The 105,422-nt window shown below is 31.8% G+C and overlaps 5 protein-coding genes and 1 long non-coding RNA gene across 8 annotated transcripts in view; 2 read left to right on the forward strand and 4 right to left on the reverse strand.

Moving 5' to 3' along the window:
* The window catches only part of LOC111701631 (uncharacterized), a 66,168-nt gene extending 56,395 nt beyond the window's left edge, over positions 1–9,773 (reverse strand). Inside the window, exons 1-2 of the mRNA XM_023473004.1 lie at positions 9,279–9,773; positions 3,812–3,949 (exon numbers count right to left, since the gene is read on the reverse strand). Coding sequence (XP_023328772.1) covers positions 3,812–3,949; positions 9,279–9,530 — 390 coding nt within the window. The 5' untranslated portion in view covers positions 9,531–9,773. The remainder of the gene's footprint in view (positions 1–3,811; positions 3,950–9,278) is intronic.
* Positions 9,774–27,832: 18,059 nt separating this feature from the next.
* On the forward strand, positions 27,833–65,578 carry LOC111701634 (uncharacterized). Of its 2 annotated transcripts, XM_023473008.1 has the most exons (24): positions 27,833–27,957; positions 32,150–32,288; positions 33,832–33,889; positions 34,583–34,705; positions 35,599–35,637; positions 35,926–36,100; positions 39,242–39,289; positions 40,260–40,356; positions 42,713–42,803; positions 43,554–43,610; positions 45,761–45,859; positions 46,321–46,469; positions 48,048–48,121; positions 48,646–48,711; positions 51,773–51,851; positions 52,442–52,494; positions 53,684–53,727; positions 55,187–55,259; positions 56,050–56,109; positions 57,215–57,295; positions 58,380–58,632; positions 61,031–61,170; positions 63,320–63,423; positions 65,067–65,578. In XM_023473008.1, the coding sequence occupies exons 1-24, from the start codon at positions 27,837–27,839 to the stop codon at positions 65,244–65,246; spliced, it is 2,403 nt and encodes an 800-aa protein (XP_023328776.1). In that variant the 5' UTR covers positions 27,833–27,836; the 3' UTR covers positions 65,247–65,578. The 2 variants fall into 2 exon arrangements, with proteins under 2 accessions (XP_023328776.1, XP_023328777.1); XM_023473009.1 differs by lacking the exon at positions 35,599–35,637.
* A 3,706-nt stretch (positions 65,579–69,284) lies between these two features.
* On the forward strand, positions 69,285–70,165 carry LOC111701638 (uncharacterized). Its single transcript, XR_002765240.1, has 2 exons — positions 69,285–69,443; positions 69,938–70,165. It is a non-coding gene; the product is annotated as an uncharacterized LOC111701638 (long non-coding RNA).
* A 173-nt stretch (positions 70,166–70,338) lies between these two features.
* LOC111701637 (uncharacterized) lies at positions 70,339–75,717 on the reverse strand. 2 transcript variants are annotated; one of them, XM_023473013.1, is made up of 6 exons: positions 75,628–75,717; positions 74,713–74,829; positions 74,042–74,113; positions 72,068–72,151; positions 71,109–71,218; positions 70,339–70,653 (listed from the first exon to the last, which is right to left on the reverse strand). In XM_023473013.1, the coding sequence occupies exons 1-6, from the start codon at positions 75,700–75,702 to the stop codon at positions 70,452–70,454; spliced, it is 660 nt and encodes a 219-aa protein (XP_023328781.1). In that variant the 5' UTR covers positions 75,703–75,717; the 3' UTR covers positions 70,339–70,451. The 2 variants fall into 2 exon arrangements, with proteins under 2 accessions (XP_023328781.1, XP_023328782.1); XM_023473014.1 differs by lacking the exon at positions 75,628–75,717 and adding an exon at positions 75,297–75,341.
* Positions 75,718–84,468: 8,751 nt separating this feature from the next.
* On the reverse strand, positions 84,469–98,588 carry LOC111701635 (uncharacterized). Its single transcript, XM_023473010.1, has 10 exons — positions 98,510–98,588; positions 96,686–96,724; positions 96,385–96,415; positions 96,116–96,268; positions 94,580–94,698; positions 94,092–94,177; positions 91,528–91,580; positions 87,008–87,140; positions 85,859–85,951; positions 84,469–85,676 (listed from the first exon to the last, which is right to left on the reverse strand). The coding sequence occupies exons 4-10, from the start codon at positions 96,162–96,164 to the stop codon at positions 85,577–85,579; spliced, it is 633 nt and encodes a 210-aa protein (XP_023328778.1). The 5' UTR covers positions 96,165–96,268; positions 96,385–96,415; positions 96,686–96,724; positions 98,510–98,588; the 3' UTR covers positions 84,469–85,576.
* A 757-nt stretch (positions 98,589–99,345) lies between these two features.
* The window catches only part of LOC111701632 (uncharacterized), a 39,257-nt gene continuing 33,180 nt past the window's right edge, over positions 99,346–105,422 (reverse strand). The window contains exons 18-21 of the mRNA XM_023473005.1: positions 102,360–102,398; positions 100,120–100,177; positions 99,433–99,648; positions 99,346–99,360 (exon numbers count right to left, since the gene is read on the reverse strand). Of these exons, the coding sequence (XP_023328773.1) occupies positions 99,346–99,360; positions 99,433–99,648; positions 100,120–100,177; positions 102,360–102,398 (328 nt within the window). The remainder of the gene's footprint in view (positions 99,361–99,432; positions 99,649–100,119; positions 100,178–102,359; positions 102,399–105,422) is intronic.

Here is a 105,422-nt window from a genome sequence, read left to right on the forward strand (position 1 = left end):
ATCTAGTAATCTAGTAATATAATAAGAAGAACAAAATAAAAGGAAAGGGATAAGAAAGAAAAAAAAGAAAATCAATCATTTTATATCTATGTTTCATTATTAAACGCACTCTTGTTAAGATATCAATAGCGTATTTCAATAATATATTATCTCCTACAGGTTAAGGATATAATGCAAGGAAAGTTATTAAGAGGTGTACACATCTTTTGTACTGCAGTGTACTGTCACTGGGCGGTAATGTATACACAAGACGGATATCGAAGCCTGCCATGGGATCCATCTTTCATATAAAAAATCAATGAAATATTCTGGTCATAGGAAAATAATATGTTAATTATCAAAATTATCAAAATTTATTGCTTCTAACCTCCTCGGATACGAAGCGAACACTGATGCATCTATTCCTGTTTACAAATTCCGCCCAGAGAGAACTGGTTTCCATATATACGCAGAGTAACGCAACTGCAATTAACTTTCCTTGCATGATAACCTTGGTATAGGTTATAAATTTGTATCCTATAACACAATAGAACTTTGATATATTTGGGACTTGGTGTTGAAAGATTCATTTCTTACTAATCCTTTCTTCTGTTTGTATTACTGAAGAATACAAGCAAAAAGTTACTTCTCAAACATATGTATTCTTTTTCAACTCTTTCATTTTTTTAAGTACATAAATAAATAATAGATATTACGCACATACAATTCAAAAAACAAATGTCAGAAGATTATATAATTGCTGTTTTCCAGAATTTTTCTTGTAGAATACATTAAAATTATATTATTCAATGTAAAAGATGTGCATCATGAAATTGGTTTAAATTGTTCATTTAGTGAAAACATAATAAGAAACTAAATCCTGATGCACGATTGGAGAATATGGTTGGTCAGCGCTTTTCATTCAAATAATGCTATTTTGCATTTTGAATGAACCGAGAATAATTTCGAAATTATACTATTAAAGATAATCATAATAATCATAGTAATAATAGTAATAATAATAATAAATAATAATAACTACATATTCTGGGATTGTTTATAAAAAGAAAAGCGGATATGAACATTGTTAAATTATGATCTACTCTAATCTCATTCTGATGTTCCTGACCTTTGAATAGATTCGTTTATTCCTAGGCGAGCCAAAGTTAGAATATTAAACCATTAACACATTTGGAAAAATAAAGGTTTGGAGGATTTGTATGATTTGAAGTAAACTTCTATATATAAATTTGGCTTGGCTGTTTGTCTGTCTGGATGTTTGTTTGTTTGTATCCAAAAACGTCAAAACGGCTGAACCGATCGGGTCCAAATTTTTTGTGGGACATCACGTGACCACAGGGAAGGTTTATGAATGATAAAAATAAAAAAAATTTGTTTAAAGGTTTTTAATTTTGTAAAAAAATTTAAATTCTTGAAAATCCGCGAATATTTTTTTAAATCCGCAAAATTTTTTCTTCTTTGTTTTTAAATGTAAACAAAAAGAACATGTTCGATCACAATTTGAATAGAAGATGGGCGCGAAGCGCCCTAAAAGCCTAGTTAAGATAAAATTTATTTAATTTTTTGCTCCTGTGTTGTTATTGATTTTATCGACATTTTCCTTTTAGGATATTGTATGCTCCACAAGGTGAACTTTTCATTGCATATTTTAAAAGATTTATGTAAAAATATTTCCTGAGATTTTAGAAACCTTCACAGTTTTAACCAGCTTTAAAACATGTATTTTCATAAATACAGCATACAAAGATTCTTAAACCACAATATACTTTAATATTGATTGCGAATTGGATTGTTCCAAAAAAATTGTCCTTAAAGGGTTTCCTGAAAAGAGAACTTTTTGGACAACATCTTTGTAATGTTCAACAGGGTGTAAAAGTTGGTGTAGCATATTGTTCAGGGTATAAATATGTTGTAGCATATTGTTCAGGATATAAAACAAAGTGTAGCATATTGTTCAGGGTATAAATATGTTGTAGCATATTGTTCAGGATATAAAATATAGTGTAGCATATTGTTCAGGGTATAAATATGCTGTAGCATATTGTTCAGGATATAAAACATAGTGTAGCATATTGTTCAAGGTATAAAACATAGTGTAGCATATTGTCCAGGGTATAATACATAGTGTAGCATATTGTCCAGGGTATAAAACATAGTGTAGAATATTGTTTAGGGTATAAAACATGGTGTAGCATATTTTCCAGGGTATACAACACGGTGTAGCATATTGTTCACGGTATAAATATGTTGTAGCATATTGTCTAGGGTATAAAACATGGTGTAGCATATTGTCTAGGGTATAAAACATGGTGTAGCATATTTTCCAGGGTATACAACACGGTGTAGCATATTGTTCACGGTATAAATATGTTGTGGCATATTGTCTAGGGTATAAAACATAATGTAGCATATTGTTCAGGGTATAAATATGTTGTAGCATATTGTCCAGTGTATAAAACATAGTGTAGCATATTGTTCACGGTATAAATATGTTGTAGCATATTGTCTAGGGTATAAAACATGGTGTAGCATATTGTCCAGGGTATAAAACATGGTGTAGCATATTTTCCAGGGTATACAACACGGTGTAGCAAATTGTTCACGGTATAAATATGTTGTAGCATATTGTCTAGGGTATAAAACATAATGTAGCATATTGTTCAGGGTATAAATATGTTGTAGCATATTGTCCAGTGTATAAAACATAGTGTAGCATATTATCCAGTGTATAAATTATAGTGTAGCATATTGTCCAGTGTATAAAATATGGTGTAGCATATGGTCCAGGGTATACAACATGGTGTAGCATATTGTCTAGGGTATACAACATAGTGCAGCATATTGTTCAGGGTATAAATATGTTGTAGCATATTGTTCAGGATATAAAACATAATGTAGCATATTGTTCAGGGTATAATTATGTTGTAGCATATTGTTCAGGATATAAAACATAGTGTAGCATATTGCCTAGTGTATAAATTATAGTGTAGCATATTGTCCAGTGTATAAAACATAGTGTAGCATATTGTTCAGGGTATAAATATGTTGTAGCATATTGTTCAGGATATAAAACATAGTGTAACATATTGTTCAGGGTATAAATATGTTGTAGCATATTGTTCAGGATATAAAACATAGTGTAGCACATTGTTCAGGGTATAAACATAGTGTAGCATATTGTTCAGGGCATAAAACATAGTGTAGCATATTGTCCAGTGTATAAATTATAGTTTATCATATTGTCCACGGTATAATACATAGTGTAGCATATTGTTCAGGGTATAAAACATGGTGTAGCATATTGTCCAGGGTATAAAACATAGTGTAGCATATTGTCCAGGGTATATATTTGTTGTAGCATATTGTCCAGGGTATTAAATATGTAGTAGCATATTCTTCAGTGTATAAAATATATTGTCCAGGGTATAAAACTTGGTGTAGCATATTGTCGGGTATAAAACATGGTGCAGCATATTGTCCAGGGTATAAAACATGGTGTAGCATATTGTCTAGGGTATACAACATGATGTAGCATATTGTCCAGTGTATAAAATATGGTGTAGCATATTGTCCAGGGTATACAACATGATGTAGCATATTGTCTAGGGTATACAACATGGTGTAGCATATTGTCCAGGGCATACAAAATGGTGTAGCATATTGTGTAGGGTATACAACATGGTGTAGCATATTGTCTAGGGTATACAACATGGTGTAGCATATTGTCTAGGGTATACAACATGGTGTAGCATATTGTTCAGGGTATAAATTATAGTGTAGCATATTGTCCAGTGTATAAAATATGTTTTACCTGAACAAGGTTCCAATGACGAGCAGCTTTGACGATCTGATCAGTTACATTACTGCAGGCATCTCCGAATAATATAACCTTCCTTGGTTCCTGGTGAACCATATCAAACAGGGACTTCAACCCAACTCCAGGGTTACACTAAACACAATATATCATTTATGGTAAGCTCATTTAGATAATAAATATTATCCACTCCTCTCTGTTGGCTAATAAATGGTTAGCGAACTTATATGGTTATTGTTATCCACTCCTATCTCTTGGATGATATATGGTTAGGTAACTTATATGCTTATTGTTATCCACTCCTATCTCTTGGATGATGTATGGTAAACTAACTTATATGGTTAATATTATTCACTCCTGTCTTTTTAATAATAATATGGTAAATGCTGTTAATATAGTAATCTTGTAATTTAATAATCAGTAACCTATTAATCTAATAAACTAGTAATCTAGTTATCTAGTAATCTAGTAATCTAGTAATCTAGTAATCTAGTAATCTAGTAATCTAATAAACTAGTAATCTAGTAATCTAGTAATCTAGTAATCTAGTAATCTAGTAATCTAGTAATCTAGGAATCTAGTAATCTAGTAATCTTGTAAACTGGTAATCTAGTAATCTAGTAATCTAGTAATCTAGTAATGTAGTAATCTAGTAATCTTGTAATCTAGTAATCTTGTAATCTAGTAATCTAGTAATCTAGTAATCTTGTAATCTAGTAATCTATTATGCTCTGCGTGAAAATTATATTATGAGCACACGTATTATTTATTAATCTGTCTGTATCCTATTAAACTCTTCTTGTGTTCTATACATCTTCTAGAATAGTATTTATATAAATACATCTAGTCCCAGGGAAATTCAGTAAATAGGATAAAAGGAATTGAGTATTTGCCACAATTTCTAATTTTCTAATCACTATATCTTTGGAACCAAATGTTGCAGACCTTAGATATTTCAAACTTTGAATTCTGTTAGATAAAATAATCTGAGTTTGAAATATCAAAGGTTTACAACATCGGGGGTTCTAAAGATATTGAGGTTTAAATATTTCATTTTGTTCCAAATATTCAATTCTTTTTCATAGAATTCTGTTTTTAAAGCTATATTATTTTATTAAAAAAGTGAAATCTTCCATTTATTAAAGATTTAAAGTAAGCACTTAAAGTAGTTGAAACCAAATAGATGGCAACGTAGAATTTCTACACTCTCAGTATTCCAACGACACAAGTGTCAATTCAGTTTTTGTGTCCGACAAAATTATTAATAACAGTGATAATTTTGGAATAAAGTGCTTATCTTACAGTAAAATAAGTGCAATTTTAAGTATTCTTTATTTTCAGTTTTTACATTTTTTATTAAATTTTGAAAAACATGTCAACACATATATGTGAAAACATGTCAACATATATGTGAAAACATGTCAACACATATATGTGAAAAAATTTGGTTTGCCTTAAATTTGACACTTTTGATGTCGTGTATAATTGGTCCATTTCTCTGCTGCCACCTATTGTACTTGATAATCTATTTGGTTGAAACTATATTTTGATAAAAATATTTCTCATTTACAAAATAGATTGGTCGATTAATTTGAAGTTTGTTAGTTAATTAAAATTTTTGAAGCATTTACAATTTCATTTAACAATACAAACAGAAACTCTGAAGGGTAGATTATGTCTTATATATATATATATATAGATAATCATACCACAAACTCCAATTTTGTAATCATCTTTGTAATTTGATGGTGTAAACCTTAGATATTTCAAGCTTAAATTATTTGATCTAACAGAATTTATGTAATATCTAAGGTCTACGACATTAGTTTTCAAAGATATAGGGACTAGAAAATCAGAGTTTGTAACAAAGACTCAATATGTGTTTAAAAGAAAATGCGTATTGCAATGTTAAAAATCTCGCTTTCATTCAAGTTTAGATCAAAGTATTAAAGAAATAAATATACAGATATTTGCCAGAATACTTTTGATGTTTTTACCAAAGAATTCAGTTTTGCGGGTGACGATATAATGAAACGTAATAATCTTAATGGCATCATATACTTTTTACCAGTGTTCATTAACAACATATATAAAATTTTTGTGAATTAAATATTTACAACGTATTAGGTCTAAAATTAAAGAGTTTAAATTATTGTTTTATTATTTTAGTGAGTATGACGGGAAACAAATTAACGAATATTAAGTTCTAATTTCTATATTTTTATAACATGAACAATATATTGTTCGAATATCCAGAACAATCACTTTAATTCCTGCCCTACCACTATACTGTATATTCTCTTCATTAATCTCTGGTTATTAGCACAGCGTATAATAGGTTCAGCTGGCACTACCCCCCCCCCTCACCTTTCCTCCACATTTATATTAATTGGATAATACCATGCAATTCCATTTATTCTTATGAATTGCCAACATTAAACCTTTCTGCTTTCATACTATCATAAGCGTTTTAAATATATATATGTTTGTATTGATGTATATATACAGAAAAAAATATTCAAACATATACAAAAGGGTGTTCAGAGCGCTTCGCGTCGGTATTTTCTAACTATGTTGTTTTGACTGATACCACTTTCTCTTCGTAAAATGTAAAAAAACTAGGCTTTTAGGGCGCTTCGCGTTCTATTTCAATTTGGAATATAAAACAAAAACCAGGTTCTCAAATGTAAAATTTTGTGGACTTTTCTGTTTAGATTAAAGCTTTTTTCAGGCACAATTTTGTCCACTTTGACCAGCTATTAAAACCTTACTCAAGGACAGACAAGCAAATTTGCTACAAAATAGTTTTAGATATATTAAAGGTTTACACCATCATGTTGCAAAGATTTGAAAAATTACAATAAGGGTTAAAAAACTTGAGTTTGTGGCAAAGATTCAATTCCGGAATATATACAGATATGTAAACTGAAAATATATTTGGTTATTTGGGTGTCTGTATGTTTGTTACCAATGGCTATAGATGGCCAACTCGTAACACAGAAAAAATGTTTCATGGGTTACCAACGATGAGTGGCCGTTGGTCGTTTTCTGCCAAATTTCAGACGATTTTTTAAAAATCGTAGCCAATAGATTAATTGTTTTGACTTTTGAGGTCGTCTTCTGCCAAGTATTGGACGATTTTTAACACTTAAAAAATGGCAGTACGCAGTGGAACACTATTTTAACAAATTAAAGCAAGATGAAACCGCCTGGTTCTTTTTCCAGTATAGATGTACAAGGTTACTGATGACCCAAAACTCTATAAAATTTAACAATCTGAAGGATGAATATTATATTCTGCCCTGAACATGAGGTTCTAACTGATTTAACAAAGAAAGAAACAAGCATACAGTCTAGTTGCAGGGATCCAAACATGTAAGGAAAATACCAAACAATTTCAGTGCAGTCGTCTCTGAAGTCTCATCCTTTGTTGGTAACCCTTTATACATATTTATATATAAAATATTTTCTTCCTGCATAATGCTAATGAATTTCCCTTCTACTGCTACATATTTGTTAAAAACCCAACAAGAATTTTATCATCTAAAGGTTAATCATTAATATTTGATCAGATTTGAATATCTTAACTTTTCTAATATTTATTTAATTCATAGGCAGGAAATACAATCCGAGCTGAACACTTTAGAATTGTGGATATCGAGATCAAAGCTTGATTTTCTCTTCAGATAAATTTAATCTTAAGTTTGTATCAACAAAAGTGTATTTTACTCAATCAATCGAGTGCGGGTCGGGATCAAAAGTTCTAAAGTTTTCTGCTCAGAGCCTGCGATTTAAAAACTTCGGCTCGAGCCGTAATTCCATAAACCCAACTTTAAGACTCGATCTTCGACCCAACTCTGACTACAGCTTGTGTCCCGTGATTTACTGCTGCAAGATCTTCGGCTAGACTTTAGGATTTAGGCCCAATGAAAATAAAACCGACCTTGGTTGGTTTTAGTGGAGAATAAGGCTCAATATTGAATCTTGTTCTCATCAAAACCAACCGTGAAAATTCGCCATATAAAATATTGAACCGGTTTTTGAACTCAACTCTGTAGAAAATAAGATGCCGCTTGAATCCGAAAGCTCCAGCTGTAAACAAGGCCCAACGACAGCTTATAGTTAGACCCGAGCCGTATTTTCCCGAATTTTTTAAATCCCGGGTTCAGGAAAATTATCAAATTTAATAAGTAGATAAAAATGACCAGAGCTGAAAACTTTAGAATGTGATATTCTTAATCCTGATCAGTTACTTAACCTGGAGATTAATAACAAGAGGATAACAAGCATTATTTAATTTCGAGATTAAGAAAAAGAGTGGATCAAACATTAAGCTCGATATCCACCATTCTAAAGTTCCCAGCTCAGAGCTGGAAACATTTGTGCTGGATACTCTTAATCTCGATCACTTTTTTCTCGATATCCATTGCGGTGAAATTTTAATTTCAAAATAAATGCTTAATTTTTTCTTTTCAGGTATTACTCTAGGGTATGATTACCATGCAGGATATCATATAAAGATTAAACTAATCTGCAGATTAACAAAAAATCCAGAGCTTAGAACTTTTGTAATGTGGATATCGAAATTAATGCTCGATCTAGATCTTTTGTTAATCTGTAGATTAATTTATTAATTAATCTTTATTCATTCTTTTCAGCTATTACTCTTGCGGGATATCGAATAAAGAATAAAATAATCTGCAGATTAACAAATGGTCGAGATTGAGCATTAATTACGATATATACATTACAAGAGTTTCCAGCTCTGGATCTTTAGTTAATCTGCAGATTAATTTGATCTTTATTAAATATCCTGCATAGTAATCGTTCTATGTAGAGGAATAACTGAATAAAGAAATTAAGCATTGATCCTCAGATAAAAAGTTCCGCAGGGGATATTAAGAACAAGTGATCGGGATTAAGAGTAACCAGCACAAAAGTTCCCAGCTCTGGTCATTTTCATTTATTCGTTGAAATTGATGTATTACTAGATTCTATTTCTGCTTAATCCACTCTTTCCTCCTCTTTTTGTAAATCCCTAATGGATTCCGACCAATCTCATCATTAGCCGTGCAAAATTTCTAATTTTTCGGCTTCTGGTTGGCTGTTCAAGACTCTGCGTACACCACTCTAATTGGTTGAATTTTATGAACTTTCGTGGATACAGATTAAAATAATCGTAATATTAACAAAAAAGGAAATCAAGCATTGATCTTGATATCCAAAAGTTTTCAGTTCAGATCGAGCATTAATTTCGATATCCATTTTTAAAAAGTTCCCCGCTCAGAGCTGAAAACTTTAGAATAGGATATCCTTAATCCCGATCGGTTAACTAATCTGGAGATTAATAACAAGAGGAGAACAAGCATTATTTAATCTCAAGATTAAGAAAAAGAGTGGATCAAGCACTAATCCCGATATCCACCATTCTAAAGTTCCCAGCTCAGGTATGATTAATACTTACAGCAGTATTATTCCAATGCATTCTAATCCTATTATGAGGTAGAACTACTGGAGATTTATTCACATGTCTGATTGCTAGTTTTACTGCAGGCATCACTCCTTGTCCTATACTGGTCTCCATGTATCCTAGAGAGGTTGGGAAGAACCCGGCAAAGTGCACGTCGTGCTTGTTGTGCCTGTAGGAATGATCCATCAGGAGAACAGGGTTCACACAGATCAGGATCAAAGGATGGATCCATCTTACTCCCTTCATACCCAGATACCTCAACCTCACTCAACCTTTAGCTGAACACTTGTTGATCCATCCTGCTCCAGGGTTCAGGTAAACTCAATTTAGCCTTTCAACCCTCTGCTTTGATCTGTCCTAGAGTTTACACTTATGATATAATCATGGTTAGGCTCTACACTGTACAGTTTGATATCTAGCTTGTTTAGAAATAGATCAGAGTCGTAAGTCACCACAAAGGTTTATCAATGCGGAGACAGGACTGATCGTCTCAAGGGTTGTTGCTTGAATCTCCGGCCTCAAGGCGGTGTAGCCCGCACATTCTCGCAAAATCTCACTTCTTACACCACGCGGTTCCTAGATATACATACACAACCATCCTATACCAGTCTTATAACAGGATACAATAATACATACACAACCATCCTATACCAGTCTTATACCAGGATACAATAATACATACACAACCATCCTATACCAGTCTTATACCAGGATACAATAATACATACACAACCATCCTATACCAGTCTTATACCANGGTTGTGTATGTATATATATATATTAATTACCTGATGGTTGTGTATGTATTTATATATTAATTACCTGATGGTTGTGTATGTATTTATATATTAATTACCTGATGGTAGTGTATGTATATATATATTAATTACCTGATGGTTGTGGATGTATTTATATATTAATTATCCGATGGTTGTGTATGTATATATATATTAATTACCTGATGGTTGTGAATGTATTTAAATATTAATTTTTAATAATTTTGATCTTAAAGAGAAAAGTTTTACACATTATATTCGACTTCAGAAGAGGTATCAAAAAGGCAAAAAATCAAATAAATTAGTAACGTTAAATGTTCAATAAAAAGTATTTATTTGAGATGCTAGAGGTATATATATTTAAAGAGGGAAAAGGGCTAAGACAATACAATATATTAATACTATTTTTCAGTCCTCCGTTTCCCTGAAATGTACGTATTGATTTTAAATTCATAATAATTCATTCATGATAAGTCGTTGGACCGAATTTAATTAATTGAAGAGAGTTTACTGAACTATACAGCGCTCCAATTCATTAGATTTTGTCCTAGGTTTAAAAGTCAAAAGCTAACTCTCATTTCTTATCATTCACTATTATATTTTTATTATTTTTGTTAAAATTTGCATAAAATTCAAATTAAATTCATGAAATTTTTAAATTCTGAAATCTTGACCTCTAATTAGTCGGTTCTCTTTTTAAGATACAAAGGAGCTAATTCACTTGTCTCATCTTTGCGGTATAATCAACAAAAAATCATAAAGGAATTAAGTCTTTGTCACAAACTATGATTTTATAATCTCTATATCTTTGTAATCCAATGCCGTAGACCTTAGATATTTCAAACTATGAATTCTGATAGATGAAAACCTTTTTGGAAATATCAAAGGTTTACACCATCAGGTGGAAAAAATATAGGTATTAGAAAATCAGAGTTTGTTACTAAGACTCAATTCCTTTAAAAGTCTTGAGAAAATATTATCCAAGAAACCAATGTTTTCAAGGATGGTAATGGATACAATTAACCAATGTATCCAAGGATGGTAATGGATACAATTAGCCAATATATCATAGGATGGTAATGGATACAATTAACCAATGTATCCAAGGATGTTAATGGATACAAGTAGCCAATATAACCAAGGATGGTAATGGATACAATTAGCAAATATATCCTAGGATGGTAATGGATACAAGTAGCCAATATATCCAAGGATGGTAATGGATACAATTGATACAATTAGCCAATATATCCAAGAATTGTAATGGACACAAGCCAATATATCCAAGTTATCCAAGACTGGGAATGCATACAAATATACAAGGTATCCAACGTATCCAAGACTAAGTATGGATACAAATCTACAATTTTAGTTTGTTGGATATCGTGTCAGTAATAGTAAAGTTTATGTTGATCTATAGATCTACTTTGTATCAGTGAAAGATAAAATAAATAAACAGGATGGGTTGGAATCCAGACTAGATCTATCTAGATCTATACACTGTAAATTTTGATTCAGATATAATATAATAGATGTTCGATAATAAAAACTTTTGAAAACACTAATTATTCATATTAAATTATTATGTGCAGTTAAAAAAAATGATGTTTTCTTGAATAGCTTGATCACAGCCTTATTTCTGAATAAGATATTTAAAAAAAAGTTTCGTGCGTGAATTTATTCAAAATTAATCATGAGTTGCCATATCTGGCCACCATGGGGCGCACAAGTAGCGCCGTTGTGGTGGGTCTAAAAATGGCGCCAATTCACCCAAATATTAAATAATTTATTCAATAAAGCAGATTAGAAATCACTTGCAAGCAATGTGAATTTAATGTTGGATTCAGAACTTTTGTTTAAAATGATAAAGAAATCGGAAAATTTTATAGTTGCTTGGATTAACAAACTAATTGAACACTTTTATACAATTAACTCGAGAATAGTTTTACGCGATTTTGAATATTGTACACAGACTTTTTTACAGTGTTTACATCTATTGTTCTATTTATTGTTTTCTTTATGTAGAATGCTGGCATACGCTGCACTGCTTTAGGTTTTAATACAATTTATTTCATCTTTAAAGGGAATGTAGACGAATTTTCAAGGGCTTCTACATTTATGAAATGACATTTTAGATTCATAGCGGTCCCTTTAAAACCTTCGCAGATCAAAGATAACGGAAAAACTCTTATTTATCATGTTAACACTCAAAACCAGTTAAGTCGCATGTTTCCTCCGTTAAATACAAAAAAAATAAGTCCGTCATTCTTGATAAGCCAATGGTTGTAAGGATACCGTTGTGAATCAGACAAATCACTTTATGAATCATTATGCCTACTGTCTCTTTAACGAATATATTATTCATTGTTACAAAAAAATGTTGCTTTATTCGCAGAATAAAATCTACATCTGATTTAATCCTAAGTTGATAAGTTTTTCTAAAAATTCAAAAGCAAATTCAAATTTTCTGTAATTCCAGGAACATAGGTGAAGTATAAAACAGCTTGTATCTGCTATTGTGGATAAGATACGTATGCAGAGGCCCTCTTAGAGAACGATTTCTAAACCGCGACTAGGACAGGCATGGGGCCGATCGCGCTGCAGCCATGAGTTATTATTTATAATAACTCATAAAAAAATGTCATGTACATTTTTTAATGAAGGGGGGGGGGGAAATCGTTTTCTAGGAAATTACCCGTATTCACTTTATTTTCAGCTGGAAAACTAATGATATCTTTGTAATTCTTCAGCAGATGAAGAAGGTTTAAAGGGTACCGAACTGAATCGGGCATGCGATTCTACATCTTGAGAGTCCCTTATAGGCTTAGGGTATAGGCTTACGTCGAAAAATATTCGATGGTGATTGCTACTATTCTTACTTCTATCTGTTGCGTCTATAAGGAGAAAATTGTAAAATAAAAAACGACTCATATCGAAGAACGTAGCGTCCAGTCAAATTCAGAAAGTTGCAATTTTTGACTCAGATTGTAAAAAAGATCAATTTAATTCCCATCAAAACATTCAGATATTTCAACCTATAATCATCGAATTTTAATCCCTCTAAAATTACGCCTAAATACTTCACAGTCCTCTTCAACTCTTTAAAAATAATTCCACTGTCATTGTATTTTACTAAATGCATTCGGGTTAAAAGTAATTTTAATTGAATGAGTTTTATGAAGTTTCATTATAAAATTTATATTGTTTTTAAAAAGATAAAATTTCCAGAAGTTGAGTTGGAATCCTGATAACTTTTTCTTGTTTTACCAATTATAACTTTAAAAAAGCCGAAATATGCTTTTATTGCTTAATCTCGTAAATACCTAACTTTTGCAAAACATTAGATAACACAGTATGTAAACAATATGGAAAGAGGCGTATTCAGGGGGGGCTATGGGGACTATGTCCCCCCTGGACCAGTAAAATCTATTTATTTCAGGGGGTTTTACAGGTACCAACAGGTGCTGAGCCCCCCCCTGGAAAGAAAAAAAATTAAGCCCCCTGGACAAATTCCTGAATACGCCCCTGAATATGGAATTTACACTAATTACTAATATTAGAAGTTAAAAAATACTTATTGATAAGAAATCAGAAAGGCTAAAGGGATTGTGCAGAAAGAAATTGAATCTTTGGAACAAACTCAATTTTTCAATCCTTATATCTTTGCAACCTTATGGTGTCTAGCTTTGATATTTAAATCTTAGATTATTTGATCTAAAAGGTTTCATAGTTTGGTGAAATACATTCGGTTGCAAAGATATAAAGATTAGAAAATCAGAGTTTGTGCCAAAGGCTCGATTACTTTGGGTTAAGTGATAAGCTACCTATTATCAAACAGACAAGTCTAAATTTGACTGTGAAGATTTACTTGATTTCTTTTAATTCTGTGACTTAAAATAATGGATATTTCTTATTTTTTTTTTCAAAATTGCCAAACAATTTGATATTTGATATATTTCCCTTAAAAAGGTTAAAGATAATGATTTAAAAAGAATTGAGTCTTTAAAAATATTCTCATCTCTTTCTCTAAGCAAGGTTATGTATACACCTTTTATATTTTAAACTTTGATTATTTAATCTAACAGATATAAGTTTGAAATTTATAAAGTCTACAACATTGAGGTGCAAAGATATAGGGATTATAAAATCAGAGTTTGAGTTTTTTGTTCTTTTCTGAATTGAAAATTTATCAATATTTTCAAATCCTTTGTCAAGACCACACAAATGGAAAATTCAGGAATACATTTTAGAAAGATCATGAAATATTATTAGAATCCATATTTCTAATAATTTTGCAATATTGTTGGGTAAAACCTGGACTAACTGCTACCTCCCAATATTTACCAAATTTAGGGTTTAGGATAATTGTACATCCATGAAACTCTTAGATATTTTATACCATTAATTCTCTGTGCAAAGATAGATATTAGCAAATTTGAGCTTGTGCCAAAAACTCGATTCCTTTTTGAATATTTCATTAGAATTGAAAAAAGTGTTAATTTTATTCAGATGTACAGGTGTTTGTGGAAAAACTATTTACATATTTTCCTTATTGTAAAACATATAGTACTAGCCTTAGAGGGCGCTTCGCGCCCATCTTCTAAATTAATTGTGAACATGTTCTCTTTGTGTACATCGTAAAACAAAACAAAAATAATTCGCGGATTTTCACAAAAAATTTCGCGGATTTTCAAAATTTAAAAAAATTTAATGACGATCGAATTTTGATGGAGACAAATATTTGAAATTTTGATCATTCATAAACCTTCCCTGGGCTCCCTAGATGTCCCACAAAAAATTTGGGCCCGATCGGTTCAGCCGTTTTGACGTTTATTGGATACAAACAAACAAACAAACAAACAGACAAACAGACAGACAGACAAGCCAAATTTATATATAGATAACAATAATAAATTCGAAAAGTACACTTTAATATGACGTTATGAACTACACTAGTGGTTTTTAAACTCCTAAAGGAAAGAAAGGTTTTTGCCACAAACTCTGATTTTGCAACCCTCTACAGAAGATCTTTGGTATTTTAAACTATAAATTCTGCGAGAACAAATAATCTAAGTTTGAAATATCAAAGGTTTGCACCATCAGATGGGAAAAACATAAGAATTGGAAAATTTGAGTTTGTGGCTACATCTCAATTCCTTTGTTTAATCATTTATAGGATAGGATGTTCTTCTGTAATAATAAAACTACATTTGCGATTTTTATAAACATCTCATTTGTATGAAAAAACACCAAATATTTTGAACTCTTTTTATATCATCAAGTATAAAGTTATCCATGTTGACGTTAACTTTACACAAACTGACAAACAAACAGACAGACAGACAAGCAAGGTATATATGAAGACGTAAAGACGTATATTATATAAGAACAAATATCTTTACAGCAACAAGTTTTGGATGAATATGCTTAAAAATACCTGAAAACTTTTAAGACATTTTTTACATCTTTCTTAACCCAATTTAGGCTTATTTTTTTGCGTATAAAAGCTGTTGTCTAGACTTTACATTATGAAAACATAACGTTTTCTGATCAAATAAACACGTAAAATTTAATCTTCCACAACTTCTATTTTTAAATTTTGAATTGATTCTTTATTATAAATTATTGTTTTACAGAACGTGCCTGATTTTAATATTTCTTTTCTCACAAATTGCATAATTTATTCTGAAAAAATTGTCAGAATAAAGTATGCAATATTAAATCTGGAAAACTAACTAAGCAAAAAATGAATTTAAATTAAAGCGAAGCAATTAACGAGTTTATAGTGTATAGAGTGATGATGTACGCCAATCCTTTTATAGGCCATAAACTATACCGAGAGCGTACTGCATATTTGTTTATTATAAGTTGATTCTGACCTAACCTATAGTACATCAATATTAGTAAACAGTTGTAAGTGTACAGTACAGCTTACTGAGCACACAGGTATTATCCCCCCTGGAAGTAATTGATTATTTCAAAAAAGTGTATTCTGTCAACTTTCCATTTCCCGGTTTTAAATTGCATTTTTATGCTGAATTTACGTTTTATTGCCCTATTTATGTCTCTAATACCCGGGTTTATATTTTAAAACTTTCTTAAGCTTCAAGGTTGAAGTCGGAGAAAAAACAGATATCTGAGTCCTAACCTGTTCTTATCATCATGATTGACACTTTCAACCTCTCATACATCCTATCAACACGTTTGGCAAGTTTTCAGTACATTCTAGTATATATTGCATAAATATTATAAATAATAAACTCTGTTATGAAAAACATTTCATAAATAATAATCAAGAAATTGAGTCTTTGCCCCCAACTCTTGATAGATAGATATATAGAAAAACAAATCTATGTAAAAAAGTCCCGGGAAAAAAGTTTCGGGAAAAAAAACCTGGAAATAAAAACTTTGGAAAAAGTCCGAATTTTCTCAAGTCCTTGGAAAAATTTCACTGTGTTTTTGATTCCAGGGACTTTTCTTCCTAAAATAGTTTGGGGGCTGCCAATAAAGTCTTAGGAAATAAGATCACAATAAAAAAGTCATGATAAAAATATATCAGAAGAAAAAAGACAAGAAAAAAGTCTTAAATCTTGTGAAAATGAGGTCAAGTCTAAGACGTTTTCATAAAAAAGACTTTTTTGCATCTGTACTTTGAATATGGCCATCCGGGTATTTTTTATATCAATAGCCCCTTTTTTTGCATGGTTGTAAACAATAAACATCCTTTGTTTCCATGCATTTTCTACTATAATAGGACTTTTTTTCTGGGGACATTTTTGTATTAATTCATACTGAAGCCATAAAAAGTCCTAGAAACCAAAGTCTCGAATTGGCAGGACTTTATTTCCGGTGACTTTCTAAAAAAGGTCTTTTTTTCCACGGGACTTTTTTAATGCGAAATATTAGGACTTATTATCCGGAAACTTTTTTTTCAAGAACTTTTTTGGCGGTTACCAGAAAGACTACTGTACCTTCCTGAGGGTGTATACTTTGATGTTTCAAATTTAGATTATTCATAGCTTAAAATATCTAACGTCAACAACATTGGGTTGCAAAGATATAGGGATTAGAATATCAGAGTTTTAGGCTTTATTACTTTATATAGCTATCTCATTATAATTTAGATTACATTTTAATTTGATCAATTTTCTCTTTATCTGCCTTTGAGAAAATTTAAGATATTTTTACAAATTTAAATATTTTAAGTGTTTGCTTTTAAAACTTGAGTGTTTGCCACAAACTCTGATTTTCTTATCCCTATATCTTTAATATTTCAATCTATCAATCTGTTAGATCAAAAAGTCTCAGTTTTAAAGATCAAAGGTTTTCAAAATCTGGTTGAAAATGATACCTTTATAAGTTGGCACAATTTTAGAAACTATATCATTGCTTTCTGAAATCCTTTTCAAGTGCAGCTTTTGGTTTGAAAAATTTCTTTACCTAATATTGGAAACTGTCAGCTTTGAATTCAAGTGCATTCAGTTTTAATCCATAATTTACATATTCCTGCGTTTTATCATTTCTTATTTTGCATTCTAACCATCCTTTTCCCTCCTAAAGATTCAGCATTTGCATGCCCTTCTTTACCCTCCCCATTCTTCTCCCACCCCCACCTTCCCCCCCCTGCCAGCTTCACGGTAAACTAAAGGTCCTAGTTGAAGTCCTGTGACGTCTAAATTTTTACACATCAAATTAGATTTTTCGTATTTTCTATATTACATTTTATTGTGCTTTGTGCTTATTCAATTTTACTGTTTTTGAATAAGATATCAAAATAAGATTAGCCCCTATCCTAACCTCCTCTCTCTCTCCCCTCTTTGCTAATAATTATAACCTGAAATCCTTGATTTAAACATTAAAATTATCTTGATTGATATTTTTTTTTGATAAGCTTAAAACACGTTTAGCTAAAGTAAATTGCATGAAAAAAATGAAATTTATATCTTTTCAATTATAACTTCACTAACTGAAGGGCCCGATGTTGCTCGTGGAAAAAAAAGATTTGAAAAAAGTAAAAAAAATGGAAAAAAATCGATTTTTTTGCCACAAAAAATGTCAGCCCAATCGGTCCAGCCGTTTGGCCGGCTGTACGCAACATATATATATATATATACACGAATGTCTTTTTTATTATATAAATTTATTAGAGAGCTATTGAGAAGAACAAACATGTCATAAAAATCTATTATTTAACTGGATAAAGGAATTGAGTCTTTGCCACAAATTCTATTTTCTCATCCCAATATCTTTGCAACCCTATGTTGTAGACCTTATATATTTCTAACATTAATTCTGTTAGATCAAATTATCTGAGTTTGTAATATCAAAGCATTAAATCTTTAGGTTGTAAAGGGATTACAACAAATTGAGTGTGTGGCAAAATTAAAAACTTTTCTTTTTTTCATACTTGTGTGTAAAATTAAAATTCGAGGAGCTACGAAGTCACAAAGTAGTCCCAGTAATGTCTCACAACTCACAGTGCAATGCTCCAGCGATGGTTTATGGCCCATCAGCTATTTTTTTGATAATTCATCAATATAAAAATAATAATATATGAGATGTTTTTATTTGTATTATTTATGATGTAATTGCAAAATATACATAAAATTATTGGATTTGGATAAAAATATATCTTTTTATACAATTATATATTTATATTATATTAATATAAACTGAAAAGCTGCTCTAATTATTATTACTTTATAGTTCAACATATTAAGATTAAAACTACTAATGTGAAAACTATAAAACTAGGGATTGAATATTGTCTTTGTTTATCCTTCTATTTCAGATGTTGAAAATGTTCCAAAAGAATGACAATTAATAACTTAAATTATAAAACGACAAAAATTCAAATGTTTTCTGGTTCTCACTGTAAGACAAAGGTGGAGAGCCTCTCTGAAAGCTAGAAATACCGATAAATATAGTAGAAACACTGATAAATATAGTAGAAACACCGATAAATATAGTAGTAACACTGATGAATATAGTAGAAAGACTGATGAATATAGTAGAAACACTGATGAATATAGTAGAAACACTGATAAATAAAGTAGAAACACTGATAAATATAGTAGAAACACTGATAAATATAGTAGACACTCTGATGAATATAGTAGAAACACTGATAAATGTAGCATAATTTGATGAATATAGTAAAACTCTGATAATTATAAGGAATATTCTGATGAAATGAATATTCTGATGAATATAATGAATATTCTGATGAATATAATGAATATTATGATGAAATGAATATTCTGTTGAAAATAATGAATATTCTGAGGAAAATAAGAGAAAATGCTGATGAATTCTGAAAGCAAGATTATGTACATTGTACAATCATATTTAAGTACTATGTATGAATCCATGAATAATCTAATCTAGAGGAAATTTATCTACTCTACTGAGATTGAATACAAGCTCTATATTCTTGGGAACCAACATTCTATAACAATTGGAAATAATGAATATTGATATTTCATTTCTTTTTTTGTTGAATAAAGGCGATTTTTTGTCGTCTAATTGGCAACCAACGAACTTTTGGAGCCAAATAAATGATTTTTTTACTACGTTATTTGGAGTGTAGAGTAAAGTACAAAGTCAAAATAATTCTTAACTTATTAATTTTCATTTTTAAATAAAAGCCGTTTACGACATGATAACTTAAGCTAGTGTTTAATAAATAGAAATCTGAATGAAATTCTTAATATCCCCGGCAATATTGAAAGCACAAAAAGGCAGACAACATTCTAGAAATGCCAGGACCAGGGGTATTTTGTAATTATTGTTTCAAAAACTAGTCATAGACAAGTTTTGGACTTTGGTTGATAAATGAATACCGCATGTCATTTAAATCATAGATGTCCTTCCAGTCGTCTTTCAACTGCGCATATTATTTAGATCATAGATGTCCTTCCAGTCGTCTTTCAACTGCGCATATTATTTAGATCATAGATGTCCTTCCAGTCGTCTCTCAACTGTCGTGTTTCGTGGGACACTCTGTAGAAGCGGCTCCAGTACAAAAGGCAGAATTACAAATTTTACAAATACAAAAGATAGAATTATAAAAAGTAGAATTACAACAGGTATTACAAAATGTCGACAGTTATAAAAATGTTCTATTATGTGGGGTTAGTATAGAAGGCCTATTTAATGTTGGTTGTTGATTTTAGCTGACAATTTTACTGGTTTCAAACTCATCCAACCTTAGATTAAAATTTCACGCATTTCCAATTATATCCTTTCTTTTTTAAAAGCAATTGAGAAGAAGAAAAAGTTTCAATTTTTTATTTAATTTTAATCCCCACCCTTCTTAAACAATATCTTCTGAAACCTAACCCTTCTCTAAACAATATCCTCCAATCCCAACCCTTCTCTAAACAATATCTTCTGAAACCTAACCCTTCTCTAAACAATATCCTCCAATCCCAACCCTTCTCTAAACAATATCTTTTGCATCCCAACCCTTCCCTAGAAAATATCCTAGGAATCCCAACCTTTTTTTTAGCAATATTCTCCGAATCCGAACCCTTTTCTAAACAGTATCCTCCGAATTTCTACCCTTATCTAAACAATATCCTCCGAATCCCATCCCTTCTCCAAGATATATTCTCCGAATCCAAACACTTTTCTAAACAGTATCCTCCGAATTTCTACCCTTATCTAAACAATATCCTCCGAATCCCATCCCTTCTCCAAGATATATTCTCCGAATCCAAACCCTTTTCTAAACAGTATCCTCCGAATTTCTACCCTTATCTAAACAATATCCTCCGAAACCCAACCCTTCTCTAAATGATACCCTCCGAATCCCAACTCTTCTTTTAACAATTTCCTCCAAATCCCAGCTCTTCTTTTCCGAATCCCAACCATTCTCTAAACAATGTCCTCCGAACCCCAAACTTTTCTTAACAATATCCTCCGAATCCCAACCTTTCTCTAAACAATATCCTCCGAGATCCAACCCTTCTCTAAATAATATCCTCCGAATCTCAACTCTTCTTTTAACAATTTCCTCCAAATCCCAACTCTTCTTTTTACAATATCCTTCGAATCCTAACCATTCTTTAAACAATGTCCTCCGAACCACAAATCTTTCTAAACAATATCCTCCGAACCCCAACCCTTCTCTTATCAATATCCAGCGAATCCCAAACCTTCTCTTTACAATATTCTCAGAATCCCGAACTATCTTCAACTATAAATCTACGAACCCAGACCAAAATGAGCTAAAATCCCAATTTACAATTTATCTAAATTACAAATGAATTAGATGTTTGAACAATAAATTAGATCTAGAGTTGATATAAGGCATTTCTTATAAGGTTGCAAGAATTAAAGAATATAATGATATTAAAAACTGTTTATATGAGTCCCTATCTTATAGTTACTTCTTCTTGAAAATTAGGAAACAAGTCCAGTCGGTGAGAGTTAAAGATACTAAGCAGAAGCAATCATTCCGGAGAGAAATATTTCTTTCTTTAATATTTTTAATTTTTCCACATTAGGCATCTTTAGACATAGGTAGATAAAATAAGAAACTATTAACGCTTTTTAAGTGACCTTTTATTTGGATAAAAATAAATAAGAATTAATTCACAAAGGTATTGTTTGCACCATTGTTTTATAATAAACTAGGCTTTTAGGGCGCTTCGCGCCCATCTTCTATTTAAATTGTGAACATGTTCTTTTTGTTAGGTTAGAAAAGAAAATTTTTTTGCGGATTTAAAAAAAAATTCGCGGATTTTTAAGAATTTAAATTTTTTAACAAAATTTAAAACATTTAAAACACATTTTTTTTATCATTCATAAACCTTCCCTGTGGTTATGTGATGTCCCACAAAAAATTTGTGCCCGATCGGTTCAGCCGTTTTGACGTTATTGGATACAAACAAACAAACAGACACCCATACAAACAGACAGACAAGCCAAATTTATATATAGATATGGCTTCTTGGAATTTCTCTGGAAAAAAAAACTTTTAAGCTAAAATACTAGTCTTTTAGGGCGCTTCGCAGCTCTTTTCTAGTAGCAGTTTTAATTGCAATATATAAATTCTCTATTTCTTCTAAACTGGCATAATTTAGCTAAAGGAATCCCTATTATCCACCAGGGTGTGTTAACATAAAGTATTTTTTTTTATTTCTATTCAGCCAAAATTTTATCAAAGGAAATGAGTTGTTGCCACAAACTCTAACTGTTTCCCCCCTATATCTTAGCAACCCGATGTCGTAGACCTTTGATATTTCAAACCATGAATTCTTTAAGATCAAATAGTGTAAGTTTGAAACATTATCGGTTTATACCATCTGGTTGCAAAGATATAGGAATTAGAAAATTTGAGTTTGTGGCAAAAACTCAATTTCTTTCTAGATGAATCTTACTCAGTTAAGAATACGCTAGTACAGATAAAAACTGTCGACTCCTGGCCTATTGAGAAGAATAAAATTGTATTAACCTAATCGTCTAAAATGCCGATTCCAGATTTCTGCAGCAGCATAGCTTAAAGCAAAGTCTTGTTGCCTACATTAATATCATAATTTGGTCAAATTCTACTTTTTTGTTCCCTGACTGTTCCTTCGTTAAAGATCAATTTTAAAAATCTTAAAAAACTGAAAAACCTGTATTTTCATCCTCCTTTCTTATATCCATCCTTGGGTAAACTTGTAATTCCATTCTCCTTTCTTATATCCATCCTTGGGTAAAATTACTATAATGCAATTTTGTTTCCGCAGGAAGGATAAACTTTTATTAAAAATTGTATTTTTAGTTTTCATTTTTAAGATGCATGGAACTGTTTGCAAAACCTGGATAAAGATAATTCAATTTCCGTAAATAGTTAAAAATATCCGCCAGGAATATACAGAGCGTCCCATATCATATTAGACTATCTCCAAGTTTTAACGCCAAAATAAACCTATAATACTCGAAAAACCTCGCATTTCCCACAAGAAAATTCCTACATTAGCCTTATTCAATTTTTCAAAACAGTTAATTCTTTTTAAGTTTTCTGATTAGTCCCGAAAATCGTAATTTAGACCTATGGACTATCTAATATGATATGGGACACCCTGTATATATATGGGTGGATCAAATAGGTTTGCGGGTTAAATTTGGGCCTCAGCCCCCAAGTCTCAGGTAATGACTTATTACTTACGAAAATGCTTCTTTCTGGTTTATTACAGATTATTTGCGGGGAAAAAGTAAGGATGCACCACCAGTCGAAAACACTGTCCAGAGCTGAACACTAATTGTATTGGATACCCTTAATCCTGATTGCTGAAAGATTAAATTAATCTTAAGGTTTATAAAAAAAGAAGATCAAACATTGATCACGATATCCACAATTATTAAGTTTTTAGCTCAGAAAACATTTTTTCCAAACTTCCTTTCCTGTTTTTCAAATATGAAAAGTTATTATTTTAAAGATAACTTAAAACTTTTATACTAACCGGACAATCTTTTTGATCCACCCTGTAAATATTTTTGATCCACCCTGTTTATATATATTTTTGATCCACCCTGTTAATATTTTTGATCCACCCTGTTTATATATTTTTGATCCACCCTGTTTATATATATTTTTGATCCACCTTGTTTATATATTTTTGATCCACTCTGTTTATATATATTTTAGATCCACCCTGTTTATATATATTTTTGATCCACCCTGTTTATATATATTTTTGAACCACCCTGTTTATATATTTTTTATCCACCCTCTTTATATATATTTTTGATCCACCCTGTTTATATATATTTTTGATCCACCCTGTTTATATATATTTTTGATCCACCCTGTTTATATATATTTTTGATCCACCCTGTTTATATATATTTTTGATCCACCCTGTTTATATATATTTTTGATCCACCCTGTTTATATATTTTTGATCCACTCTGTTTATATATATTTTAGATCCACCCTGTTTGTATATATTTTTGATCCACCCTGTTTATATATATTATTGATCCACCATGTTTATATATATTATTGATCCACCCTGTTCATATATATTGTATCATTAGAAATAGATATAAGAGGGGAAAAAATATAGATTGAATGATTAAATATTTGTTGTGCAAAGTGTATTCTTTATCTAAATAAAAATTTTTTTTTTTTTTATATAGGTGTTGAATTTTGTCAATTCATTTCATGTTTCTGCTTCAAAAATCCCCAAGTCACTTGCGTATAGAGAACACCAGAATCCAAAACTATTAATTAAAAGAAAATATGTAAAAACAAGATTATCTTACGTCTATGTGCAGTTCTTTTCATCACGCTCAAATTTCTTGTTTAACAGAGAAGTCTTTAACTTCCAATATATTCACCCTCATTAGCTGAATTAACTTATTTATTTTCAACCCTTCCCTTGTTGGTAGAGAGTCAAGATTGCTTCGAAAAAACTTGATGGAAGTCAGAGAAAATATATTTCGATATATTACATATCCTTCTCATTTCTATTCAAAAACAACCAAATTATTTGATAATACAAAAAATGAGGAAAAAAACACATTTAATAACGAAAAATAGATGCAAAGGTAAAATAAATTTAAATTTTTTTGAAATGAAACAAAAGTTTTGAATTAAAATGAATAGGGTCAACCTTGAGGTGAAGTGTGTAAGGAAAAACTGAAAAAATACACAAAATTCTATCAAGGGGTGGGAAGAGTTGACCGACAGTATTACAGAGGGAGTGGGGTTGGGCCGGGGGTGGGAGGGGTTAAATACAGGTTTTGTGACAAATCTTACTATAAAAACAAAAGCCAAAGCAAAAAAAATTTTGATTGAAACTGGCCAAAAAAAAGGAAGATTAAATGTAAAACACTAAACAAAAGAAAACAAAGAAACCAAACTGTAATAAAAGCAAACAATATCAAAAGGCAGAATACTTTCACATCTTTCTTTTTATTTTTTATAATTTCTATTTGTCCTGGCAAACACGTTAAATATTTAATCATAGTATATTGTGAGATCAAATCTAAGAAGTAAGAGAAGTGCACTAAGCTTTTCTTAATATTTAATGCACGCCTCTAAACTCTTAATAAATATTATACAACAATATAGTATGAAATATAAGAAGTTGAAACCTTTAGCACAGAAGAGAAAAAAATGATATGTTGTAAATTTCGACAGTTTTTGTTTTGTTTTCCTAATTGTAGTTCTAATTCTCTGTGTGATTATCACTCAAATAGTGTTCGAATTGCCGTAAAACGGAAGCTAGTGTACGCTAGCGTAGTGTGAAGTAAAAAAGCTGACGCTTCATGTACACCCAAAAAATACCGAATATTCTATATTTTAAGTGTTCATAAGAAATTGCATGTAAATATTTATTTTCGGAGGCTGTAGGAAAGCTAATATTTCTTACATAAAAACAGCTTACAAATCAACCGTTTCTCTTAATATACATTCTACAGCCTACAGCAGTTTCTTCAATTAGCATAATTACGAATCTCCGCCACCCAATATAAATAGTCACGTGTTTTACTCTGCACGTCCCATTTTAACATACAAAGAAATATCTTTCTCAGAATTTATCTATAGTTTTGAATATTCATACCTTTATTTTCTTCATTGTATTCGAGTTTTGTTCAAATAATTCTTACCTAGATAATATCTATTTGACGTTAATTCTGTTTAATTTTTATGTAAATGTTAAGAAACCTGTTTTTTATTGAAACAGGGAAATTGGGCGTTTATTATTTGATTCATGACTAAAAAATATCTAAAATTCCAATGACTGTATAACTAAGTTTAAGATAAGAATTTTCATAATTCGAATAATTTCCGGCTTCATTGTAAACTATTTATGAAAGAATTAAACACGATAAGTGTGATACATTGTACAGTTTAAAGGGAGTATTCGCTAAAAAATGAAAGGGGGTATAGGCTTAATGCGATAAAAAATCGTTTTTGATCGCTACTAATCTTACTTCTATATGTTGCGTCTATAAGGAGAAAATTGTTGAAGACGTCTCATACCGAATAACTTAGCGGCCATACAAATTGAGAAAATTGCAACATACTACTTAGACCGTAAAAAATCAATTCAATTTCAAACAAATCATTTAGATATTACAACCTATGGTCATCGATTATCTTTAAACATTTAGTTAAAACTTACACAAGAAAAGAGTTTCAATTAAATCCTTTTCTAAAATGCTTAATTCTGAGAAGGGGACGGGTAGCAAGGTTTGCCAATATAATTCCCATAAAACTGAAACTAGACACAAGTATTTTTCAAACCAAGGAAAAAAGAAAATGCGTTTGGAATGAAGGAAGTGGTGAGTATCTGAGATGAAGACTAATGATTGGGCGGATTAAGAACAACTTTTCCTTTTTAAGAGATTATTAATCGTTTAATACATATAAAAACTTTAGAGATTTCAGGGAGTTTAACTAATTTCATCTATTTAAAAGTTTCCAGCTCCGAAAATGCTTTAAATGTAGCGTTCTACAGTTCCCAGGCTCTAAAAAATGTTAAAATTAATATTTAATGAACAAATTATTGAATTATACAAAACCCCACTCTATGAGCCTGCGTACCGTAAACTCTGCAGGTTCAAAGACTTTGCTAATTAGCAAAGTCTTTGTGCAGGTTCATTTCAAGTACGAGGCGGACTTTTAATCAGCTAGGGAAACCTGTACGGTACAAACACATACTTTGTAATGCAAAACGGGACTGTACGCCAAATGAAACATCATTTAAGCGGCGTGTCCTTTTTCGACTGTGATCAAATTTAATGAATTGTAAGAAGTATTTGAACTACGTTGACCAAGTTGAACCACTTCTCTTTTTCTTGAATCGGTGTAAAACAGAAGTGATTCAACTCAGTTTACATAGTTTAACAATTTATCATTCATTGATTGAATTCATTCATTGAGTTTAGACCAGTAAACAGTAATATCGGACTGAAACTAACGTTGGACCAAATCAACTGTTGGACATCAGACTTACAAAATATATTTTCGGTTTGTACTGTTTTCCAAAACAAATCAAATCATAAAACTTGTAAAGTTCTAACAGAAAATTATAGCTCAGAAAATAAAAATGTTTTAGATCAATAAATGCAAAAGAGTAAAAAACAGTATCAACTTACAATTTTATATGTCATAAACTAAAATGCTAATATATATATATATATATAGAAAATTCCTGAAAGACAACCCCCCCCCCCTGTGCGGTTATTTTAGGGGGCATTACCCTATTGAAAGAGTTTTCACGGAAATTATCAGTTTTCCGTCGGATTTGAGAACTTAAAGGCAACATTACTACGACTTATAGAAACTTATCCCAAAAAAAATTTTAAGTGACCGAACCCTATTTAACTCGAATAAGAGTTTCTTTGAAAGGATTAATAGTCGTTTATCAGGGCACGCTAAATTATCAAGCGTAAAGTATGTAAAAAAAATCTACATTTAATGAAAATATTTTTGAAAGCGCAGACTCCCTGACCAGTTATGCCAAGAAGGATTACTTAGGAGAGTTTAAAGTAAAAGTTTCAATTATAAAGAATTTATTTTTTCACCATGGATTTATCGCACCAATCATTGACTTGAACAACAGTTTTTATCACTTGTATTTGATCCAAAGCAGGGGAATTGAGTCATAAACTCAAATTTTCTAATCTATATATCTTTGCAACCTGAGAATTCATATTTTGAAATACCCAAAGTCACTATTTTGGGTTGCAAAGATGATAAAATATAGGGATTAGAAAAACTGAATTTGTGGCAAAGCATCAATTCCTTTCATATTTTATAGAATTAAGAATGTTGATATTAGTATATCTAATGTTGGGATCAGCCTGTCTACCCGGCGTGCTACCATTCGATACCTGGACCTACGGAGGTCAGAAGGGTCCTGACAACTGGCCTCTTGTCTGTGCTACAGGTACAAATGCAGCCCGTTATTTGGACCAAACCTGATACTCGGTGTAAGGTTTGGAACATATGCAGTAAGCAGGGTTTGGAACTTTATTCCAAGGATTCCAAGGGGTCACTATGTACGTACATTGTACACAAAGGAACACCATTTACGTATATTGTACACAAGGGGACACTATTTACGTATATTGTACACAATGGGACATTTTGTCGTATATTGGAAACAATGGGACATTTTGTCGTATATTGGAAACAAGAGGACACAAAGTACGTATGTAAAGGATGAACCTCAAAAACCGCACAAACGGATTTTTTGAATTATTACTAAGAAAATCCATATAATAATGGATAAAAATCCGCAAAGCTATTATTTTGGGGCCAGTTGATAGTGGATCTACCAAGAAAAAATGGAAAAAAAATTGATTGAAATAGCGAGCTGTGGATTGTACCAACTGATTTCAAAAAGAAAATATAAAAAAAATTATTTTTTTTGGTCTGGTCAAGGTTCGTTCGGAGGTACCCGTAGCTCTCTTTTCTTTTTTTTTAATGGATATTTTTATTTTTAGATTGCTCTAGCTTCAAAAGTAATAATCGCTGATCCAAAATTTTAGTTAAAAATGAAACCTAAGACTAACAGCTTATGATTTAAAAAAAAATTTCGAAAATATTTAATTTCTTCCATACTTTATAAACGAATGAAAATGAGACATGAAAAATCGAAAAATAGAAAAATCCGGGAAATCGATTTTCGACTTATGCTCAAATAATTGGTTGTAACAAAAAAGTATGAGGCCTAGAAAGAAAAATTTCACATCATGAAATAACTGAAATATAGAGCTTTCGAATGACACCTTGATTGTAAAAATTGAACAAAAATTGTTTCCTCAGTTACTAATACCCCTACTGCACAGTTTTTTTGAGACACCCTGTATGTTACCACTAAAATATATCCAATAAAACTGTTTGAATCATAATGCATTACACAATCAGAGAAGAATTTGTATTATGTGTGGTTTTTTAGGTTCACCCTTTATGTTGTACACAAGGGAAAAAATGTACGTACATTGCACACGAGGGGACAAAAAGTACGTTCATTGTACACAAAGGGACACTTTACGTAATAATGTATAAATTGCACATGATAGCTTTTGTTATTACAATTTGCATAAACATATTTTGATAAAAAAAAGTATCTTATTTTATTGTTGCAGTTGGCCTGAACCTTATTGTTTCAATCAAGTAGAATCTGGATCAACTACTGTACGTACTTTATTCGATAAACAAGAAATAAAACTTGGTTGGAAATTAAATTCAAATCGTGTTTTCTGCATTTGTATATATAACAAATATACTACCTTAGGAACCACTCAGCTTAGAAATTTACAACCAAGCTAAGAACATATTCAAGTAGTTCTTTCAAGTTCCCCAATCAGAATTTTAGGCAAATCGGTCAAGATTTTTAGATATGATAAAAAATTCCAACTAACAAATAGACTAAAAACGACTGCTACTTTATATAAATAATTATAATATAGAATAAGATTGGGACTGACAAATGAAACATTTAGTTTTGTAAATATTTATTCAGATATCTAAATATAAATATTAAGGGACTTTGGTTGTAATTTCAAAAGGCACTCCATTTAAAGAGATTACCAACGATCAAAGTGAATAAATACTAAAGTGGACCAAACTCATAGTTGGATGACGACATTTTATGTCCCAAGTATTTAGAAATATGTATATATATATATATATATAAATTGGTCTGTATACGGAGTGTACAGTACAACAGAAACTGGACTCCCTTTGTTTACAAACACAGACTTAGAATTTGTATTTAACTTAAAATCTGTTCCACTTTAGTATTTATTCACTTTGACCAACGATACCCTTTAAACCTGGGACTGAGAAAAATTACAAAGATATTTTGAGTTGTGGATTTGAGGTCGAATAATATAGAAAAACGACAATATCCTCGTCATAGCTGCTCAGATTAAATAACAAACTGAGCGCTACTAAGGTCGAGTTTTGTTTATATTCCTCCCAGAAACTGCAGTACACTCAGTTTGTAATAATGGGGTTTCCTGGTGTTATTTTTCTTACTTTTTTTTACTTGAGGTTTCCTGGTTTACCTTTCCTTGGTTGTACTTTGGGTTTCCTGGTGTACCTTTCCTTGGTTGTACTTGGGGTTTCCTGGTTTACCTTTCCTTGGTTGTACTTGGAATTTCCTGGTGTACCTTTCCTTGAATGTACTTCGGGTTTCCTGATTTAATTTTCCTTGGCTGTACTTGGGGTTTCCTGATTAAATTTTCTTGGTTGTACCTGGGGTTTCCTGGTGTAACTTTCCTTGGTTGGTTATTCTTGGGGTTTTCTGAGTTCATTTTTCTTGGTGTACTTTGGGTTTCCTGGTGTAATTTGTTCCTTAAATGTACTTTGGGTTTCCTGGTGTAATGTTCCTTGGATGTTCTTGGGGTTTCCTGATTTAATTTTCCTTGGCTTTACTTTGGGTTTCCTGGTTTACCTTTTCTTGGATGTACTTGGGGTTTCCTGGTGTAATGTTCCTTGGATGTACTTGAAGTTTCCTGGTGTAATGTTCCTTGGTTGTACTTTGGGTTTCCTGGTGTAATGTTCCTTGGATGTTCTTGAGGTTTCCTGGTGTAATGTTTCTTGGTTGTACTTGGGTTTCCTGGTGTAATGTACCTTGATTGTACTCGAGGTTTCCTGGTGTAATGTACCTTGATTGTACTTGGGGTTTCCTGGTGTAATGTTCCTTGGATGTACTTGGGGTTTCCTGGCGTAATATTCCTTGGTTGTACTTGGGGGTTCCTGGTGTAATGTTCCTTGGATGTACTTGAGGTTTCCTGGCGTTATGTTCAATGGTTGTACTTGGGGTTTCCTGGTTTACCTTTCCTTGGTTGTACTTGGAATTTCCTGGTGTACCTTTCCTTGAATGTACTTCGGGTTTCCTGATTTAATTTTCCTTGGCTGTACTTGGGGTTTCCTGATTAAATTTTCTTGGTTGTACCTGGGGTTTCCTGGTGTAACTTTCCTTGGTTGGTTATTCTTGGGGTTTTCTGAGTTCATTTTTCTTGGTGTACTTTGGGTTTCCTGGTGTAATTTGTTCCTTAAATGTACTTTGGGTTTCCTGGTACGGTGTAATGTTCCTTGGATGTACTTGAGGTTTCCTGATGTAATGTTCCTTGGTTGTACTTGAGGTTTCCTGGTGTAATGTACCTTGATTGTACTTGGGGTTTCCTGGTGTGTAGTTCCTTGGTTGTACTGGTAGAGAAGGAAGGAAGAAGCTTATATTGGATTAAATGAGAACATTAGTTTAGACAATAAATTTTCATTTTGCAACATTACAAAACAAAACTAATTGTTGTCTTTTATTGTCGACTAAAGAATATTGTAAATATATGTTTTGTGTCGCCTCGAGAAACAAATTTAGTATTCGTTCAGTGTTAGATTCTAAATTTATGTAAATAAAATCATCCAACTTTTTTATTCTTTTCTCTCCATATTTACTGGAATAAAATCCATTCAACAAATGAAATTGCTCCGAATTTTCCTGGATAAAGAAAAAAAAACGTTTTATTAAGTCAAGTTCCACAAAGTTTTGACGTAGAATTTAGATAAACAATAGATTTAAAAAATTATTTTCTTTCCTGAAATGGTAAAAATTAAAAAGTTTAAATAAAAGTAAAGAAAAGATATGGCCATCGAACTTTTTGATTCTTTTCTGAGTGTATTTGCAAACATAAATTTAGATAATTTCTACAATATCTTTCAAGGAACAAAAACATAGTTTTTGAGGATCCATATTGTGGGTTGTTTCTTGAATGCATTTATAGATAGAATTGTGCTAATATTTCTAATCATATCCTATCGCTAAGATACCATAATCAATAATCATGCTAGGATACCATATGCACCTAAATGCCAAAATACAGTATGTCGGTAAAATACAAAAATGCATTGAAAGCCTAGCCCTATAGTTCCATCCCGAAGAGCAATGGAATCTTTCTTTACAGAAGAATGGACTAAATCCAATGATTTTTTAATAACGCAGTTCTAACATCCTGAACATTGTTAAACAAATTTTATCATGATCGGGTAATAGTTAAGCCTCTGTGAGAAAAAAGTGTGAAGTGTTTGGTTTTTTAACACCTTAACAGAATAGATTCCACATATTTCAGGAATGTCCCAGTCTCCTGTAGATATAGATTCCTGTGAGACGGTTCATAAACCTATCTCGCACTTTACCCTGGAGAACTATGATGTATCCGTCCTAGTAGATATCATCAACAATGGACATACAGCTAAACTTATGCCCAGGCAAGGATTATATTAAAGGGACTGTAAATGTAAATTTAAGTGATTCTACATGTCCGATTTCAACGGTACCCTTGTTTAATCAAGAATGTATGAGCAATTCATCTTTATTTATTATTTTCAACTTTTGTATTTTCTATATAATAACTTGGCATTTCTTCTTCAGAAAAAAATGTGTAAGACAACGATTTCTTCCAAAAGTCTAGGGTGCCATTATAAATCGGTCATGTCCATAATGAATAAACTAGGCTTTAAGGCGCTTTGCCGCGCCCATCTTCTCTTTCAACTTTTAATTGTGGCTTTAACTATCATCTTCTCTTTGTACAGTATACAAATATAGAAAACTTTTAAACACAAATTTTTGAAATTTTGATCATTCATAAACCTTCCCTGGGGTCACGTGAGGTCCCACGCAAAACTTGGGCCCGATCGGTTTAGCCGTTTTGACGTTTATTGAATACAAATAAACAGACACCAAGCAAGACAAGCAAAATATATATAGAAGGTCACTTGAAATGACAACGAAAGACCCCGTCAAATACTAACATTTTTTAAAATTTTTCGAAACAATTATGCATGTGTATTGTGTGTCGTGGCAAGAAATAAAACTACTTATTTTTATAAGAATCATTTTTCCATCTTTGTTAAATAATCACGAAAGGGGGTTAGATAGGGTTCGGAATTAATATTTAAAGGGAGTGTTCGCGAAAAATGAAAGGGGGTATAGGCTTAATGCGATAAAAAAGCGCTTTTGATCGCGGCTAATCTTACTTCTATCTATTGCGTCTATAAGGAGAGAATTGTTATCAACGACTAATACCGAAGAACGCAGCGCCCATACAAATTCAGAAAGATTCAACATTCAACTCATTCAACTCGGATCGTAAAAAATCTATTTAATTCCAAACAAATCATTCAGATATTACAAATAGTAGTCATCGATTATTTTTCGACGCATTCGTAAATAGTTGATACTTCATAATAATTTGTATTTTTCATGATCTGAGAGTTACATTTATTCCTGTTTCGAGGATTTTCTATAATGAAGACGACATTTTCATATTTTCCAGGAATGTTCGAAAATCCAGCGCCAGCCAAAATTATTTAAAAAAACAAAATCAAAAATATTATGAAATATTAACTATATACAAATGCGTCGAAAAATAATCGATGACTGTTGTTTGTAATATCTGAATGATTTGTTTGGAATTAAATTGATTTGTTTACGATCCGAGTTGAATGTTGCATCTTTCTGAATTTGTATGGGTGCTGCGTTCTTCGGTGTCATTTTCTCCTAATAGACGCAACAGATAGAAGTAAGATTATTAGCGATCTAAAGCGCTTTTTTATCGCATTAAGCCTATACCCCCTTTCATTTTTCGCGAACACTCCCTTTAAGTTTACCTTAGTTCATAATTTTTGTAGAAAATTGTTATTTAATGATATCTTATGGCTGGATTATTTCAGCTTGTTTCATTTTAATTAAAAGATTATTTACAAATATCTTTTTCAAATTTTCTTTTTTGTTTGATTATTTTGTTTTAAGGAGCACTAATATCACGATGTCGGGTGGTGGTCTTTCCCACTCGTACACTTTTGCACAGGTTTGAATTTTGTTATTTGATAATTTGCTGCTTAATTTTTCATATTTAAATATATAACTATTTTAACATTTATCTGAAGGAGCGAATTAGCATCTTTTTCTTTATTCTGAAGGGTGAAAAATAACGCTAGGAAAAAAATTAAAGATATAATATATGCATTTTTGCAGAACCAGACTTCATTTTCTTAAACATATAATATAAACTCCTTTTGGAACAACCCATTTATGTCACCACTACTCTTTTTCTGTTTAAAATTGCATGGTCAAGAGCTTTCCAAAATTCGTAATATTTCAATTTTTTAAAAATTTATAAATAGGTATCCCCCGAATAGGAAAGGAGGTCTGAAGTGCTCCAAAAATGAAAGGATAAATTTGAAACAAATTGAAAGTTTAGAATTTTAGATGAAGCGTGGAAATCTTTCCTCCGTCCTTCCATACAAACTGCAAGTTAAAACAACATTTTTGAACAAAGCAGAAAACTTTTAATTTAATATTTATGAAGGTTATATCTTCAAATCCTTGCTCTGACTTCTGATAAAGATTAAATTAATCTGCAGATTAACAAAAGATCGAGATCAAGAACTGATCTCGATATTTACAATGCAAGAGTTCCCAGCCTAAATCTCTAAACGTTAACCAATAAGAAACAGTGCATGAGAAATGATCTTCATTGAACTCAACTATCACTCTTTAGGCACATTTTCACTGGGGGTTGGGGGCACCTAGTAAAAAAATTGGAAAAAGAGATGTGTCGGAAACCTCTCCAGATGATCAGATTTTAGAACACGAGGACCAGGAATCAAGAAGCTCCCAAAAGGTAGACATTTAAAGACATTTACATGACATATAGATAGGTTTATCAAGAAAGAATAAGGCCTACCAGAAATAATCTACAAACTAGCTATAAAAAAGACAATTTTTAATACAATAATAAGTTTAAACCTAAAATTATGATACTATGATGAAATAACGTTTTTTCTTTACTAGCGTTTTATCTGGTAGCATTTTATGTGATAACGTTTTATCGAAACTAGCCTTTTAGGGCGCTTCGCGGCAATTTTCTATTTGAACTTTTAATTGTGGCTTCATCTGTGAGTATCTTCTTTTTGTACAGTATAAAACAAAAACAAAAAAGTTTGCGGATTTCATATTTTTTTTTCGCGCATTTTCAAAAATTTACAAAGATAAAAAACTGGTAAACACAAATTTTTAGAATTTTGATCATTCATAAACCTTCCCTGGGGTCACGTCAGGTTCAACACAGAATTTGGGCCCGAGCAATTCAGCCGTTTTGACGTTTATTGGATACAAACAAACAAAGAGACAGACAAGCTAAATTTATAATACTAGGCTTTTAGGGCGCTTCGCGCCCATCTTCTATTTAAATTGTGAACATGTTCTTCTTGTTTTTATTTTAAAACAAAGAAGAAAAAAATTTTACGGATTTTTAAAAAAATTCGCTTCAAGAATTTAAATTTTTTTTACAAAATTAAAAACCTTTAAAACACATTTTTTTAATTTTTATCATTCATAAACCTTCCCTGTGGTCACGTGACGTCCGGCCACAAAAATTTGGGCCCGATCGGTTCAGCCGTTTTGACGTTTATTGGATACAAACAAACAAACACCCAGACAGACAAACAGACAGACTAGCTAAATTTACATATAGAAGATACTAGACAACGTTTGATGAGTTTAGCGTTATTCTAGGTAAACCTACCGGAACACTTAAAATCTGATGAATTAAAGGTTAAACAAATAGTGTTTTGTCACAAACTCTGATTTTTACTAAACCCAGTATCTTTGCAACCCGATGTTGTAGACCTGAAATATTTCAAACTTTGAATTCTTATAGATAAAATAGTATAAACTTGAAATATCAAAGGTTTACACCATCCGGTAACAAAATATAGAGATTAGATAAAGATATAAAAATGCAAATAAGATATTTAAAATGTGCACATTGCCAATTCGAAATTTCATCCAAATGACAAAAAAAAATTAACTGGGTTTACAGAATTCATTGATATTATCCAGGAGAATCTTAAACCAGTTGAACCTGTTCTGAAGAAGGAAGATAAGAAGGTTGAGAATGAGGAGCCTGCTCCTGGTCCCGAGGTTTCTGATTCTGGGTATGGATCGGAGCATCGTGTCAATGGTATCGGATATCCTCTAGAGGTTCATCTAGTTCATTACAACACTAAATATAAAGGAAATTTTAGTCAAATCATTCATTTTTAACTTGGAAACCATGCAACCCTACGCCCTGTGTCTTTAAGCCAAAAGTTTTGAAGAAGGTTGACTAATTTGAAATAAAGGTTCGGAACATGTTCAGTACTTTTTCGAGCCCATTTGCTCATAGAATATCATATAATATACAATGAACTCAGTTTCGGTGTGTGTACAAATGTATTGTATGATGATTGCTTGAAAACTAACGCAAATAAAACATGAAATTGAACCCAGTATTAGTCTTAGTCTTAGTCTTAGTCTCAGTCTAAGATATAATTAAGTAAAGAAGAAATGGAGCGAGGTAAATTAATTTTTTAGTTTGAAATATGTCTCAAAAACATAGCATTTAAACAAACCGCTAAAATAGTTTGTATTCCATTTAAACCAAGTTCATTGTACATTATAGAATTTGGCGTGTTCTAGAGTACAAATTCTCTATTGGCCACCCCAAGGAGTATGGAATAGAAGGGAGATACAACTGACGCGGCCCGCCCTACCATATGATTATACATGCTTTGCAGACGCGTACTCCAGTTGTATAAGAAATATTCAGAATAGGTTATTGTATACGCGGTAATTGTACATCAGAAAAATATGTATTATTCAAATGAAGTACCGTCTGCGAAGCATGTATAATCATATGTCAGGACGGGCCACGTCAGGTTTATTATCTCCCTTCTATTCTATACTCCTTGGCCCACCCTTGTTCGTGTCAATATTTCTATGAGGAGGATTAAGAAAACACAGCATCATGTGTTACTTTGTCAAAAAAAAAAGGGGTATCAAAATATTAACAATTCCTTTGAGAAGAAAAGTTGCAAAGGAATCAAATTTTCTTATCCTTATATCTTTGCAACCTGATGGTGTAAACCTTTGATATTTCAAACTATTTTGAATTATGTAAGGTCTAAACGAAATTGGTTTGCAAGGATATAGGGGTTAGAAAAGCAGAGTTTGAGGCAAAGACTCCAGTAATAGTTATATAAAAAATACCTTTAGCATTCAAATAAATATGAAAAATTATTCTTTTCTTTATTTAACTTTTTAGTCTGAACAATAATGATAAGAAATGATATTTATTGTTCGAAACTGTTTTGAAATAAAACCAAATCAAATTATCTTCCTGTGCAAAAGAAAATAGAAAATATACTGTCGAAAAGGAGAAATGCTTAAAGGATATTTTCATATTTATGTCAAGTTTTTAAAATATTTGACTGCACTGGTTTTATGAAATTTTTGGAGATAAATTTATTACACACTTTCATTGAAGGTCATATATTATAGTAAAAACCCTAAGGCCTAAAAGTTGTATTATAATATATGTTTCTTATTAAGAATAGATTTATTGTGATGTATTCTTTTAAGAATATGTATGCTGTGTTGTACTCCTTTTAGAGTGTTTTTTTGTGATGTATTCCTTTAACCCTTTAAAGGCTGGGGGGTCTGAATCTGTGTATAGCCGGGGGGGGGGGCGTCCTCCTCCCCTAGAAAAAGGCCTTATTGAACAGTTATAAGGTTGAAATCCATGTTCTTAGCCTAATTTTTCCAGGCCAGCTAGTTGAAAAAAAATCAGACCGATAACGTCAATAGCTTGTGTGTTCTACATGGGAGGGTTGAAAAAAATGCCAAAAAAAGGGTCAACAAATTTGTTTTTGTTTATTTATTACATTGATTTCTCAAGGGTATTTCAAAAATATAATTTTTAGATCTGTAGTGTTAGTCACAAATGTTATGCGCTATTTAAGATTTTTTTACACAGACAGGATTTTTACCCTATGCATTAAAAAAATTTGCAAAAAATCCATTGAATGTTTATCTAGTGTAGTCTTCTAGGAATGGTTTATTGTCATGTATCCCTTTACAAATAGGTTTATTGTGATGTATTACTTTAACCCTATTCCTGCTGGGGGGGGGGGGGTCAATTTGACCCCCCCCTGTAGTTTTTTTTACATAGCTCAAAAAGTATTGGTCTGAGGCTGTTAAAATTTTCTGACTTTTCCTACATACCCAAAGCCTTCCCTTTAGGCCTAAAAATACTAACTGCCTGAGTCCTCAGGCACACTGCCTGAATGACTGCTTTTTCCTGTAACAAACAAAATCTTTGTTTTGACCCACTTTCACTTGTCAGATTTTGATAAAATTTAGCTTTTTGGAAAGCTTTTGACTTAAGGAAACGAATTGCACAAGTTTTGCGATAAAAAATTGCAAATTTTTTTGCAAACAACCTGTCAAAGGAAATTTGCACATTTTCAGTTTTTCTTGATTAAAAATCAGGTTATTTAAAATTTTGCATATTTGAAATGGCATGGTCAAGGGCTTTTCAAAAATGTATAATTTTTCATTTTTTGGACAAATTTTTTTTTGGCAAACATTTTTACTACATAAATGGATTTTACGATAAAAAATTAAATTTTTGCAAATTTGCAAATTTTTTTGCAGATTCTAGAAGTAGAGCACAAGAGCTTTCCAATGATGTATCATTTGTCATATTTGGACATCAAACATGGGATTTAGTATATCCTGGTTTTCAAGCACCCCAGCAGAGATAGGGTTAAGAATAGGTTTATTGTGATGTATCCCTGTAAGAATAGGTTTATTGTGATGTATTCATTTAAGAATGGTTTATTGTGAATATCCCTTTCAGAATGGTTTTGTTATGATGTTTTACTTTAAGAATAGGTTTATTGTGATGTATTACTTTAAGAATAGTGATTGATTTTAAGTAATCCTTTAAGAATGGTTTATTGTGATGTTTTCCTTTAAGAATGGTTTTTGTGATGTATCCCTTTAAGAATGGTTTGTTGTGAATATCCTTTTAAGACTGGTTTATTGTGCTGTATCCCTTTAAGACTGGTTTATTGTGCTGTATCCCTTTAAGACTGGTTTATTGTGATGTATCCCTTTTAAGAATGGTTTATTATGAATATCCCTTTAAGACTGGTTTATTGTGCTGTATCCCTTTAAGACTGGTTTATTGTGCTGTATCCCTTTAATAATGGTTTATTGTGCTGTATCCCTTTAAAAATGGTTTATTGTGATGTATCCCTTTAAGACTGGTTTATTGTGCTGTATCCCTTTAAGAACTGTTTTAAAGAATGATTTGTCTGACTGCCTGGTTTAGATATAAGTGTTGCTGTACAATACCAGGACGGATTAGCAGTACTAGGAAGCCACTAGGATAATTCATAACATAGTAGTATGTACATCACATATTTGAGCACTGTACACGTAATTTCAAGGGATCCTACATGCAAAGATGACAATGCCCGATTTACAATGATACCCAATTAAAAGCTTTGTCTGATATATTATGAATTAGATGGCACAGGTTTTGTATCTTCACACTGTTTATTTCATGTGCGAAAGTGACTTGCGCATTTCTTGCTTAAGAAACAATGTAGAAAGTCACAAAAAAAACACTTTTCGAGTTAGAAAAACGACGCTTTCTTCCATACTTTTGATCTGATTAATGGGTACAAGGGTACCGTTGTAAATGGTGCATTGCCTTCTCTGATGGAGGATCACTTAAAAGTACTACTACAGTTCCTATAAAAGCACATTTGAGAAAAGTTGTTTAGTTTCTTATTTCCTAAATTTTTTCCATCAAATATATTTTTCGTTCCATCAAACCTTTTCCCGTTCATTATTCGTTAATTCTCTTTTTACTCTCCCATCAGCCATGCACCGTTTCCCATCAATTATGTCCTTTCAGAGAGCCCATCAGAAAACCTCTTCCCATACGATATTTCCCTTAACACCCTTCTATCTTTCTTCCCTGGGACTCCTATGGTGTTCTGAAGACAGATGGCGTCAAACAGCAAACTACATAAAGTAAATTGAACTTAAGATTAAAATCATAACTCGATCATTATACAGACGAACAACATAGTTTTGAATTTATATGCAACGGAGTGAACTTCTATTCTAATGCGTGTGTGTAAAATCAAAATGAAAAGGTCGCAAGGACAGACCAGCAATGTTGCATTAAATGTCTGTTCAGTGTGAGATATTGAATTGTAACATCATTATGTCTAATTTTGACCTTACTCCGGCGGAAACTTGACATAGAAATATCCAGGTCCCTAAAAAATCCCCCCAACTTGACATAAAAATATCCAATGTGTCTTGTTTATCAGGAGTAATGTTTCATATATCGGATACAGAGAACCAGGATATTCAACCAATATTGGAAATATTACCAACCATCACCAAACCACAGAGCCAGAATACTCTCAGGTTAAACAAGGCAAACCCAGCACAGTGGACTATAAAGGCCTAATTGACATACTCCACTAGCTTAGTTTAATCTAGTGCCAGAACATGAAAGCATAAGCAATTTCAACAGTTGTCGTTGTTTTGTCAATACAATGAAGACGTCTTACGGTTTTAATTTTTATTTCCACCAAGCGTTTACACAGCAGGGATACAAGAAAACATGGTAACAAAGAGAAGCTGTCAATGTCTTGACAGATATAGCAATGACAAAGATTTGACAAGAAATGTATAAAATTGTTCAAAGATCAACTGATTCTACTATTTGAAATTCCCTGTAATTCTAAAATGTAAAATGAAATAATTCAAAGGAACTGATTACTCTGCTTAAACTCTAATGTTTTATTATTTTTTTTGCAATCGGATGTTGTGAAATTTTGAAATACCATAATTCATGGTTTGATAAATCAAAAGTCAACAACAACATAATGATTTATGAAAGCTATTTATTTGATCAAAAAGTCAGTTCCTGAAAAAGCGGATGTTTTTGGAGTCGCGTATTTAGAACTGTCCTTTTGGCCTGAAGATAGCCACAGCCAGATTTGATGCAAATTGGTCAGATATTTAGCGCAGGCAGTTGACAAGTTATAAAGTATAAACCTTTTCAAACATAGACTTTATTTCAAGTGACATTCTATTTACAGAGTGGCATGTCCAATTCACAACGGTACCCTATTAACCTTTTCAGTTATGTATTTTCTCTATATAAATGATTTGTAGATTTGATCTGTAGAGACCCTACAGGATATTGGCAATTGAACATGCCACCTTTTTACTTTTTTTTAATGGCATGGGTTATTTGAAATTACATTAATTGTTCCTTTGAATTCATATATTTACTGATCTAGAGGTATTCAGTCTTTGACACAAACTCTGATTTTTTAATTTATTTATCTTTGCATTTGCAACCAAATGTCGTACAACTTGGATATGTATGATATCTATGAATTCTGTTAAATAAAAAATCTAAGTTTGAAATATCAAGGTTTACACCACCAGTTTACAAAGATGTAAGAATTAGAAAAATTGATTTTGTGGCAAAGACTTATTTGTTTGTATAACGTGTCCATTAAATATAGGATTTAAGTTTTGACGTCAATATTGTCTTTGTTCCACACGGCATTTATCTTAAATGCAATTTTAGCAGTATTACAGTTAGAACATTACAATGAAGACGACTTTCCTACCTACGTTTTCATTTCTAATCAGTTTTTTATTGAAAGTTTAGAAGTTTACACAAAGAGGCTGTTAATTTGTTTTCATTATGATGTGTTCCTAGCTGTTTGAGACACTATTGTTTCAGTAGATAATGTAGTAGTAATTGGATAATGAGATAGATAGAAAGATAGATGTTACCGCCACACTATTTCTCTTGGTTCAGAATAGACACCAAACACATGACTGAACCCTGATTTGATCAGGCGCTAATGGAATCGGCAAACAAGTGTGGAAAGTTTGGTAGAAATCCAAATTTAAATCGAAAGTCGTCTTTATTGTATTGATATATACGACGACTGTAGTATCCCATTAACATTTCTGAAATATTGTCTGAATATTTCATAACTTCAAAATTGACGTAAAGGAATTGAGTTTTTGCCACAAACTCAAATTATTTAACCCCCATATCTTTGGGGTAAACCTACGATATTTCAAACTTAGACGTTTTTGATCGAACAGAGTTGATGTTTTGTAAATATTAAGGTGTAATACATCGGGTTTCAGAGATATGAGGATTAGAAAATCAGAGTTTGTAGCAAAAACTCAATTCCTCTGTACAGATTCACTTCACAATTTATAAAAAAAATTTAATTGTCCAGCTTCTTAACATCTCAGTCAATTTTGAAGGTAAACCACATTTTATAATACTTCCATTCTTATTTTGATTCAATTTTCGGCCTTTGGTAACTTTTAGAATCAAAGACGATTTAGAAGTCGTCTCTTAATTCCCATGTGTATTAGGACACCCTGGATTTACTCTGATTTTGTGAACATCTGAAACCAAAGTTTTAGATCTTTTATTCTAGAAGAGAACAAACTTTCATCATATTAAACCGAAGGAAATGCATTTTATTGGGGATTAATTGGATTGGATTTTAGTAGAGTTAGAATAGGATTAAAAAGGACTTAGAAATGGATTATAAATACAAATATAAATTAAAATTACATAAATATAATGTATATTATTAATAAGGCTTTATTCTTCCAAATTAATGGCATAAAGATCAGCTGCAGCTGCAGCTAGATGGGTATTTGTAATCTTGTTGTTTATACATAGTTAGGGTTTATATACAGTTTAATATAGATTATCTATTATCATCAGGTTTCCCTTCTCTATGGATAAACTTCTACCCGGAGACATTTCTAAATTCTACAGATACTCCGGTAGTCTAACTACTCCAGGATGTTATGAGGTAAATATACTTTCGGAGTGTAACTACTCCAGGATTTTATGAGGTAAATATACTCCGGGAGTCTAACTACTCCAGGATGTTATGAGGTAAATATACTCCGGTAGTCTAACTACTCCAAAATGTTATGAGGTAAATATACTCCGGGAGTCTAACTACTCCAGGATGCTATGAGGTAAATATACTCCGGGAGTCTAATTACTCCAGGATGCTATGAGGTAAATATACTCTGGGAGTGTAACTACTCCGGGATGCTATGAAGTAAATATACTCCGGGAGTCTAACTACTCCAGGATGCTATGAGGTAAATATACTCTGGGAGTGTAACTACTCCAGGATGCTATGAGGTAAATATACTCCGGGAGTCTAACTACTCCAGGATGCTATGAGGTAAATATACTCCGGGAGTCTAACTACTCCAGGATGCTATAGAGGTAAGTTTTCCTACTTCTATCAGTTTATTCTATTTCTCCTAGCTCTCTTAGTTCTCCTACTTCTCTAAGTTCTTCTAGCTTTTATAAGTTTTCTCCTGGTTCTCTGTGTCCTTCCGATTCTCCTTGTTCTCCTTATAGTTCTCTTGGTTCTCTATGCTCTCCTGGTTCTCTTGGTTCTCCTTGGTAGCTGGTACTCCAGGTTCTGCTGGTTTTGCTGGTCTTCCTGGATCTTCTTTTTCTCCTGGTTCTCTAGGTTCTCCAGGTTCTTCATGGTTTTCTGGATTAGTAACCTAATCTGTATCTATATTTTGATATCAAGGTTGTGACCTGGTCGGTTTTCTTTGAGAGTATTCCCATATCTGAACCACAGCTCAAGGTAAAACAAACAAACCTAGGAATATATTCAGTATCACTTCAATATTTTTGAGATTTTGGGGAATAACACTCGAGCTGATATCTATACCGAGATAAGTGCAAATACCATAATTGTAAAGTTTAAAGTCGACTCTAAACCCATCTAACTTTAACTCGCAATATTGAATTTACAGAGTGTCTCACTTAAAATGAGAGTTAGAGACCACTAAAAGGTCGTCTTTTATCCATGATAGCTATATTCGGACAAAGGTTGTACAGTGCACAATTTATAAGCTTCTCAGTGGGAATACAATTTTATGAAACACTATTTAGAAGTTTAACTTTTTGTAAAAAGGAAATGAGTTTTTACAACAAACTTTGATATTCTACAGCCCTATGTCTTTGCAACCAAATTTTGTAGACCCTAGATATTTCAAGCTATGAATTTTGTAAGATCAAATCATCTGATTTTGTAAATATGAAGAGGTATACTCCATCAGGTTGGAAAGATGAAGGAATAAGAAAAATTTGAGTTTGTGGCTTTCAAAGACGAAAGAGGATTTTTAAGTCGTCTCTCAACTGTGTTTAGGGGACACCCTGTAGCTGAGAATCGAAAGGCAGCAAAGCTGTGAAAACTTGTTCTTTCTTCATTAGATTTAAAGTTTACACTTATAAAACAAATAAAATAACAGAAAATGTAATACGGAAATTCAAGAGAGGTTCGGGAAAGTAAACACCCGAGTTTCCTTGTTTGGTTGTATATTAGAAAATGATAGAATAGTCCATATCTAACTCAAAACTTTATATCCTTGTTATACAAACATAAATCTTTGTAACAGCGAATAATACTATTTACTATAACAGGATTACCAGTATGCAGTGTTGTGGACAAATTCTTTAGGATTCATTTGAGACATATTACACTTTTTAAAGATCTGTAAATCCTGAGTTTCAGCGCAAAGTCGACGTTCAAAATCGTACTTTTGGGTGAATACCTTTTTCAGAATTGTTTCTTTTCAATTATTAAATAACGACGATAAAAATGTACACACACACACTGTACCTTTAAGGTTGAATTACACCTTCTGCCTTTTTAATGATTTGGCAAAGAAAGAAACAAGATTAAAGTTGCAGATAATCATAAATATGTGGAAACAGAGCGTTTGAATTACGTACAGTCGTCTCTGACGTCTCCTCCTTTGTGGGTAACCCTGTATGTCCCATGAATATATTAAAAAAACAGTCTGAGCCTGCCTGAGCCTGCAGAAAAATGTTTACGGGTAGATTGTTCCAGATCAAATACATACATTGAATAATCGTTCCGTAAACTTTACAGAGCTGCGTGTGAAAAAGGTTTACGGGAAGATTGTTCCAGATCAAATACATACATTGAATAATCGTTCCGTAAACTTTACAGAGCTGCGTGTGAAAAAGGTTTACGGGAAGATTGTTCCAGATCAATTACATACATTGAATAATCGTCCCGTAAACTTTACAGAGCTGCGTGTGAAAAAGGTTTACGGGAAGATTGTTCCAGATCAATTCCATACATTGAATAATCGTTCCGTAAACTTTACTGAGCTGTGTGTAACCTGCTAAAGGTTTATGGGTAGTTTGCTCCGGATCAATTCCATACATTGAATAATCGTCCCGTAAAATTTTTTCAAAATGTCCCACCAAGCTCTGTGTATTATCTAAGGGGTAAATTAATTTAAAAATCATTTAAGAAAGGTCCCGCGTTAATTTACAAGAGCTTTTAATACTTCATCGTCATTGCCTGTAAATACTTTATTCCGGAAAACTTGTATATTTTTTACCGTGCATAGTGCTAGATGCCCCGACTATGGTTATGTTTAATGCACTTTGCTAGATGCCCCGATTATGGTAATGATAAATGCACTGTGCTAGATGCCCCGACTATGGTAATGTTTAATGCAATGTGTTAAGTGCCAAATTAAAGTAATGTTTAATGCACTGTGCTAGATGCCCCGACTATGGTAATGTTTAATGCACTGTGCTAGATGCCCTGATTATGGTAATGTTTAATGCACTGTGCTAGATGCCCCGACTATGGTAATGTTTAATGCAATGTGTTAATTGCCCAACAATAGTAATGTTTAATGCAATGTGCTAGATGCCCCGACTATGGTAATGTTTAATGCACTGTGCTAGATATTCCGTGAGCTGGTGAACTTGGAAGGAAAAAGAATGGTGAATAATCATCGTCCTGTCCAACCCATCAATTCGAGAACTATTTTCAGATCAACAAAGGAACGACATTTTTAATAATTTTATTTTCAATATTTTTTGAATTCTTGAATGGGGTGTCGACATAATTTTGAATTGTTAAAATCCTCAATATTCTATTTAAAAGTTGCAGTTGCATATTTATGCAGCAAAGAAGCAAGAAAAACGACAAAATCTTCCTCAATTATTTCTCAGATAAAAGTTTAAATTGCACCTTCCTGATATATTTCCCTCGAGGGGTATGATTGATTTGGCGTACCGTCCCGGTTTGCCTTACATAGTCTGTACTTGTACTGTACAGTGTACACCGTACAGCATGCTTTAGCTGGTTAAAAGTTGACCCGGTACTTGAAATGAACCAGAGATTACAGTTGTTGTGAATTAGAGACTAGACCTCTCTAAATGGAGGATCACTTGAATTTACATCGATATTCTTTTTCACTTTAATATAATTTAACAAAGTAAATAGAAATATGGTTGTACAGACAGACCGGAAGTGCACAGGAGCTAAGCGGAAGGAGATTAAGATTGACTCCTCTAAGGATTTAATTACGTTTGCCATGACATCAGTTACCTCTATCACGGCAATCTTTGCTACCTTTGGAGCTGCTACTTTAGAGCTGGCATTTTCTAGGTTAGTGTTCTTAGAAAATATTCTAGGCTAGTGTTCGTAGAAAATATTCTAGGTTAGGGTTCTTAGAAAATATTCTAGGTTAGTGTTCGTAGAAAATAGAAAAAATGATTATTTTATTCTACATTCCTTTATGCATTATAGAAGTACAAACACTTTAAAAATGGAAATGAATTGATTATTTGCCATAGACTCCCTATATCTTTGCATCTCTTGCAATCCTGATGATGAAAACCTTTGATATGTCAAACTTAGATTATTTAAAACTAAAGAATTCATAACTTTTAAAAGGGATTAGAAAATCAGATGTGTATCAAAAAATCAATTGCTTTATTATATTGTTTTATCAAAAAGTTTTCATCTGACATTTAAAATTATCGATGTTCCACTAAACCAGTAAAACATGAAAAATGTAGTTCAAAATCATTATTTCCATTTAAATAAGGTTTGAAAACGTTATTCTTCATATTGTCTCATTCAAACAATTTCAAGTTTGAAGAGTTACAAATTAGGAATTAAAACTTTTAAATCTTGAATTTGGAAAGGGATAAAGAAAGCTCGAGCTGGTTGAGCTAGTTATTTAACTAAAAATAGATTAAAAATAGAATATTGTTCTTCTGCTTACAGTGCTAATATAGCTTAGTGGATTCTGTTGTAAGTAATGATCTGATAACTCGCCTCAAACTCCAATTTTTATAATCCGTACATCTTTGCAACCTGATATTTCAAACTATGAATCCTTATGGATCAAAAGTTTAATAAATATCAACTATGTTGCAAAGATAATACTCTAGGTCTAAAAAAATATAGGTTTGATTACTTTAGGTTTAGGAAATATAATAGTTCCAATACTTTAGGTCTAAAGTAGTATGTAGTTCTGATCGCTATAATTTTAGGATATATATAGTTCCGATTACTATAGGTTTAGGAAATATAATAGTTCCAATACTTCAGGTCTAAAGTAGTATGTAGTTCTGATCGCTATAATTTTAGGATATATATAGTTCCGATTACTATAGGTTTAGGAAATGTAAAGTTCTGATTACTCCAGGTCTAGGATGTAGAGTTCTGATTACTCTAGGTCTAGGAAGTAGAGTTCTGATTACGCTAGATCTAGGAAGTAAAGTTCTGATTACTCCAGGTCTAGGAAGTATAGTTCTAATTACTCTAGGTCTAGGAAGTATAGTTCTGATTACTCTAGGTCTAGGAAGTAGAGTTCTGATTACGCTAGATCTAGGAAGTAAAGTTCTGATTACTCCAGGTCTAGGAAGTATAGTTCTGATTACTCTAGGTCTAGGAAGTATAGTTCTAATTACTCTAGGTCTAGGAAGTACAGTTCTGATTACTATAGGTCTATAGTAAAAGTATAAAATTCTGATTACTCTAGGTCTAGGAAGTATAGTTCTGATTACTTAAGGTATAAGAAAATTATAAAGTTCTGATTACATTTGGTCTGAGAAAGATATAGTTCTGATTACATCTGGTCTAAGAAAGATATAGTTCTGATTACTCTAGGTCTAGGAAGTATATATAGTTCTGATTACTCTAGGTTTAGGAAGTAAATAGTTCTGATTACTTTAGGTCTAAAAAAGACATAGTTCTTGGAAAGTATGTCCTGTGTTTACTGGCAAGCTCTCTGTCCTACTGGTTTACAGGTTTAACATATCTAATTTATTTAATATTTTTAAGCTGATATACAATAATAATGTACAATAAAGAAATGGTAATGCAAAAACCGTATCATTTTTAGTAATTGATATTATAATATTTTTGCAAAACTAAATATGTAGAAAACATCAATAACCTTTGCATGAGTAAAACTTTGAATTGTATTTTTGCTTCAAGATTAGAATATTTCCATACAGCAGATATGAATACAGATTTAATGGTGTATAATCTAATACATTTACATAATATTGTTAGAATCATCATGGTTTTATCTCTTTAAGGTTAAATTATTGTTAATTCGATAAATGGCAGAATTAAAGAAACAAATGCTGGAAAATGATTTCAACTTTTTTCCACTACATTAGTTAAAAATAAGTTTTCTATTTTACAGGATTTGGTATAGCGTAGGGTAACAGTAATCTATGTTACAGGGTTTGGTATAGCGTGGGGTAACAATATTCTATGTTACAGGGTTTGGTATAGCGTGGGGTAACAGTATTCTATGTTACAGGGTTTGGTATAGCGTGGGGTAACAGTGCTGCTGGAGTTACTGGAACAACTTTTTTTGCAACAACAGGAAAGAAACGTTAAAATATGTATAGTATATACACTAGACAGTGAGAACCAGAAAAATCCGGAATAGTTAAGCGACATATAGACTTTTAGTTATTACTATAGTCGTCTTCCAAATCCCGAGTTTTCTGGTTCTCACCGTATGTTAGTTATATTGGATAATACTCTAATATCTTACTTTTTTCTGAACTAAAACATCTACTAGTTCTAGTTTCTGTCGCTTCATTTTAAATCTATTAGAAACAATTTGCTATTTCCTTTCTAAGCTTTGAAAATCCAAGAGTTAAGAACAGGTTCTTTGTAGACTGTTAGTATTTTTACATCGATCTGGTTTCTAGAATATATTTCATTTAGAGCAAAGAATTATAATGTAAAGATAGTTATTTCAGAGGTGTACAAATTGTTTGTACTGCAGTGTACTGTCTCTGGGCTCTAAAGTAAACACAAGACGGATGTCACAGCCTGACATGAGATCCATTATTTACATAAAAAATCAATGAAATATTCTGGTCATAAGAAACTATTATGTAAATGTTTAAAATTTTCATAATTAATTGTTTTTATCCTCCTTGGATACTAGATGAACACTGATGCATCTATTCTTGTTTACAAATACCGCCCAGAGATAATTGGTTTCAATATGTACACAACCGCAAATAGCTTTCCTTACCTTATTACCTTGATTTAGAGTAAAGATCTTATTTTAAAACATTTGACGATAAAACGAAATATTGGCGTTTAACGAGGTCTAACTAAATGCTTAGAAATTCGTATTTTAGCTAGATACGGATATCATATATATGTAAAGTAGTAATCTCTTTTTGTCTGTTTGTTTGTTTGTATGTCCGGTTCAAACTCAGAAACACATTGACCGATTTGCTTCCGATAACTGGGTTTCATAGCTAGTTGTTTAATATGATAATACTAACTTTTGATCCCAGCGTTGCATCATAGTTACTCCCGCCGTTTACCCGCACTTTGTCGATTTTACCGGGCAACTAAGTTTTTGCTATTAAAGTCGATATTAAGACTCTCAAAACCAAGCTAAGAACATTCCCATGGTTCTCACGGGTACCCCAAGCAAACTTTGAGGCAAATTGGATATGGGGTTTATGAGTTTTGATCGGACATACAAACAGACCAACAGAGATTACAACTTTATATATATATATATATATATATATTATATAACAATGTATTTTCTCCAGGAAATTCTCATCAAATTCTAAATGTTGTGAAACCTGGGCCAAGTTTGAGAATTTAATTCAATTTTCCGTCTTATGAAATATTCTTTGAGGTCTTAACTCTTAAGACAAACTTGAAAGCTTCATGCCCGACCTTCAATTTAATGTTGATTTTTTAAATATTTGTTCATGATAATTTTACCAATCTTTGCATTTGGACTGCAGTCAACTATCATTGGAAACTTTGTTAATTTTGTTTAAAGGGATCAAAAACGACATTACATCCATTTGTTGGAAAATAAAGACATCTAAGCCAATCTTTATGAAGTTTATATAGGCAAAGAATTACACGAAGGAATTACTAATTTTGCCAGAAACCCTTGTTTAAAGAAAATTTTCTGAATTTGATCAATTATTTTCCTTCGCTTATAGGAAAGATTAAATATAAATTAAGATTATACAGTCAAATGGCAAATCCTGTATATGGTTAATTTGAGAGACAGTATCGATGATTTTGATCATTAATTACATATTCAGCTGCGTATAAAGATTGGCTTATGTAGTTGTGTTTCTTAATCCAAAAGTTATGTTCTTATGATTTAAAATTGTATGTTGATGATGGACCAATCCTCCTAGAGTTAATAAAGTAGATTTAAGTTCCACATTTTATTAAAATATATTTCGGTCTGGCCCAACCTTCGTCAGTTCTAACGATAAAAAAAAAACATCAAAATGATAGGCCAAACCTCATAGAGTTAGTAAAGGAGGTGTAAGTTCCACATTTTATTAAAAATATATTTCAGTCTGGGTTGACGTTTGTCAGTTCTAACGATATAATAACCGTCAAAATGAGTATTAAAAAAAGGTTAAAAACCACAAGAAAATAAACAAAAAAGATTTTAAAAACAGGGCAGTTGGAGATGAATAAAAGGAAACTATAACTCAGATCATGATATTGATGTGTAGTATCAAATATGTGAACAACCCCTGTAATCTCTATATAAATTTGGCTTGTCTGTATCTAACAAGCGTCAAAACCGATCGAGCCAACATTCTTGCAGCAACTCACATGACCCCATGGAAAGGTTTATAAATGGTTAAAGATAAAAAATGTTTAATATTTTTGACCCTGCACAAATTTAAGCAGAAAAATCCCTGAAAAAAAGTAGTTTTATTAACAAACGATGAATAAAAATTAGAGTTAAAATTTCTTAATACAGTAAGATCCACGTATAATGACAATTACTAAATGGCTTTCAATAAAAAATACAGAATATAACAATTTCTCTACTTTTAATCTTTTCTATACTACATAGACATTTATGTTATAACAATAAGCTTTATTTTGTTATGAATTTATATATGAATGATCTTATAGAAGATATTTAATGTGCCCTCCTTTCTTCTTAGATTAGTGCGCATTCTGGTGTGACATGCCATCGTCCATGTTCTGAGTAAATTCCTCACAAATATAGTAAAAAAATGGGTGATTTAGATAAAACTTGAGCCGAAATGCCTTCCTTAGTACCAAGGTCCCATTCTTCAGTTTATCTGTACTTCCTGATCACAAAGGTGTGTTCTTCTAAAAGAAATGTGTATTCTTTTTGAACAGTCTCACTTCACCGCCAAGTCCAGGCAAAGTTTAAAGTTGTGGAAGAACTAAATATACAAATGTCTAGATGTTGGCAAGCTGGAAATGCAATTTCGCGGATTTTAAAGTAAATTCATGGATTTAAAAGTAAATTCATGGATTTAAAAGTAAGTTTTGTGGATTTTGAGCCAAATTATAATTGTCAGACTAAGTGGATCATACTGTAGAAAAGGGGGGGCATGAAGCGCCATTAATGTCTAGTATAAAAAATAAAACATGTAAATATTTAGATCCTGAGGGGGTATATCAAATCTTGAGTGAGCTTGTGTATCCTATATTCACTTCCTTCCTTTTTCTTCTAGCTCTCAGGTAAATATAGATTTATAAAGAAAACAACAGTAATATTATAAACATCCGGTTTTTCCTTTTTTCCCTTGGATTTATCAAATAAGGTGACCTCTACCAAAACTGTAAGTAGGGGTAAAACTATTCCGTCGAATAAGTTAAATCCTTTCTTTTGCACCAGCAAAACATGTTGAGTATCTAGTAAATTATAATTTTAAATATTAAAACTCATGAAATATTTAACCAATTAAATAAACATAGATCATTATAGCTGGAGTGCCAGGCGTTGCCAAGGTTTATTTTATTATTCATAGTCATAGTTAATCCCGCCGTTGGACCACGCTTGGTATTAAATCATAATTTTAGCTGAAATACCTGGCGATGCCCGTGGAATTCCAAACATTTCAAAAAATAGTAAATGTCACCCTTGAGGTTCCCATTTTTCCTTCAAGATGGATATTTTTAAACCAATTCTTAATTTTAAAAAACCGATTTGAAATGAGTCTCTAGACCCTTATTCCCCGTTTATTTCGGGACACCCTGGATATCTATTATTTGTCACCCGTCTATTCTGGGACACCCTGTATATATCAATTATCTATATATTTCTTTAGTACGGAACGGGTGACAACAAGATATCTTGTTTGTACAACTGTGCTTATATCAGGTCATTATTTAATTATGGAAGCAGAAGTATATGTTTTGGAACCTCGTGCCGTAGATGTAATAGTCAAAGTTTAAAATATCCAAGGTTTATAGGAAATATAAAATTTAATTTTCCTACACATCTATAAATAATGTTTCCGTCTTGTACAAAATAATTTTGGGCATTTTCCATCCCTCTTTATATTTGTTGCAACATATACCACCAAAAGAAAATGTTTTATTCATTCTTACATATCATTCGTGTTTGAAATGTTTCCAAGAAAATATAATGTTACCGGGAGAAAATAAACTTTTTATAATCTACATAAATATCATAAAGGAACTGAGTTTTTGCCACTAACTAAAATTTTCTAATCCCTATATCTCTGCGACCCTTTGATATTTCAAACTTTGATATTTTGATCTAACATAATTCATAGTTTGAAATATCTAAAGTCTCATAGACATTTTATTAAAAACTTATAGGGATTAGAAAATCAGAGTTTGTGGCAAAGACTCAAATCCTTTTTACTTTTTACTTTTTACCATAATATTGACTAAATATAATTTGTACACCTTGTATGTATATATACAGATAATTGTGAGCAACAATAAATATTATAAGAAACAGTTGCTGGTTTTATGTTCTCTGCTATAAATATATGCGGCTGGAGTTAGACATATTCCAACTCAAAACCATTTCAATCTGACTCAAAATGGATGAAATAACAAGTGCTTTTTTCCGTCCTGTCCTGGGCTAGCACTTCTAGAAACGACGATCTCTCCGATACTATCATTCAAGAATTCAAAACAAAAATAAAGGGATTGAGTCTTTGCCACAAACTCTTAATTTCAAATCCCAATATCTTTTTGATCCAATGTCGTAGATCTTAGATATTTCAAACTATGAATTCTTTTAGATTAAATTGTGAAAATTTGAAATACCAAAGGCTTACGCCAATATTTTCCAAACTTATAGGGATTTGAAAATTCGAGTTTGCGGCAAAGACTCAATTCCTTTATGAATTATAGATATAATTTTAGATTTAGCATGGAGCATTTGAAACAGAGCATATATTTATAGCAGAGAACAAAAACCCATATTTTTGCTCAGAACTAACTCTAAATGATAAAAGTAAAATTGATTCATATGATAGGATACGTATACACTTTATATAAAAATATTGTTGAATAATGTTTTAATAATTTAGGAATATTTTTCCCTCTGGTGGATCACTGGACAGAGAATAGTGATGTATTAAATTATAAATAAGAAAATTACTGAATTATTATTATTAATCCTTTTAACTTAAAAATTGACAGTTCAACTCTAGCTTTCGTTAAAGGTCTTTGCAGAGGTGCTTCTAATATTAACTATGAGTACAGGGAGACAGAGTAAAAATGGCAAATCCAAGTTAAACGTTCACACATAAGAAACTTAAGGTTTGATGGGAAATTGAAGAGAAAAACAAGATAATCAACAAGGAACATCTGCATTTATCTGTCAACGTTGTATTACCCTGTAGAACAGAGGTTTTGTACCTCTCTGGGTCTAGTCTTGCTATGGAAAATCTCGACTTGCACTCCTTAAAAACAGGTCTGGTTAACCTGTTTCAAGTAAAACCTACAACCCGTGGGAAACTAGTAAATACCCATCAACCACTTTCAACTTCTTTCATCACATTTGTCATTATTTATAAGTGGAGAGTCTGACATTCGGTCCTACGAATTTTCAAAATTCCACGTTTGGTGCAGTGTCCCTTTTTCTTTCCTCACCATGCAACAGAGCTAGGAAAGATAAACATTAATTTAATTGTGTATTGATCGATATTTAGTCTGATCATATTATTCAACAATCTACAAACCTGCTGAGACAGCAAATATCAATTCTAGAAAACTTGTAAGGGTTACTATTTCATGATTGTTCATGAGTTCAGTGTCAGCAGCTGAGATATGAACTAAACATATTTGCAACAAACCAGAAATATCAGACAGAATTAAAAAAGAGGTAGAGCACTCTGGGTCGTAGTAAATTTGAATTCGAATAGGACCTGCCCAGTTTGTACCGGCCTGCCAGATAACAGCGTGTACTGACCCGATCCTATGGTACAGTACGTCGCCCTATCCAGACTAACATACGACAGGGGTCAATATTCTTGACATAGTCCCGTCGGAGTGCTAACTATAGCAACTCCCATTGCGCGTTCAGACTTTTTACAGTACCCGGCCTAATTCAGGCCTATTTGACCGACCCCACTTGCTTAGTCCACTGTGAGAGATTAGCAGAATTCTTAACCAATGAAAGATAAGAAGAATATACAGACTATTTCTTATAAAGAATTATCTTGAAAACATCAAAAATAAATGTTGGGGTGCAGTTTCCCACTTGGGACTTTCGGGGTCCTGCGATCCCCATCCCCCCCTTCCCCCCAGGGGAAAAGGGTCCCGGCCTCCCGGGGCCCCAAGAATCCCTAACTGGGAAAAATTGGAATACTGTAATACTATTAAAATAATATTGTACAATTTTGTAATCATCTTCTTAAAAGCATTTTTTTAAAATTGTTAAAAAATCATTCTTTTAAATGTTTAAAAAACTAAAACATTTAAATAAAAAATACGATTATTTGATGCTAACAAAGAATTTTAGAAAGAACATGTTTAACGCATTAATAATCATAATAATTAATAATAATAATAATAATAATTATTGCAAGGGTTGGTTGCATAAGCTAGGATATACAGATCATGGAGGTTGCTTGCATTTGTTTGTAGCTTCAATGTCCCTAGGCCAGAATATTTGAATTTTGAACTTTGAATTCATAAATTTTTGAATTCGTTTAATTTAAAGTTTTGAATATTTAAATACATACATACGTATTACGTAGTATGACACGATCAAATAGTTTAATTTTTTTAAATTTAATTTCTTTGCAACCTGGCGGCGTAGACCTTTAATATTTCCAACTTAGACTATTTGATCTAACAGAATTCATAGTTTGAAATGTCAAAGGACCCCGACATTGGGTTGTAAAGATTTAGAATTTAGAAAATCAGAGTTTGTGGCAAAGATTCCATTCCTTTATCTAAGTAAATTTGTGACAAATTCCTTATCCATTGTTAATGCATTTAATTAAAAGTTTACAAAAGTTTAATTATAAGGTATGCAAGTTAATTACACTTTAATTATATACTTTAAAGGGACTGTAAGTGTAATTTCAACTGACTCTCTGGGAAAAAGGGGAAATGTCCGGTGTACGCTGCATACACTGTGAACTCAACACGGACCCGTCACTAGCGTCCCTTTCAAATTTTGTCTCTTTAGCGTTAAAAGCAGTTTTCAAATATTCGAAAGTAAATTTTATTTGCTGATGCCACTTCTAGAATGTAGCTAATGATATTTCTTAAATATATAACAGCCTGATGTCCTTAATCAGTGAAAGGTTTCAAGGGTACCGTTGTGAATCTGGAATGCCTCTCTTTAAATGGAAGATCACTTGAAGTCCCTTAAACAATAATTATTAATTAAAAGATATCGACACCTTTGTCGCTGATTATATTCGAATATTCGTTTAACCAGTCTCTCTTCGTATGATTTCAAAAGTTCATGCTAGTCCTCCAACTACAACTAAAAATCCAAGTAAGAAAACTAGGAACCTGGTTTAGTCTACACATAAAGGGTTGTTATTACCAATATTAATCATTTTGGTTTGATTTTTAAAACACATATTCTGTTTACATTTTTTAATATTCTGTTTACATTTTTGAATCTTAGTTTACATTTTTTAATATTCTGTTTACATTTTTAAATATTCTGTTTACATTTTTTTAATTTTGCAAAAATTTGTTATTATAGAAGAAAATATCACGATGGTTTTTATGTTAGTTTTCCAATGTCAATATTTAAGAAAAGCAAATATTTAGAATACACAATTTTAAAATTGTAAAACCTCTCAGATTGCTAAGGAACCTTTTAAAAGTTCAAAGACCCTTAAAAACTATAAACAACCTAAATGTATATGCAGTACGAGAAGTATGTTTATAAAGACACAATTAAACTAAGCCTAAAGTTAAACTATTTTATTTTGATCATACGTACATCTCACAGCAAACCAAGAATCATGAGCGTCGAAATTTTAAAATTTATGTTTCTAGCGCTAATGCTAAAGCGTTGGGACACTTAAAAGTCGAGTCAAGGCTGTCTAAATATTTGATGAATAACTTTCAAGGTTGTCAGTGATCTGTCTGTTTGTGAAAAACGCCCCAAGAACGTATGTCACATTCAAAATTTCTGACTGAACAAGAACGGTTTGTTCACTAACTGTTCTTTAGCTTTCTTGAACACGTCCTATGCAATCCTAATATTTCATTGTGAAAAGTGCGCAAATAACCCCCCTCCCCATACCTTACATATAATCACATTGTATGTGCAGATACCTATAAGTAACCTACACTTACATAGCATTGAATTTATTTACGTTTTACACAGCCTCAAACCTAAATTATCATATTCAGGAATGTAGGTACACGAAATAAAACTCAATTTAATTCAAACAATGAAATTGATTAAAAATTGAGTTAATAATAACCTGTCCAACCTGTGTAAACCTTTAATGCTAAATTTAACATAGCTGTTGAGAAAGTTTAGAGGAAATATTTGTATTCATGCACAAAATTGAAAGAGGGATTTGATTAAGTATTTTAAGGATTTAAAACTTTAAATAAAATCTAATTTATGGTTTTAGATTTGACTGCAGTTATTCTGGGAACCTTTATTCTTGTTTTCTCAATGATTTTACAGAATATTTCCAAGATAAAAGATGAGGGTAAGCAGATTTAAAAATTCAGTAAACATTTTAGATTTTTAAACTGACTTAGCAGAGTTGGCAGATCCCCCCCCCAAAAAAAAAATAAACGCACTGATGTCAGAAGATTAATTTTAGGTTGCCGTTGCACTTCTTTTTCTTTTCCTGAAAATTTTCAGGAAGTTCACCGAGCTGCAGAATCTTTTAAATTATTGAAAACTTTCTTAATTTTATAAAAAAAAAAAGATGAATTGTTATACGTTGTTTTTGTGCAATACATTAATATATTTTTCTTGGTTTAATTCCAGTTAACACAACACAACAATCGCTTTTATCCTGCTGATGAACTTAAAGGGACTCTAAGCGAAACGTGACCAGATCTAGTTCAAAGATTGCAAAGTCCTATTTATAATGTGGTACCCTTTAAATCTTTTTCTGTTCAAGTATGAATTATGTATGCATTTTATTGTTGTTTTTAACTGTTAACTTTCATTTGCGGGTTCTCTACGAAGGTGACTTGCGCATTCCTTGCTAACAAGAAACAATTGAAAAGCTCACAGAAATAACAACTTTTTGAGTTTAGAAAGAAAGGTTTCTTCCACATTTTTATCAAATTAAGGTTTCAAGGTTACCGGTGTAAAACAGTCACTTGAAATTATGCTTACAGTCCCTTTAAACTAGCAAATATGTTTACAGATACCTGTTCTACTGCTATTAACCAATATGTTTACAAATACCTGTTCTACTGTTATTAACCAATATGTTTACAGATACCTGTTCTACTGTTAAAAACCAATATATTTACAGATACCTGTTCTACTGTTATTAACCAATATGTTTACAAATACCTGTTCTACTGAAATTAACAAATATGTTTACAGATACCTGTTCTACTGTTATTAACCAATATATGTTTACAGATACCTGTTCTACTGAAATTAACCAATATGTTTACAGATACCTGTTATACTGTTATTAACCAAAATGTTTACAAATACCTGTTCTACTGTTATTAACCAAAATGTTTACAGATACCTGTTCTACTGTTATTAACCAAAATGTTTACAGATACCTGTTCTACTGTTATTAAGCGATATGTTTACAGATACGACTGTTCTACTGGGTGTCCTAAACATAATACTGGCAATGTCTGCAGCTTCTGCCACTGAATCAGTTGTGAACAAGATTTCTAAACGAGAGAAGGACAGATCTAAAACCACCTTATCACTGATGAATGCCATGTTGACAGCTGCTGTAGCTGTTAAGTCTGGATGTGAAATTATCCCCACGTGGTCAGCTGTCGTGGCAGGACTTGGCTCGGCTCCACTCTATTATGCTTCTACTTTACAATTCAAAAAGTATGATTTTATTTTTCTCTGTATTACAGCGATCCAAAGGTTGCAAGCTCTCAAAAAAAATTTAGTTAGAATTTTGCTAATTTCTTCTTAAAAACTTTAGTTAAAATAAGTGTTGTATTGTTCTGTACATGTTCAGGGCTACAAAAAAGCGAAAGTGAGTTGGTGGGGAAAAATCAATAACTAGGCCGTTGCGATACTTTAAAGTCGAACCAGTCTTAATAAAATTGCTGCAACTTTTCATTGTTGTCTGGATCTCTGCATGGTATTGAAAAATTGAATCTCTTAACATTTTAATACAGGGTGTCCCAAAAAACATGGGAATTCAGTGACGAATTCGATATCGTCTTTGTTATGAATTAGCATTGCAATACCTAATTTCAAAAGCCGTAATATTATTATGTCCGCTAGAGTTTATTTTATGAAAAGGGTAAAAGACTGTTAAGATGTGTCTAAAATGTCTCCGCAAGATGAACAGTGAAGACGGACAAGTTTACTATGTTTGTATACTGCAATTTTCTTGTTTTACTAAGTACAGCCGTATGCAGTCAAAACATAAACAAACAAAATGTGAACATAGCAGACGAAACTTTTACAGATTACAGCTTTCTCAGTAGGTATCACTATACTAAATTAAAGAATTATTTAAAAAGACGATATCGAATTCGTCACTGAATCTCCGTGTTTATTGGGACACCCTGTAGTATGGAAAGATTTTATACAAATGCAACATAAAAATCTAAACAGAGATGAGCTGGGAACTTTTGACTGGTGGATATCGGGATTAATGCTTAATCCACTCTTTCTCTAAATCTCCAGATTAAATATTGCTTGTTGTCCTCATGAATCTAATCTCCAGATTAATTAACAGATCGGGATTAAGGATATCACATTCTAAAGTTCCCAGCTCTGGGAACTTTAAAACGGATAACCTTTAATCCCAACTAGGGCTGGGCACGTTCCGACTTTTTTGAAATCGTTCCGTTCCGTTCTAGAACGAGGGCCTTCAGCTAAATCGTTCCGTTCTCGTTCCTCTTTTTTTATCGTTCCGTTCTCGTTCCGTTCCGTCCCGTTCCGTTCCGTTCTGAGTAGAAGAACGGTCTTCCCGTTCCGTTCCGTTCTTGGCGTTCTTAGTTGAAATCGGGGGATTAAATAAAAAATCTTTAACTATTTCTAGATGATTTAGAACACATTCCTGATTTAAAATGCGTTCCCAACTTTGAACAAGTTCTTGATAATAAGAACGCGTTAACGATTTTAACCGTTCTTTTCAAGCAATTCCCGTTCCGTTCCGTTCCGTTCTTTTACTAATCGTTCCAATATTTTTAAGAACGCGTTCTAAGCGTTCGTTTTTTTTCGGAACCATGGGATCGTTCTTGATCGTTCCGTTCGTTCTCGGGAAAGAACGATCGTTCCACCGTTAACGCGCCCAGCCCTACTCCCAACTACTTTATCCGAATATCCACTGTGTAAACTTTTAATTTTAGTCCTTAATCCACTCTTTTTCTCACTCTATGGATATCCATACATTGTTTTCTCCAATGAGAGTGCAGGAATATAGTTCGTAAATTGTATCGACCAATGACAATCTTGAAAATAAATTCTATCCCATGCATGAGAGAAATCCGCAATTTCTAACAATTAAAAATTTGTCGTCGGCCATTTTGTAAATAAATCGGTGAAGAAAAATATTTAATAATACGTTCGAGATTCTTTTTTAACCAATTTTAACTAATGTATTAATAAATAAATGGGTGAGAAATTAAGTGAAGGCCCTTCCAGTCAAGAAAACGAACACATCTGGCGTTCCTAGAATCTAAATATTTAATCTCGAGACTAACATAATCTCGAGATTATGTTAGTCTCGAGGTGAGATTAGGAAAAAGAGAGGATTAAGCATTAATCTCCATATCCACCATTCTAAAGTTCCCAGCTCAGAATGAACACTGCATTCCAATAGGGACTGATAATGTACATCAGGATGAATTTCAGTCCTGAAGCATGCTAGCTCTATCCATTTATCAATTATCCTTTCCATATTCTGTATAATGCTCATGTATATTAATCTTAATTTCACACTTTTTCTTAACTTATGATATTTATAGTACAGAGAATATGGTTGTCTTTTCTGAGCACAGGTCAGAGGCGCAACAGGGGTATTTGCGGGGGGGGGGGGCAAACTTTATTTTGTGGCAAGATATTTTTTAGAACTGGATCTTGAACTTTCAAATCTCGAAATCGCCAGGGGAAAGAGCGCCTCTGATAAAAAACTGTAAGTGACCCTTTATGCAATTGGCAATGCCTGATTCACAACGGTATCCTTGGAACCTTTTTTCGCTGACAGTCCCTTTAAAGACAACGCCACTGGAAACCAAATCTGACTTTATCTCTTTCTCCGTAGATTCGGAATTCACGATGAAGCCGAAGTAATCGCGGTCCATGGGGTAGGAGGACTACTTGGGATGGTTGTTCTTCCCTTGTTTAGACAAGATGATCTTGGACTATTCTATAATGGAGGGCTGGATGCTGCTACTGGTCTAGGTAAATATAGATATTATGAACCTTAGCTGGGATCTCAAGCTTTTGTTAATCTGCTAATCGATTTAACCATGATCAGGGGAGGAATAAATTAAATGATATGGAAAGGTTTATTTGAATAGATTCTCAAATTAAAAATGTCCAAAGTGGATATTGAGATCAAACAATCGGGATTATGAGTATTCAACATTAAAGGTCCCAGCACTAGTCGTTTTCTTCAGATAACTTGACTTTTGGTCAGCTTCCCTTAAATAATCCTAGTTTTCAATGGGGGATTAGAAAAAGTTAAATTTTTAGCTAAAAATAGTTGTAACCTTCCCTAACCACTGATTTAAAAGTCGGCATTTTCCCTGAAAAGCTGTGAAGTTCGATCACAAATTGACTTTATAGTTAATCACATGAATATTTTTTGCTTTTTCTTTTTTCTGAATACTTTTGTGTTGATGAAAGCGTTTTAAGTGAAAAAGTATTCTAAGAAAACTCTGTAAGTTCAAATATGTTGAATTCTAGACCAAAGGGCAACTGAATACAAATTTAAGAAACTGAACGCATCTCGCCTTGGTTAGTCCAGGGTGCCTTTGATTATGAAAGTTCTCAACCAAAATTTGAGCACTGAGCAGGATTAGTTTAGTCACATGATAAAATATTTGAAAAATTGGCATTTTGAAAATCATGAGTATACTTTCTTTACCTAAAGCTGAAACCAATAAACTAGCATTTAAACTTATCAGAACATTTTAATTTTAATATTTAAACTTATCAGAACCATTATGATTTTAATATTTAAACTTATCAGAACATTTTAATTTTAATATTTAAACTTATCAGAACCATTATAACTTTAATATTTAAAGTTATCAGAACCATTATAACTTTAATATTTACACTTATCAGAACCATTATAATTTTAATATTTAAACTTATCAGAACCATTATAATTTTAATATTTAAACTTATCAGAACCATTATAATTTTAATATTTAAACTTATCAGAACCATTATAATTTTAATATTTAAACTTATCAGAACATTTTAATTTTAATATCTAAACTTATCAGAACATTTTAATTTTAATATTTAAACTTATCAGAACATTTTTATTTTAATATTTAAACTTATCAGAACCATTATAACTTTAATATTTAAACTTATCAGAACCATTATAATTTGAATATTTAAACTTATCAGAACCATTATAATTTTAATATTTAAACTTATCAGAACCATTATAATTTTAATATTTAAACTTATCAGAACCATTATAGTTTTAATATTTAAACTTATCAGAACCATTATAACTTTAATATTTAAACTTATCAGAACCATTATAATTTTCCGAACCAATACTTTCAACAATAGAATAACAAATATTTCTTAAAAATGTTATTTTCTACCATCTGTGGAATCCCTCCTCTCAATGTTAACATGATTTATTTCCGTAATTTCAGCATTTTCCTTAAATCTTCTCACAACAAAATAAACAGTGTATTTTCCTTATATATTCAAACTTCTGCAGAGCATCGAATCCCAACATTCTACACTCTACAGCTATAATCAATGACATATCTGATAAAATTGATAATTATCCAAACCTGTCTGCATATACCAATTTTTATTTTAAAACCTGGTAAAAATTTCAAAAAATCCAACCCTTCGTATCTCACATATATTGTTCTCTCTAATATCTCTGTACAAAAAATTGGATTGCTCCTTGTCTTATATCTCCATATATTTAATCCTCCATGTGTTAAATCTCCATATGTTTTATCTTCCTTGTGTAATACTCTATATTTTTTTGATTTTTTCATGACATATTTTCTACCCAGGCGAAACTGGGTCCCTATGCTAGTATATCTTTATATTCAATCCCCCCTACGGTTAAAATCTCCATGAATCTTCATGTATTTAATCCTCCTTGGGTGTAAAATCTCCATATATTCAATCCTCCCTGGATATAAACTCTTCATATATTTAATCTTCCCTGGGGGTAAAATCTCTTTATATTTAATTCTTTCTGGGTGTAAAATGTCCCAATTTTAAATCCTCCCTGGGGGTAAAATCTCTATATATTAAATTCTTTCTGGGTGTAAAATCTCCATATATTCAATCCTCCCTGTGTGTAAAATCTCCATATATATATAATATATAAAAGGAATGAATCTGGTTGGTACGCTGGTAGTGTTGGCCCTGGGAGCAATCGCGTCATTTGGAATCTCATTCCTAGCCACCAAACTTAACATGTTTATCAAGATACAGGTAAATTATATAAAGGGGGACCCACACAGGATAATACGTCAATGACAACTGTACACATTTTTTAATGTTTGTTTCCTTATATTCACGATTCTCTGTATTTAAGACACAAGACTTAATTTAAACTTGGGAATTGTTATTACTCTGTTGTGACTGTCGTACATGAACAATCTAAGCTTGACGTAATGGTTTCTACACCAACTCAGAGCAATTATAGTAGAATCTGTGAAGTATATTATCTCTCCTATATCCGATCCTAATGCGACCTTTACCATGAAGACTTCTTGAACTGCTTCTATTTGTTTATTTCTTCTTTCCTTGGTAATATCACCAGACAACATAAAGCTTTCGGAGATTTATTAGTTTGCATATCAGTTAGTTTTTCTAGAGCTCACTATGCCATACCAAGCCCTCACCATCACCCATATATCAGGCTTCACTTTAGGGTCCAATGGTTCAATGAATAAGAATAATGAGTATGGCAGTGAAGGATCATCCATGATCAGCTGGTTGTACGACTTACTAATATCAGATTTCCAGATATACTCCGTGCATCTGCATCTTATCAAGATTGTTATATGATATTATGATATTATATGATATTGTTGTATGATGTTGAACACAGTCTAGGATGAATCTATGACCATCCTGACCAGGGTTTACATGAATCCATCTTCAGGACTAATAATGTTGGAACATTGCATCTTGAATCATCTTTTTCTTGATGACGTCCATCCCATCTAACTTCACCATGAATTCCTTGTCTACCAGGAATCCAAGTTTGTGTTCTTGATTCCTAGCAATAAATGAACACAGGAACCGCCAACACGCTTGGGCAGTATCACATCCTTGTCCTGATCATCAGCTTGCATTTTGTACTCTTCACATAAATCGGATAAATCATAAGATCCAACCCCAGCAGTTACATCATCCGTGCCAAAACAAACTATTTGGTGAAACTCACCCTTTTCTCCGGGTCCCAGATTGAACCTAAAAGTTCCATGTTGTGAACAAACTTTGTTTCCTCCAACTACAGTTAAACTTACAGGGGTATAGGTAGGGTTGTTAATCGTTTTTGAAAACGATCATTAAACGATCGTTTTTTTTCGTTTTCCTATCGTTTTTTGTTTCGTTTTCCGATCATTTTAAAAACAATCGTTTTAAAAACTTTTTAAAAAACGATAGCTTTTAAAACTTTAGCATTATCAGAAAATACCCCAACATCAGCAAAACAGCCCTTAGACGTATCAATACTATAGATCTCAGCCTTATTGTACAGTTCTTCTGTTCTCAGACACCAATTCTCCGCAGTGTCAATTAATTAGTTTATGGAATCACAATACTTGTAATCCATCCCAGGAAACTTAACATAATTCTGAAGAGCTTTCTGGATATATACTACACCTGCATATTTACAGGGTACATCTACTGTCTATCAATACAGTGATGACGACCCTCATCATCAATATTTAGTTTTGATTTCCACCATGCTTTCATACAGCAGAGACACATAAACACTTCAATGTTTTATGAGATTAAATCTAATGAATTACAAAAAAATATTTAGGTTTATTTATTGTCATGTATTGAAAATACATAACACATATACTGTAAATCCATGGGATATCTTAAACTTACTTTTTTAGGAGTATGAGTATTCAGGAAATAGTGTTGAGAAGGGTATCAAGGATATAAGCAAGGAGAACATAGGAGAGATTTTGCCATTAAAGCTTGGAGATGTCGACGACAGCTTCAGGGTTAAGGAGCTGACCTTCATTGATGCAGAAAACCAGGAATCTGTAACTAGTAATAGATCAAACTTATAAACATCTAAAGATATGGTTCTTGTCAAAAAAAATGTGATTTTAGTCTTAAAATGATACTCTTCCTACAATGTTGCGGGGTTACTTTACCTCAAATGTAGGGTTTTGGTAAATCAATTGTACAAAAAAACTAACCTTTCAGGGTGCTCTCAGGTACCTTTGGTGAAAGATTTTCGAAGAGAATAAATTATTTGGTGTACAGCATTACAAAATAATTGAGTATCTTCGTTTTGCCCCTGTATTACCATATACATATACAGCGATAACCAGAAAACTGTAGAATAGAAAGACTACATTTAAGTGCATTTGATGCTGTTACAAAGAAAATAGCTTTACTGGTAAGTTATCAAATCACTTATTAAGTGATTTGGGTCTGTTTAAACTGCACAATTACTGTGCCTCATGTTCATGGGACTATTTTAAGTCCAAATTTAAGCATGACATGAAAGTCGACTTCCTATTCCAGAGTTTTCTGGCTATCACTGTACACAAATAATAATTTTGTATTCCCATATTCTAGCTATTGCTCTGAAACCATTTAGAGTTCTTAACGGGAAAAAAACTAAAACAGACATTAAAGTATTATTCTTTTAATAATATCTTAAACCCTAAAACGATGATTTTACATTTTGTCATTTTTTGAGACAAATATAAAGACTAGAAAATACATGCATAACATACAAGTCTTACTGCATAACTCAATGCTATTTTTTCAGCTGAGACCTTAAAATGATAATTTTAAAGAGGAAATGAAAAAAAAAGTATTACGGAATTATCATAGGAGTCTTTGTATAAAGTAAGATACTCAATTTATTTTAAGGTTGTACAGTGTACACCAAATACTTCGTTCTCTTCATCAATCTGTTACCTAGGGTACCTGTTGTGAAAGCAAAGGTGAGATTTTTTGTACAAATTGAATTTATCTTAAAAACCTACATTTGACTATTTTGTAACTTGCTTGTTATTCCTAACATAATACTTTATTAAGAGAATTTTTTTTCTTAGCAAATTAATATTAAGAACTCCAAAAAAAGAGGTATTATTCGACCTCTAAAAAAATCAACTAAGAGAACGATGAATATGAATATATGACAAGGAAAATGTTTACAGGCCCACAGGGTTTTATTTCAAGGGTAAAACTAGCGTCATGAAAGAGCTTACATTTTCTGTGTAGTTCTTTTTTTATACCAGTAGTATTATATATATAACTAACTGAAGGGTCCGGCGTTGCCTTGGAAAAAAAAATTGAAAAAAAATAATTTAAAAAACTAAAAAAATTTTGGCAGCAAAAGAAATATATTTTTTTAGCCTAAAAAACCCCAGGGCCACCCATGAGTGTCCACAAAAAATTCTGTCCAGCCGTTTGGCCGGCTATACGCAACATATATATATATACGAATGTCTTGTTTAATTATATAGATATATATATATAGGCTTTCATTAAAAAAGTCAAATATTTAATTTTATTGCATCAACAATATGTTTCATGCCACCACAATCTATTATATGTATATATATATATCAAAATCAATAAATAATATTTATTAAATCAAACGTTCTTCTTCATTTAATCTGAAGGTTTCTATAATATCTATATATAACTTGCTAAAGATAATCAAATCTCATTCAAAGAGCAACTTTATCAGATTTAGAAATAAATCAGTAAAGGCGGAATAAAAGTCGTCTTTATTCAGTTTGTTAACCAGAGACTTTCCTGAGGCCGTTCCTTCCATAAACTACATTGGTCGATAACTTGACGTCTCATATATTGGTCGTCAAGTGAACGGAGAAATTATCTACCTATCAGATAAGAATTTAGCATGAGACATCTAGCGGCCACATATCGTCCCCCAAAGTACGTGAATTACACGACCACTAGCTATGGAGAGAACGGGCTCAGAGGGTTTTGTAGTTTGATATTTAAGTATCCTTTTGATACGAAGTACAAAATCTTTTAAAAAATTTATAAATTTTATCTTTTATGTCAAAAATTGAGTATTTCTTTAAAATTCTAAAACTTAACCCCTGAATGGGTATTATCTGCAACAAGTGGCCGTTAGATGGCAGTCAAAAACCTTTTGTGGAAAAGTAGCCTAGCGTGCTGGGACAAAAATAGGCCTGCTAGGTTATCCCGTGCGAACGTATGATCAGTCTGTAAACTTAACCCTTTTTACATTTATTGTGCAGCAGTTAAAAGTCCAATTGTGTTGAACTAATGCATTTTCTCTATAATAGAAAACGATGATTAAACTAAAAAGTTTATTTGTCGACTGCATGACTATTGATTATTTCCTTTCTCCCCTGTAGTAAAATTTCTAGTTTTTAATTTGTTTAAATGATCTTCACATTTTCATCGTCTCTAGAGTGTTAACATTTTTTGCCAATATGGAAAATTTGCAGTTTCTAAAACTATGCAAATCCTTTTAACTTTTTTTGCAATTTTAAAATTATGAATTCATTATTGTTTCTCTTAATAAAGAAAATTATTTTGTTTAACATTAATTCCCCTTGAATTGGGATGCATTTATATATCTAACAACTGCTAAACTAAACGTACCCATGTTTTATTGTATTTTAAAACTTAAAACTTCAGGAAAATGCATAATTTAAAGGGACTGTCAGTATAACTTCAAGTGAGCCTCCAATGGTATACAGTGGCTCGATGAATAACAATACCCTTTTAACTTTCAACTGATTCTTATTAATCTATAGTTAAACTCATTAATATGAATACATCGGAAGAATTTATATAATGTCGCCATGAATTTGAATTTGAGGCTGTCAGTTGTATTTTCCTAAGCTGTCGACGTTTTTTGCTAGAAGCTTAACAGGGATACGTATAGTTTACTAAGACATAATTTCTGTGTTGAGAGTCAACGTTTGTATTGGGAGTAAAGGTTTTCTAAATTAATTTTTGTAAAGATAAAAAATAGCCCTTAAATACACGACACATGACAATTGAAAATAGATAGTTGGGCGCTACATATCATATAACTCTCAGCGGCATTATGAAGTGAAAAGTGATAAAGACGACATTTTAAAATTCTTCTGATGTATCCATATTAATGGACTGTACAAAAACTATTTATATTGTTAAGCTCTTTGTCTCCAAGGTTTTTCATATTTAAGAAATATCAATATTTTTATTCTCGAGGACGCAAAAAATAAAAATTTAAATTTGAATTTACAAAACCGCGTTGTATTCAGAAAGAAACTTTTCTGGGTTTTTATGGGACACAAATAATATCAGCTTAGTTAAGTTCACATTCTCCCCTTTTAATGGAACTAGAACGATATTTGATTGCATTGGTTGCATGGTGGGTCACATGAAATAACGTTTGAAGCTTGAATGAAGGTATGGAGTATGAATAATATTTTACAACAATTACAGAGTTACTAGAAATGATATAAACAGTTTTTAAGGAACTCCCGGGGAAATTTTGTGTTTCCCTTATTTAACAGCGGTAACCTTAACATTTATAAATTCATAGGTTTCTATTTGAAAATTAGCATTTTCAATTGCAGCCTCTCTTTAAAAATGACTCGCGGTTTATAAAAGAAAATGCACAGAATTTATCTTAGTTTGAGATTGCTTGGTATACGCGATGTGAATATTAATTGGAGGATCATTTGAAAATACGTAGTGAGACCCTTTAATTAAAGAATGAATTTAATGAAACTAATTAACTTTAACATATTTAAACCAAGTGAACAATGCGTGTTCCCTAATTAGCTGGCTTCTCAGTGTTTCACTGTCTCTCAACATTAAGCAAACCTAAATACTGGTCATTTTTAACATCACAAATAATTTTAACACTTTTTCTTAGAAATTGGATAAGATAATTATAATCCTTATAAAGGAAATTATTAAAGTTGATTTTTTTAAACCATTCAAATGCTATTGAAGCCTTGGATAAAAAAAGGAATTCTGGGAGGATTGAGTGGAAAAAAAGTGGAAAAATAACAAATTATATTGATATATGATCATAGCTGAAAACTTTAGAATTGGATACCCTTAATTCCGATGTCTTAATCTGAATATCCACCATGGACACTTTTGATTTCTGTTTAATCTTTCTTTATCTATGAATCTTATTCTCTCAATGATTTCAGAAATGTTTGGCTTCTGGTTGCCGCTGTTAGGTTTCTACAATTGACACTCTGATTGGTTGTATTTTAGAAACTTTCCTGGATCTTAAGGTTAATAAAAAGAGAAAATAAAGCATTGATCTCGATATCCACAATTCAAAAGTTTTCAGCTCAGAGTTGATCAGGGGAGAAATAACTGAAATAAAAATATGGAAATTAATCTTGAGGTTCATAAAAAAAGGAGATCAAGCATTGATCTCAATATCCACAATTCTAAGATTTTAAGCTCCAAGCTGAATGCTCTTGTTTTGGATACCCTTAATACCGATCGCTAAATCTCTGTATCTACTGTGGACACTTTTGATTTACCTCGAAATCCTATCTCTCTTTTGGACATCCCTGATGAATTTTGACCAAAGAGAGATGTCCCATTGATTGTACGCAAAATCAATCTTAAGATTATTGAAAAAAGAAGATCAAGCATTGATCTATACAATTCTAAAGTTTTTAGGTTAGAGCTGGGAATTTTTGTATTTTGGAATTCGAGATCGCATTATTCTATATCTTGTGTTAATCTGCAGATTAATTTAATCTTTATACCATAGGTAATCGTGCCCAGTCAGGGGTTAAAGGGAGCTTTGATCAGGAGAGGCGCGAGAATTTCTCTAGAAGGGACTGGTTCAGTTTGTTGTACCGTCCCGTTTTGCTTGGTATAATCTGTTTGTGTAATGTGTACAGTACAGCTCGCTGTAGCTGTGTAGATGTCGGCCAGGTTCTTGAAATGAACCGAACTTAACAATGGAGGAATAACTAAAATAAAAATATGGAAAAGGTATCGTTTTTAAAGCTCCTCAAATTAAAAGTTTAATATCAAGGGATCGTAATTACAAGTATTCAACAAAGAAGTTCCCAGCTCAGATAACTTGGAACAGACATGGAAAAAGTCCACTAATTGTTTACATAAGTAAATTGTACAGTAATAAAATAAATCATGCAAATATATTCATACCAGATTAAATATTTTATTTGTTCTAATATCATTATATAATTAATATTATATCATTATATGATTAACTACTGAAGATTATATAAGTTTATATTCACCAAGAAGAATTCAAATCAACGAGAGGACGCGGCGAGTCGCTCGGTATCAATCTCAGGGTCGACTGCACCAGTCTCTACAGCAGGGTCGACTACACCAGTCTCAACCTCACCATCAACCTCTTCATCATCAACCTCTTCACCATCAACCTCTTCATACTCCTTTTCCATCCAATCAGGTTTCCAGGACTTCTTTATCGTTCCTGTCTCAAGCTTCCACCTGGAGTTAAAGGGAATATATATATACTAGCCTTAGAAGTAAGTCTGAATTAAGATGCTTAATAAATGCATTTTTAAGAATAATCAAGAAAATATATATATTCAATATATAAAGATTACTTATTGGATTAATTTAATGGAAAAGTATATTATTAATGTTAAAATAAATCCAGAACTGGTTTGTTCAGGAAATATACGCATGAGAAAATCCAATTTTTCCTGTTATTTATTAGCATTCAGAACTTTTTTGTTCTTCTTCTTTGATAAGAAGAGTTTATGATTGAAAACATAAGATGTTAATGTTACGTGGAATTCACTTTAGTTTGACGTGGTACAGTAAACCAACTCCACTGTGTACTTTTTCCTTGAAAACTAGGGTGGTAGACATTTATGGAAGTTAATTGATACAACATTTATGAGTGAATTTAAAATTAAAAAGTATTTTTAAAATGTTACTTGTTGCAATCCTCCTGATTACCAATCATTCTCTTAATCATTCCACGAACCCTAGCTCCTATTCCACGCTCCTCGACCCCAGTTTCCTCCTCTTCACAGCCCCAGTGCTTCTATAGATTGAATTCATAAAATCAGATTCACTTACTGGGCATCCAGAGGCCAAATTTAAAGAATTTGAGCCGCGGCTCAAATATGGTTGGTTCCGCTTAAAATTGTATTCAGTTCCTCAGTGTCACTGTCAGCTCATTAAAGTTTTAGCTTTTATGTGTAATTAAGGCCAACACCGTTTTTTAAAAAAGGAAACAAAAATTAAATATTTCGTGGATTTTTGTGTTTTTAATTAGTGTTTAAAAAAAAATTAAAAAAAGGATTCTTGGAAGTTAAATATTTAAGCAACAATCTTCAAGAATTAACAGGAATAAGGCACTTTCGAAGGATCTTTGAGAAATCTCTTGTCTTGAAATCTTTAAAAGCATAAACCTTATTCAATTTATTTTGTTTCTTATACTTTCTCTGTTTTTTGTTATGTTGAATTTTCTCATTACAACTACCTTTCATATTATACTTATTAATTATAATCATATTCAACGTAGAATATATGTGAATTTCGAATATGGATTTGTCTAAGATTTGATGATATATATTTCTCCTTGGCAACGGAAATTAAATAGTAAACCCTTGAAAGCGGAGAACCTTCATTAAATATTTTCTTGTTTACATATATACAGAGTGAGTTAAAGGAACCAGGATTATTTTATGCACAAATTTTTGTTTGCTACAGATTAAAGGTATAACAAAATTGAAGTGCATCGAAATGAAATTCAAAAATATGTTTAGAACACCGAAGAAAAAATTCCGCGAAAATCTTATATTTTGAAAAATGAATTCACGTTGAGAAATATAAAAACGCGGATAAAATTACAATGAAAAAACGACATTAGATTAGAATGACGACCTACCCTCTGTAAACAGATGACCAGCGTATCTCCTATATTCAGATTATCCAGTACTGTATTGTTCTTCCCAGGATATCCGGTTAAAACCTAATGCAAAAAAAATAGAATTTAGACAATACTTAAAATTTTAGAATAGCAAAATCTGTGTGCCACAGACGAAAAATTGAGAATACCATGAACTAGACAGAAAGATAAGGTTAAATTTATGCGACATTACTTTTACGACTTTGTGACCTTGTAACTCCTATAGTTTTGATATAACGCACAAAAATGAGAGAGAAATAATTTAACCGGTTATCTATAGGTTTAAAACTTTTTTGTTTGTAAAGGGAGTAAAGGGAGTTATGATTGAAAACATGTAGGATTCAGCGGAAAATCCTATCAAGAGTCCTTCAAATTAGTTTTTAACTGCTAATAGAAGAAAGTATATATATTTTAAAGATCCGGGCTTAAAATGTTTTAATTAAAAGTGTCTAAAATTTAATTAAAAATATCATTTATATTTAAACCCCAGGCCATTTTGAAGATTATAAAAGCATAAAAAGAATGAGATAGAAATCTACTCATATTATTCTTAGTGGTCAGACGTTTAGTGATATCTTAAAAATTTTGCCTAGTACACTTTCGCATAGTACTCATTCGCCTAATACACTTTCGCCTAGTACTCATTCGCTTGGTACACTTTCGCCTAGTACTCATTCGAATAGTACTTATTCGCCTAGTACTCATTCGCCTAGTACACATTCGCCCAGTACTCATTCGGCTAGTACTCATTCTCCTAGTACTCATTCTCCTAGTACTCATTCGCCTAGTACACATTCGCCCAGTACTCATTCGCCCAGTACTCATTCGCCTAGTACTCATTCGCCAAGTACTCATTCGCCTAGTACTCATTCGCCTAGTACACATTCACCTTGTACTCATTCGTCTAGTACTCATTAGCAGCTAGTACACATTCGCCTAGTACTCATTCGCCCAGTACTCATTCGCCTAGTACTCATTCGCCAAGTACTCATTCGCCTAGTACTCATTCGCCTAGTACTCATTCGCCAGATACTCATTCGCCTAGTTCCCATTCGCCTAGTATACATTCGCCTTGTTCTCATTCGTCTAGTACTCATTAGCAGCTAGTATACATTCGCCTAGTACTCATCCGCCTATTCCACATTTGCCTGTGTAACATTTTGCCTAAATAACAGTTTGCCTGTATAACAGTTTGCCTATATAACAGTCTGCCTATAAAACATTTGAGAGTATTTTTTGCCTAAACCATGGTCCATGATTTTCTTGAAACACTCACAAACTTTGAAACAGGAAACCCCGCTAAAATGATTTGAAAATTCTGAAAATTCAGTTGTATTCTTGAAACCATGTCAGCACTAACCAAAGCAGGAGAATCTAAAAGAAGAAAGCCTTCCTTATTGATAAAAACAACTATTCATAGTTATACATTATCAAAATGTTTTATACGCGAAAAATACACTCAAATGTTATAAAGGCAAACTGTTATACAAGCAAACTGTTATACAAGCAAACTGTTATGAAGGCAAACTGTTACACAGACAAAATGTTATACTGCAGGCGAAAGTGTTCCAGGTGAATGTGTACTTGACGAATGAGCACTTGGCGACTGAGTACTAGACGAATGAGTACTAGGCGAATGAGTACTAGGCGGATGAGAACTAGGCGAATGAGTACTATGCGAAAGTGTACTAGGCAAAATGTTACTTAAAGGAATTAACTTTATCCGCCAAACTACAACAGTTACTGATTAATGTTTCATGAGCTGGATATTGTGGATATCGATTGAATCCTGAAATGTAGAGATTAAGCATTTATTCTCAAATAAAGAGTGGATCGGGATCAAGTGTTCGGGATTATGAGTATCCAACATTAAAGTTTCAAGCTCTGAAGGGATTAAGTACTAAAGAGTTCCCGCCCGCCCCTGGTTGTCCAAAATACATATTTGATGTTTACCTCAGCATTTACAGCTTCTTCGGTACACCCAGCATCATCAGTAGCGGAGACAGGAATAAAAAACTTGGATCTCTGCAAAATTAAAAAATTTCGAACTTTTATTTTTTTATTTGATAATCAGATTTTGCAAACTTGCCAGATTGAACGAATAGCGAGAAACCAAGTAAACCAGTATTTTTATTTTAGTCTAAGTACTTCTATTACTTCGCCTTTTTATTAAATTTTGTCTCATTTTTGGGGGGGAATATTTCATACAGATAACACAAATCTAAAGTTTTCAGGGACCTGGACCAGACAGCTGGGTAATGAGGTTCCCGGGTTTCCTGGCACTGTATAATCTTATAGAATTCATCAATGTTTGTTTTAACCCTTGTATATGTTTACACATATATTTGCCTAATATTATTTATTTATATCTATGTTTCAGGAGAAAATGGTTAAATACGTCTTTACACAAGAATGTAGCGTCCATATTAATCCTCAGAGTTGCATTATTCTACGCAGATTGTAAATAATTTAATTAATTTCAGCAACCTATAAATGTCGAATTCAATTCGTTATCATCTTTGACCACCTTTAATTTTTCTCGAACATTCCGATAAAACTCGGCCTGGTGGTTAATTGTCAAACTTTATGAATTATAATTATCTAATCAACAATTAATGATTTACCGACTCATGATGTCCATGATGTCCATGATGTCTATGATGTCCATGACGATGATCTGCAGCACGACGAGCTGCCACGAGCTGAAAAGCTAAAGCCAGCAGGACTACAGCAATCTTCATCTATAGATAAAGAAACTGAGTGTTTGCCACAAACTCAAATGTATTCATCCATATTTCGTTGCGACCTGATGATGTAAAACTCTTATATTTCAAAGGAACTGAGTCTTTGCCGCAAAATCTGATTTTCCAATCCCTATATTTTTGTAATATCATGTCGTATACCTTAGATATTTCAAACTATGAATTCTGTTAGTTCGAATATTCTAGTAGTTTGAAATATCTAAGATTTAAACCATCAGGTTTAAAATATATAGGAATTAGACAATTTGAGTTTGTTGCAGAGACTCATTTCAATTAGACTATTTTATCAAACAGAATTCATAGTTTGAAATATTAAAGGTCTACGACATAGGGTTGCATCTAGGGGTTAGAAAATCAGAGTTTGTTGCAAAAATCAGTTTCTTTATTTATAGATAGTCTGATAAATTGTTGCATTTCTTTAGATAAAAAATGTATAAATGTTGCACCTAAGATTACTCCTTCATCGTTATGATTACCGTTTCTGTGTCCCCCAGTACATTTAAACTAAACCAAATATAAAAACAATGTCTTGAATAATTCTAAATATGGCTTAGCTTAAAACCATTATCAGCGATATAATACAGTGGATCCCATAAAACTGTGAAAAAGTAAGACGCCTTTTAGTTATAAATAGTCAATACACTTCAAACACAGCAATTGTCCAATGGACACGTAGACCATTGCAATTGAAAACTTGACTTTCAAGATGCAAATTAATTTACGTAAACATCAAATACAATGTCGTCTTCCTATTCTACAGTTTAATAAAGAGCCTACCTCTTCCGTGTGAAATGTTAACTGGATGAAATTAAACCTATCTTCCAGTTTTATCCGGATATAGTGCTCATTCATGCGTACAAAGGGCCCCTAGCATGCAGTTTCATTTTTTTAAACAGAGTTACTCAAAAATAATATAAAATATAACTCTAATAATATAACCATCAAAATTATAACGACCAAAAAAATTACCACCAAAAATATAACCATTTTTTTAAAAGAAAAATATAACCATTTTTTAAACAAAAATATATCCATTTTTTTAAAACAAAAATTTAACCCTTTTTTAACCGAAATTATAACCATTTTTCTACTAAAAATTTAACAATTTTTGTACTAAAAATATAAAAAAAAATGTTAACCAAAAATATAAACGTGTTTTAACCAAAAATATAACCTCAAAAATATAATTATTTTTACCAAAAATATAACCTATCGTATTTAGTCGAAAATATAACCATTGCTTAACTTAAAATATATCCTCTTTTTAGCCAACAATATAATTCCACTTTTTCTTTAAAAATATAATCATTTTTATTTAAAAATATAAAAATGTTTTAGACGAAACTGTAACCATTTTTTAACCAAAAATATTACCATTTCTTATCTAAAAATGTAACTGTTTTTTTTAATTCTTAACTTGAAATTAAGCGCTTTTCTAATGATGAGAATCAATTTTTGTTAATGCCTAAATGTGATTCCTCTGAATTGTATTGAATAAAAGCTATTAAGTGCTCTATCAATAAGCAGAATTTCTTGTTAATATAAGAAACTTCCCAACATACGAAGAATCAGTGTAAAAAATCTCCACGATATAATATTTAGAGTTAAGACTTTCAAGACACACGGGAGAACTAGGATATCCAGGGCAAACAAGTCCAACTACAGACCAACAATTCCAACTACAGACCAGCCAGTCCAACTACAGACCAACAAGTCCAACCACAGACCAACAAGTCCAACTACAGATCAACAAGTCCAACAACAGACCAACAAGTCCAACAACAGACCAACAAGTCCAACCACCACAGACCAACCAGTCCAACTATAGACCAAGTTATATTCTCCTGCTGGTTCAATGAACAGAGCTACTGGAGACTTGGAGCAGCTCAAGGATTTAATGCAAGGAACGTTATTTCAGAGGTGTACGCATGTTTTGTACTGCAGTGTACTGTCACTGGGCAGTAATGTAAACACAAGACGGATGTCGAAGCCTGACATGGGATCCATCTTTCACATAAAATAATCAATGAAATATTCTGGTCATAGGACACTATTATGTGAATTATCAAAATTATCAAAATTCAATGTTTTTAACCTCCTCGGATACTAAACGAACACTGATGCATTTATTCTTGTTTACAAATTCCGCCCAGGGAGAGCTGGTTTCAATATGTACGCAGAGTATACGCAACTGCAATTAACTTTCCTTGCATTACATTCTTGGAGCAGCTAGAGTGTTCGTACAGATGAGAACTAGATTACCCCGCCAGTACATCAAAGGCTGCTCTTACTCTCCAGAGGATCCTGAGTACGGAGACGCCGCTCATTGAAGTATAAAGCAGTTGAGGAACAAGAGATCTTGATGCAGGGGACGCTGTTCTTTACAGACAGCTCTTCACAAACTGGTTGCAAGTCCAACAAAGGTAGCAGCTGAGAACCCATTAGGAGCATCTCCGGTTGTAAGAACAGCTAACATAGAAGAGACTCCAGGAACAGCTCCGGTAGTAAAAGTAGCAGCTAGGATTACAGTAGAAGCATCTCATGAATCAGAACAGCTGACCGTGATAGTGAAGTTTGAGGAAGCTGCTCAGATAGATTGTGATCGGGAGCAGCTGAATGAGATATTTGATGTTGAGGAAGCTGCTCAGACAGACCCTGAACTGGAACAGCTGAACTACAGTTTACTGGATAACATATAGATGTAGTAAACGCCAACTCCATAACTTGGACCAATATCTATCCAGGTACAGTTTCGTCTCACTTAGCTATCAATGTTTAAACCCAGATACAATCTTGTTAGCTATCTGTGTCAATACTGACACTAGCAATCAATTGACCAATGTCTCAAACAGGACACAAATCACACGGCTAATATCCGTGAACTATCAACGCCACTTTACTGGGAGCGATATCGTTTGCTATCAACTGGACAATAGCGATCGTATGTTTCAATGAAACCAAATTACTCTCAACACAGTAATCGAACCGGAGTTTCTGTATCAACTTATGTATTTGAGATTTATATATTACAAGTTAAAGTTAATATACGTAATTACAATTTCTACGTCGTTATCTATATCACATGATTACTACAATGATGTTAAGTATTACAGCAAAGATAAAATAGGCGCAATCAATATGTATGTCATTATATATATATATATATATATATAAATCACATGATTTAAGATAATCATGCTACGTATTTATTTGAAACGCAGTTCAATAAATAATGGGTTTTATGTAAAAGTTTACAATCGTAGATAGGTAATAATGTTTACCCAATATTTATAACATAGAGTTAATTAAACCAAAATAAACTTGTACAGATGTGCTTAACATGATTTTTTTTGTATGGATTTCGATTAGATTTTTATATTCCTGTTAAAACACCTTGTATTTGTGTACTCCTTTACTTTTTAGTTTGTCTATTTTGCCATTACAAAAGAAAGCCAAGTAAAATCCTCGAATTAGTAAAACGTTCACCATTTTGAGACATTTCACATTTTGTTTGTTTTTATAACATTTTTTTAAATTATAACAATTGGCATTATTCTATAAGGGTGAATCTTTATCTAGATTTAATTCCAACTGAGGAATTGATCAGACCCATAAAATGTAAATTTAAAATGAAGATTTAAACTGAAATTTTAAGAATATTATGAATAAGCTGGAAACCCTCTAGCACATTGCATGCAGATGAGTAAATCTACTGTATACTGGAATATGAGTAAATCTACTGTAAACTGGAATATGAGTAAATCTACTGTATACTGGAAAATAAAATCTGGAAACACTAAAACTACAAGGTGTGACCAGTTCCAATGAAATAAACAATGTATTTCATCCCAAAAATGCAATTCATGCTAATTTATTTTGCTTTCTAAAAAACACCAAATCATGGTTTTTTGACAAGTCCATTGTACACAATACACACAATTTTCATAAATCAAGATTTTTGTTTTAAAATGTCCAGGGATATTCGGATATCATCAAAATGATCATATTAGCAATTTCTAAACCTAGAACCCGAGTGAGCTGTGTAAGTGTTCATAAGGTTTTTAAGTCTGTTTTTCACCATATAGAACCCGTTCACTTCACAAAGTGATCAATTTTTAGCTCCGAAAACTTAAAAAACTAAATATTAAATTTTCACAACAATATACGAATTCTAAAATGTAGATTTATCTCTGTTTCTTTATATGCCTGATTAAAGCTCATGAACCTTTGACCGATTTGCCTTGTTTTTGAAATCTCGGTAGAACTATGGGAATGTTCTTTTGTTTGGTTAAATATTTTATAAGCTGAACTGAGTAACTGATTTGTATAGGGAAAGTTATTTTTCCAGCAAACCCAAGCTTGTAGGTAATTATTTTTAACTCAAGTTTATTAGAAGAAATTGGCAAATTCTCATCGATTTTAGCGTGAGAGCTTGCAAAATTTGGATTACTGTGCTAAAAATAGCACAGTGATCCTCTTTACCCTCCCACTCCCTTGGTACATTTATACTTTGCTTGTCTGGGTGTATGTTTGTTTGTTGGTATCCAATAAACGTCAAAACGGCTGAACAGATCGGGCCCAAATTTTATGTGGGACCTCGCGTGACCCCAGAGAAGATTTATGGATGATCAAAGTTTCAAAAATGAGCAAAACACGATTTTCATCTAATTTTCAAAATCCACGAAATTTTTTTATAAAATCCGCGAACTTTTTTGTTTTTTGTTTTACAATGTACACAAAGAGAAAAGGTTCACAATTGAAATTAGAAGATGGGCGCGAAGCGCACTAAAAGCCTAGTTTGGTAAATTGTAATGATGCCAGACAGTGAATGACAGTAAAACTGCTGGCTCATATTTATGATGAGTATTTTTCCGTCCTCATTGTCTTTTCCTTTTCTTGCACATTTATCCCATAAATTTAGATTCTTTGCATTCCCATACCTTGTTTTCCCATTATTTTCCATTCGAATTCCTAACATTCAGGCGTTGCCCGTGAAAAAAGTTTGAAAAATAAAAATAAATAAAAAAAGCGTTTAAAAATTTAAAACTAAATTCGAATTTGTTAGCCTATAACACCCACTGGCCACCCATGAGTGTCCACAAAAAATTTCAGCCCAATCGGTCTAGCCGTTTGGCCGGCTATGGCAACATACGACTATACGAATGTCTTGTTTTATTATATAGATATGTTAAAAAAAAAAATGATAAACTATACATTTCTGAAAAGCCCTTGACCATGCAATTTTAAATATGCAAAAAATTTTGCAACATTTTAAATAACCTGATCTGAAATAAAGAAAAACTAAAAATGTGCAAATTTCTTTTGGCAAATTGCATGCAAAAATGTATTTCCAATCCGTTTTCTTATGTAACATATTTCTCAAAAAGTTAAAAATTATCAAAATCTGACAACTGAAAGTGGGTCAAAACAAAGGTAGTTTGTTACAGGAAAAATTAGTCATTCAGGCAGTGCGCCTGAGGACTCCTGGATTTAGACCTAAAAGGAAGGCCTCATGGGTATTTAGGAAAAGTCAGAAAATTTCAACAGCATCAGACTAACACTTTTTGAGTAATGTAAAAAAAAACTACAGGGGGGTCAACTTGACCCCACCCGCACCACCACCACCACCAGGAATAGGGTTAAAACCCCTGAGTGCACTTTATTAAACTTTTCCTTATTCAATATTAAAACCATGAAAACCAACCAACCTTAATACCTACATTTGTTTCAATCATGAATCAAATCTAATTTATAAAAAATCGATTTTAAAATTTAACTCTTAACTTAATAAAACTAAATAAATAATAAAAAGATAAAAAAAGCAAATATAAAAGAGAGCATGTTAACTCTTCAGATAATACATTTTTAACTTGACAAAATGTTAAATCTTTATATTTTTATAACTGTTAGTCAGGGAGAAAAGGCTTTGCTATTTCTGATCTAGGTTTAAAAATAAACAGCGGTCGGCGTTTATATCAATACAATGAAGACGACTTTTCAATTTCAGTTTTTATTTCTGACAAGTTTTTTTCAAGTTTATAAGTAAACAATGAGAAGCTGTTAGTTGACAAATTTTCTTTTTTTCCATGTTTATGTGAATCCATTATGGTTTAAAGCTTGGTATAAATCATAAATTGAAATCTGAAGTCGTCTTCATTGTATTGAAGTATACATCTATATTAGAAATACGGATTGTATAATTTAGGAATAAAAATGTTTATGCATGACAACAACAAAAATATTTTATAAATTTTTTATGTTTCTTTTCATGACGTTTTTATTTATTCAATTCATGTCGAAAAAATTTAGTTTTTCCTTTAAACATTCATGTTTATCCTTTCATAGATTTAAATTTCATTCATTCTCGGAGAACAGAGAAAAGAGAACAGAGAACAGAGAACAGAGAACAGAGAACAGAGAACAGAGAACAGAGAACAGAGAACAGAGAACAGAGAACAGAGAACAGAGAACAGAGAGAGAACAGAGAACAGAGAACAGAGAACAGAGAACAGAGAACAGAGAACAGAGAACAGAGAACAGAGAACGGAGAACAGTGAACAGAGAACAGAGAACGAAGAACAGAGAACAGAGAACGGAAAACAAACAATGGTGAGCGAAGAACACAGAACAGAGAGAACGAAGAATTAAGGAGAACGGAGAACAATTAACAATATATTTTTTTATTTTGTTTAGCTAAGTATGAACTTATGAATGAAAATAACTCATCATGGACTTTCACAAATATTGATGGTTGTATTTATGTTTCTTCGGTGATATATAAAATAAATTCCGTGTCAACTAACCCCCCCCCCCCCCCTTCTCTTCGTCCAAAAAACTATAGGAGTATGATAAAATAAGCCCGATCTTTTTATTTCCTAAATGTGATTTCATTTGCCTAATTTCTGCTTTGAGAAATACCGCAACAATTTATCTACAGTGAAACCCTTAATAACGAATACATCGAAAGAATTCATCAAATGTCGTATTCTTCACTTTCTGATAATGGAATGTTGCAGATATTTAGTTTTTTTATTAAATGATTATATGGAACTCTTTAAAACTGTTCCCACATATTCATGGCTATTAATTTATTTTCGCAAATACTGAAATTTACGTAATATAGTATAAAACTCATTGAAAAATTGTCAAGACGACATTTGATAAATTCTTCCGATGTATTCGTTAATAAGGGTTTCACTGTATTAGAAATTTGGAAGATTAAAAAGATTAATATTGGTGTTAAAAACAAATAATGATGTTTTAAAGTTGTTTTTTCATTCTCATTTTCTTTCGGACACTCTTTAAAACTTCTTTAATGAGAGCTTTTTATTCTGATGAATTTTTAATCCGAGAAATGTATATAAACCAACAAAGTAAGGAGATAACGGTATAAAGAGAAACTAATTAAAATCCACACAAAGAGAAAACTATTCCATGAAAGAAAGTATATAAACAAATTAAGCAACTTCTGAGAAAAGATAAAGTATCCTAAACATTTAGTTTTCAAGAAAATGTAAATCCTACAAGTTAGAAACTTTTAAATTTTGACTACACACTCTGGGCCCCCCCCCCCCCCTGTGGAATCTAAACCGATTCTTTGATTCTTCGTAATTATCTCATCGGTAATTGTTTAAGGATTCGATCAATGAGGCTCCGATACTTTTAACCAAAAAGAGAATAGAACTTATATTAGAGTGGAATTTATTAGAAAAAAGTGTATAACGGCCATTTTGTTGTACTGTTTCCATACTGCAGGTGTACTTCACATATTTGTACTATATAACCTTTTGGGCCCTGGAACATCATTTTATGGAAAATCTAAAATTAATGTTAAAAGTTTAATTAACAGCTTTACAAAATTTGAAATTAAAAGGAATAGTCTAGGGAACATATTGTATTAATGTGCTCTACTGCATACAATTTGTGAACATTTACATGATTTGTACACTTTAGACTCCCTTTCAGGCTGAAAGGGACTGACAAAATTCATACCGAGGGATTGTTTAAATTCCACTCTAACACAAATTTTATTCTCTTTGCTTTTAAATTAATAATTGAGTTAATTTAGAATGTATTAGTGTACTTTTCAATTTCAATTCACCAAACAAGCTAACCTCCTCAGGATGTTAAGATCAGGATTTGTAGCATAGCTTTATCTTAATCAAAAGTTGCTTGGTCCGGTGAACGATGTTATATCCAAAATCTTCACAAAGATTACAGAACACTATTAGTACTTTAGTATATTCGGTTTAGCATAAAGCTTTTCCATTCAAATTGACGGAATATAGGAGCTCTGACTGAAAAATATTTGTTCACAAAATGTAACAAATCAAACTTTTCAAAGAAACTGACATCTTCCATTTTTCTTTGAATAACTTACTCTATGAATGTAATCTAAGCTTTTTTGGCCATTATCTAAATTTCAATAGATTCTATCTGTACTCTTGCGCTGAAAAGTTTTTCTCTGTTTTCTAAACATTTTACTAGTTTCTCCAATGGTTTATATATTCCAATATTTCTTATTTACTCATCTCTGATTTAAAAATCATCTCTTATGTGTTCTTCGATTTTAGAATTATCTCTAATGTACTTAATGTTTTGATAGCTATCTCTAATGTAATCTATGTTTTTAATATTATCTCTATGTACTTTGTGATTTGAAATTATTTCTTACGTACTCAATGTTTTTTGAAATTACCTCTAATGTACTCTATGATTTGAAAATTATCTCTTATGTACTCGATGATTTGACTATTATCTCTTATGTGCTGTATGATTTGACTATTATCTCTTATGTACTCGATGATTTGAAAATTATCACTTATGTATTCGATGATTTGACTATTATCTCTTATGTACTCGATGATTTGAAAATTATCACTTATGTACTCGATGATTTGACCATTATCTCTTATGTGCTCTATGATTTGAAAATTATCTCTAATGCACTCTATGAGATGAGTGCTTTTACCAAATATCAAGTGTCCTTCCTCAGCAGAAGGATATAAAGGAATTATTGACAAGAAAAAGAAAAAGGAAAAGATTTATCAAAGAATTTCGTTCAGGAATTATTAATATAATTTTAAGTGACCGGAGAAAAGTAAAAGGTCTTAGTGAACCTTCAATTCCAATTTAAAGATTTCCATAAAAGATTTAAAATGAAACCTTTTTTAAAGAACCCGATGATGGAAAGACGTCTTTTTCTGCTTTAAAAATTGCATCGGCGGATTTTCTAGAAACCCAATCCTGCAGTGTCCGAATTTAATGAATTTAAGCCGCGTCTCAAATCCCCCAAAAACCGGTTTCAATTGAGCGCCGGATTAAATCTTGAAAACTTGTATACAATTTTAAGTGGTATCAACCATATTTGAGTCCAGACTTAAATTTAAGCCGCGGCTTAAATTCTTTAAATTCGGCCTCTGGATTCTTAAGTTTCCTTATGTTTATGTCACCGTTGAGATGAAAGGGTAAAGGGTATTTTTCTATATTTCTTTTTACGTTTGTTTACGTTTTAGTGTACGGCCATCTTTCACATTATTAAAGACTGTTTATTAGATTCTTTTATTTTTACTTGAATTTTATAACATTTATAATATTACTCTGATCAAAATGGCAATGTCAAAGTCCTATTTTATTAAACGTTAAATGTTACACTGAAATATTATAAAAAATACTTATAATTATATGAATATCATATACTTCAATCGATATTTACCGGTCCGGGTTTCCGCTTCTCATAAAATTAAAGTTTTATCACAGGTATGAAATAAAAAAAATAAGAAAATATTTCCATAATCATAATTATGCTTGAAAATTAATCTGAATACTATGCATATACAGGTAAATACTGTTTTTTTTGGGGCGGGGGGAGACAATGATGAAAGCAGCAGATAACTTATAAATAGAAGGGCTCAACGGATTTCTGCTATCAAAGGATGTGAAGGATTTTAATATCTAGGGATGGGAAGGATTGAACTATCAAGGGATGGGAAGGATTGTACCATCAAGGTATGGGAAGGATTGAACTATCAAGGGATGGGAAGTATTGAACTATCAAGGGATGGGAAGGATTTTAGTATCTAGGGATGGGAAGGATTTTAATAACTAGGGATGGGGAGGATTTTAATATCTAGGGATGGGAAGGATTTTAGTATCTAGGGATGGGAAGGATTTTAATATCAAGGGATAGGAAGGATTTTAGTATCTAGGGATGGGAAGGTTTTTAATATCTAGGGATGGGGAGGATTTTAATATCTAGGGATGGGAAGAATTCTAATATCAAGGGATGGGAAGGATTCTAGTGTCTAGGGATGGGAAGGATTTTAATATCTAGGGATGAGAAGGATTTTAATATCAAGGGATGGGAAGGATTGAACTATCAAGGGATGGGAAGGATTGAACTATCAAGGGGTGGGAAGGATTGAACTAACAAGGGATGGGAAGGATTGAACTATCAAGGGGGTGGGAAGGATTGAACTATCAAGGGATGGGAAGGATTGAACTAACAAGGGATGGGAAGGATTGAACTATCAAGGGGTGGGAAGGATTGAACTAACAAGGGATGGGAAGGATTGAACTATCAAGGAGTGGGAAGGATTGAACTATCAAGGGTTGGGAAGGATTGAACAATCAAGGGATGGGAAGGATTGTACTATCAAGGGATGGGAAGGATTGAACTATCAAGGGGTGGGAAGGATTGAACTATCAAGGGATGAGAAGGATTAAACTATCTAGGGATGGGAAGGATTGAACTATCAAGGGATGGGAATGACATATCTCCAATCAAATCTCTCCAATCTGAACTGTAATCACTGTACCCAGGAAAACTAAAAAAAAACATAAATCAGCTTAAATTCATTAATTTAATATATCTGTAAAGAAATTAAGTTTTTATCACAAACTTTGATTTTGTGTTAGATCAAATAGTCAAAGTTTAGATAAGAAAATTTGAGTTTTGTTTCAAAAGTTAAACTTTATTGTATTTTAAGTAATAATAATAATAATATACCTAAAATGTTCTTTCTCTCTTTCTCTACATATCTCTAGAGCAGCGGAGAGAATCTTCTCTGGAAGAACTAGATCAGTCTGAGGTCCTGCCTCCCTAATTAAACCTCATTTTGTAATAAAATTGAATAGATACCTTTTGCTAAATTTTGAATTATTAAACATTGGGTCAAGCTTTTCTTAAATAAAAATTTTATATTTATCTTTTATGTCGTAGAAAGTACAAAAGGTATAGGGGGTAATAATATTTTAATGAAATTATGCATGACGTCATGGGTGTAAAATGTGTTTCAGTTCCAGTTTTTATAGTGGAGGGCATAAAATTAAACAGTAAAAAGTCTAAATAAAATTGAACTAATATTACTGCAGACTTTGCACTTTAGTCTAAATTTTTGAATGTTATCGAATAATTTGACTGACACTGAAAATTAAAATGTCAACAGTGAAACATGTAAGTTTCCAGTGAAACATAACAGTGGCAAGAAGACTTGAAGGTCGTCGCGATAGGTTTTTAAAATAATTTGCAGCATTGTATTCGTAAAATTGATTTTAGAAGTATGACTCTAATAATCGCAACCTAATCCTAGTCCTGGCATTTCCAAAACGCGTGGTCTGATTTTGTGTGCTTTTATTATTACCACAATATATAAAGGAAAAATTTCGACGATTTTGATTTTATTTGATAAGTTGATATCAGAACAAAATGTTTAATATCTCCGGTAATATTGATTGCACAAAAAAGACCAAATTTTGAAAATTTTATCTTTTTAAGAATCATATACAGGGTGTCCCACGAAACATGACAGTTGGGGAATAGTATAAAATGTCTTCTTCCATATTTTGTTAAGTTATTTAATACCAAAGAGAATAATAAACAATATCATAAAGCTGTCATATTATAGAACATTTATTTAAAACTAAAATATATTTAAGTAAAATTGATTCTTTTAGCGAATTAAACTGCGAAAAGTCTTAAATATCTAATACAGAATATGGAAGAAGACATTCAAAACTATTCACCAACTGTGATGTTTCGTGGGACACCCCGTATGTAAAAGTAGGTTGACGAATGAATACCCCAAATAATTTCATAAATCTAAGACGACCTTCCGCAAACTGTCCATTTCGTGGGACATCCTGTATTTGAGAGAACCTGTAGTTGGTATCATATGTGTATACAGGATAGAACCGGCTTGAAGCTGATCGGAACGAGTTCTGTATTCGAACCAACATGGATAAGGACGGATTTGTTTCAGTTATCTTTACACACAGATGTGTTTTCTGTCCTACAAATCAAAATAAAAATGAAGATAGGATTAATATTTAAATATTTTAAAAGGATAATAAGAAATGATAGATTGTATAAATTAAGTCAAGTAAGAAACCTCAGAAAATATGAATAAATCATGATATGAATAACTTCATGTTTGAATGGTTGATTCAGTTCTCATTCTATCATCTCTCCCTTATTGTGATCAGAAATGTAGGATTGTTCTAATCCTAATATCTTTGTAACTTGATGGTTTAAAACTTTAACATTTTTTAAACAGAATTCATCGTTTGAATAAGGTATAATACATTGGGTTGCAAAGATATCTGGATTAGAAAATCAGAGTTTGTGGCAACGACTCAATTCCTTCCGTCCAAAGGATTTTAGCTCTAAAATGTGGTTTTGGATAAGAATCGCATATCACAGAAACAGATGACTGGATAAAAGTACCTAGTATCGTTGATAAAAATAAATTTTTTTACTTTCCTGTTTCTAAATTTGATAGAAGTTGAGTCATTTGATATTTCAAACTATATTTTTTTAAAATAATCTAAGTTTGAAATATCGAAGGTCCACGCCATCAGATTGCAAAGATATAGTGATTACAAAATTTAAGTTTGTGGCAAAACTCAATTCCTTAGAATATAAGAGAACTATTGTTACTTTTTTGTCAGAGTTAATAACTAATTTTAAAATCGAATCTTGTGAGACCCCCCCCCCCCCCGAAGAGCGAGTTTGTCTTTTTTAGGAAGCAAAAATAAAACATAAAAACGTCATATTTTCATAATACTACACTCTCAGTTCGACTACCCTACCTAGCCAGTTACCCCCTTTAAGTATTGATTAACTGACTAAATTTAGAGCTTGACAACTTCGGAAAGATTTTTATATTAATCTTTGAAATTATAATTATAACTAGATGAAATAAGTTACTCAATGGTTTTTATAATACAGAGTCCTTTTCAAAAGATTATTGCTGTCTACTGTCTCTAGTGTCAAGGGAACTGATACATTAAAACTTAAAAGAGAGAATTCAAAAGAAAGATGAAAACACTACCTTGAAGCTTGCTTTTCCCATAAAAGAAACCCTGCGAGCAAAGTTTTGGGGTAATTATTTTAGTGCAAAGTCATATTTCTAACCCATAATTCTGGTCTAAGTCAAATGTATAACTCATAGCTATCTCTCTAAGACCCATTTTTAAGGAATTATAAAAGGTATTTTCACTTAATTTAATGTATGCTCGAATCATATAACGGTATGCCCTTGAAACTTTAATCTCGTCAATAATGTGGAAAATCGTCTTTTTAGCGTTGAATTCTCCATTGTTCTGTAGTAATAAATGAGTCACATAAATATATATATATATTGCATATTTGATCACTGATGCGACAAAGCTTTATGGGGTACCGTTGTGAATCAGACATGCCACTTTATAAATTCATACCGAAGAACGTAGCGTTCATACAAATTCGGAAAGTTGCAACATTCAACTCAACATTCAGATATTACAACCAATAGTCATCGATTATTTTTCGACGCATTCGTATATAGTTAATATTTCATAACATTTTTGATAATGTTTTTTTTGAATAATATTTCGCTGGCGTTGGATTTTCGAACATTCCTGGAAAATATGAAAATGTCGGCTTCATTATTAAAAATCCTCGAAACAGGAATAAATGTTTTCAAAAGTAACTCTCAGATCATGAAAAATAAAAATATTATGAAATATCAACTATAAACTAATGCGTCGAAAAAAAATCGATGATTATTTGTTGTAATATCTGAATGATTTGTTTGAAATTAAATTGATTTTATTGCGAACCAAGACTCTACAGATAGATGTAAGATTAGTAGCGATCAAAAGCGCTTATTTTTCGCCCTAAGCCTATACCCCCTTTCATTTTTCGCGAACACTCCCTTTAAGTCCAAGTGAACTTCTAAGCTCTAATTTGTTCAAAGTCACATTAATAAGTCATAACTATGTCTATACATTTTAAGGTCACGAGGCTAACTGATGTTCTCAGCCACAATTGTATAAAAATAAACACACTTAAAGATTTAGTTGATAATTTAGGGACGAGGAAAAGAAATTAAAGTGCAAATACTTTTGAACCAAAAAAAAATCCGTTAATAAATAATAAAATAGTGACCCCAGAATTTTTATGCATGGGTAAAACAAGCTCCAAGCTTTATATAAACTTGAAAAGAACCTTTTGAAAGAATTCTTATTTAATCTGTTATTCTAGACATATAAAGGAGCTTAGGTCCAAATATTGAATCTAGTTTTGATTCAATCCTGCTAACCCGGAAAAAGAATCTAAGTCCAATATTGTTCATATTTCTCAGGATTTGTGAAACACGGTCACAGAAAATCAAAAGTAGGAAGAAATAATATTGCAAATCTCTCAACAGAAATAAGTTTTTGTTAGAAACTCGAATTTTCTTAGCCCTATATCTTTGCAACCTAATGTCGTATACTTTTTAAATATATTTCAAACTATATGAAATCTTTGAGATTAAATAATCTAAGTTTGAAATATCAAAGATTTACACCATCAACATCGCATTAGAACTTTGGCCTGACACTCTGACTCCTAAAACTAGCATATCAAAACCTTGACATAACACATTAACCCCAATCATATTATATTGGACTATGGCATACTTCAAGCATATATCATATCAAATATGCAATTTCCCTAGCGGTAATTTTCCCAATGTTTAAGTTAGACCTTCTGAGGTGCCGCACAGGCTGCAATGAGGGGCCAAGCGCTGTGGCTAGAACAGGCTGGAGGGCCGAGCTCTACGGCTATTACAGACTTGGGACGTTGGCGCTTGGGAAACTGCACCGTTGGGAAGTTACTGGTCGAAAAAATACCCTTGGGAAGTCGCCGCTTGGGAAAAGCCTTTGGAAAATACCTTACATCTCATATATCATATTATAGCATATCGCATATCAAATAGAGCCCTATAAAAATAGCATATTCATTTAAAGGCCTTGCATAACATATAAAATCCTCATATCACATTGCAACCCTGACATATCACATTGCAACCCTGACATATCACATTGCAACCCTGACATATCACATTGCAACCCTGACATATCACATTGTGACCCTGACATATCACATTGCAACCCTGACATATCACATTGCAACCCTGACATATCACATTCAAGCTCCAGCAAATCTATTTTGAATCTTGAGAAGCCCAATACCACTGAGTTACTTTATTGATTGTTTATTTTATATTGAAGACGACAGATTCAAAACAGTGAAAAGAGCGCAAGGTGCCGGATAATATTCTTTAAAACACTATTCGTAGAGGCACTCTAGAATAGATTATTTGTTTTTAGATGTTTGCCTTTGTTTTAAGTTCTGTACTTAAATTTATTGCATGGATAGTTGATTTTCTACAACGCAAAATTTTACTGGATTTCAATTATTTCATATTTGTTACTGTTTAATTCATTCCAACTGCAGGGTTGAATTTCGACATTCTTATGCATTAAATTCCTACTTTTCTACAAAATTGCATTAAGCATTTAAAATTTAACTTTAAAACTTGAATGTATTTTAATGTTTAATTTTAACAACATCTGCGAGCCCCAGCGGCATTCCAATGATAATTTCTGGAGGCAACGAGATGCACTTTTGATTTTTTCCAATTTTTTAGTTGTCAAGAACATAAAATATAAAATCATCTTCAGACAAGATTAATCATAAGAAACTGTAAAGTTTCCTAGGAAGTTTAGAAAAAATAACACTGTAAAATTTCAAACCCCATGGTTTTGATAAAATCTTAATAACTGACGTTTTAGGATCGCCATATGTAAATTGTATTCGTATCCTTAAAGGGACTGTAAGCACAATTTCAAGTAACCCTTAATGCAAAGATGGCAATCTCTTATTTAGAACTGTACTCTGGAATGTGGAAGATACCATGTGTTTGCTTTTTTACTTGAAAAGTGTTTAATTCTGATAATTTCTCAAAACTTTTAAGCAACAAATGAGCAATTCACTTTCACAGAGCAATCACAAATGAAATAAACAGTTTAAAATACTTAAAGGAATTATCAGAACTAAATACCTTTACACCTAAAAAACGACAACATCTTCCACAATTTTGATCAGATAAAGGCTTCAAGGGAGCCGTTGTAAACTGGACATTTAATGTTAAGCTTGATATTACGCTAAAATTCATTTTAAAATTTAATGTTAAAACTCTTTTAGTTATTTAAATATTTACGGTAAAATTAATTTTCTGTATTTAAATAGTTTTTGGTGGCTTAAAAAAATAAATGATTAAAACGTATCAACATTTCCACATAAAATGAACCCTTGAATCTTTTCAAAAGAATATATAAAAAATATAAAAATGAAAAATAGTAACTCACCAACATAATCATGTAGTGTTGGAGCAAATATTTGTTTTGAGGAAGGAAATATTCTGAAACAATATCCTGGTATATTTACCGGTATTATATCAAATAATAATAATTATTTATGTATATAGGATATTCACAGGATTCTTTATTATGTGCATTCTTTATTTAATATTCTACACCAATATATTATTGCAACTCATAAAACATATTTTTTATCTTTAAGAGATGGATCACAAACCTAATAGCAGGATTGTAAATATTAACTTTTCAATACGAGGTAAAGAGCCTCTCCCTCTTTTAGGAGGCATGTCCGTCAGATTTACAAAGAAACCTTTGAAATATTTCTCTAAAAAAGAATGAATGTTCTCTTTTTGTAAATTGATTATGTTCACCTCGAAAGTGAACTGAGGATTTCTGCTTACAGAAACGTTTAAAATTGATTGTCATAATTAAAAAAATTTCAAGATAAGAATAAAACGGATGATGTCTTTCTTCGACATTATTGATCAAATACAGCTTTCTTCAACATTATTGATCAAATACAGCTTTCTTCAACATTATTGATAAAATACAGCTTTCTTTAACATTATTGATCAGATACAGCTTTCTTTAACATTATTGATCAAATACAGCTTTCTTTAACATTATTAATCAAATACAGCTTTCTTCAACAGTATTGATCAAATACAGCTTTCTTCAACATTATTGATAAAATACAGCTCTCTTTAACATTATTGATCAAATACAGTTTTCTTTAACCTTATTGATCAAATACAGTTTTCTTCGACATTATTGATCAAATACAGCTTTCTTCAACATTATTGATCAAATACAGCTTTCTTCAACGTCATTAATCAAATACAGCTTTCTTCAACATCATTGATCAACTACAACTTTCTTCGACATTATTGATGAAATACAGATTTCTTCAACATTATTGATGAAAAACAGCATTCTTTAACATTATTGATCAAGTACAGCTTTCTTCAACATTATGCATAAAATGCAACTTTATTCAACATTATTGATCAAATAAGCTTTTTTCAACATTACTGATAAAATACAGCTTTCTTTAACATTATGGATCAAATACAGCGTTCTTCAACATTATTGATCAAATACAGCTTTCTTCAACATCATTGATCAACTACAACTTTCTTCGACATTATTGATCAAATACAGCATTCTTCAACATTATTGATCAAATACAACTTTGATCAACATATTTTCATCAAATACAGCTTTCTTCGACATTATTGTTCAAATACAGCTTTCTTTAACCTTATTGATCAAGTACAGTTTTCTTCAACATCATTGATCAAATACAGCTTTCTTCGACATTATTGATCATATACAGCTTTCTTCATCATTATTGATCAAATACAGCTTTCTTAGAAATTATTGATCAAATACAGCTTTCCTCAACATTATTGATCAAATACAGCTTTCTTCAACATTATTGATCAAATACAGCTTTCTTAAACATTATTGATCAAATACAGCTTTCTTCGACATTATTGATCAAATACAGCTTTCTTCATCATTATTAATCAAATACAGCTTTCGTCAACATAATTGATTAAATGCAGTTTATGAGCTTGAAAGGTACTGTTGGAATCTATCATGCCCTCTTTTAATGGAGGGTCATTTGAAAATACATTGGCATTGGCATTGGCATTGGCATTGGCATTTTTAGAATACTAGGATTGTAAAACCAATTCAAAATAAAATTTCGCGGATCTTATAAAAAATTGTGGATTTACTGAAAATCAAATTTTGTTTAGGCAAATTTTAGGAATTTTTATCATCTATAAACCTTCCCTGGGGTCATGTGAGGTCCCACACAAAATTTGGGCCCGACCAGTTCAGCCGTTTTGACGTTCATTGGATACAAACAGACAACCAAAGTATATATATAGATACATACTGTAGGATTGTTTTATACGAATGAAATAATTTTGGTAGAATTCTGATTTTTAGTGTCATTTTAGCTTTTAAACAATTTGATTTAATCTCTTTTAGTCCCTAATTTCTAAAATACTAAATGTAAAATGTTTAATTTCAAACGAGGTATTTATATTTAATTTAGTTTTTATCAAACAGGCTTCACATTTCAGGATCAAATTCCTAAACTTTGCCCAACAAGGCTTCCATGGTTTTTATTGAAATATTTTTTATTGTTCCTTTATTTCAGTTCCAGACCATGTCATCTTCGTACATTAAAAACAAATAACAATAAAAGAATTACGAAGTTTATTTTTGTGAAGTGTGAACTGTTGTATAAAAAAGCCGAAAAAATTTGGATGTTCATTGGAATCGACGTTTTTTGGAAACAAACATATCAGTTAAGGCAAATATACACATACTAGGCCGCAATTTTTCGTTGTATTTGTAAAGCTCAACAATTTTTTTGTTAATTTTGTTGACTTTTTTTCAGGCAAAATTTTTATTTCAACTAGCAATAATCCTTCCCTGGGGTCATGTAAGTTAACTCAAAAAATTAGACTTGTTTGGTTCAGCCGTTTTGATGTAGATTTTAAAAATTTCAAAGGATAATTAAAAAGATTATGAACCTGATAATTGTCTGTTTAATGTTGTGTACAGTTGAAAGAAGGTCTACAGTCTTCTCGAGTTGATAATAATCTGCCTCCTCCATAAACTAGACAAATAAATCATTTATTAAAGGGACTGTACACGTTTTTGACTTAAAAGATGGAATCATTTCAATATCTTCCAGATTGTTGCTGAAAAAATGCTTAAAGGGGGTCCTGTCTCAAATTGGGGACTGTCTTAATTTGTGGGACACACCTCTAATAGCTCCTTTAATCTGAGTCTTGAGAGGAAAAAATTGCAAAACTTGCAAAATAAAAAACGTGTTTTTTAAAACTTCACAAATTTCTAGAGTATTTAAGTCTGTATTTTTAACTCTGATTGATCAAATTTAATTTCAATTTCAAATCAAAATTTCCAGGGCTTAGCTAGGGAAATGTTACATTTGCTTTAAGCTTTTCTTTTTCTTACAGAAACAGATATAATTCTTAATTAAATTGCAATAACCTACCTTGCTAATGTTAGCAATAACAATTGCAATGATCAAGTTTGCAATAGTAACGCTGACAAGCAGAATAAATGCTAAAAGTAGAATCTGCACAACTCCATTACTTCCACCAACATCGCGAACTGAAATAAAATATTTTAAACTTTTTATTAAAAGTTCACGAAAATTATTATAAATGGTAAATTGTCAGGGAAAAGAAAATGTTGGTTGATTAATGTAAAACCAACTTTTTCGGTATGTAGATACAAATACAGGAACAAATACAGATTATAGATTACAGATTACGGATACAAATACAAATACAGATTATAGATTACAAATTATAGATTACAGATTATAGATTACAGATTATAGATTACAGATTATAGATTACAGATTATAGATTACAGATTATANAGATACAGATACAGATACAGATACAGATACAGATACAGATACAGATACAGATACAGATACAGATACAGATACAGATACAGATACAGATACAGATACAGATACAGATACAGATACAGATACAGATACAGATACAGATACAGATACAGATACAGATACAGATACAGATACAGATACAGATACAGATACAGATACAGATACAGATACAGATACAGATACAGATACAGATACAGATACAGATACAGATACAGATACAGATACAGATACAGATACAGATACAGATACAGATACAGATACAGATACAGATACAGATACAGATACAGATACAGATACAGATACAGATACAGATACAGATACAGATACAGATACAGATACAGATACAGATACAGATACAGATACAGATACAGATACAGATACAGATACAGATACAGATACAGATACAGATACAGATACAGATACAGATACAGATACAGATACAGATACAGATACAGATACAGATACAGATACAGATACAGATACAGATACAGATACAGATACAGATACAGATACAGATACAGATACAGATACAGATACAGATACAGATACAGATACAGATACAGATACAGATACAGATACAGATACAGATACAGATACAGATACAGATACAGATACAGATACAGATACAGATACAGATACAGATACAGATACAGATACAGATACAGATACAGATACAGATACAGATACAGATACAGATACAGATACAGATACAGATACAGATACAGATACAGATACAGATACAGATACAGATACAGATACAGATACAGATACAGATACAGATACAGATACAGATACAGATACAGATACAGATACAGATACAGATACAGATACAGATACAGATACAGATACAGATACAGATACAGATACAGATACAGATACAGATACAGATACAGATACAGATACAGATACAGATACAGATACAGATACAGATACAGATACAGATACAGATACAGATACAGATACAGATACAGATACAGATGCAGATACAGATACAGATACAGATACAGATACAGATACAGATACAGATACAGATACAGATACAGATACAGATACAGATACAGATACAGATACAGATTCAGATTCAGATACATCAAGATCATAACTATTTACCTGATTGAAACGTGAAGTTATAATCAAAGTTGTATTCACCGGCCATCATATTAATACACTTCAAGAAGGAAGTGAAGGCATTGTCGAACACGTGATGCTTCCTCAGCGCCAGGTGGAAGGAGAAGGAGAAGGCAAGCAGGATAGTGGTGAATACTAGATAAAAAATATTTTTCTAAAATAGTTTTTAAGGATTTGCATATTTTTCGTAAACATGCTTATAGTTTTTAAATTAAAACATTAAACAGATTTTTCCGATAAAAGGCACTTACCAAGAAGAGAGAGAACCAATTGTCGAAAAACCTTTACAAAAACAGCTTTTAACATAAATCGTGTATTTTTTTGCAAGGAAAAAGTCATTTAAAAAAATTAAATTCAAAATATGTACTTTTTTATAGAATATCAGAAAATTACTAATTTATTCCAAATTTAAAAACATGAATAATTTATACAGTTTAAACTTTTTTACTTTTTATAACTTTGAGATTTTGTGAATATTCTGATTGTTGTATCCGCAGAATATATTGGATTTAGATGAAAACTTGTAAAGTTAGAATTATGTTGCAAGTTTTCCTTGATGGCGAGATAAATGTATATTCCGATATTAGGAAGCTGTAAACAACAACATACTTCGTTATACAAATATTTTTTATAGATCTTCTCATAGACATCTCAAAGATACAAGGTGTCCCACTTCATATTGGATCATTAATAGCTCGAAATTACGATTTTCGGGATCAATCAGAAGATTTAAGAAGAATCAATCATTTGTAAAAATGTAAAGGTTTTTTCAGTATTATGCCCGTCTTTTGGCGTTAAAGCTTGGAGATAATCCAATATGATATGGGACGCTATGTATAAGAATACTTTAGATTCGACACAAAGTTTACGGTACAGAGACCGAAGCTTAAGACAGGGTATAGTATGACAAATATAAGGTTTAGGATAATATCTTTATAATACCAGGGTGGTGTACTAACTACCCCCAGGGGAACCAGGATCTTAACATTAACCTAGTATGATATATAATATCAGGTTTAGGATAATATCTGCTTAATACCAGAGCGTGGTGTATACTAACTACCCCCAGGGGAACCAGGATCTAAACATTAACCTAGTATGATATATAATATCAGGTTTAGGATAATATCTGAATAATACCAGCATGGTGTACTAACTACCCCCAGGGGAACCAGGATCTAAACATTAACCTAGTATGATATATAATATCAGGTTTAGGATAATATCTGTATAATACCAGCGTGGAGTATACTAACTACCCCCAGGGGAACCAGGATCTTAACATTAACCTAGTATGATAAAAAATATCAGGTGTAGGATAATATCTGTATAATACCAGCGTGGTGTATACTAACTACCCCCAGGGGAACCAGGATCTAAACTTTATCCTAGTATGATAAATATCGGGTTTAGGATAATATCTGTATAATACCAGCGTGGAGTATACTAACTACCCCCAGGGGAACCAGGATCTAAACATTAACCTAGTATGATAGATAATATCAGGTTTAGGATAATATCTGAAAAATACCAGCGTGGTGTACTAACTACCCCCAGGGGAACCAGGATCTAAACATTAACCTAACCTAGCATCAAGAGACTGTTTACTAATTGTATAACGTGTGCTTCAATTTTCAATGTAGGTCGAAAAAGTCAAATGAATGCTTGATGTGATTCTTGTAGTTTCTATTAAGGAAAGGAATAATAAAGTTTTTTTTAAAGAAATTAATTTTGGGAAATCATCTAACACCAAAAATCTAATTAAAAAACAAATCCCTTTTCAAACGTATAACATTCAACAAGAATAAAAAAAATTTAAGTTTTTACGCAATTATAAAAAAATTTTCAATTCGTTAATAAAAAAATTGAGTCTTTGCCACAAACTTTGATATTTCAAACTATGAATTCTGTTGGATTAAATAGTTTAAATATCTAAGGTTACACCAATAGGTTGCAAAGATCTAGGGATTAGAAAAATTGAGTTTGAGACATAAGCTCAATTCCTTTGAATTTAAAATGAAGGTATTAAGGGACTGTAAGATTAATTTTAAGTGACCCTACAAGCAAAAATGGCCATGTCCGATTTAAAAGGATACCTGAATCTGATTTTTAAAAATGGACGTCATTTTTATGACTCGCAAAGTGTTTATTTTAGGGAATTTCTTATTTGTTTTTGATAAGCAAGAAATGCGCAAGCCACTTTTGCCGAGAAACCACAAAAAAATTTAAATAAACAATAGATATCTAATTCATACTTAATCTTAGAGAAAGCTTAAAGGGCAACATCGTAAACCGGGCATTGCAATCTTTGTATGGAGTTCCACATAAAATTACGCTTACAGTCCCTTTAATAGAATATTTAAAGTATCTTTGTTCCTTGGCAAAGTGGAAAGTGAGTCCGAACCATCCAAAGAACACTGTTAGAACCTGGAGGATCTCGTAAATATACACGTGCTCTAGTTGGTTCATTATTCAATATTAAATTAGATCTCTTTAATATACACGTCCTCTAGTTAGTTCATTATTCAATATTAAATTAGATCTCGTAAATATACACGTGCTCTAGTTAGTTCATTATTCAATGTTAAATTAGATCTCGTAAATATACACGTGCCCTAGTTAGTTCATTATTCAATAATAAATTAGATCTCGTAAATATACACGTGCTCTAGTTAGTTCATTATTCAATATTAAATTAGATACGTGCTCTAGTTAGTTCATTATTCAATATTAAATTAGATCTCGTAAATATACACGTGCTCTAGTTAGTTCATTATTCAATATTAAANATATTGAGCATTATTATGATGATATTGATGACGATAATGAGGATATTAAGGATTATTATGATGATATTGATGACGATAATGAGGATATTAAGGATTATTATGATGATATTGATGACGATAATGATGATATTGAGCATTATTATGATGATATTGATGACGATAATGATGATATTGAGCATTATTACGATGATATTGATGACGATAATGAGGACATTAAGGAATATGACCTTGATATTGAGTATTATGATTGTGGTGCTGAAGTTGATATGATAAGATAAAGATTATATTAAATACTAGCTTGGGAACCCAGCGTTGCACAGGTTACTCATAGTTACTCCATTCGTTTACCCACAATGGTCGTAAAAACCAAGCTATGAACATTCCCGTGGCTCTCCCCAGTTCCCAATAAAAATTTGAGGCAAATCAGTCCGGTGGTTCCTGAATTATAATCGGACAAACAGACAAACAAAGATCTTTATATGTATAGATTATAATGATGATATTGATGACGATGTTAATATTGATATTAATGATGATATCCCTCAGAAGGAAGACTGCGGAGAGTATGACAGTGAAGGAGTAGAACCCGAGGAATGTGACTGATTTCCCAGCTGTGATCAGAAGCTTTTCTGCAGAACGAGGAGCGGACGGGGACACGGTTGAGGACGCAGGCGAGGCCAGGGGTGAGAGGGAGGACAAAGTTGCAGAATTGAACAGTGAAGACCCCTAAAATGAAGGGATTTGATAAATCTTATTGGTTGATACAGGGCTACTCCCAGAGAATGAGACTTTTACGATTTGGATTTGGTCTTCTACTCTAGAAATATTATTATTTGGTCTTCTACTATTGAAATATTATTTCACAGATAAATAAACATATTTACGAATACAAGATCAAAGCTGCATAAATGTATAAAAAAATGAATGACTGAATTCCCCACAGTCGTCTTTAAAGTCTCATCTGATATGGGTAACCATATATCTCTACAGATCAAAAATCATGTTTCTATAGAAACTCACAATATTTTTAACAAAACAAGAAAACAGTGGTTTTGTTAGTGCATAATTAAAATAAGATTTGTGATGATCATTTATCTTGTTTAAACCAATTTATGTTTCCTATTATATATGTGACATATGTAAACAGTCATTGCACCTGAATAATTATATAAAGTATAAAAAGCGTTATATACTTACCAGGGGATGTGATATATTATCGGATATGTTTATCATTGTATCTACATTTGGTCTGCTCCTGTCATTTATTATTCATTAATCCTTTATTCCATCCAGTCCATCATTTATTTTATTTAATCCTTTATTCCATCCAATCCATCATTTATTCTATTTAATCCTTTATTCCATCCAACCCATCATTTATTTTATTTAATCCCTTATTCCATACAATCCATCATTTATTTTTTCATTAATCCTTTATTCCATCCAATCCATCATTTATTTTATTTAATCCTTTATTCCATCCAATCCATCATTTATTTAATTTAATCATTTATTCCATTCAATCCATCAGTTATTTTATTTAATCCTTTATTCCATACAATCCATCAGTTATTTTATTTAATCCTTTATTCCATCCAATCCATCATTTATTCTATTTAATCCTTTATTCCATTCAATCCATCAGTTATTTTATTTAATCTTTTATTCCATACAATCCATTATTTATTTTATTTAATTCTTTATTCCATCCAACCCATCATTCATTTTATTTAATCCTTTATTCCATCCAATCCATCATTTATTTTATTTAATTCTTTATTCCATCCAACCCATCATTTATTTTATTTAATCCTTTATTCCATCCAATCCATCATTTATTTTATTTAATCCTTTATTCCATCCAATCCATCATTTATTTTTTATCAATCCTTTATTCCATCCAATTCATCATTTACTTTTCGTTAATCCTTTATTCCATTTAATCCATTATTTATTATTCATTAATCCTATTCCATCCAATCCGTCCTTTTTTTCATTAATCCTTTATTCCATTCAATCCAACATTTTTCCATAATCCTTTATTCTATCCAATCAATCATTTATTTTATTTAATCATTTATTCCATCCAACCCATCATTTATTTTTCATTAATCCTTTATTCCATCCAATCCTTCATTTTCTTTCATCAATCCTTTATTCCATCCAGTCAATAATTTATTTTATTTAATCCTTTATTCCATTCATTCCATCATTTATTTTATTTAATCCTTTATTCTATTTATTCCATCATTTATTTTATTTAATCCTTTATTCCATTTATTCCATCATTTATTTTATTTAATTCTTTATTCCATCCAATTCATCATTTATTATTCATGAATCCTTTATTCCATTCATTCCATCGAGCAACCCCGTTAACCTTACTACATTCCAATCCATCTATCCATAAACCCAAGCCCCATGCTCTCTTAATTTCTCCACTCCATCCATTTTAAATGTCATTCATTCATCCTAATTTACGTCCTATCCATCATTTATGAATCCATTCTTGTCAATTATTCCTTTGTTCCATTAAATCAATCCTTAATTCTTGCAAACCTCAATTCTTAAATACATTTTCTTATTTTCACAAGATCGTACAATTTTAAATTCTATTCAAACCATCTCACTTTAATCAAGTGGTTTAATTAGATAACACCTTAAGATAATTAACAATTAAGAAGAATTCCGGGTTGGAAATAAAATAATGAATGAAAACTTTATTCTAATTTAATGAATAACATGGAGGAGTAATGAATGAAATGTTGTATGATATACAAATGAATAAATGAAGACTTGTTTAATATATCAATGAATAAATAAAAACTTGTATAATATATCAATGGATAAATGAAAAGTTGTATAATATATCAATGAATAAATGAAAACTTGTATAATATATCAAAGAATAAATGAAAAGTTGTATTATATATCAATGAATAAATAAAAACTTGTATAATATATCAATGGATAAATGAAAACTTGTATAATATATCAATGAATAAATGAAAACTTGTTTAATATATCAATGGATAAATGAAAGCTTGTATAATATATCAATGGATAAATAAAAACTTGTATTATAAATCAGTGAATCAATGAATGTATAGTGTATCTATGAATAAATTAAATGTTGTATAATATCAATAAATAGGTGAAATGCTGTATTATGTATCAATGTATCCATGAAAAGTTGTATAATATATCAATGAATCAATGAAAAATTGTATAATATATCATTTAATCAATGAAAAGTTGTATAATATATCATTTAATCAATGAAAAGTTGTATAATATATCAATGTATCCATGAAAAGTTGTATAATATATCAATGTGTCCATGAAAAGTTGTGTAATATATCAATAAATAAATGCGAACTTGTATAATGTGTTAATGAATCAATGAAAAGTTGTATAATTTATCAATGAATAAATGCCTGGGTAGAAACCTCCATCCTCTTCTCTTTAATTCTCCTCTAAAATATTGATGTTAAACGTTAAACATTAAATATTACATATTTAATATTAAATATTAAAAATTAACTTAAACCACTTGGTTAGGATAGGTTTATTTTATAAAACCAGGTTTGATTAGGTTTAGTTTACGCCACTAGGTTTAATTAGGTTTAGTTTATACCACTAGGTTTAATTAGGTTTGGGTTATATCACTAGGTTTAATTAAGTTTAGTTTATACCACTAGGTTTAATTAGGTTTAGTACCACTAGGTTTGATTGGGGTTAGTTTTTACCACAATGTTTATGGTTAAGGAAACGCTTTGTCGTGGATAAGCCCTAAAATATTTGACTTATTTCAAGGGGAAGGTTTAAATTATGTTATGCAAATGTATGGGAAAAATTATTCCAAATGTTTTAATCGGGAACAATCCTTTTAATTGTAAACTTCTATCTACTAATTAGTTCTTTTTTTGGCGTTGGTTGTGGCTCCATCTTGTTTGTTGGAAGTTTTTAAAGAATAAATATTTTCAACTTTCATAATTTGAAATACATTTATAATCATTAATCTTTCCTATACCATCATTAATCTTTTACACTGCTCTCTGCATTGAAAAATAGTAGAATGGAAAAAAATAATTAATTTAATTTATCAACTAAAATAGGAAACATATATTTATATATTTTACAAAATAAATCCACTTAAGCTCCCGAACCGTACGGCACAATAGAAAACATGTATATAAGTAAAAAGTCTAAAATATTTTAGGACATTCATCTTTCAAAAATATCAAATTTCAGACAAATTGATTAAGGGGTTCATGAGTTATAATCGGACATACAGACAAATTAACAAATAGAGATTACTACTTTATATATTTTACTTAAGGGTTTTAACTTTTTGAAAAAAAGCCTTGCCACAGCTACGAGATCTTTAAAATGTTTTAACTTATAAGATATTTCTCCAAAGCAGTGGAAGGGGAAGATTTTGAAAGCCCAAAATGCAGTTTTTGCCTAAAAATTCTTAAATTATCTTTTCTCAATTCCTAAAATAGATCCTTCAATTTCACACTTGTTTGAACTCTATTTAAAGTATACGGGAAGCATAAAATCTGTGAAAACTATCCAAAACTGCATTTAATGTTTAAACTTTACTTTCACATTCAACAATATTTTTCTTCTAAATTCAGATGACCTGCTTTGCTTTGCTTTACTAAATCAGGCCAGGCCAAATGTTTTTATTAAGAGAAAACAGTTTAACTCAATCTCTCCTATCTCCTTCCTCTGCACCACTTATTCTTCCCCTGCACCACTTATCCTTGCCCTGCACCACTTATTCTTCCCCTGCAACACTTATCCTTGCCCTGCACCACTTATTCTTCCCCTGCAACACTTATCCTTGCCCTGCACCACTTAATCTTTCTCTGCACCACTTATTCTTTTCCTGCACCACTTATTCTTCCCCTGCAACACTTATCCTTGCCCTGCACCACTTATTCTTCCCCTGCAACACTTATCCTTGCCCTGCACCACTTATTCTTCCCCTGTACCACTTATTCTTCCCCTGCACCACTTAATCTTTCTCTGCACCACTTATTCTTTTCCTGCACCACTTATTCTTCCCCTGCACCACTTATTTTTCAACTGCACCACTTATCCTTTCTCTGCACCACTTATTCTTCCCCTGCACCACTTATTCTTCCCCTGCACCACTTATTCTTTCCCTGCACCACTTATTCTTCCCCTGCACCACTTATTCTTCCCATGCACCACTTATCCTTTCCCTGCACCACTTATCCTAGTCCCCTGCAACACTTATTCTTCCCCTGCTCCCCTTATCCTTTCCCATGCACCAGTTAGCCTTCCCATGCACCACTAATCCTTTCCCATGCACAAATATATGAATTTCTTGAAAGTGCCTGTATTTAAGAATTAATAAAACAGCTAAAACATACATTTTTTTATGAATTTTATGAATGAATACACATATATATAATTATAATAAGACAATAATGACAAAAATATTTTCAACTTTCTTTATTCTTTTTGTCAAGGGTGTCCACTGTATGTACGTCCTTTGTATTTTGAGGTTGTCCTTAACGTCATTTATGTATTAATTTTCAAAATGTCCCTATTACAGTGAGTTTTTCTTAGATTGACCCAAAAGTTCAGTAAAATTTTGTTAAAAAAAAGTTTTAAAAATACAAATTTTGTTCGGCATTAATGGCATGGAGCTTGGTTCAATTAACGTAATTAGCTCAGTGAAGAAATTGCGTCTTCGAAACAAACTCAAGTGTTCTAATTCCAATATATTTGCATCCTGATGATGTAAACGTTGGGTTGCAAAGATATAGGGCTTAGAAAATCCGAGTTTGTGGCAAAAACTCTTCCCTTTACTATGCTTATTCAGATAACGATAATATAAATATAAAATTCTTCTAAAAAGTGAGAAATTTGATTTTATCCTTGATTTTCTGAATAGTATTCTTGGATGAATAATCTGTGCTGACGACAAGAACTAAAATTTCTCAACTTTGCTCAATTCATCATTTATTTATTCTCTGTCAAAATATTCACTAGATGGTTGGGTTTATGATGCAGGCTCACGAACACCAGGGAAAAAGTGAAAATAAAATTTTTTTCGTTTTTTTGGTTTAATAAACAAATCATAAAGATTATCTTGAGCCAATAATTGAAAACCCTAGATACATTAGAATTGTTTAGGAAAACTAAAAAGCTGAAAATTGTACAACCCCTTGTACATCATGAACTCGTCATACAAAAGGTCAGTAAAAACGTTTTACTTCTCGGGGTCAATCTGTAGAAAACAAATTTAACTAATCAGTATCTTTTGGCGATCAGCTAAATAACTACAAGGTTCACGATTAACTGATTATATATTTTATCTAAGATACGTGGTAAAAAGTTATCTCTATATTCACATGGTTTTTTTTATCATTACGTGGCTCAAGAAACTCCCCCTAGTCTTCTCAGCTGCCGTGGAGAATTATCCAAGAAGGACGACTTTCATAACCGCCACAATAGTC

The sequence above is a fragment of the Eurytemora carolleeae genome, unplaced genomic scaffold (genome assembly GCF_000591075.1).
Source record: "Eurytemora carolleeae unplaced genomic scaffold, Eaff_2.0 scaffold355, whole genome shotgun sequence".
Lineage (NCBI taxonomy): Eukaryota > Metazoa > Arthropoda > Copepoda > Calanoida > Temoridae > Eurytemora > Eurytemora carolleeae.

Coding starts and splice junctions, on each gene's coding strand:
- LOC111701634 (XM_023473008.1), top strand. CDS start 27,837: ATGTTGATATTAGTATATCTAATGTTGGGATCAGCCTGTCTACCCGGC. Junction 32,289..33,831: donor ACAGCTAAACTTATGCCCAG/GCAAGGATTATA, acceptor TTTTGTTTTAAG/GAGCACTAATATCACGATGT. Junction 45,860..46,320: donor CTATTTTCAGATCAACAAAG/GAACGACATTTT, acceptor ATGGTTGTACAG/ACAGACCGGAAGTGCACAGG.
- LOC111701637 (XM_023473013.1), bottom strand. CDS start 75,702: ATGAATGAGCACTATATCCGGATAAAACTGGAAGATAGGTTTAATTTC. Junction 74,830..75,627: donor TAACATTTCACACGGAAGAG/GTAGGCTCTTTA, acceptor CTTTATCTATAG/ATGAAGATTGCTGTAGTCCT. Junction 72,152..74,041: donor AAGAAGCTGTAAATGCTGAG/GTAAACATCAAA, acceptor TTTTTGCATTAG/GTTTTAACCGGATATCCTGG.
- LOC111701635 (XM_023473010.1), bottom strand. CDS start 96,164: ATGATGGCCGGTGAATACAACTTTGATTATAACTTCACGTTTCAATCA. Junction 91,581..94,091: donor ATTAAACAGACAATTATCAG/GTTCATAATCTT, acceptor ATATTGTTTCAG/AATATTTCCTTCCTCAAAAC. Junction 85,952..87,007: donor ACATATGATACCAACTACAG/GTTCTCTCAAAT, acceptor AGGTTTAATTAG/GGAGGCAGGACCTCAGACTG.